Raw genomic sequence first — 122,710 nt, 5'->3', positions numbered from 1 at the left:
TCTTGATGAGGAAAGGGAAGAGGAAGGGATCACCCAGAGGCCCCCCTTCAGGGAGAAGAGGCAGCCAGGCCCCACAGTGCAAGATGCAGGAGCCATGTGTGAGTGACACCTCTGACGGAGACCAGGACTCAGCACCATCTGCAGGAAGGTGAGTAGGTTGGATGGGATCCTTATGGCCATTGGGCCAAACTCATCCTTGCTGCAGCTCCATGGAGATTATATTAGTAGCACCTGGATGTGCCAACTGAGATCAGCACCTGTTTAGTGGCAGGTGCTGCACAGATCCCAAGACCAGGGCCATAGTTGTGCCAGGCACTGCACACACCCTGACCAATATCGGGGCCCCCACTGCACTGGGCACTGCCCTGACACACAGTGAGAGACAGTCCCAATCCCAAAGAGCTCAAAGTCTGAACAGACAAAGGGAGGGGAGTGGGCTCTACTGGGTTAGAGCGGTGGGGAGGGGGGCAGCTAGGAGTCTGTTGCCAGCTCAGAGGGAGATGTGGTCAGGGGTTTGGTATGCCCTGTAGATGAACCCTTTGGTCCAGTCTAGAATGGCCAGGGCGGGATGGTGATACTAGACTAGATGAGTCCATTAGGTCTGATCTGGAGGCTACCAGACTAGATGGCCCCGTTGCTCTGACCTGACACTCATCATCTCCTCTCCTTCCCACCACCAGGCAGAGAGACGTTACTGAGGACACCCTTCTCTCCAAGCCAGCTCACTCCTGCACCCCTGATTCCTTGCCCCACAGTCCCCGCCCCTCCTTCCCCTTCCAGTGGATGTGGGAGGAATTCTCGCTTAACGGTCGTGCCCTCCTCCCAGCCCCTTCCCTGGACAAGGGGAAGAAGGGGGAGCCCCGCAGAGCCCCCAACAACTCCCCCCGTGACAGTGTCCGCCCAACAGTGACAGATTTGCAGGGCCGTGTAGACCAACGTGCTGGCAGCTTACGGGGGCGCAGCAGCACTGAGCGGGGCAGGATCAAGCAAGCCCCCCATCCCTCCCCCAGCACCCTCTCCTCGCTGTATTGGAAGATGGAGGCCCGGAGCGAGGCCCGCAAACGCCAGCTCCAGGAAGAGCGGAGGCACTGGCTCCAACTGGCTCAGCAGCTGCTGAGTCTGGAAGAGGCTGTGTCCTCCCCAGCCTGGGAGGCAATCACCTCCGCCCAGCAGCTCCGGGCCAGGCTGAGAGCTGAGGCCCTGTGCCTGGCCACAGAGCCCCAGGACCCAAGCCCCAGGGGGCACAGAAGGAAGGGCAGGGGGCTGGCCCCCAAAGACAAGACCCGGTTCCAGCCCATCATCAACCAAACCATCCCCGACTTTGAGACACTCCACAAGAGGTTCCAGGAGCAGCTGGAGAAGAGGAAAGTGAGAGGTGAGCCAAGGAGATGGATGCAATTGCTTTTGGGGTAGGGTAAAGAAGCCGTTTATACAGAACCCCTTGCCTGGCGCTAAGGTGGAGCTGCCTCTGAGGTGGGGCTGTTTATACAGGAATCCCTGGGGTGGGGCACAGGAGCTGTTTATAGAGACCCTTTCCCTGGTGCTGAGATGCAGCTGTTTCTGGGGTGGGGCAGTGCAGCTGATGAGGGAGGGGTTCTGGGACCCTCCGTTAATGCTTTCTGTGTCCCCCTCTCAGCCAAGCTGACCATCTGCAAACCCTTCCACCTCCACGTGGCCAGCAGCTCTCAGCACCAGCCTGAGGACGAGCTCAGAGACTGGGAGCAGCAACAGCTGCGCCAGCTCTGGAGCTTCCACTGCGGGTCCCAGTCCTGCTCAGAGTTCGACCCCCTGCCCTCAGTGCCATCCACCAGAGCCTCTGACAAACGGCAGGAGGCCACCAGGTATGGACAGTGCCCTTAAATCAATTCCCACCCCAGCTATCCCAGCCCTGGCCTCCCCCCAGCTCTGCTGCAGCCCCTCTGCTATCCCGGCCCTAGGTTCCCCCCTCCCTAGATCTGCTGGTAACCCTCAATCCTGACCCTAGAGCTAGGGTGGCCACTCACACGTTCCCCAAGTACCGAACATTCCAGTGCTACTGGTAATGGCACGAGCCCGCCTCTGCCAGTGCCACACGAGGGGCACCATTTTGAAGAACATGCCAGATAGGGGACTAATGTTAGAAAGGCAGGACTGTCCAGCTAAAAGCAGACAACTGGCCTGCCTACCTAGATCCCCCTGCTATCCCAGCCCTGGCTTCCAGCCCCCACTGCCCCCAGCTCTGCCCCTCAATCCTGACCCACAGCCCTCTGCTATCCCAGCCAGAGGTTCCCCCCAGCCAGGGGAGTTGGAACAATTTTTATAGACGCCACCTGGCTGAGCCTTCTCCTTTGCTCCTGGTGCAGGCTGTTGCTGTTGGAGTGGGAGCGTCGGGAGAAGCAGGAGAAGAGGCGAGCAGAGCAGCGCCGGGTCAAGCAGCAGCAGGTGCAGAGGGAAGTGGCCAAGTGCCTGGCAGCCTACAGTCCCCCGGGCAGCTTGGCCCAGACCACGCAAAGGAAGAGGGAAGAGCTGAGGTAACAGAGAGGGGAAGAAGGGAGTAGCCTGGTGTGAGAGAGAGAGGAGTGTGGAAACCACCACATGGTGCTGCTGGTGCCTCTCAATCCTGACCCTCAGCCCCCTGCTAGCCCAGCCTTGGGCTCCCCCGAAGTTCTGACGGTGCCCCTTAAATCTGACCCATGGCCCCCTACCCTCTCTTATAGGAATCAATTGTCAGTAGATAGGGCAGAGGACGGGTGCTCGGAACACCTGGGTTGTGCTCCCATCTCTACCACTGTACTTCAGCAAGTCCCTTTTTCCACTCTGAACCTCAGTTTGCTCTCTGCCCCTTTGTCTGTTTAGAATGGCAGCTCACTGGGGCAGAGACCGGCTCTCACTGGGAGGCTGTCTACAGTGCAATTGAGAGGTGTGATTGCAGAACATGTAGAAATACCTGAACTACCTTTGATCCAGCTAGCATGCTAACAATAGCTGTGTAGCCGTGGCAGCACAGATTAGCAGCCAAGTACAATCCCACTCAGAACCCTGGGTATGTTTGTACTTGGGTAGCTAGCTTGTTCCACCGTCTGTGCGGCCATGACTGTACTTCTATTTTTAGCACGCTAGCTGGATCAGCTAGCTCAGGCCTGGCTACATATTCTGCAGTCACACTTCCCAGTTGCATAGTAGACAGACCCTGTGTGTCTGTGCAGCACCTGGTACAACAGGGGCCACAATCTTGGTCAGGGCCTCTAGATACCGATACACCTAATAATAACGATCTAGAGAACACTTCTATTTATGTGTAACTTTTCTCACATAAGTGGCCTTCTTGAAATCAGTGGGCTTGATAAAATACTAATAATTAATTGTAATAATTGTTCATAATATAGATACACAATAATTTAATATTGATTATAACCAACAACAATTTAAAATAATGTATTAATAAATGTAATAATAATGTATGGTTATTAACAGTGATCAATATTAAATCAACATGCATAATTATCAGTGGTAGCCTATATTAATTCAGTAATAAATAATATTGATTTATTTTAATGTAATGCTAATAATGGTGATCAATATTAATGTAATTGTTTCACAACAGTTCATATTAATGTAGTACTTTTAAATATTAGTGATTATTAGAAATTTAGTGTTAAGGGTGATCAGTATTATTTCAATATTTATTAAAAATAGCAGCTAATATTAATTTAGTAATAAATGTTAGTGATTAATATCAGTTAGTATTTTAATGGTGAATCATATTAATTTAATATTTGGTAACAGTAGTAGTTAATTGCTACTTCTTTTGATGTGAGCAGTTAGCCAAATTCAGGGTGGTGTGAGTTGTTCCAGTTAGGAGGAGAAATTGATGATGGAGTCAGGTATTTATTTATTTATTTTTTGGGGTGCAATTCTGTTTTTTAACAAAGATTGTACAAAGTCCTGTTTCCTTGAACACAGGAGGAACCAAACAGGAGGTAGTTTATTTGCTCACAGCCCCAAGCCTCTTCAGTAGCACCAGGCCCAGAAGTCCTCAAGCCTCTTCAGGCTTCTCTCTGGGTCCTACACCGTGCTTGTCTGGGCTGAGTCTGTGTCTGTCTTCCTGTGTGGTCTCTTTTGCTTCTCTTACGCATACACGGGTATAGGGCCTGTCTACACTGCGAATGTTTTGCTGGCATAGTATAGCAGCATAGCTATCCTGGTAGAGCCCCTTAATGGAGATGCAGTGTAGGTCAGCAGAAGGAGTTCCACCAGCATAGCTACACCATCTCCCTGAATGACATTAGCTAGGGCTATGTTTACACTTAAAAACCTACAGCAGTGCTGCAGCTGCCCTGCTGTAGTGCTTCAGCATAAACACTTAGCCCTTGTCTACACTACCATTTACTTCAATATAACGTACATCACTCAGGGTGTGAATAATCCACATCCCTGAGTGACGTAAATTATACCAACCTAAGCGCCGGTGCGGACAGCGCTATGTTGGCGCCTCTCATGGAGGTGGAGTTATAATGCCGATGGGAGAGCTCTCTCCCGTCGGCATAGAGCGTCTTCACCAGACGTGCTACAGCGGCGCAGCTGCGCTGATGTGGCACTTATAGTGTAAACTAGCCCTTAGTACAGTGATGGGAGGGATTCTCCGGTCACTGTAGCAAATCTACCTCCCTGAGAGGTGGTGGCTAGGTCAGTGGAAGAATTCTTCCATCGAACCAGTGTTGTCTCCACTGGGGGTTAAGTCGGCTTAACTTCGTCACTTAGTGATATAATTTGGTCAATCTAATTGTCTACTGTAGACCAGCCCTAAATCTACAGAAGCGCTCTTGTGTCAGTATAGTTGTGTCTACACCAGAAGCGTTGCTGGCACAGCTATGTGAGCCAGGGAGTGTGGTTTTTTTCGCACTCCTAGCCAACAGAGCTATGACGGCACAACTTTGTAGTGTAAAGTAAGCCACACACGTGGTCCATGCCTAACCAAAACCATCTGCCCACATTGTTCCAATCCCTGGGCAAACGCACAACTGCCTTTGTTGTACTGGGAGTGGTGCTTTACTGTCTCTTTCTGCTATCTTAAATAAAGGGTAGCAGCCACTCTCACCAGCCTCAATGACATTTCACACATACCCCCACACACATTAATATTCAATTATTAATTAATCACAGTGTTCACTCTGCTTGTGTGTTACACCCTTTCCCCCAACCTGTGTCTGTCTGGTCTATGTAGACTGTAAACTTTTCAGGGCAGGGACCATCTGCTACTTGGTGTTAGATGAGTGCTTTGCAAAATGGGGTCCGACCTTGGTTGGCCCTTAGGCACTACCATAATAAACATGATGATTATTATTATTAATAATAACAATACTACTACTAATAATAATAATTAATCATAATAATAATAACACAAATTAATTATAAGCAAGTAGTATTTGTTAATAGTGATATTAACCCAGTGTCTATCAATGATCATTATTAACATAATATTTATGAACCATATACATTAATATTTTTGCATTCATAATAGAGTAATAATATTTAGTATTTATGAATGATCAATATTTAATATTAACACTATGACTGGATAATTGCTAATATGGTTCCTATTTTTAAGCAAGGGCAAAAGAAACTACAGGCCTGTTAGTTTGACCTCAATTATATGCAAGGTCTTTGAACAAATTTTGAAAGAGAATGTAGTTAAGGACATAGAGATGAATGGTCATTGGGATAAAATACAACATGGCTTTACAAAAGGTAGATCATACCAGACCAATCTTCTTTGAGAAGTTAACTGATATTTTAGACAAAGGACAGGCAGTAGATCTAATCTACCTAGATTTCAGTAAGGCATTTGATACAGTTCCACATGAACAATTATTAATTAAATTGGAGAAGATGGAGATTAATATGAGAACTGAAAGGTGGATAAGGAACTGCTTAAAGGGGAGACTACAAAGAGGTCATACTGAAAGGTGAACTGTCAGGCTGGAGGGAAGTTACTAGTGGAGTTCCCCAGGGATCGGTCTTGGGACCAATCTTATTTAAAATTATTATTACTAACCATGGCACAAAAAGTGAGAGTGTGCTAATAAAATTTGAGTATGACACAAATTTGGGAGGTATTGCCAATACTGAGGAGGACCGGAATATCAGACAAAAAGCTCTCGATGACCTTGTAGACTGGAGTAATAGAAAAGCGATGAAATTTAATTGTGCAAAGTGCAAGGTCATGCATTTAGGGACTAACAACAAGAATTTTTGCTAAAAGCTAGACCCAGGGACTTATCAGTTGGAAGCAACGGAGGAAGAGAAAAATCCTGGGTGTATTGGTTGATCACAGGATGACTATGAGCTATCAATGTAATACGGTTGTGAAAAAGGCTAATGCAGTCCTAGGAAGCATCAGACTAGGTATTTCCAGTAGAAACAGGGAAGTGTTAGTACCATTATCCAAAGCACTGGTGATACCTCATTTGGAATACTGTGTGCAATTCTGGTCTCCCATCTTTAAGAAAGGGAACAGGTACAGAGAAGGGCTACTAGGATGATCCAAAGAATGGAAAACCTACATTATGAGAGGGAAATAAAAGACCTTGGCTTGTTTAGCCTAACCAAAAGAAGGCCGAGGGAGATATGATTGCTCTCTACAAATACATCAGAGGGATAAATATCAGGGAGCGAGAAGAGCTATTTAAGTTAAGCACCAGTGTGGATACAAGAACAAATGGATGTAAACTGGCCATCAACAAGTTTAGGCTTGAAATTAGGTGAAGGTTTCTAACCATCAGAGGAGTGGAGTTCTGGATGAGCCTTCCCAGGGGAGCAGTGGGGGCAAAATATCTAACTGGCTTCAAGACTGAGCTTGATAATTTTATGGAAGAGATGGTATGATGGGACTCTGCCTACAATGGCATGTGGCCCATCTGTGACTGCCAGTAGCAAAAATCCCCAATGGCTGGAGATGAGACACTAGAAGGGGAGGGCTCGGAGTTAGTACAGAGAATTCTTTCCCAGATATCTGCCTGGCGAATCTTGGCCATATGCTCAGGGTCTGACTGATTGCCATATTTGGGAATTGGCAGAGACCTTTGGTAGTTTTCACCTTCCTTTGCAGCGTGGGGCACAGTTCACTTGCAGGTTTAAACTAGTTGAAATGGTGAATTCTCTGTACGTGAAATCTTTAAACCATGATTTGAGAACTTTAGTAACTCAACCAGAGGTTAAGCATCTATTACAGGAGTGGGTGGATGAGGTTCTGTGGCCTGCCATGTGCAGGAGGTCAGACTAGATGATCACGATGGTCCCTTCTGACCTTAAAGTCTATGAGTCTATAATTATTAATATAGATATTTCGTATCTATGAATTATTTATATTAATTTTAATATTAACTGCTTTAGTGAATATATTCCTATTCTTAATAGCGATGAATATTATTTATGAATATAAATCATGATTCACATCATATTTTTAAACATAGTCGTTAGTATTAATTTATTGTTTGCTGTGTTATTGTAGCCATGTTGGTCTCAGGATATGAGAGAGACAAGCTGGGTCAGGTAACCAACCGAATTTGGTCCTTTAAAAGATATTACATCACCCAGCTTGTCTCTCTCAGTATTAATTTAGTAATTGTTAATAGTGATATTAACTTAGTAGTCAGGAACTACTGATATTTTAACATTTATTAACAATAGTAATTTATATTTAGTAATTAGTAGTAGTAATATTTAGTATTTATGATCATATTAATTTAATATTTATTAACATTACAATATATGTTAGTATTCAGTGCATACTCTTGGGTAGAGTACTGGACTGGGACTCAGGAGACCTGAGTTCTATTCATGGCTCTGCAAATGGCCTGATGGGTGACCTTGAGGAAGCCACTTCACCTTTCTGTGCCTCAGTTTCTCCATCTGTAAAATGGGGATAACGATACCAACCGCTTTTATAAAGCACTTTGAGATCTACTGATGAAAAATACTATAGAAGAGCTAAGTATCTATTCGTCTTCTCTTTCGCTTTGTCCCATCACTCAGGATCAGCAGCTCTTGACCCTCATCTCCAAGTGTTCTTGTCAAGTGGGTCTTCCAAGCTGACAAAAACCTGCTTCATCTCCTCCTTCAACATCTCTAACCATCTTTTTCTAGGTCTTCCTTATGGTCTTTGTCCTGTGACTAGTCGTTCTTGTCTCTGGCTACCATATCACACATCTCGTTGTCTCACATGTCCCAGCCATCTCAGTTGATACTCCCTCAGCTTTTCTGTGATGGTGGCTACCTGCATCATGGCCTGTACTGTTTCACTGCATAGCCTAATAGCTCTCCTCTTACCCAGTGTCCACCTGAGCTTTGGCAGTGGCAGTGTGAAGTAGTTGTTCTTCTCTCTTCCTCATTGGCAATTATTCCGACCCATACGTCATAGCTGGCCTAAACATGATCCTACACACTTTGCTCTTTTGAATACTTGGCATATTTGTATAGAAGATAATTCCTGTCAACTTCCTCCATTTATACCAAGCGCTCTTCATGTAGCTCCTAACATCTGCATCTATATTCCCATCATGGCTCAGCAGTGCACTAAACCAAGGTATTTAAATTATTGCACATACTTTGTACCACCTAATTTTACTGGCTTTTCATTGTCGCACTCAACAAAACATTCTGTTTTTTGCTGGCTGATTTGTAAGCCATTTTCTTCTAATGCAGTGCTCTTAGGTCCCTTTCCAGTTGTATTTATCTTCACAACAGAACATACTGTTATTTCCCTGTACATCTCCTACAATATTTGGGCAGCAAACACTGCGTTCATTGTTAGCCTTCCTGGCATAAACCCAAACGGGTTGTTGCTTATTTGATGCAGAGCTTCTCCCAAAGTCTTTTGTCGATAATTCTTTCCAGCCAGCTCCTCATGTGACTCGTTACAATGACGGGTTGGTAACGACTATATTCTTGCACATCTCCTTTATGAATAAAGTTAGGGACCAATGTGCTCTTGCTCCACACCTCAGGCTTTTTCCCAGGACAGAGAATTAAGTTGAAGAAGTTTGTCATTGATCCCACTCCCTCATGGCCTAATGCTTTAAATGCTTGATTGGGACACTGGCCAGTCCCATTGCCTGCCCAAGCTTCATCATCTTTAGCGCTGTCTGCGTCTCCATCATACTGATAGGTCCTGTGAGGTTACTGCTTGTGGATACTTCCCTCAATGTTTTCATCACATTCTCTTCATTTAACAGTTTCTCATAAAACTACTTCCATCTCCTAATGATTCCACCGTCTTCCAGCAGTACTTTTCCATTTTCATCTTTGACACACTTCACAGCTTCCAAGTCCTCTGTTTCTTTGCTTTGCTTCTTTGCTTAATTGTGGCGAATCTAATATTTCTTTTCCACCTTTCTTTGTTAGTAGGTGTGCATATAAGGCTCTAAAATGCCTGACTCTTAGCTTCCACAACTGCTCTTTTCACCCTTTTCTTTACCCGCTTGTATTCCTCATAACTTTCCCCTGTTCTTACTTTCTGCCATCGCTTCAACCTTTCCTTCTTTACTGCCTTCTACACATTAATGGACCATCACCACAGCTCCTTGCCATATTTTCTTTCTTTTGTTAGGCCACAGACAGCTTGTGTACTTTTTTAATAAGTTTGGATATTTTCTCCAAAATCTTGTTAGTATCATCACTGTTGGTTTGGTCATTGTCTTACCTCCATAGAATCCTTAAATCTCAGACTAACTTCCCTATCCACAAGCCTCCACCACTTTATCTGTTGTCCCACAACTCATCTTTTGTCTCTTAATAGTAACTAATATTTAGTATTGATGAATGATTGATATTAATTTAGTATTTATGAACAGTACTAAACAATATTTTGATATTTTAATAGAGAATAATAGTAGTTTGTAGTTATGGATACTAATCAATATTAATTTAATATTTGTTACAAATATTAAGAACATAAGAACGGCCATACTGAGTCAGACCAAAGGTCCATCTAGCCCAGAATCCTGTCTTCCAACAATGGCCAATGCCAGGTGCCCCAGAGGGAATGAACAGAACAGGTAATCATCAAGTGATCATCCCCTGTCGCCCATTCCCAGCTTTTGGCAAACAGAGGCTATGGATACCATCCCTGCCCATCCCAGCTAATAGTCATTGATGGACCTATCCTCCATGAACTTATCTAGTTCTTTTATAGTCTTGGCCTTTACAACATCCTCTGGCAAAGAGTTTCACAAGTTCACTGTGCATTGTGTGAAGAAATACTTCCTTTTGTTTGTTTTAAACCTGCTGCCTATTATTTCATTTGGTGATCCCTAGTTCTTGTGTTATGAGAAGGAGTAAATAACACTTCCTTATTTATTTTCTCCACACCAGTCATGATTTTATTGACCTCTATAATATCTCCCCTTAGTCGTCTCTTTTCCAAGCTGAAAAGTGCCAATCTTATTAATCTCTCCTCATATGGAAGCTGTTTCATACCCCTAATCATTTTGTTGCCCTTTTTTGAACCTTTTCCAGTTCCTATATATCTTTTTTGAAATGGGGTGACCACATATGCACACAATATTCAAGATGTGGGCGTACTATGGATTTATATAGCAGCAATATGATATTTTCTGTTTTGTTATCTTTCCCTTTCTTAATGATTCCCAACATCATTAGCTTTTTTGACTGCTGCTGCATATTGAACGGATGTTTTCAGAGAACTCTCCACAATGACTCCAAGATCTCTTTCTTGAGTAGTAACAGCTAATTTAGACCCCATCATTTTATATATATAGTTGGAATTATGTTTTCCAGTGTGTATGACTTTGCATATATTAACAGTGAATTTAATCTGCCATTTTGTTGCCCAGTCACTCAGTTTTGTGAGATCCTTTTGTAACTCTTTGGAGTCTGCTTTGGACTTAACTATCTTGAGTAGTTTTATATCATCTGCAAATTTTGCCACTTCACTGTTTACCCCTTTTTCCAGATAATTTATGAAAATGTTGAATAGAACTGGGCCCAGTACAGACCCCTTGGGGACACCATTATTTACCTCTCTCCATTCTGAAAACTGACTATTTATTCCTACCCTTTGTTTCCTATCTTTTAACCAGTTACTGATCCAGGAGAGGACCTTCCCTCTTATCCCACGACAGTTTACTTTGTTTAAGAGCATTTGGCAAGGTGACTCTTCCCCAACAAATTATATTAATCTATGTGTCTGACAATTCTATTCTTTACTATAGTTTGCCCAGTTCTGAAGTCAGGCTTACCAGCCTGTAATTGCCGGGATCACCTCTGGAGCCCTTTTAAAAAATTGGCGTCACATTAGTTATCCTTCAGTCATTTGGTACAGAAGCTGATTTAAATGATAGGTTACATACCACAGTTAGTAATTCTGAAATTTCATATTTGAGTTCCTTCAGAACTCTTGGATGAATACCATCTGTTCCTTAATGTATCAATTTGTTCCAAAACCTCCTCTAATGACACCTCAATCTGGGACAATTCCTCAGATTTGTCACCTAAAAAGAATGGCTCAGGTTTGGGTATTTCCCTCATATCCTCAGCCGTAAAGACTGATGCAAAGAATTCATTTAGTTTCTCCACAATGGCCTTCTCGTCCTTGAGTACTCCTTTAGCATGAATATTAATTGAATAATTATTTATAATAGTGATTAATATTGTAGTATTAATGATTATCAATAGTATTTTATCTTCGTTATTTAATATTAGGGTGACCAGACAGCAAATGTGAAAAATTGTGACGGGGCTGTGGGGGGTAATAGGAACCTATATAATAAAAAGACCCAAAAATTGGGACTGTCCCTATAAAATTGGGACATCTAGTCACCCTATTTAATATAGATGTAGTAATTATTAATAATGGTGATCAATAGCTATTTAGTATTTATTATTGTTATTAACCACTAGGTGTGGCTGGTTCCCCACAAAAATCCTGCTCCTCTTCTGACTGGGTCTTACGGTGAATGGGGCCCAAAAGTGGGAGTTAAAAAAATTAGGAGTTAAAAAAACACACACACACACACATAAACCAAGAGTGAGAGACTGTCAGCATGGAAACATCTGGTAAAGATATGCCCTGGCTATGCTGACACGAGACTCCCTGACTCCGCCAACACTCAGACACCCACTACACGCTGACACACCCCTATACAGCTACACCCATACACACTATCTCCCTGCTGACACCTAAACATGCCGACTTCCACAACACCTCCCATACCCCGCCCCTCCCAATACTCAGACACAACAACACCGAAACATCAGCCCAATACATTGACACCCAGACAGTCTGACACCTTTCTCTGGTACCCTCCCCTGACACCCCAACACACTGATTTTTCACATTGACAACCAAAGACACTGAAAAAAGAAGAACAGGAGTACTTGTGGCACCTTAGAGACTAACAAATTTATTAGAGCATAAGCTTTCGTGGACTACAGCCCACTTCTTCGGATGCATGCAAAGACACTGACACACACATTCCGACACCCTGACACCTCCCAATTCCAGACAAACCAACACCCCTCTCTAATCCCTCCACACACACACACCAACTCCCAGACACTTTGACCACCACCAACGTCCAGACATACCAACATTCAGATTCCCTCCTAACACGCTGACACCCAGACACCCCAACACCCCTTGACATCCAGGCAGCCTGACACACACACCCCAACATACAGACACACCGACTTCCACAAACATTCACGACACCCCCCAACACACATACCCTGAACACCCTGACACACAAACATGCAGACACACTGACACCCAGACATAAAACCTACATACAGACACCCCCCCAATGCCCAGACACACACATAATACACACAACTACACCAACACCTATACCGACACAAACACACTTGGACACACATCCACACTCTACACACCACACGGACACCAACAGTGACACACACAAAGACCCCTGAGGACTCCTGGGCTCAGACATTGCAGGAGTGCTGGGCTGAAACTGAGGAGCCATGTGACTGGGACAGGTGTTAAATTACCTAAGTGAAAAAGAACAGGAGTACTTGTGGCACCTTAGAGACTAACAAATTTATTAGAGCATAAGCTTTCGTGGGCTACAACCCACTTCTTCGGAAATACTCCTATTCTTTTTGAGGATACAGACTAACACGGCTGCTACTCTGAAACCTGTCATTAAGTGAAAAAGGAAGATTTGAGATAAGCTTAATGGGCAGATTTCAGATTCTGATCTAAACCCAACGATCCTGCAGGATCACCCAGTCCTCCCCTCACCCAGGCCCTATAGAGCTTCCAGATCTCTCATACCCTATAGATCTCCCACGATTTCCCAGACTTCACAGAGCCTCTTGCATCTCCCAGCCCCAATGGCCCAGCAGCTATAGATCCCCTGGTTCTCCCAGACCCTATAGTTCCCCCTGGATCCTCCAACTCTACTGGACCAGATCCTAAAGGACCTGGGGCCTAGGTGTTGGGATTGGGGTATCTGTTCTGATCCTGGTGGGCAGTAATATTTCCCCAGTACAGCCAGTGCCCTGGGGCAGAGGATCCAGCAGATCCCTGAGTGTCCTTGTGAATGGGCACTGAAGGGGGGGCAGGGATTGGGGGTGGGATTTGCTGCAGTCACCCTCTCTGTGCTAAGCAACAGAGGGTCCTGTGGCACCTTTGAGACTAACAGAAGTACTGGGAGCATAAGCTTTCGAGGGTAAGAACCTCACTTCTTCAGATCTTGCATCTGAAGAAGTGAGGTTCTTACCCACGAAAGCTTATGCTCCCAGTACTTCTGTTAGTCTCAAAGGTGCCACAGGACCCTCTGTTGCTTTTTACAGATTCAGACTAACACGGCTACCCCTCTGTTACCTCTCTGTGCTGTTGCTCTAGGAGGCTGGAGCAGCAGCGCATGACAGAGTACGATGCCCAGCTGCGGGAGATCCAAGAGAGGGTGGAGAGCCGCCCCTACCTCTTTGAGCGTGTCATGCAGGTGAGAAAGGAGTGGGAGCTGGTGGGTTAGAGCAGGGGGAGGAGGCTGGGAGTCCAGGACTCCTGGGTTCCATCTCTGGCTCTAGGAGGGAAGTGGGGTCTAATGGTTAGAGCAGGGGGAACTGGCACCCAGGACTCCTCAGTTCTATCTTCAGCTCTGGGAGGGGAGTCTAGTGGTTAGAGCAGGGAGGCCGGGAGCCAGGGTGCCTGGATTTTATTCCTGGTTGTGAACTCCTATTGCTCTCTTGGCTATAGTAGATCCCTGCTAGCTCAGCTGGGAGAGGTTCAAGTGTGGGCAGTGGGGTGGGCAGCCTGAGCCCAGCTCCGTTCTGTGGGTGATGTGAATGATGTCCCTGCCTCTCACCTCACAGACCAATGCTCGCCTGGCTGTGGAGCGGCGCTTCTCCCAGGTGCTGGCAGCGCTGGGCATCGATGAGAGGCTGCTGTGGAGACATGCAGGGCGCCTGGCCAAGGGCAACACTGCCAGGACAGCCGGAAGAGCCACACAGGGGCGGTCACGGAGCCTCTCCTAGACCAGGTGCTGGATATCCCCCATGGATCCCGCTTTCCTGGGTCCTATACATCCCCCTGCCCCTGTAGATCCCTGCTGGATCCCACTGCCCCAGGTCTGATAGAGTCCCCCTGGATTACACAGCTCTGAGCCCTATAGATCTCACTGCCTTGGATCCTATAGCTCACCAGCTGGCTGTCCCAGCCCCGAGCACTATGGATCACCCAGATGTTGGGTACTCCAGGCACTATAGATCCAGCTGGATCTTCCATTTTCCTTTGTCCAGGGGCTATACATCTCCCAGCACAGGGCCTGCTGAACCTCCTGGCTCATCTAGCCCTCTCAGGACTCCTAGGTTCTACTCCCACCTCTGGGAGGGGAGGGGGAATCTAGTGGTTCCTTTGGTTCATGTCCTGCTGACAGGTTGCAGCTGAACAAGAGGCTAGAGTCTCCTCTTGACTCTCTGGACACCGCCTGAAAATAACCCCGTCTGGAACGGAGAGGGTCACATACAGCTCCCTGCATTAGAGACGCAAAGTACCGGCAAATAAATGAGTCTTTGAGAGCAGAGTTTGCTTTTTTCTTACTGGGGTTACTGCACCAAATCGAGCAGGGGGCGTGCTGAGCTGGAAACTGAGAGCCAGCCAGGACTCCTGTGTTCTACGCCTGGCTTTGGAAGGAGGATGTGGCCCTGTAGTTAGAGGAGGGGGAGGCTGGGAGTCATTATTATTATTATTATTATTGTTTTTATTACAGTATCAGCTAGAGGACTTGGCTGAGATGGGGGCCCTTGTAGTGCTGGGTGCTGCACAGACCCTGACTGAGATTTGGGCCCCCATTGTGCTGTCCGCTGCATAGACCCCTAAGTGAGATCAGGGCCCCCCACAGACCCTGACCAAGGTCATGGCCCCCATCATGCCAGACACTGCATGGGCCACAACTGAGATCAGGTGCCCCATTTTGCCTGGCGCTGCACAGACACAATGAGAGAGAGAGTCCTTACCCAGATGAACTCACAGTCTCTAGTTTTCAGGGTTAATGCCTCACTGAGAAGCCTGGAGCAGCACCCCCTTTCTGGAGCAATCAGCTCAGGCTCCCTGCAGACTCAGGCAGGTGTTGCTGCATTGGTAATACTGGGATTGTGGGGTGCTGTTTGGTGGCAACCATGGGATCATGGAAGGAATGGTGCCCTGGCAGATGAAATTAGAAACAGGAGGGGGGTAGTGGGAAATCCAGCTTAGGGACAGTAAAGAGATCAAATATGCTGCCAGGGGGTTGGGAGCGCCCCAGTCTGGAGAGACAGAACCCTAGTGTCCTGGAGCACGGCGGGAGAAAACATGGCCGGGGGGAGGTAAGAGTCCAGCAATGCTGCAACCAGTGGCATGGGGCGAGGGAAGCTGTCAGCTCTGGATCTCCCCTGTTGCCCCCAGCCCTAGAGCCCCTCAACCCTGTATCCTCCTACAGCCCATGTTCCTCTCACCCTCCAGCCTTGAGTCCCCCTCAACCTTAGATTCGCCCCTCCACTTCCCCCAGCCCCAGATCCCCATCGGACCCCTGCTCCCTCCAACCTGGATCCCCTTGGTCCCCCTACTCCCCATAGCCCTGGATCCCCCCTCCACTCCCGACAACCCCAGACAGCCCTGGATTCTCTCTCCCTCTCCCCAGGACCGGCTCTGGCTTTTTTGCTGCTCCAAGCGAAAAAAACCAAAACAAAACCGTGCGGTGCGGTGCGGGCCGGCCGGAGCCAGGGTGCAGGGGGACTCCCTGCGCTGCAGATGTGCCCCGGGCAGCGGAATGTGTGCCCCGGCTAGCGGGGGGAAGAGGAGAGAGCGGGGGGAGGGGTAGAGAAGGGGGGTGGCCAGGGCTTCCTTCAGCGGGGCGCTCGCCACGTGGCCCCTCCCGCTGCGCCGCCTGCCGGGAGAGCTCCGCGCCACTCCGGTCGGCGGGCAGGGAAGGACGTGGACTGCCGGGCTTGCTGCAGTCCTGGCACTGGCTGGGGCAGACAGAGCGCGCAGCCCGCTCCCAGCAGGGTGCTCCCCCTCCTCTGCGCCGCCGCCCCCTACAGGGCGGCCAGATGGGCAAACCAAAAAGAAAAAAAACTCTGCAGGGCGGCCGGAGTGGCAAAGCAAAAAAAAAAAAAAGGATTGGAGGGAAGCCGCCCCTTAGAATCTGCCGCCCCAAGCATGAGCTTGCTCGGCTGGTGCCTGGAGCCAGCCCTGCCTCTCCCCCACAGCCCAGATCCCCTCACCTCCCCCGCTCCACCTGGGACAGCCCTGGATCCCGCCTTCCCTGCAGGCTTCCTTGCCCCACCCGACCTAAGCAGCCGCCTGCCAGTGCCTCCCAAGAGCCAGAGCTCTGTTCAAGCTCATCCAACATTTCTCTCCCCTCACCCCTACTTAGCTCTGTCTTTCCCTGGCTCCCCCCGCGGGGCTGCACAGGCACTGACGTCTCCCACCCCAGAATCCAGGTGAGAGGCACTGAATGTGGGAAACAAGGCTGGGAGTGGGAGAGCACGCGGAGCCCGGATCTTGTCTGGAGCACACCTGCCTCCCCGCTGATTGTTTAAAGAGCCCCAGGCCCCCGGCCCAGCCAGGTTGGACACAGGACTCCTGGGTTCTATCCCCAGCTCTGGGAGAGGAGTGGGGTCTAGTGGGTTAGAACAAGAGAGACTGTGAGTCAGGACTCCTGGGTTCTATTTCCAGGTCTGGGAAGGGGGGTCTAGTGGCTACAATGGGAGTGGGGCTGGAAGTCAGGGCTCCTGGGTTCTATCCCCAGCTCTGGGAGGAGAGGGGGGCCTCATGGGATAGACAGGAGGGACTGGGAGCCAGGACCCACCCCTGCCCTCCCTGTGCCAAATGGGGAGGGTGGGTGGGAAGCAGCACTAGCACTATGAACAGCTAGGAACCGGTTTGTACTGACCCCACTGCTGCTGCCTGACTCTCGAGATTAATGTCCCCCCCCCACCTCTTATTCTCATTGCACTGTCCCAATTGCTTCCCTCCCCCTAAAGGACTCTGCACCTGACTCAAGATAAGAGCCGATCATCGCCCCACCCACTGAAAGCTGAAACCAGCTCCTCTGCAGAAGGGACGATCAGCTCCCAGCTCTAGGGGCAAAGTGAGGTCTAGTTGCTAGAGCAGGGGGCTAGGAACCAGGACTCCTGGGTTCTATCCTGGCTCTGGAAGGGGAATGGAGGCTAGTGGCTAGAGCAGGGAGGCTAGAACTCCAGACTCTGTCACTGCTGCCCCTCCCAACTCCAGGCTTCCGGTTCCCACTCTACAATGGATATAAAGAGACAAACCCACCTGGGTGAAATGCTCTGAGAACGAAGTCAAGCAGAAGTGCCATGTAAGTACCAAAAAGGGCAGAGGTGTGTGTGTGTGTGGGGGGGATAGCTGAATGGCCATGGATATCTGTCAGGGTTTGGGGGAGAGCAGTTATCTGGAAAGTCCTGGAGGGGCTGTCAGGGTGCATGTGGGGGTACCTGAAACATGGGATTGTCTGTGTGGGGATACCTGATACATTCTGGGAGACTGTCAAGGTGTGTGTGTGCAGGGGGTAGTTGAATGGCTGTGGAGAGTATGCACACAGATGGTAGTTGAATGGCCACGGGGGGCTGTTGGTGTGTGTGGGAGGCAGGTACCTGAAAAGTCCTGCTGGGCAGTGAGGTGTCTGTGGGAGGGGGTAGTTAATCGGCTGTGGGAGGCTGTTTGGGTGTGTGTGGTGGTACAGGGAGGTGCCTCAAATGCAATTGGGATGTACCCTCTAACCCCTTCCCTTCCTTGCTCCACAGCACCCCCCCCATACACACCATGAAGCTCCGCTACATCAAAGCTTATGTCTGGCTGTCCTGCGTCTTTGTCGCCAATGTGATAGTCTACACTGTAGTGACGCTCTCAAGGAGGCCGCTCAGTCTACAGGCTTCAGGGAGATCAGCTTTCATTGGGGGCCATTTGAGGCTGTGGCAGCACAGGGACCTCCATGGCCTTCCCCTCTGGGACCTGTTGCTGCTCTACATGGACCGGCTGGAAAACCCCATACTGAGGAACACCACAGCCCAGTTCAACCTCACACTGCCAGGGACGTGTGGAGAGAGTTTCCATGAAGCCTCCCAGAGGCTAGTAGATTTCTCCTCCTACCCTAGCCACCTCCAGGCTTTCGTCCTCTCCATGCACTGCAGGGACTACCCGCTGCTAGTTGGGCCAGCAGATGATGAGGCCTGCCCAAATGGGACCCAACTGCTGGTGGCTGTTAGGTCCCAGATGGCCAACTTTGACCGACGTCAAGCCATCCGGCAGACATGGGGCCGAACGGGGCTAGTGAGGAATGTGACAGTGCAGACGCTCTTCCTGTTGGGCAGGCAGGGCTCAGGGGACGGGCATCCAGATCTGGAGGCGCTTCTAGAGCTGGAAAGATGGAAAAACAGGGATCTCCTGCTTTGGGACTTCCAGGATACCTTCTACAATCTCAGCCTAAAGAACATCCTGTTCCTAGGGTGGCTGCGGGGCCACTGCCCCAGTGTGGAGTTGATCTTCCTGGGGGATGATGATGTCTTTGTTAGGGTGGACACCCTGATGGCTTACGCTGGGAGCTTTGATGCTGTCACTCGCCGGGGCCTCTTTGCTGGCCATGTTATACAGGATGCTGCCCCAGTCCATGACTGCAAACACAAGCACTATGTCCCTGAGTCCTTCTATCAGGGCACCTACCCACCCTATGTGGGGGGTGGAGGAATCCTTTGCTCACGGGATGTGGCCACCCGGCTCCACGAGGCCTCGTGCCACTTGCCCCTCTTTCCCATCGACAACATCTACCTGGGGATCTGCCTGAGAGAACTGGCGCTGGTGCCACAGAACCACCCTGGTTTTTGGACCTTCAACATGGAGGCCGAGGGACAGGAGGACTTGTGTGCTTACAAGGAACTCATCATGGTGGATCACAGGACACCCCAGGATATCATCCGGCTGTGGCGAGGCCTGCATGACCCTGCTTTAGCCTGCTAGGCCCCATGGTGGTGGCCATGTTGGTGGTCTACTTTTCTTTGTGGCCATCTTGATTTTCTAGCTTTCCTTAGTGAACATCTCGGCTGACTGGTTGGCCAGTGTTCTTTGGAGGCCATCTTTGCCTCCTGGAGGATATTTCCCCGTTGAGGTGTGGCTACATCTCCCTCATGCAGACTCCAAGAACTGCTTCTTCTCTGGAGGCTCGGCTCTGAATCCGAGGCTGCCATCTTAGTCCTTGACGTCTGGCTACAGTGCTGCTGCTTAGCCCATGGGTGACCACCCCACAGTGCCTCCTGCTGACTAAGCAGAGATTGAGTTTCTCATGCAGCCCAGATACATATCCAGAGAAGGCTAGGGAAGCTGCTACTGCCGCCATGCCTGAGGGATGAACGGCTCAGTAGGGAGCACTCCCCTCACACTAAGTGCTCCCCCCAATGCCCCAGTGTGACACTAGAGGGTTCTTTGCTGCAGGGAGCAGGATGGGAGGTCAGTAGGGGGTGCTCTCCTGTCGCAGTCAGTGCTGACCCCAGCATGGAACTAGGGGCTGTGGTGCATAGACTTATCCCAGGGGTGTATCAGAAGGAGACAGCTCTCTCAGCTGTAAAATTTGGATTTAGACTATTGAGTTGCAACTGAAAGGGTCATTTTTTATGCAGTTAATTGGTAACATGCAGAAATCCTCTCATTTTGTTCTTGGTTCCTCCTGCATTCAGAGAATCAGGGCTTTGTGTACATTTCTTATAAATAACCAAGAGTGCATCAAAGAAATACCTGAGTATCAGCAATTTCTCCTCTTCACTGGAACATTCCCGGAGTCCTGAAATTTGACTAGCTGCTTGGGTCGAAAATGGGCAGCAACACAAACTGTACATGGTGCTTCTCGCAGCAGGTAAATGATGCTACACAATAACTACAGCGTTGTCCATGAATTGTGCTGGCTGCAATGTATTGTGTGTCTGTGTGTCGTTGCCTCCTGCTGGACAGAATCAGGCTGCTGGGGAGTGTTTTCTCTCACCCTGCGATTGCCTGAGCTATGCTGTTCTATGGCAACACCAAAGACGCAGTCCCTGATCATTGTAAGAGACAGGAAGGCTGGCCTTGTCTTTAAGGCACAGAGCTGGGACCCAGGAGATCTGGCTTCCATTCCCAGCTCTGCTACAGCCTCCCTGTGTGATCTCGTGCAAGTCACTTCATCTCTCTGGGTTTCAGTTTAACCATCTACAAACCCTTTCTTTGTCTACTTAGACTGTGAGCTCTTCAGGGCAAGGGCTGTCTCTCTGATTGTCTCGAGGCCTGGCATGACGGGGGCGCTGAGTCAGGACTCCCGGTTTCTGTACCTACTCCTGCCGTTATGACCATAGCCAGCTTGCTTCCTCTCTATGCCTCATTTTGCCTGTACCAAGGGTTAATTTATGAACAAGCTTTGAGCTTCCTTGGCAGCAAGAGGCCGGAGAAGGGGAGCTGAACAAGCAGCAGAGCCCTGGGCAGTCACAGGAATGTTATCTGATCATGCTGAGAGCTGCAATTTCACCCCCTAAGCTCCTGTTTACATCTCTCCCATTGCACTCGGGTTATGAACCAGCAAAGGAGTTGAGAGCAGCTCCTTCGTACCTGGCCAGGAGCCAGGGTAATGCCCTGAAATAACCCTCTGTATAGCGGGGAAAAAAGAAGCTGAACTGGAAATACAAGATGAGGTGTAGGGGGCCCTTGGGGAAATGCTATCTCCACTCCCTGCCCCTTGCATTGCTGTGAAAGTGGGGTCTAATGGTTAGAGAAGGGGAGGGGAGGGGTGATGGTCAGGACTCCTGGATTCTATCCCCAGCTCTGGGAAGGGAGTGGGGTCTAGTGGGCTAGAGCAGTGGGGGAGCTGGGACTCAGGACTCTTGGGTTCTTCCCCAACTGTGGGAGAGGAGTAGGGTTTAGTAGGTTAGAGCAGGGGTTCCCAAACCTTCTACTCAAGTGACCCACCGACTGCATTTTCTTTTTTTAGTGTAGGTCCAAATTCATGCCACCTCCTCCCCAATCATAGGTCAGCATTCTTCTCCTCCTCCACAGACAGGGGACCAGCACTGCAACCCTAATCCCAGCCCAGTGCAGAGGGGAGGTTGCAGGGAAAGGGGGCTGGAGAGCAAGTCTGCTCTACACTCACCCTGCAGCAGCAGCTCCTGTCCCATGGTGCTGGGCCCAGTTCCCCAACCTGGCGCGTGGGGTTGCAGCGCCACTCAGCTTTGGCCCAGAATGGCCAGAGATGGGAGTTGGGCCCAGCCCTGCAGGACAGGAGCTGCTGTTGGGGGGTGAGTGCAATGCAGGCTCTCTTTCTAACCCCCTTAGCCTGCTGGGACCTCCCATCCACACCAGGCCCATGACTCATCTACAACCTTCTCACAACCCACTGATTGGGACACTGGGTTAGTGCAGGGTATATTAGGTACCAGGACTTCTATTTCCAGCTGAGGGAGGAGTGAGGTCTAGGGGCAAGAACAGCTCAGGACTGGGAGTTAGCACTCCTGGGTTTTATTCTCAGCTCTGGGATAGGAGTGTGGTCTAGTGGCTAGAGAAGGGCAGGGTGGGGGTAGGGGCTGACTGCCAGAACACCTGTATCCCTGTTCTTTGGCCCTGATTTTCTGTGTGATCTCGAGGCAAGTCCCTCTTAGTTATCTGGCCCCCATCATAATTGGATCTGCACCTCCCTGTGCTTCCATTTTCCTGTGGCATGGAGATATTTCCTTTTCTCACAGGCAGCAGAGGAAGGGAGAATGTGATATAGTTACCGAATATCTGCACAGTCCTTGGGGCCTGTTGTATTCCTATTCTTCCTCTTGTCAGTTTTTCCAACGACTCAGCCCTTACTCCTATTAACTGCCACCAGGATCTACAGCTCTGCATTGCTGGCTCCATCTCCACCAGGATGCCAGCTTTTTGCATAGAAAGCCCCTAACACGCCCAAGAAAGATGTATCTTTTTTTTTTTTTTAGGGATCAGAATGATTTAAGAGATAACCAGGGGCTTATTTCAAATATTTATATAGGGCTGCTTTGGCTGGCAGTATTTAAAGAAACAAACCAGGCCCTAAAGTAAAATATTTATATTAGTTACTATCCTAAGGCGCAAGTGTAAGTAGGAGGGAGTCTGCAGAGATGTTGCACCAGGCTAGGATTGTGTGTTTTCACAAGCTAGGGTGTTGATGACTCAGTAGGCACACTCTCCTCTCAGTCTGTTGGCCCCAATGGGGGATGAACTGATTTCCCCTTATGATATGTCCCCTAATACAGAAGCGTGTATGGATCATAGCATCCCTTCCACATTGGAGGGGAGGGAATGAGTCTTCTCCCCACCACTCCCAATGGTATTTCCCCTTGTATATACAAAAGGGTATATGGCTTATACTTTCCCTTCCACGGGGAGGGTGATGGTTCTTTCCCCCACTCCCAATGGGGTTTCTCCCTGGGTATAGATATATTTATAAAGCAGAGAAGGGGTATTAAGTACAAACCATTCCCAACTCTTGCTGAGGTGTGGAGAAGAAATTGTATAACTAACCCCACCCCCAGCACGATAGTATGTTCCCCTATTAGGAGAGCAGGACCTTCATGGTTTATATCATTGGTGGCCAACTTTTTTTTGCCAGCCATGGCACAATATGAATTTATAACATACCAAAATATCACTTTATTACTAACATGTCTAAAACAGTGAATTTCAACTTGTGATCTATGGATCCCTTGGGGTCTGCAGAATATGTCTAAGATTTCCAAAGGGGTCTGCACCTGTGTTTGAAATTTTTTAGAGGTCCGCAAATAAAAAAAGATTGAAAACCACTGGTCTAAAAAATATGACAGTTAATTACAGTATTTCCTATAATGTAATTAATGCAGAATAAAACTAACCATGATCTGGGTGTCATGGTAGCAGTCTAAAGGGGTTTCTGAATGTCCCTTCTTATCCACAATGTCATCAATCCCTGGGTTCAGCTTTGCTGATGCTAGTACATGTAAGTCAGTGAGTTAGGAAATGGTGACCTAGGCGTGATATTTACCTTTAATAAACTTCCTCTCTGAAAATGGAAGTTTTGATACGTTGATCCAAGACTGCCCACATATCGAAGGGCCAGGTCATCTATCTGAGGAAAATCTCCTTTAGGGAAAAATTTCCAACATGGTGTCATGTCTTGGTTCACTGGAGATGTACAGAATTCTTTGAATTTATTCTCAGGTCCAGAATTAATATATTAGTTTAAGAGTAGCAGCCGTGTTAGTCTGTATCCGCAAAAAGAACAGGAGTACTTGTGGCACCTTACAGACTAACAAATTTATTGGAGCATAAGCTTTCGTGGGCTACAGCCCACTTCTTCGGATGCGTATAGAGTGGAACATATATTGAGGAGATATATATACACACATACAGAGAGCATGAACAGGTGGGAGTTGTCTTACCAACTCTGAGAGGCCAATTAAGTAAGAGAAAAAAAACGTTTGAAGTGATAATCAAGATAGCCCAGTACAGACAGTTTGATAAGAAGTGTGAGAATACTTACAAGGGGAGATAGATTCAATGTTTGTAATGGCTCAGCCATTCCCAGTCCTTGTTCAATCCTGAGTTGATTGTATCTAGTTTGCATATCAATTCCAGCTCAACAGTCTCTCCTTGGAGTCTCTTTTTTGAAGTTTTTCTGTTGTAAGATAGCCACCCGCAGGTCTGTCATTGAATGACCAGACAGGTTAAAGTGTTCTCCCACTGGTTTTTGAGTATTATGATTCCCGATGTCAGATTTGTGTCCATTAATTATTTTGCGTATATTAGTTTAAGAATTTCTGTAAATTTGGAGGGTAATTATCAACATCAGCGTACAAAACAGTGAAAGAAGTAGTAAGAAGGGCCATGGTGTGCTTATCAACCTTAAAAATCTTCTCAAATGACTCTAACAGTGAAGACACTGCATGGTGGAGTTTCTCATCATTTATACCCCTGTCATTCTCAATTTTTAACTGATGCAAAATGAATGAAGTGGTCCAAATTATTTGGACAAACTATTTTGAAAGAGTCACAGTTTTTATATAAAAGAGGCAACTCAACTGAACAGTGTAGCAAAAAGGCAAATGATTCCCTGTACGTGTTGAGATGAAACACAATATCGATAAGGAAAGCTAGATCACTTATCTAGTCCTTGCCTTTAATAAGCTTGCAATTGTCAACGAGTTCATTCCTCTTTTCCAAAAATGTTAGCACTGGTCCTCTTTGTTTCCCAAACCTTTTGAGATCCTTTCCCTTTGACAGCCAATGAACATTCCAGTGGAGCACTAACTCCCCCTGCAAAGCCGATCCAGTGGGATATTTTTTGCTAATTTCTGCAGAGGTTTATGTAAAATGCCACTAAAAATCAAACATTTTCCATAGGGCTGCAGTGTTCCATACCACCACTCTAGGCCTAGACTCTTTCCCTTCTATAAACAAGAACGGGTCTTCCCAAGCCAGGCTAAATTCTCTGCTTGCAATGGCATTGCCATAGTTTGGTTTGGACTTGCTGGGCTTACTAAACAACACAGTAAGTAGGCAGCTGTACAGGGTCCAAAGGCACGTCTGAAGCAGCTCACAGAGCCATTAGAAACCATGAGGTGGATGAGATGGTTGAGCCTGGGCTGGATGGGGCACCGCTGCCCAAGGTGTCCTCGCTCTGGCTGTGTACAGCCGCGGGCGGGGCGGTGCGCTGCCCCCCATCCCAGCCTTTCTTTGATGGCTCATTGTTTTAATTCTTCGACACTTTGACGCCTGCCACAATCCGCAATGTCTGCAAAGGGCAGCTCTGTGCCGCGGGGCGGCCAGCACAGCCCGTGTCACTCGGCTCCCCTGGTAAGAACTATGCCGCCGCCGCCGCCCGCTCCAATCGTAACGGCACATCCGTCAGGCTAGGGGCAAAGAGCAACTAGCTGCGGCAGCCCCAGGCAAACAGGAAGTGTGTAGGGGTGACCCGGAGGTGGTAGTCTTGTAAACAGGAAGTGACGCGTGGGTAACCAGGAATTCGATTATTGGGAAACAGGAAGTGATATACCAAACCAGAAGTAGCGTGTAGAGAAACAGGAAATGGCGTATGCATTAGCCGGAAGTAGTGCGGAATGAACTCAAACTAGCGTGTAATGACCTGGAAGCTCAGCGGCGCCAACCCCGGAAGTTTCGTGTTGCGTCGGTGCCATTTTGCGTCTCCATGGGCTCTTCGAAGAAGCACCGGGAGCGGGGGGAGACCGGGAGCCCCGGGGGCTCTGAGGAGCAGCAGCAGCAGCAGCAGCAACAACAACAACAGCTGCAGCCGCCGCCGCCCCCCACCGCCCCCTCTTCCTCCTCCCGGCACCGGGAGCACAAGAAGCACAAGCACCGGAGCGGCGGGTCCGGCGAGCGGCGAGGGAAGCGCAGCCGGAGCCGCGGGGAGCGGAGCAGCCGGAGGAGTGGGGGAGAGGAGGCGGCCGCGGCGGCACGGGGCAGTCATGGCCGGGCCGGGGACAGGGGCGCCCAGGAGTCCGAGGGGACCAGGCGGATCAAGCGGGAGAAGCGCGACGAGGGATACGAGGCAGGTCAGAGCCCGAGGAGTTTCGGGGAAGGGGCCTAAAGGGTAGAGGTGGTGGTTTGAGGGGGAGGGGTTTGGGGAGCCACTGGTGGCTAAGAGTGGAAGGGCTGAAGAGGTCAGACGGAAAGAAATAGGGGGTGCAGGAGGGGTATAGGTCAGAGTGGGGTGTGGCTATGAGATTTGGAGAGAGGAGCTATCGGGTGGGGGAGGGGGAGCGATTGATGTGGCTAATGAGCTAAGGGAAAGGACAGAGTTGATTAGTCTTGGTTAGTAGTGCTTTACAGTGCTTTGGAGGTTTAGAGCTGGCTATGCGGGGTTGAGTTGGCTATGAGGGTTTAGGGGGGGACTGGCTGCTAGGGGAGAAGTTATGGGAGCCCCGTGTTGGGAAGGGACTCAGTGAGGGATTAGAGAGCGTGTGGGTCCTTCTGTGTTCTGGCATTGGGTCATTAACTTTGGAGGTCAGAGGGCCTGAATTTGTTAGGGGCTAGAGATGAGGAGTTATAATCTCTGATAGGTGAGGGGGATGTGACATGTCTCATGGGTTGGAAGAAGAGGAAGCTGCAGGTGCTGTCCTGGAGGAGGCAGGGGCATGAGGTTTAGGGAAGGTTGACTTGCTGACTTATTGGGGGAGTTTGATGGAGAAGGGGAGTGAGAGATCAGAGTAAAGTAAGGAAGTAAGCTCATGGCCCATCCTGGGGAGTGAGCATGCATGTGCTTGTAATTGCTCATAAAGAAGTCATGAAAGGTTTTTTGGAGCAGATGAGGTCAAGACAGACCTGTTGTGAAGGGGCTTCCTTTGTTGATCATGAGACATCTATGTATAAAGTACCCTGAAAAGGTGTCTTAATATATAACTCTATACAATAACTGTTGTGGCCTGTGATTTGCATGAGTCACTTTCTGGCTGCATCTGTCTAGCACATCCTGTTTTATGGTACCATATTCTGTCATGACATGGTATCTAGCCATTGACCTCACTGACACTCCACAATAGTGTGAGCTGGAACCTGTTCTGTCTTGTCAACAGAATAACTAGCTTGGCTCCATCTGCGGGATCTTCATTCCAGCTAATGGGCAAGGCCAAAGGAACCAAGCTAAATTTTCCGGTCCCTGTAAGGTGTGTGTGTGTGTGTTCACAGCACTGTTCATTATAAAAAGCATATCTTAGCTGGGTGGTGGTCTCTGGCATGTGCTAAGCAGGAAATCAAACCAGTTGATCAGAGTGGACCCTTCTGGCCTTAAAATCTATGAAAACAAGGACTCTGCTACTTTTGTCTTGTTTACAAACATCTTCCTGACTTATCTCTAAACAGCTGCCAGCTCAAAGGCCAGCTCGGGGGATGCTTCTCTCAGCATTGAAGAGACCAAGTAAGTGAGATGCTATATCTAATGTAATTATGTGCCCTCCCTCCCCACCACTTCCCATTGTGTCCGAGCACCGAATGCATTTATTCCACCCTCTGAGGTTGGACGACACTTTTATCCCCGGTTTACAGGTGCAGAAATTGAGATACAGAAAGGGTAAGTGGCTTTAATTTTGTGTGTGGGAACTGTGGGCTCTGTAATTTATTTCTCTAATTAGTTGGCACTGAGAACCCCCTGGCTCTTTTGGGAATCTGGAAAGAAATGAATGGGGAGTTGGTCTGAGATGCACAAAGATGACTCAATCAGAAATCTTTGCAGTCCATCAGACATTGCTTAGGGCATGAACAAGGCTCTGCAATCCTGTCTGTCGTGCTGTTTGCTTGACTGTTTACCTTGTTGTGTTTCTGTAATCTTTTTTTATGAGGGAAGGCAGCATGGTCTAGTGGGCAGAGCACTGGACTAGGAACTTGAGAGATCTTGGGTCGCCTTGGCAGGAGCTGCCAGCAAAGCTCTCAGGGTCACTGGATGCACAAGCTTTCCCACTGTCAAGGTGTAGTCCCCAGGTAGGGGATTTGTATGCCTAATTTCCACTAATGAGAACTCGGCAGCTATGCCTCAGCCTTGGATTTTATCACTTGTGTTCCAGTGGTGTCCAGGAACCACAGTCAGGAACCAGCACCGCATTGGACTAGGTGCTGTGCAAACATAGAACAAAGCTTAGGTACTTATTTCCCTCCGCCCATTACTGTAGCTTCCTAATCATTGATGTATCTATCCTCACAACTCCCCTATGAGGTGGTGAAGTGATATTATCCCCATTTTACAGATTGGAAAACTGAGACACAGAGCGACTGACTTGTCCAGTGTCACACAGGACAGGGATGGAATTGAATCCAGGTGTCCTGAGTCCCACACTAATGTCTGAACCACTGGAGAATCTTTTCTCTGTGCTCTAAATGAGTCCTGCTCTTGTAGGCTGTGTATTTCTGATGGTTATGCCACATAACCCCATGTTTCTTCCTATCTGCAGTAAACTCCGAGCTAAACTTGGGCTGAAGCCTTTGGAAGTCAATGCCATCAAAAAGGGTAAGTTTGGCTTTCACGTTAATTACAACAAAAACCCAAACCACTTTGTACTTAAGGCTTTAACATCCCTTTGTAGGAATGGCACAAAAATGTGGGGTCTCTGGTATTTTGCCATCTTAGTGTTCCCCCTCTTTGATGTATTGCGCTGGGGGTCTTTGCTGGAGGGTCCTTGTTCCTGTGCCCCACCCCTCATCTCTCATCGGTTTCCTGCCATTGCAGGGCCCGTGGGTACTGGGGTCGCCCAAGTCTCTCCTGTTCCCTGCATGGGGCACATAAGTGTCTCCTGAGGACTGAAGCGTTTTGGTCTAGCAAGTTATTGGGTTCAATATAGGGGTATTTAGCTGAAATTCTCTGACATGTGCCTTACAGGAGGCCAGGCTAGATGACTAATGGTCCCTTCTGGCCTTAAACTTTTTGAACCCATTAAGTATTTTTCTCATTGCAGTAGAACCCAAGAAGCCCCAGTCATGGACCAAAACCCCATTGTGCTGGGCGCTGTACAAATAACACTGTTTTTGTGTGTACTTACCTGGCCCCTATCTCTGTAGCATTTGAGCCCCTCAGCCTTTAATGTATTTATCCACACAGCTCCTTGGAGAGGTAGACAATGCTAATACCCTGTTGTACAGATGAAGAAATGAAAGACAGAGGCCATGTCTGTGCTAGGAGCGCTATACCACCATAAAAATATCAGTATACTATGCCGGTGAAGCATGTGACTGAGTAGTACTGGCATTGCTCTGGTCTAGTAAGCCTATCTCCCCAAAACGAAACACCTCAAAGTGCAGATTTGTCTGTATAGCTACACCTACACTAAAGGCGGTTGCCTGCACAGCTCTTGTCAGTCACAAGTCACACCTAATCTGACCCCTGGCTGACAGAAGTCTGTAGTGTAGACATGGCCTAAGTGACTTGCCTGAGGTCACACAAGGGGTCTGTGACACAGCAGGGACTCGAACCCGGGTCTGTCCTTCAAAATGAGGTCTGGCTGAAACTCTCCACAGCTTCCATCTGAATTCTTCTCTTCATCAGGCATCAAGATGCTCTGGGTGGATTGTTCCAAGAACACTCAGTGTTGGCCTGGCAAACCCCTATGGAAGCCCGGAGGAGCAGGATTAAGGCAGTGCTCCATGATTTTGAAAATTCTGCCCTCTGCCAGCTGAGGGTCCTAGGGACTCCATCCCAGCATGCATTTCTGCACTAGGCATGGTGGCAGGACAAGCAGAACTGGAGGATGTAGGAGGGCTCAGTGGCTATAGCGCCCCTTCCTGGTAGAGAAGAGCAGGTCTTGGCAGTGGTGTTTATCAAGGCTGGTGGACACGGACAGACCCCGTGGTTCTCCTGGCCTCTCTGACGCCTAGGTTGCGCCATGTAGTGTCACCACATAGTGTCTGCATACGGACTGTCCTGGGCCAAGCTGCTGAAACATGCGGACCCCCTGCTGAGCAGCCCTTTAGAGCGTGGTGGTCTCCTTCCTCCCCGGACCCAACGTCTGCCAGTTCCCACTGCTGCTCCCTCCACAGGGAGCAGGGCTCTTGCTCTGGCCAAGGGGAAAAGACATCAGGCCCATCCCATGATCAGATGTGGTAAGACTCCCCCCATGCCCTCTCCCAGCTGATCAAGGCATTCAGTTGATGCCTGTGCTATTCTGTTCTCCAGCCAAGCACTAACAGGAGGAATGCAAGTGGCGAGGGGGGCAGTAACATATCCGTATATACTCATTCATTAGCCTGTTCGTTTATAAGCTGACCCTATATTTCAGGGGTTGGCCAACTTTGGCTTCCGGCCGTCAGGGTAAGCCGCTGGCGGGTTGGGATGTTTTGTTTACTTGGAGCGTCTGCAGGCATGGAGCCCCTCACCTCCCTGTGGCCGCAGTTCGTTATTCCCAGCCAATTGGGCTGAGGGGCTCCATGCCTGCAGATGCTCCAGGTAAACAAAATGACAATGTATTAGATATTCAGTTCAATGATTCCATAGAGTTTAAAATCGTCAAATTTTGGTGTAGACCCGTTTATAAGCCGACCCCTGCTCTTTGATGCGTCACTTTTTTACCAAAACTATTTGGCTTATGAACGAGTATATACTGTACTTGTCTGGCTCCTTCAGCTGCAGCTCCTCTGTCTTATGTGTTTTCCTCTGCAGAAGTGGGCAGTAAGGAGGACCCTGTGGCAGCTGAGGTGATCAACCCCATTGTGCTGAAGCAGAGGGAGGAGATCCGGGAGAAGCTAGCAGCAGCTAAGGAGAAGCGGCTTCTCAACCAGAAATTAGGGTAACCCCCCACCCTGTTTGCTTTGTCGGTGCTTGACCCCATTACTTTTGAGTGTGATGCAGTGTCTGCACGCACTGCCCCTTGCTCTGACCTCAAGCTTTATACAAATATAAGGATGTAACTGTTTGGCAACAGGAGTTGAACCTGGGATGTCTGGATCTAACAGCCTGGGCTAATGACCGCTTTGCTCAAGATGTGTCATTGAGAAGGGCACACATTTTTACTAGTGAGGCTAATTAACCCTTGGAACAACTGACCAAGGGCTGTGGGGGTTCTCTGTCACTGGTCGTGTTTAAATCAAGATTAGGTATTTTTCTAAGAGATCTGATCTAGTTCAACTAGGAATTACTTCAGGGCAGTCCTATGGCTTGTGTTATACTGTGGTCAGACCTGGGCCCTTCTGGTCAGAAGTAGCCTGCAGAACTCATTGACACAGGATATTAAAGTTGAGAATTTAGCTGGATTCCAAGAGGAATTGGATGTTTCAATGGAGAAGAAGAGTATACAGTGTAGTTAATACAGTCAGTTCTGGAATGGGGTAACTTAGTCACTGGGTAGCTTTAGTGACTGACGTAAGGTCAGGCAAGAAGTCTGATAGAGTTGGGAAAGGAACTTGGGTCTCCCAAGTCCTGGGCTAGTAACCTGACAACTGAACCATCCTTCCCTTCTCTCCTTCTTCCATCCCTCTCTAAAACATTGGCTCTGCATTGACCAGAATTTGAATCCAGGTCTCCCATGGGGCAGACACAAGAATTCTACCACTGAACTACCAATGCTTTTCCTGAGGACAGGGAATGCATTTGAGCTTCTGGTCATTTCAAGTATCCAAAGGGCTCCAGGGAGGAGGAGGAGGTGGTGGGGAGCTCTCCAAGGCAGAATAGCCTTCTTTCCTGCTAGCTTCTGCCTCTGTTCCCCCCCTTTCAGGAAAATCAAGTCTCTGGGAGAGGATGACCCCTGGCTGGATGACACAGCTGCCTGGATCGAGAGGAGCCGGAAGCTGCAGGTTGAGAAGGAGCTGGCTGAGAAGAGGGTTAGTATAGTCCTGGAGTCTCCGGAGCATCTGAGCTGCATGGGTGCCTCATTGGGAACACTAGCGCCATGTGTGACATGTACCCAGCTGCCCTTGTCTTCAGTCCAGTAGTAAAGCATGTTCAATCCTTATCCCAGCAGTTGGTGCCATCTGCCCTGCTCTCAGCTGTGCCAGCTCTCTGGTTGCCTCTGCGATAAGGAATTAAGGCTGTAATTTGCCGCGTATGGCAGAGTGTTGCATGGTGGCTGGTATTCTGGGCCGGCTGATGCGAGAGCAGACATTTGCTGGCCTGGTACTGCATGCAAGGGGGTGTTGTGTTGGACTGGGCCTGTGCTGATGGCTTGCTGTATGCTTTGGAAGTAATACTGTTCAGCTTAGCAGCTCCTATTGAGCTCTGAGCTTGCTACAGAGGTCGGAAGGTGTAGATAGCAGCCAGACTTAGCCCTTGTGTTGTTTAGATGTATTATGGTAGTGCCTACAGACCCCAGCCAGAAGGGGGCATCATGCCAGGCACTGTGCAGGTCCCCAACCAATATCAAGGAACCAGACGTAGAGAAAGTGATGCGGGTACAAATGGATTAAATGGCAAGTTTGGGCCAGGAGTTCTGGTTCTCTCCCCCACACATGCCTCTGTTCTGACCACTAGACCATGCTCAGTGGCTAATAGAAACCAGGAGTCCTAATGTCCCGCCCCCTAGCTCTAACCGCTAGACTCTACACCCTCTTAGTGCTGGGGAAGGAACGTATATGTCCTGGCTCCCAGCCATCCCCCCAACTTTTGGCCACTAGACCAGCAGTCCCCAAACTTTTGAGGGTCGCACCCTGCTGGGGCTGGAAGCAGGGCCACGGCTCAGGGGTTGGGGGGCAGATGGGTAAGGGAGCCAAGGCTGGGGGTGGGTCTGGGGCCAGGAATAAGACTGAGCTGGGGGTGAGAGCGGAGCCACAGCTGGGCTGTTGTGAGGGCCGGCAGCCGGGCCTGTGGCCAGGTGTGGCTCCGCTCTCGGCCTTGCCCCCAGCTTCGGCCCTGGGAACTGAGCCATGGCCGAGCTGGGGGCTGTCGTGGGGTTGGGATTGGAGCTGCGTCGAGGCTGGGGACGGGAGCTGGGGATGCGGCTGGGGTGGGACTGGAGCAGAGCGGGGAGGGGCTGAATGGCGTTCCCTCCTCGCCCTTGTGGAGGCTGGCCCACTTCCAGCCATGCCCTCTCTTTGAGGACCTCTGCACTAGACCCTATATCTTAATATGTCCTTTGTGACTGCGATTAATTTTAAAAGCATCAGAATTGTTTCTATTTTGTTAAATTCAGGCCAAACTCCTTGAAGAGATGGACCAGGAATTCGGCATCAGCAGTCTTGTCGAAGAGGAGTTTGGGCAGAAGAAGAAGGTGAGACCAACCTGGAGCTGCTGGCAGAGTGCAAATGCCTCAGCAGTGCCTAGGGACCAACCACGAGAAGGGCCCCATTGTACTAGACCCTGTACAAACAGAGTCCCTGCCCCGAGGAGCTTATACGCTAAATGGTGGGGACAGACACAGTTGGGGGAAAGGGGTAGAATGCAGAAGCAGAGTGAACCATGCCATGGCCACAAAGAGAATGATTGCTGTTCCTGGGAGGGGAAAGGAAATGGGGAGAGGGGGCAGGGTAGTGAGGGTAGGAGGGGAAGCTGTGGAGCAAGTCTGAAGTGAAGAGACAGAAGGGAGCAGGGTGGAGCAAACCCCCGTCAGTGCAGGGCAGAGAAGTTCCTTCAAATCAGTACAAAATAGTGTATTATGGTCTGAGCGTCAGCTGACTCTGCTCCTTCCAGTTTGTCTCTGGCTGGCTTCTCCCTGCAGTTTCTCTCCCTGTAGCATACATGGCTGATGGGTGGGGAGTGCTGCATGGATCCTAGTGCCCCCGGAGAAAGAAGGGGTCTCCCCTGTACACGTCTGGAGTGTGCTGGGATGGAGGTCTGGCCATGTTTGCTTATTGAAGATGCAGTAGTATTGATGTCTCCATTCTCACAATGGCTTTTCTGGAGACTATCCAGGACTCCGTGTGCTATGGCCCTGATCCAGGCCAGCGTCGCTCCCTTACCTCAGTGCAACTCTGTCGATTTCACTAGTGTTGCAGTTACTCTAGAGTGAACTGGACTGTGAGTGCTGCAGCGGTGGCTTCCCCATGCAGCCTAGCATTGCTTTAGGGTAGAAACTGCAAGTCCCCCAATTCCAGGCATCTGATCTGAAACCTGCTTCTCTAGCCTCTGTACAAAGCTGAAACCATACAGTGCTTGGCCGCTGGCTCTTGTGTCCAGTTCTGGTGTGCACAGATCCAGAAGGACATTGATGAACCAGAGAGGGTGCAGAGAAGAGCCACGAGCTTTATTAAAGGATTGGAACCTTGTCTTAGAGTGAGACACACCTGAAGCTCAGTCTAGTTAACTTAACAAAAAAATTAACAAAAAGTAGCAGTTTGATCCCAGTCTAAGGACCTAAGTAGGGGACAGAAATTTGTCTGGTAGGTTGAAGAGCCCTCCATTATCAAAGATTTGACAAGCCAATGGCTGGAAGCTGAAGCTAGACAAATTCAGACTAGAAATAAGCAATTTTTCCCCCAGTTAATTGTTGGAAGAACTTCAAGGGCTGTGGTGGATTCTCCATCACTGGCAATTTTTATATCAAGGTTGGATGTTTTTCTAGCAGATCTGCTCTGGTTCAACCTGGAATTAACTCAGGGCTGTCATATGGCCTGGGTTTTACAGGAGGTCAGACGAGATGATCACAGTGGTCTCTTCTGGCTCTATAATCTATGACTCTACTGTCCACTGGGGGATGGGTGGCTGTGCCTGAGTTCTGGCTTGGGGGACCATTTGCGCTTTCTCCTCTCAAGCTGACTTCCTGCAGCCTGATGCTCTCCTATTGGATCTTCCTCTATCTCCAGGATCACTACAGCTCCCGGGATCTGCAGGGCCTGACAGTGGAACACACCATCGATTCCTTCGAGGAAGGAAAGACCGTTATTCTGACCCTCAAAGACAAAGGTAACCAAAGGGACTTCCCTTGCACCCCTCAGCGTGGAAGTGGGGTAATGATCATGCTGTCTGTATTGGGACGACATGGCTACCACTAGGGCCTTCCCCACTCCCTGCTATAAGATCTGAGTTTGTTTTCTGGCCTGCCTGTACAAATCCCTGAAAAAAGAACTGTTAGTGGAATTGCTCACAGGTTCTACACACAGATTATGTACTGGTAGAATTGGGTGGGTGGGTGGGTGTGATATCAACCAATACAGTTATACCAGGTGCTGCATAGACCCTGCCCTCAAGTAGTCCCTGCCTCAGAGCTCACAGTGTAAACAGGCAAAGGGTGGGAGGGGAAACAGGCACGGAGAGGGAAAGGGCCTTGGCCAAGGTCACCTGGCAGGGATTAGAACCCAAATATCTAACTCGCAATCCAGTGCCCTGCCCGCTAGGCCGCACTGCCTCTATTCACTGAATGGAGATAATGGTGGATATTCTGGAGTCTGGGCAGCAAGGGGCAGGTTTTGTACAGGTTTCAGAAGGCAGGACTCCATCAAACTCGGTGTTACACTCACTGTGCAAGAAGCCCTTTGGCTGGGGAATGCATTTATCAGCATACTATTCCTGCCGCCAGTACAGCAGGTGCTGAGCCACTAATGATTCGCTGCAGTTTCCTATAATCGTACTAGAAGTGGGAGGGAGTGAGACCCAGTGGCTAGAGCAGGATGACTGGAAAGTCAGGAGATACTTAGACCGGCAGCTCTCTGTTTGTACAGTGCCTAGCACAGGGGTCCTGATCAGTGACTAGAGCTCCTGGGCACTACCATGGGTGCTGCCACTGACTGAACTCTGGCAAGTCGCTTAGATGTGTTGGGCCTCGGTTTCCCTCTTTGGAGCCTCTCTGGGGCGTGGTGCAGGATTAAATGCCAGATGTAAAGCACTTTGCAAGCTAAAGGAGAGGGAAGTGGTGATGTTGTTACCGACTCTTGTTCCTGCTGGCCAGTAACGGGCCATGGTCGTTAGCTGTAGCGCTGAGAGCACTGTGGCTGGGGCCTAGCCGGGGCTGTAAAGTGATGGTGATGGTGTCTTGTCCCCCAGGCGTCCTGCAGGAGGAGGACGATGTCCTGGTGAACGTCAATATAGTGGACAAGGAGAAAGCGAAGAAGAACGTGGAGCTGCGGAAGAAGAAGCCAGAGTACAGGCCCTATGAGGAGGAGGAGAGCGTGGATGACATGGCCATTGTAAGGGCAGCATGGGGATAAGGGCAGGCTACACTGGTTTTCAGGCCTCCTCCTGTAGTTTAAAATGGGCCCAGGTCCGTGTGTGTGTGTCCGTGTCCGGAGTCATTGGGCTAAAGGTAGCCATGAAATGTGGTCATAGGTGACCTAAAGCCACCTCCTATAATCAAGCTACTAGGAAACCCTCCCCCCATGATTGGTGGCTGTGACTTAACACTATTCTCTAACCTACTTCAATCCAGGCCCATGGGCATCAGGGTTCTCGGGTTACAGCAGTACGGTGGCTTTAAAGGGCCATGCCATTAGCGTGCAGAGCATTTCCTGGCCTGCCTGGGAAGAGTCCTTCATGTAGGTTAGTCTGAGTGCTGACCTATTCAGTGGTTGCATTCCTGGCTGGCAATGGAGGCCAGGATTATGGACTAGCTTTGTCCATAGGGATTGTCGTTCAAACCCTGATCCTGAGAGGTGTGGAGCATCTGTATGGGGTGGGGAAGGGCATTGTAGTCAGTGCTGTGACTAGTCTTTGCCCAACAGTCGGGCGTAGGGGCTGCCACTGCAGGCTCTGTGATCTGCCTCATGGCTGAGATCAGGGGGCAGGGGCCCCCAGTGGTGGCAGGCAATGCTCCAAACATGGAATAAGCTAAATAGTGCTCTCTTAATAGCCTCAAATCCAGACTGGAGGCCTTACTGGGAGAGGCTTTCGCCAAACACCAGATTTTGGGCTCAATCCAGGGGGAACTGGATGAAACTGTCTGGCCTGTGATAGACAGGAAGTCAGAGTAGATGCTCTAATGGTCCCTTCTGGACTTAAACTCTATGGATGTATGAAAAGCGGAGAGGTGCCATGGTTTGTTTAAGCGGGGGTGGGTTGCTTGTGGGATTGGAAGCAGTATAGCTAACCAGACCAAGGAAGGCAGAGGACATGAATTGGGGGCATGGGAGGGAGTTACAGGAAACAGCCAATCAGCAAAGGACAGGACATACCGAGTGGAAGCCAGAATGAGCAGTGATGGGGAAGACCTGGGCAGCTCATGAGCCGCAAACCCTGGCATTCTGATTCCCCTCTTGTGTTCCTGCTGGAATGCCTTGTGCTGCCTGACCCTGGAGGGTTGGCTGCTGGGGGGAGGTCTCTGTGCTGGAGGCTCACATGCTGTCTCCCCCCACCCCCAGTACAAGCACAAGAACGTCCTGTCCAAGTATGACGAGGAGATCGAAGGGGAGAAGAAGAAATCCTTCAAGCTGGACTCGGGTGGCATGGCAGATGGCTCATGGGAGCGGGAGCTGCAGCAAGTCCGCGATAGTCTGCGCAGCCAGGCCCAGAGCCTAGACATGCCTGGTCTGCACCTGGCCTCGGAGTACTTCACCCCAGAGGAGATGGTAAGAAGGCCTCCTACACTAGCACCTGCTCCTCATTTATTCCAGGATCCAGCTCCCTACCGCAGTAGTGGGATGCGGGGCGAGCCAGGCTCTAACTTGGTCCACAGAATCCTCTGTAGTTGCCAGGCTGATGGGCTTTGCCCAGATGCTCAGGGTCCAGCTGATGGCCAGATCTGGGATTGGGAAGGAATTAGACCAAGGTCAGATTGGCAGGGACCTTAAGGGTTTTCATCTCCTTTGCAGCATGGGGCAGGGATCATCTGCTGGGCATGTCTTACCTCATCTATTCCGTGATGATGCAGGGGCCTTGGGCAGTGGAAGCCCCTTGGTCTTTCCTACTCTGTGTGGGGTTCACAACAGATTAGTCTCCTGAGGGATGAAATGTTATAGTCTAAAGTCTTTTGGTTTAATTTGGGGGAACTGGGTGAAATTCCCTGGTGGTGCTGTACAAAGCCCAGACTAGATAATCTTTAAACTCTGTGAAGCTGTGTCTAATGCTGTTATGTCTGTTACAGTAGCACCTGGAGGGGGATTGTATCCTGGGTGCTGCAAAGCACCTGACTGAGATCAGGACCCCACTGTGCACCAGGCAACGCACAGAGCCCCCAAACTGAGATCAGGACCCCCTCTCATGCACAGAGAGACAGTCCCTGCCCCAGAGAGCTTAGTCTGATTAGACAAAAGATAGGGCTGAGGCATAGAGGAGATGGGACTGACCCCAAGATTAGCGGCAGAGCTGGGACTAGAACCCAGGAGTCCTGGCTCCTAATCCCAAGATGGTGCTGCCTCCCATACACGGAGAACATTTGCAATGCGGGGTTGGATACTGACCTCGTCTCACAAGACCAGACTCCCTGTGGCCTTGCGGGGACTGGAATGGAGAGCTGGGTTCTAGCCACCCCCTGGCCTGGTGGGTTAAAGGCAGTCCCATGTCCCAGTTGCTCATGTGTGTGTGTGTTAAGGGGTGGCGCCACAGGCCATGCGCCTGCACTTGTGGTTCTAGGTACAGATGCGGGGGGGGGGGGGGGGGAGTGGGGGGTGGTGCAGAGCCCCAGGTGCTTCTGGGTAGATGTGTGAGGGGGTGGTTGGCAAGGTGCTGGGCTCTGGGTGCTCATGGGGATTGGGGACAAAGTGCCACACACCAGGCCAGGACCCTGCTGTGTGGATGAGGGATAGGGGCTGTGCCTCACTGACTCGTCTGGTCTCTCCCTGCAGAACATCACCTTCAAGAAGACCAAACGGCGGGTGAAGAAGCTGCGGAAGAAGGAGAAGCCAGTGAAAGCTGATGATCTGCTGCCCCTGGGCAATGAGACAAAGCAGAGCGACTTTGGCTCCCGGTAACCCGGGGGGGGGGGGGGGGCAGGCATGGGAGTCTAGTCCTGTGGGTGGAGAGACCAAGAGGGTTGTGGGGGATTGGCTCATGTGCTAACCAACTTCTCTCTCCCCACAGGTTACGGGGCCGAGGGAGGAGGGCTCACAGGAAGAAGGAGGAGGAGGAAGAGGAGGAAGGGGACATGGAACAGAATGTGAACCAGCCTGCAGACCTGCCATCCCAGTCAGATGACACCCGGGTAGAGAACATGGAAATCAGCAGCGATGGTGAGGGGCTGGGAGCCAGGATTCCAGGGTTCTTTCCACTACTCTAGGAGGAGAGTGGGGTCTAGTGGGTTACAGGAGTGTTTCTCAACAACCAGTCTGTGGACTGATGCTGGTCCCTGAGATCCCCCTGACAGTTTAGGAAGGCAGCAAAGCCGGTCCCTGGTATCAAAAAAGTTGAGGAGCACTGGTTAGTGTGTCAGGGGCCCTGGGAGCCTTACTTCTTACCCAAAGCTTCCAGTGTCTGGCCTGATGCTCCACCCTATTGAAGCAAAGACCCCTTGGGATACTTGTTGCTGATTCCCTCCCCATGTTTCTTTCCCTGCAGAGGAGGCTGAGAAGGTGTCCAAATCCCCAGTTGCCCTGGAGGAGGACGAGGCGGAGCAGGAGCTGCAGAAGCAGCTGGAGAAGGGCCGTAAACTCCGGCAGATGCAGCAACTGAAGGAGAGTGGGGAGAAGGTGAGGAGGCCTGGTCTCTGGGGGGAATCAGGGTGGGGGGTTTTGATATTGGTCTGGGAGGCCGTCTGAGCCTTATAACCATATTGAATAGAATGGAATCAGAGAGAGAGCCCAGGAATCCTGGCTCCTAGTGTGGGAACCCAGGAATCATTAACCCCTAGACCCCACTTTTCTCCCAGAGCCAGGGAGAGGATCCTGGGGTCACCCTGTTCTATGGATGGATGCATTTGGCCTCCACTGCTCCTTGATTGAACCGCCCACCCCAGAACAGAGCGTGTGGTGCCCAGTCACACCCTTCCCCTGAACACAGGTCCAGCTGCCCTGCTGGGGCTGCCCTGATTCTGGGGGCTCCTAGTGATCCTTGATTCAGCGCGTGAGCCCCCAGCCTTGTTAGCACCCAGCTGCTGTCTAACCCAGCCCTCTTGCTCCCAAAGCAGGTCATTGAGATCGTCAAGAAACTGGAGACGCGCCGTAGCCGGGAGGATGACGAGGAGCTAGAGAGGAAAGGAGCAATAGTCTTCAATGCCACCTCGGAGTTCTGCCGCACACTGGGCGAGATCCCCACTTATGGGCTGGCCGGCAACCGTGAGGACCAGGAGGAGCTCATGGTGCGGCTTCCTGGGGATTCTTCCCACCCCTTTTCCCCAGAGTGGACTGGGCTGGAAGACACTTGCCCCAGATGGAGGGGCATCAGCAGAACTAGCAGGAGCAGAGGGCTGTGGGTCAGAATTATGGGACACTGCCAGTGTGTGGCGGGGGAGAAGAGCCCAGGACTGCAATAGCAGCGGTCTGTGGGTTGAGACTGATCGGCACCAGCACAGCTGGGTGGGTTTGAGGAGAGTCCAGGGCTGGGATAGTAGTGGTTGGGGGTTGATTCAGATATGTTGCCATGGTGCCTTACAGGAGTTTTGGTCCAGGTGTCTCATGCTCCCATTTTCCTTTATGGGCGGGCTTCCTGGACAGACTAAAGTTTACATCCTACACCATGGTCTTTCCTCTGGTGCAGAACAGCACTACATCATTGGAGTCTTTGGCCATGGGGCATCCTGGGAGATGTAGTCTGGCCTATAAAGGGAAATGGGCATGTGAAGCAACCAAACTACCACTCCCAGGAGGCACTGCGGTGGCAGAAGTGCTTCTGTTTTGGGGCTCTGGGCTCTAGCTGGGGGCAAATGTTCTGCAGTGATCCTAGCCCCACTAAGCCACGCAGCTGGGGTGTCCCCATGCTGATGCCCCGGATGGCCTCTCTTCTGCTTTCAGGACTTTGAACGGGATGATGAGAGGTCAGGAAATGGAGGGTCAGACTCCGATGGCGAAGAGAACATCGGCTGGAGCACGGTCAACCTAGATGAGGAGAAACAGCAGCAGGATGTGAGTACAATTGGGGAAGGGGTATGTGGGTGGGGATAGGAGTCACTGCATTCATAGCTTCCCCCAACTCACACCCCAGTATAACACAATGAACCCTGAGGGGCTGCAAGTCAGGATTGAGGGGCACTGCAGAGCTGTGGGAGTGGAGCCCAAGGCTGGCATTGCAGGGGACTCTAAACAGATGGGTCCAAAGCCCTGAACCTGTCTCCTCCCTTTGCAGTTCTCAGCATCCTCCACCACCATTCTGGACGAGGAGCCCATAGTGAACCGGGGCCTAGCTGCTGCCCTCTTGCTTTGCCAGAACAAAGGTAAGTGGGGAACTCAGGATGAGCCCCTGTCCCAGAATCCTCTTGGGTTCCCATGCTTACCTGTTGTGCTCCCAGTCCTGGCTCCCTGTTCACGACAGGGCTGGACTCCTCATTGCCTCTCTGAAAACCCTCCCTGGTACTTAGTGACTGGAGTGAACTTTGTTTAATTTGTAGTAAGGCAGGATCTACAGAGATTGCAGCCCCTGTCGCTGGGCACTGAACAGTCAGTGAGGCAGTCCCAACAAAGGGTGGGAGGGGGACAGAGCCCTTGAGAGGGGAACTGATGTGCCCAAGGTGTGTCATAGCTAGGAACAGAGCCTAGGAGTCCTGAGTCCCAGTCTACTGCCCTGCCCATTAGTCCATGCTGCCCCTGAAAGTCCCTTTCTCCCTGTGTGATCCAGCAGCTCTGAGATCTCTGGGGCTGGTGTTTGGGGGGGGGGAGCTTCCCAGAGCACTCACTGCCCTTGGGCAGGGCCTGATCCATGCCTCTTCTGTTCACTGCAGGCCTGCTGGAGACGACAGTGCAGAAGGTGGCCAGGGTGAAGGCCCCCAACAAGTCACTGCCCTCAGCTGTGTACTGCATCGAGGATAAGATGTAAGTGGCCTTGTGGGGCAGGCAAAGCCCCGGGGTAGATCATCAGTAGCTGGAGTCGGATCTGTCACCTCTGGGTCTTGGCGCCTGGGCCTCTTGCCTGAGCTAAAGCCCCACTGTGCTAGCCATGGCTGTAGCACTTGCCACCACGAGAGCGGCCTGGAGTGGGTGCCACAAGATCTGCTGCCAGAATAGGTGCTGTCAGTGCCCTGCCCCATGGCTGGTTTCCCCAACCCCAGAAGAATGCCCATGGTCTCACAGTGGAGACTGGCAATAAGGGGGCAGTTATTGTGCTGGTGGTTTGGGTGATGTGGACACTGGTCATGCACCCCCAGTAACACCCATTCCCCCCCTTTATCGTAGACCTGGGCCCAAGTCTCATGCCATTGAAAGGCCCCTGAGTGCCAGGGGATCATTAGTGGCCAAGGGCTAAAAACCCTGATTTTGGCATCTCGTTCAAGACAGCATCCCCTAGCACCACACTGGGATCAGCAGTGACTGCAGGGAGAACACTCCTCCCCCCCCCTCCCCTCCCCAAACTAACCTTCGGGGTTGGGCTCCTGCAGGGCCATTGATGACAAGTACAGCCGGCGGGAGGAGTACCGGGGCTTCACCCAGGACTTCAAGGAGAAGGATGGCTACAAGCCTGATGTCAAGATTGAATATGTGGACGAGACGGGTCGCAAGCTGACACCAAAGGAGGTAGTGGGAAGGGACATGTGGGGCGTGAGCCAGGGGAGGGGAGGGGCAGCGGTGATGCAGCCATGTCTCTCCCCTCCATTCCCCCCCATGGGGAGCGACTGTGATGGTGAAAGGAGGCTGTTTCTCAGGGGGTGGGAAGGTTGGTTGGGAGCTGTGATGGTGAAGGGGGAGTTCTGTGGCAGGGATCCCCTGCTCTCCCTGCTGCCACAGACAGATGGGGAAGGGCGTTGGGGGTTCCCCAGCCCTCGTGCTGTGTTGAGTGGGTGGCAGGAGGCCCCCGGGTGGGGCTGACAGTCAGTGCTGACCCCCACTCTGTGTGCTCTCTCCCCAGGCCTTCCGGCAGCTCTCTCACCGCTTCCATGGGAAGGGCTCCGGGAAGATGAAGACAGAGAGGAGGATGAAGAAGTTGGATGAGGAGGCGGTGAGTGGGTGACATGGCTGGAGCTCCCCATGGGCAGAGCCTTCAGGATGCTGCAAGAGGGGCGGCTGTGGGGGCAGGTCTAGCTTCATCCTGTTGGCCAAGCGGTCAGGCATGGATGGGAAACCTGAGGAGGGCCTAGGGGGACACAGGAGCAGCACAGGGTGGTCAGCGCTCCCATTGTGGTCAGCGCTGTCTCCAGTGCCTCACTAGGGGGCGCTGTGCTGCTGCTTCTGCATCAGAAAAGTGCTGATTATTTGCAGTCATCAATAGTTTTGCTCCGTCCTTAGTCAGGCTGTTAAGCCTGGGCTCCTGGCCAAATCCCTCTTTAAGTTAACTGTCTCCTCTAAACAGCAGGGGGCATTAAACTGGACTAGGGGAGTTTTTCCTTTGCTGTATGATGGCCTGGGAACAGCCCCTACACCCCCCTGGTGGCTGTGTCCCAGCACTGGGTGCGGATCCCGGGGTGCAGGTGGGATGGGATGGGCTGGGCTGGTAGCCTGGGCTCACAGTTGAGCTGGTGAAAGTCTGCAGGGGGCTGTACTGACTCAGGCTCTTCTCTCCCCCCCTAAGCTGCTGAAGAAGATGAGCTCCAGCGACACACCCCTGGGCACGGTGGCACTGCTGCAGGAGAAGCAGAAGGCCCAGAAGACGCCTTACATTGTGCTGAGCGGCAGCGGCAAGAGCATGAACGCGTAAGTACCCCGTCCTCCCACTTGTCATGGGGTTGGTCTGTCTGACCTCGCCGGTGTTGGGAAGCCAGGGCCTGGGGCCTAAAATCCCCAGGCAGGTGGTTGGGAAGGGAGTATTGGGAGAACCATGCCCTAGTCTAATGGGGCTAATCTAGGAGTGCACGGCCTCTTTTGTAGCCAGTACCCCTGTTAGGAATGACCCCTTCCCCCTGCCTTGAGTGCTCCTGGGAAGCATCCCCTGGATCCTGGGCCTTCACTCATGTCCCCTCTCTCCTTGCTTCAACAGAAACACCATCACCAAGTGAACTGCCAGCACTGATCCTGGAAGCAGATGCCGCCTGCCTGTCAGTTCCCATCTGGTCTGACCATGTGCATCCTGGGTTCTGAGGGTGGAGAGTCTCTACTCTCCTGGGGAAAATGGTCCAGTCCTGCCCTCCTCTCACCATATACCTACAAGTTGTGAAGTCAAGGTGGGAGGACCTCCCATGGTAGTGCTCCCTCTAGTGGCTTCCACCTCTCAGCATCTGCTGGAGTAGTGTCACTCTGCCCTGTGCCACAGAGGGGACTCCTGCCTGTGCCCAAGTAAGATGCTGGGGTGCAGTTTGTTAAACTCTCCCTTCAACTCTTGATGTCTTGGATGCAAAACAGGCTGACCTGCCCTCGCCCCCACAGGCAGGGGCAGGGCTGTGTATATAGTTGAGAAGCTGTGACTCTTGGCACCAAAACCTTGTTTTTGTATTGATGTCAAACCAAATCACTCATTAAAAGCACCAATTCCTGTCTGGGAGCTGGGCCCTGTTCTTGCCTGTCTGGAGATGCTAGTTCCTAGGGTGTGAGTCTGTAAGCCTGGGGGACAGGGCCTGGCTCTTGCTGTGTTTGTACAGCACCCTGCCCCATGACTGAGGCTCCCAAGTACTATCCAGACCAACTTCCTAGTCCCAGGGAGGCCTGACCTGTCTCTGCCAAACATCTAGTTCTATTGAACAGGGTGACTGTGCTGTACTGCTCACCAGCATTGCAGTGGGGGGAGGCGTGTCTCGGCTGGAGGAGCAGCCATGGGCTGTTAGCTATATCCTCACTCTGCACAGATCAGTGTGGATAGCAGTGAGTTCGACCTGCCACCCCCTGCAGCCCAGAACCTGCCCCTGCGTACCACCTGGCCCGGGACCAGGCTGCTCATTCTTGTGCAGTTTCAAATCAACCCGACTGGCTGCCTGTGGGAAAGTCTTTATTGAATAAGGCAGAGGGGAGACAGCTTATTACACAGCCATAGTGTCTAGGACAGACAGCACCCAGTGCTTTGCCCAAGGAGCCTGCATTAGAGCAGAGGGCACAGTCCAGTCCCCCGTTAAAAGGGGCTAAGGGATGCTGACGCTGGGCTGCTCCATCTTCGATGAGGCCTCCCAGCTGCTATAACTTTACTCCTCCCCAGCCCCTCTTTACAGCTTCAAGCAGCACTGCTGCCTAGAACCCCATTTCCCTCTGCCCCAAGGAGCAGTGCCACTCTTTCCCCCCGAGTCGGCTGGGTGAACAGTGAAATAACCGTGCATTAGGCACAACAGGCCCAGCACCTTCATCTCTAGTGAGCTGGATGCTGCAGCAACTCATGGCTCAGACAGTAGAGGTGATGGAGGGAAGAAATGTGTCCCCAGCAGGGGGCAGCACTGAGGCAGTTCCAAGCCAGCTGGAGCATTCCCCAGGCTGGTGGATGTGAGTTCAGGCCCCAGAAAGCAGTCTCCTTCCTGCTGGATCAGGCTCCTCCTGCATGAGGTGTTTAGGAGGCTAGATCAGCTTTCCTGCCCTGGGTCGCTATTTTTCTTCCTCATCCTGGTCACTGGCCACTGCTGCCGCCTCCTCCTCACTGTCGTCCTCGCTCTCTGTGCAGCCGTAGCGCAGTCTGTTCGTGTTCACAAACAGGTCACTGTCATCGTCAGAGTCCTCTTCCCCAGAGGAGCGGGCAGCCGTTTGCTCCCCTTCCCTGCTGCAGAAAGGGGTGGCTGTCAGTTCTAGGCCTGTGGCCCTAGCCGTCACCTGGCTTCCTCCTTGGGGCAGCTGCCCCCTGATAGGGGCACTAGCCTAAGACTGGAGACCTGGGTTACTTAGGACTGGAAGGGACCTTCTGGACCAGTTAGCCCCATCCCCGCTATCGCAGCCACCCCGTCATAGAATCCCAGACAGACCCTTATCCAGTTTCCTCTGTAAACTCATTGGGCTATTTGCCCCCATCTCCTGGGGAGGCTGTTCCAGAACCTCCCTCATAGGGAGGAAATGTAATTTCCAGTCTAATTTATTCCTGGACAGTTAAGCAGCCATCCCCCTCCTTTCCCACTCACCTGGCCTCAGAGCTGGGCTGACTTTCTGCAGTGTCAGAGAAGGCCTCAGGCCTGTGGGGGGGAAAAGGCATGAGATGATAGAACAGCCCTGGCTTTGAGACAATGGCTCTGACATTTCCCTTCTAGGGAGGACTGCAGGGAATGGGATATGGGGCCTTTCCTCTCCACTCCAGCCCCTGCCCAGGGCATGGGACTGCTTCAGCCAACACAGCCCCTGCTGTGCAAAAGGGGCCACTAGTAACCCCAGCACAGACTGATTTTCCCACCAACGCAATCGACAGACAAACTACTTTGCATCAAAACCCAAACTGGTGGCAAAACCTCATTTGACAGTTTTTCCCAGTTTTTCAGTTAAACTAGAACCTGAGACTTGGTTTTGGCCAAGTTAGTTTTCAAAAGTTTTGTAGAGGGAAACTTCCTTTACTCCATCCCTACCTCCCTCATGTTAAGGAGTCCTAGGTCAGGTGGCCAGAAAAGGGATCATCTAATCTGACTCCTGTACAACAGGCTCTAGGACTGCTCTGAATTAATTTCTATTCAAACTACATCAAGTCTTTCCAAATCACCTCTGAGCTGGATTTAAAAACTGTCAGCACTGTTGAATCCACCACAGCCTTTGGTCAGTTGTTCCAATGAACCCTCTGCTTTCCAATCTGCATGTGTCTAACTTCAATTTCCAACCATTGGCTCTTGTTCAATGTTTGTCTGTTAGATTGTAGAGCCTATTGTCAAATGTCTGTTCCCCCTGCAGGTACATATAGATGGGGCTCAAGTCACCCCTTAAGCTAAGATTGAGCTCTGGAGTCTGTCACCAATCCTTATATTCTTGTGGCTCTTCTCTGCCCCCTCCAATTTATCAACATTCTTCTTGAGACAAGATCACAGCAGCCCCAAACTGATTATAAACAGCATCTGCTGCCAAAGCAACGGGCCCCCTGCTGGAGAACTACCACCCCATCTGCATCCAATGCCCATGGAGCTAACTGCTCTGCTTCTATTCCTACAGCTCACGAGTGGTGGGAATCAACCCTAGGCTCAGAACTGAAGCCCAAATTGAGCAGTGAAGGAAACTAGTCCTTGGAACAGCTTATCCAGGGCTGGGGTGGATTCTCCATTAGGGTGGTCTAGGGCCACTAGCCCAGCATGGGGCAGAGCAGGGTCCAGTTCCTGGTTCTGCTACTGCCCTTGGACGAGTTGCTGTGTGTATCTTGTGCCTCAGTTTCCTCATCTGTAAAACGGGGCTAATCCTTCCTTACTGGGCAGGGCTGTGAGGAGAAATTCCACAGCAAGAGGCACTGGGATTCCATGCTGAGTGTCATGAGTAAATCTATGCCAGGGAGGCTGGGAGCTTTCTAGATTCCCCAAGACTGGCCCACTTGCTTCAGAGGGGGGAAGATGTCCTGCAGGCTCCTCTTCCTACAAGATGGACCTTGCTCTTGACAGCCCAGGCAGGGCTGGTGACACCTGGGCACTGCTGAGGGGAAGCAGCAAGGCTCAGGGAGGGATGTAAAGAGCAGAAGGGACCAGATGATGAAATCTCAGCTTCAGGAGGGACACTCAGGCCTGGGCCAATCCCCAATAACTCTTTTCTCCAGCACCTTGGTGCTAGAGGGGCAAGAGCAGGGAGTCTGGGAGCTCATGGCTCATCACACACACACACGCATCCTCCCCCACGCCTCCAACTCCTACCAGAGCCCTTCTTTCTTTAGGTACCGCACATGGTCCTTGTACAACACAAAGTTGATCTCAGCCTTCACCTTCTCGCCCTCTTCGATGGGGTCCACCAGCAGAAAGTCACCTGCAATGATAGAGGGACAGAGTGGGGAGTTTGGCTGGTTTAGGAGATGGGGAATGGGATACAGAGCCTTTCCCCTCTAGGGAGTGCCAGCTCTCATCTAGCCCCAGAATGGGGGGACTGGTGGGCAGGGAATGGGACACAGAGCTGCTTCTTCCTCTTTTGGGGTGAGGATTCCAATCTGTGCCCACGGGAGGTGGGATATGGGGCCTTTCCCCTCAAGAGGTGCCATGAACCCAGCTGCACTGTACTCACCTCGTTTGATCCAGATGTTCTTGCGGAATTTTGTGGGCATGCTCACTAAGAATCTAGTCCCTTCGGCTGTTTCCACCTCATGGAGGTTGTTTCCTGGGGTCCCCAGGACCTGGCAGAAGGAACAAAGGGGATTAACCACAGAAGCTGCTTCCCGAGGGAGTGGATTTTCCAGCACTGAGCACCTACAGATTAGGGCTTGTCTCAAAGTGATGCTCTAGCTCAACCACCAGAGCTGGGCTGCATGCAGGAATGGCTGTGGGGGGGGGTATTCCATGGCCTGACTTATGCAGGAGTTCAGACTAGATGATCAGACTCCAATTTTGGCCTTGAAATCTTCTGCCCAGGTAGGGTTTTCAGATGGCTCACACTCCACCTGGTCTGCTTACCCAGCAAGACAATGACTGGCTGAAGCCCTGAAGCATGAGATTGGACTGCAGTTGCCTTCAGCCAGCATGAAGGGATTTTCTTCCCCAATGCACAATTGGACAGATATATTCGGGGGTTTTCTTGCCTTCCTCTGAAGCAAGGAGCTCACCAGTGCTCAAGGGATATGATGGCAGGGAAGTGCTGAGATGAGACATGCCCAGATGCTCCCCGCAAGCAACCCACACCCCATGCTGCAAAGGAAAGTGAAAACCCCCAAGGTCCCAGTGGAGCCCAGCTAAGCAGGGTTGCTCCCTCTCTCACCCGGACAATCTGCTGTTGAGGAGATGGCACCACGTATTCCTCCAACACCTCTTTCACCACATGCTTGCGTTTGGTTGCTTGGGACATCCTGGTGCGTTAGCCCTCAGGGACAGGATCCCTGCTGGGCGGGTGAAGTGCTGAATGGCTGGAAGGCACACGTGCTCTGGAAGGCTATAAGGAGAGAAGGAACAGTAGAGAGAGAAGATTCTTGTTGCGTCTTCCCAACATCAAATAAGCTTCTAAAGGCAAAGAGTTCCCCAGTGAGAAGGGCACTGGGCTGGGAGCCAGGAAATCTGGGTTCTGTTGCAAGCTCTGTTGCTGACTTTGGGCAAGTCCTTTTACCACTCAGTGCCTCAGTTTTCCCTCCCCCCCTCACAGACCCTTTGTCTAGATAGAGTACAAGCTCTTTGGGGCAGGGACTGCTTCTCACTAAGTGTCTGTGTACCGCCAGGCATGATGGCATCAGGGTCTGTACAGCACCCAGTACCATGTGTAGGCACAGAGTGCCTGCCAGCCACTTAACTGAGATCAAGGCCCCATTGTGTCAGGCACTGCATAGACACAAAGTGAGAGACAGTCCCTGCACTGAGGAGCTTGCAGTCTAAATAGACAAAGGGCAGGAGAAAATGAGGCACAGCGAGAAGGGTTATGGAGGGGGCTGAACAGAACCCAGGCAGCTCTGGATCCCTGGCCAGCGCCCTCCCCACTACACCACACTGCCTATCCATCAAGGATGTCCCCTTGATCTTAGGTTATCAGAAAAGGTTACTAGAGATGCCCCATCTACTTTCTCTACTCCCCCCAGGATGGGGCAGAGATTGTCTGCTCTCCCAGGAAGCCAGCAGCACCACTACCTGCAAGGTACCTGTTTGGGGGATAAAAAGAGGCTGTCCGTCTCTGATAGTTGAGGATCCAGCACTGAATTCAGTCCTCGAGGCATCCACCAGCATTGGACACACTGGAAGAGGAACAAAGACAACTCTGTGGCTCATGGAAATGGACTGAGACTCCCTCACTCAGGGAATGAGGCAGCTCCGAGATTCCTCCATTCTGCTGGAAAATTCCAGGCCAGGCTCCTCACATTGTCTCCCGTAGTAATAATTCCACTGAGAATGTTTTAGCCGTGAATCTCAAAGTGCTTTAACATGAGGTCAGGATCATCAATAGGGAACTGGGGCACAGGGAGGGGAAGGGACAATACAGGGCAAACGGTGGGAGGTGAAAGTGAGGCAGAGATGGAGCATAACACTGAATAGATCCCAGGCATTTTGAGTGCCAATTGAATACACCATCCCACTGGGCCATGGAAAGATTGCCAGCAATTCTGCTGATGATTGCATGAGGGAGATTAATTCTTCAGGGCTGAATCAGCTTCCCAGATAAAATCTCATCCACATCAGAGAATGAAGCAAAGACCCCACAGCGACCATGGGAACCAAGAAGAGGTTGATCCAGCCACTTTGTGCCATATCCCTGTTATGGTTCCCTTGCAGTCAGAGACAGACGAATGGGGTCGAGTGAATGAGTCACCTCCGTGACTCAGTTTCCCTCACTTAAAAAGTTGGGGATAATGCCTGCATCATCAGTCCATGCTGAGATTCATTCCAGCCCTGCCCTAAGCATTAGACCCCCACCAACACACATCTCCCAGAGCTGGGCTGGAACCCAGGAGTCCTACCCCCTCCCCCATCGCAGAGATTAGTCCCATTTGATTCTCCATCTCCTCGCCCAGACGCGAGGACCAGGTCCCCTCCAGGGCTATTCCATGTCACCGGGGGGGGGGGCGCCCCTTGGGGGCGGGGGGGTTTCCTGTTGCCCTAACACCCGGGGGGGAGAAAGCTGGTGTGTGTGTCTCTGCCGCCTCCCCCTCTCCCCAGGACGGGGGTTGGCCCTGCCGCCTCCCCACTGCCTCCGCTGGAGCCTCCCGTCCCTACCTCTCTCCACATGGGACTGAGTCGAGTCAACCGCTTCCGCCTCCTGAGCTCCCCCACTCCACTTCCGGGTGTTCCGCTCGCTTCCGGCTCCTGACCCACTTCCGGGCGCCTCCTCGCCCTGCTCCGGTATCCCCTGATCCCCTCCCGGCCCAGCTAACGCACGGGGCAGCCCGGGGGCGTTATTATGGGATGGAAGGGTTGTTACGGGCCAGCCCCACCGACAACAGGTGGCGTCAGAGCCTGGCCCCCGCCCATTGGTTACTCCCGGCGGAAGGATTAGTGGGTACCATCGAGTTTTCAACTGGCTAGAGTGTAGATTCTGAACTCTGTGGTTCAAATGTGGCTGGAGCGTCCCTAGGAGGGCGCTAGGGCTGTCAGGACTCATAGAGCGGATGTAGCCTAGAAAGAGTGACCCTGTACTCTATGGTTAAAAATGTGGCTGGATCGCCCCTGGAAGGGCTGTATATAGCGCCGCCTAGTCTCTATGGTTATATGGGGCGCGAAGAGGCGCGCGTCCCGGCGTGGCCCGGAAGAGGAAGGGGTGTTTGCGCAGGCGCGGTGGGTGGCCGGTTGGGCGGGAGCGGCGGTGGCTGAGGTGCTGCAGCAGCGAGTGGAGCTGGTGAGTTGTTGCGGCGCTGGGCGGGGGCCTCGGGCAGGGTGAAGGCGGCTGCGGGCGGGGCGGTGTCTGTGGGGGAGCCTGAGGGGGTAGGGGAAGCAGGAGTTTAGGGAGGGGCCCTTTGAGGAGGGAGGGGCGGAGGCTGGGGATGTCTCTGGCAGGGGGCGGTCTGGCGGGAGGGATGGCGATGGCGGCGGCGGGTAGAGCGGAGGAGGGTGGTGTTGAGGGGCGGGGTATATGGTGGGGCGGGCTGTCTCTATGGGGGTGGGGTGAGTTAGGGAGAAGAGGGTCAGGTTGGAGTGTTTGGGGCTGGGGGGGGGGTTCTCTGTACGGATTGGTGGGGCTGACGGTTCCTGGAGGGAGGGCTTATCCATAGGGGAAGAGAAGGGTGGTCTCTATAGAGCAGTGGTTTCAGACCTTTTAAAGTACAAGATCACTTTTTGAATTTAAGTGCAACCTAGGATCTACCCTGCCCTTTCCCTGAGGCCCCACCCTGCTCACTCCATCCCCCCTCCCTCTGTTGCTCGCTCTCCCCCACCATCACTCACTTGCTGGGGCAAGGGGTTGGAGTTCGGAGGGGAAGCAAGTTCTGGGCTGGGGCGGAGGGGTTTGCAGTGTGGGAGGGGGCTCTGGGTTGAGCTTGGGCCAGACGGTTGGAGTGCAGGAGGGGGTTAGGGGTGTGAGCTCTGGGAGGTAGTTTGGGTTCAGGGCTGGGGCAGGGGGTTGGGGTGCAGGAGGGAGTACAGGGTGCTGGCCCCACGCCCCTCCTGGAAGCTGCCCGCACATCCCTGCCCTGTGCCCCCTGGAGGGGGGGGCATGGCAAGCGGCTCTGTGTGCTGCCCATCTCTCCAGGCACTGCCGCCACAGCTCCCATTGGCTGCATTTCCCCATTCCCGCCCAATGGGAGCTGCAGGGTAGTGTTTGCAAGCAGGAGCAGTGTGTGGAGACCCCCTGACCCTCCCCCCCCCCCCCGCAGGGACATGCTTGCCACTTCTAGGAGCAGTGTGGGGCCGGGGAAGGTAGGAAGCCTTCCTTAGCCCTGCTGCGCCACCGGACTTTTAGCAGCCAGATATGACAATCTACTGATTGTTGACCTCTGCTATAGAGGGTGAGGCTTGGGAGCTCTGTGGGGGTGGGTGGGCTGATGGTATCTGGGGGAGGGTTGAGTTAGTGCTAATGTTAATCCTTACTTAGCTCTTATCATTAGTAGCTCTCAAGAGATTTGTAAAGGAGGGTCAGTGTCATCCCCCATTTTACAGATGGGGAAACTGAAGCACAGAGTTGAAGTTAGGCCCCCGGGTCAGTAGCTGATCTGGGAATAGAATCCAAGTCTTTTGAGTCTAGTTCAGTTCTCTACCCACTGGGCTACGTTCTAGGGAAGGGAGGGGTAGAGTGCAGGTTTCTGAAATTATGGAGTCTTTTTTTAAGAGAACAGTGCTTGTGTTGGATCAGAGAGAGGAGGATCTTTAGTGGTGAGAGAGGGGTTGGGTTATGGTGGGTGTGTCTGGGATGGCTAGGAGTGTCTGTAGTGATGGTGCCCAGAACTGAATACAATACTCCAGTTGAGGCGTAATCAATATGGAGTAGTATCAGGGGGTAGCAGTGTTAGTCTGTATCTACAAAAACAACAAGGAGTCTGGTGGCACCTTAAAGACTAACAGATTTATTTGGGCATAAGCTTTCGTGAGTAAAAACCTCACTTCTTCGGATGCATAGGTGGTCTCTGCTGGGGCTGAAAGTGGCTCTGGGCAGGATTGGATTGGGAGCGGATGGTGGAAGGTGTTTCTGAATGGGTGGAGAGAGGATCTGAGGGGAGGGAGGTGGGGATGAGGGTGTCTTTCTGGTGAAGGAAGGGTGAGGGTGTGCATAGGGGAGGATGCATCTGGTGAGGATGGGCCAAGAGCAGGATCTCTAAAAGGGCTGAGGGTGTCTTGAGGGAAGGAAGGAGGAAGGGGGTGCAGAGTCAAAGCAAGGGGCTTGTTGGTATTTGGCAGCAAGGATGGGGCTGAGGGTGCATGTGGAAGGGAGGGCATTATCCCTGAGGTTAGGTGTTCTGCAGAAAGTGGGGAATTCAGGGGCCTTTGGTGGGGCTGTCATAGATTCACAGGGCTCTTTACAGCCTTGGACTAGTCCCTGGAATGACCCCTTTACTGTGTTGACTCCATTAGGGGCATGCTCTCTCACTGGGGTAAGTCCCGTGGCTTCACCGCCTCCTGGGACTGAACCTCAGAGCCTTTAGCACCCCTGCTAACTCTGTGAGCTTCCCTCAGTGAGTCCACTCAAATTGGACACCTGGGGAAGACTTACACACCCAAAGGGAGCAATGGAGCCCTGACTTCCTGACTATAGAGTGACTAAGCCAGTGTTAAAACAGAAGGATTTATTAGAATACTCAAGGAGCTGACTGAGGAGATATCTGAGCTGCTAGTGATTATCTTCAAAAAGTCATGGAAGATGGGAAAGATTCCAGGGGACTAGAAAATGGCACTATATTTGCCCATCTATAAAAAGGGAAATAAGGACAACCCAGGGAATTACAAACCAGTCATCTTAACTTCAGTACCCAGAAAGATAATGGAGCAAATAGGTATATCTCCATATATTATTATCTCATAGAACTGGAAGGGACCCTGAAAGGTCATTGAGTCCAGCCCCCTGCCTTCACTAGCAGGACCAAGTACTGATTTTTGCCCCAGATCCTTAAGTGGCCCCCTCAAGGATTGAACTCACAACCCTGGGTTTAGCAGGCCAATGCTCAAACCACCGAGCTATCCCTCCCCCCACAAATTATTAAGCAATCGTGTAAACACCTAGATCGGGGTGGGCAAACTGTGGGCCGGATCCAGCCCGCTAGCCATTTTAATCCAGCCCTTGAGCTCCCGCTGGGGACACTCCATGTGGCTCCTGGAAGCAGCAGCTTGGCCCCCTCCTGTTCTCCAGCCATCGAGCAGGGGTTGGGGGCTGTGCCACGCAGCTCCCAGAAGCAGAGGCATGGCCCCCCTTCTGGCTCCTACACGTAGGGGCTATTACCTCAGTTCCCCTAAAAACCAACCCAGGGTCACACTTGTATTAGTTTTATTACGATGCCGCTGTTGCATCAGATAGAAAAGAGATGGAGCTTATCCACACGCACACATTCACCGCATTCATACCCTCATGCACCCACACACGCACACAGGTAGAGAGTTACCAGAGACAGTGTGGAAGCTGAGAAGCCAAAGTGTGGTAGATCTGGTGTGTCCACCTGCGGTCATGAATCCAGGCTGGTGAGCAGGTCAAGGAGCAGCAGCTTGTGTGCATGCCTTCTTCCTTTTTCTGGAACTGAGTGGCTCCTGTCACGTACACTGAGTTTTCCTTCTGTGTCCGTCACCGAGAAGCATTCCCAGATCAGTCTGTCACCGAGAAGCATTCCCAGATCAGTTTCTTTCATGCATACCAGGTTCTTCTTTTCTTTACAGCACCCCATGATTGCGTTCTCAGGGCAGATTATATCAGACACACTTGGCTCCTGTCTCCGAGCTCTTTTCTCCTTATAGTTCCTCTCCACCCAGTCCCACATACACTTCCTTGTTCACACTCCCTTATCTTCCCCACGCGCTCCCTCATTCACACTCTCGGATTGCGTGATGGGATATTACAAAGCTTGGAAGTTCATACAAGTGGTAATTTGAAAAGGTTATAGACCTTACAAAGGTTACAAAACTTAAAAGGTTATGTTAACAATAACTGAAGTTACAAAAAGAACAAAAGTGCTTGTGGCACTTTAGAGACTAACAAATTAGAGACTACAGCTCACGAAAGCTTATGCTCAAATAAGTGTGTTAGTCTGTAAGGTGCCACAAGCACTCCTGTTCTTTTTGCAGATACAAACTAACATGGCTGCTACTCTGAAACCTGAAGTTACAAAATCTGCAAAAAGGTTGCAGAACTTAGTGATACAAGTTAGATTTTACAATGGCGTTTGATCGGAGGCTTTACATAACGGGCAGCCAGGGGCCTCCCCTCTGCACGCTCCCCCCACCCCAAGAGCTGGGAACCTCATCCAATGGGAGCTGCAGGGGCGACGCCTGCGGACGGGGCCATGTGCAGAGCCGCCGGGCTGCGCCTTGCGTAGGAGCCGGGGCGGGGATATGCCGCTGTTCCCTGGACCTGCTTGAGGTAAGGGCCGCCCGGGGCCTGCACCCCAGACCCTCTCCCTGTGCCCCAACCCTCCTGCCCTAGCCCTGATCCCCCTCCAGACCCCTCAATCCCAGCCCGGAGCTCCCTCTTGTACCCCAAACGTCTCATCCCCAGCGCCACCCCAGAGACCTCACCCTCCCACAGCCCTGCCCTAGCCCTAATCCCCCTCCCACCCTCTGAACCCCTCGATCCCAGCCTGGAGCACCCTCCAACACCCCAAACTCCTCATCCCCAGCCCCACCCTAGAGCCCACACTTCCAGCCAGCGTCCTCACCCATTCCCGAACCCCAACTCCAATTTTATGAGCATTCATGGCCCCCCCCCATGCAATTTCTGTTCCCTGATGTGGCCCTCGGTCCAAAAAGTTTGCCCACCCCTGACCTAGATGATGATGATAAGCTGATAAGTAACAGTCAGAATGGATTTGTCAAGAACATATTGAGTCAAACCAACCTAATATCTTTCTTTGACAGGGTAACAAGCCTTGTGGATAGAGGGGAAGCCGTAGATGTGGTATATCTTGACTTTATTAAGGCTTTTGATATTGTCTCGTGTGACAGTCTCATAAATAAACTAGGGAAATACAACCTACATGGAGCTACTATAAAGTGGGTGCATAACTGGTTGGAAAACTGTTCCCAGAGTAGTTATCAGTAGGGCTGTCAAGTGCTTAAACAAATCAATTGCGCTTAATAGAAAACCATTTATTTGTAAAAAACTTTGTTTTTGATTACAAACATTTGCACTGTAAAAAACAAAAATAGTATTTTTCAATTCACCTAATACAAGTACTGTAGTGTAATGTCTTTATCATGAAAGTTTAACTTACAAATGTCAAATTATGTACAAAAAACCTCTGCATTCAAAAATAAAACAATGTCAAACTTTATAGTCTACAAGTCCACTCAGTCTTATTTCTTGTTGTTCAGCCAATCACTCAGACAAACTTGTTTGTCTACATTTGCAGGAGATAATGCTGCCCGCTTCTTGTTCACAATGTCACCTGAAAATGAACAGGCATTCACATGGCCCTGTTGTAGCCAGCGTCGCAAGATATTTATGTGCCAGATGCATTAAAGATTCATATGTCCCTTCATGCTTCAACCACCATTCCAGAGGACATGCGTCCCTGCTGATGATAGATTCTGCTCTATAACAATCCAAAGCAGTCCAGGCCCGCGCATGTTCATTTTCATCATCTGAGTCAGATGCCACCAGCAGAAGGTTGATTTTCTTTTTTTGTAGTTTGGGTTCTGTAGTTTCCGCATTGGAGTGTTGGTCTTTTAAGACTTCTGAAAGCATGCTCCACACCTTGTCCCTCTCAGATTTTGGAAGGCACTTCAGATTCTTAAACCTTGGATCGAGTGCTGTAGCTATCTTTAGATATCTCACATTGGTACCTTCTTTGCATTTTGTCAAATCTGCATCAAAAGTGTTCTTAAAATGAACATGTGCTGAGTCATCATCTGAGACTACTAGAAGATGAAATATATGGCAGAATGTGAGTAAAACCGAGCCAGAGACATACAATTCTCCTTCAAGGAGTTCAGTCACAAATTTAATTAACACCTTATTTTTTTAATTAGTGTCATCAGCATGGAAGCATGTCCTCTAGAATGGTGGCCAAAGCATGAAGGGACATACGAATGTTTATCATATCTGACATGTAAATATCTTGCAATGCAGGCTACAAAAGTCCCATGCGAACGCTTATTCTCACTTTCTGGTGACATTGTAGATAAGAAGTGGGCAGCATTATCTCCCGTAAATGTAAACAAACTTGATTGTCTTAGCGATTGGCTGAACAAGAAGTAGGACTGAGTGGACTTGTAGGCTCTAAAGTTTTACGTTTTGTTTTTGAGTGCAGTTATGTAACAAAAAACTACATTTGTAAGTTGCACTTTCATGATAGAGGCTGCACTACAGTACTTGTATGAGGTGAATTGAAAAATACTATTTATCATTTTTACAGTGCAAATATTTGTAATGAAAAATAATATAAAGTGAGCAGTGTACACTTTGTATTCTGTGTTGTAATTGAAATCAGTGTATTTGAAAATGTAGAAAAACATCCAAAAATATTTAATAAATTTCAATTGCTATTCTATTTTTTAATATTGACTAAAATGCGATTAATCGCAATTAATTTTTTTTGAGTAATCATGTGAGTTAACTGCGATTAATCAACAGCCCTAGTTATTGGTGGTTCACAGTCAAACTGGAAGGGTATATCAAGTGGGGTCCCACGGGGATCACTTTTAGGTCCAGTTCTGTTCAATATCTTCATCAGTGATTTAGATAATGGCATAGAGAATACACTTTTATAAGCAAGGAGGTCTAGGTTGGACATTAGGAAAAAGTTCCTAACTGTCAGGGTGGTTAAACACTGGAATAAATTGCCTAGGGAGGTTGTGGAATCTCCGTCTCTGGAGATATTTAAGAGTAGGTTAGATAAATGTCTATCAGGGATGGTCTAGACAGTATTTGGTCCTGCCATGCGGGCAGGGGACTGGACTCGATGACCTCTCGAGGTCCCTTCCAGTCCTATGATCTATGATCTATGATTCTATGATTCTATAAAGTTTGTGGACGATACTAAGTTGGGAAGGGTTGCAAGTGCTTTGGAGGATAGGATTAAAATTCAAAATGATCTCAACAAACTGGAGAAATGGTCTGTAGTAAATAGGATGTAATTCAATAAGGACAAATATAAAATACTCCACTTAGGAAGGAACAATCAGTTGCATACATACAAAATGGGAAATGACTATCTAGGAAGGTGTTCCCCAGAAAGGGATCCAGGGGCTCATAATGGATCGCAAGCTAAATATGAGTCAACGGTATAACGCTGTTCCAAAAAAGCAAACATCATTCTGGGATGTAATAGCAGGAGTATTGAAAGCAAGACATGAGAAGTAATTCTTCCGCTCTACTCCATATTGATTACGCCTCAACTGGAGTATTGTATCCAGTTCTGGGCACCACGTTTCAGGAAAGATGTGGACAAATTGCAGAAAGTCCAGAGAAGAGCAACAAAAATGATTCGAGATCTCGAAAACGTGACTTATGAGAAAAGATTGGGTTTGTTTAGTCTGGAGAAGAGAAGACTGAGAGGGGACATAACAGTTTCAAGTACATAAAATTTTATTAAAAGGAGGAGAGAGAAAATTTGATCTCCTTAACCCCTGAGGATAGGACAAGAAGCAATGGGCTTAAATTGCAGCAAGGGTGGTTTAGGTTGGACACTAGGAAAAAAATCCTAACTGTCAGGGTGGTTAAACACTGGAATAAATTGCCTAGGGAGGTTGTGGAATCTCCATCATTGGAGATTTTTAAAAGCAGTTTGGACAGACACCTAGATAATACTTAGACCTGCCTTGAGTGCAGGGGACTGGACTAGATGACCTCTCGAGGTCCCTTCCAGTCCTATGCTTCTATTAGATGTCTGGAACACAGCTTAGAAAGTCCTTGGTTAGCATAGAGAATAGCAAGTTACAGCAAAGTCCATCTGGGTCAGTGCAGAGCTCTCCCTGACCCCCGTTGAGTCCCAGTCCAGAAGTTGAGAGTTTACTTCCAGCAGTCCACACTGAACAAACCCCAATGGCCCCGCTTCGTCTTTTGTTCTCGTTCCTGGGCAAACATTGTCATCTGGTCTCCTCCTCAGGCCTTTGTGCTCCAGCTGCTCACAACTGGCTGGTTTCCTGCTGAGGGTGGGACCCCCTGTCATTAGTTGCTAGGTACCAAATGGTGAGGCAGTTGTAATGGCCATTGTCTGTTGGGACTCTCCATGGACATGGGTCCCCCTGGCTCCAGACAGCCAGGCCTCAGTCATACCTATATCTCTGGGCCTCTGCAAAAAGCAAACAACCCTTTCCCCCCACCTACTTAACCAAGTACCACATAGGGAAACTGAGGCACGCACAACATTCTCACAAAATGTTATGAAAAATTCCCACTCCATCACTGGGGGTCTCTAGGAAGGCTGAAGAGGAGAATGAGGCTGAAGGTGTCTGGATGGGGCTTAGTATTGAGGGGCCTTTGCAGGAGTAGGTTAGGGAGGAGTTGAGGATATCTGCATGGGAGGTTGGAGGGGTCTGCTGAAGGAGGCTGGGAGCTAGTGGGCGGGAAATCTGGAAGGGGAATGATGCTGGAGAATTTGGGCGGTTGTTGGAGGTGGGGAGAGGTGATCTCGGGAGCCTTGGGGGGGTAGGACAAATGCATGGGGACAGGACTGGAAGCACTCAGGTGTTAAGTTTTGTTGCTTGGGGCAAGAGTGGATCAGAAGTACTGGGAGGGGGGAGCAGGGAAGTGGGCTGAGACTCCTGGGTGGAGGAGTTTGGTCCTGGGACATCAGTCTCCCTTCCCAACCCTTAAAGCTTCTAACTAAAACCATGATGTGTCCAGTCCTCCCTCTGCCTGTGAGGTGTGTACAAGGAAGCTGACTAGGAAAAATGCCTCAAGAAAAACCTTTGCTCCATGAAAAGTCCAAGGCTACCATTCTCTCCTCCTGTCAGATCAGAGTGTGATAGACTTGAGTTACAAGACTAGGAAGTTGGTTAATTCCTGATCTGGGAATTCCCTCTCCTGTGGACAGAAAATGTAAAATGGGGAGCAGTTTTAAGTACAAATAACCATTTTTTGTATTTTTGACTACTTTTGTTGACCACGTACCAAAGCTCTGTGAGCTTTTATAACTGCCTTAGCTATGTGTTAGCACCATGTGTTCTGCTCCTGGCATCTCGGTAGATGAGTCCATTTCCAGTGGCTTCATTTGTTCTCATTAGACTGCAGTTGTCTTGTTTACCTGTGTATGCAGACAATTCAGTGAGCTAACACTGTGGGTGAATATTTCAAATATTAATTCAAGAATCCTGGGTAAAATTTGACACTAGCCGTCTGGTTTCTTGGAAGCTATTTTTATTGGCTTCTTCCCAGAAAAATAAAACTTCCACACTTTATGAAACTGTCATAACTATAAAGGGAAGGGTAATAGCTGTCCTGTGTACAGTACTATAAAAACCCCTCCTGGCCAGAGGCTCCAAAATCCTTTTCCCTGTAAAGGGTTAAGAAGCTCAGGTAACCTGGCTGGCATCTGACCTAAAGGACCAATAAGGGGACAAGATACTTTCAAATCTTGGGGGGGGGGAAGGCTTTTGTTTGTGTTCTTTGTTTGGGAGTTCGTTCGTTCTCCGGGAATGAGAGGGACCAGACATCAATCCAGGTTCTCCACATCTTTCTAAACAAGCCTCTCCTATTTCAAACTTGTAAGTAAATAGCCAGGCAAGGCGTGTTAGTTTTCCTTTGTTTTTCTCAACTTGTAAATGTACCTTTTACTAGAGTGTTTATCTTTGTTTGCTGTACTTTGAACCTGAGACTAGAGGGGAGTCCTCTGAGCTCTTTAAGTTTGATTACCCTGTAAGGTTAATTTCCATACTGATTTTACAGAGATGATTTTTACCCTTTTCTTTAATTAAAAACCTTCTTTTTAAGAACCTGATTGATTTTTCCTTGTTTTAGATCCAAAGGGGTTTTGGATCTTGATTCACCAGGAGTTGGTGGGAGGAAGGAGGGGGGATGGTTAATTTCTCCCTGTTGTAGATCCCAGGGGGGGGTTGGAACTGATTCACCAGGAGTTGGTGGGAGGAAGGAGGGGAATGGTTAATTTCTCCTTGTTTTAAGATCCAAGGGGTTTTGGATTTGTTTTCACCAGGGATTTGGTGAGGGTTTTTCAGGGCTTCCCAGGGAGGGAATCCATTGATGGTGGCAGCCGAACCAGAGCTAAGCTGGTAGTTAAGCTTAGAAGTTTTTCACGCAGGCCCCTACATTTGTACCCTAAAGTTCAAAGTGGGGATCTCAGTCCTGACATGGTGAATAGCGGTGGGATCATTTTAAACCCAAAAGCCAGTGAGATTTTTTTTTTCCTTCTAGCTGCTTGGAAAGCCGAGCTGGAAGTAGATAGATGCATATCTTATCTCTCCTTGCCTGAAGGCAGAGGTGTTAAGTTTTTTTTTTACAGGTCCTTTGTTAAGAGAAGGGTTCAATTAGCAAATGACTGGTAAAAGGTATTTACAAGCTGAATTGTTTTTTTTTTCTTTTTACATCCTCGGGAGTAGCTAGTTAGAAAGTTACTGTTAACTCTGCAGCAGCCAGAGCTGAGAGCTTCCCAGTTTGTCAACTGCAAAGGGGGTTACCCAGCACAAGAAAACAGGAAAATGACTACCAAAGAAGTAGCTAACAAAATAGAACTGGCCAAACTAGAAGCAGAAGAAAATGAAAGAAAACATCAGAGACTGCTTCAATTAACAAAACTCGAGACAGAGCAGAGAGAAAGAGAAGAAAAAGCCAAAGAGGAGGCCCACAAGAGAGAGATGGAGCTGAAAGAAAAAGAGATGGAGGAGAGAGAAAAAGAAAGGAAGCATGAACTGGAAGTAGCAAAGGCTAAGCAGGATGCACCAGCCAATGCTAACAACCCCCCTCCAGGTACCACTTCCCATCCCAGAAAATTCCCCACCTACAAGGCAGGCGATGATACTGAGGCCTTCTTAGAAAATTTTGAAAGGGCCTGCCTTGGATACAGCATCGCTACAGACCAGTACATGGTAGAGCTGAGGCCGCAGCTCAGTGGACCCTTAGCAGAGGTGGCGGCTGAAATGCCTAAGGAACACATGAACAGTTATGAACTTTTTAAAAACAAGGCCAGACTCAGAATGGGGCTAACACCCGAGCATGCCCGTCGGCGGTTCAGAGCCCTAAAGTGGAAACCGGATGTGTCATTTACCCGTCATGCCTACCACATTGACAAAAATTGTGATGCCTGGGTATCAGGAGCAAATGTTAAATCTCTGGAAGATCTGCTTTCCCTAGTAAAAATGGAGCAGTTTTTAGAGGGTGTTCCTGAGGAAATAGAAAGGTACATCCTAGATAGGAAGCCCAAAACTGTAACTGAGGCGGGGGAGATTGGAGCCCAATGGGTGGAGGTGGCAGAAAAGAAAAAAACTAGTAGCAGTTGGAGCGAATATCAGAAGGGCCAAGCCGAAACAAAACCTTACCACCGGGGACAACCCAAGGCCCCACCCACATCCCAAGGGAAACCCCAGACGCCTTCTCACCCCACCACACCAGTCTCCACCAACCAACCTCGTCCCGGTGATACCTTAGCAGGGCGATGTTTTAAATGTAATGGACTGGGACATATAAAGGCTCACTGCCCCAAGAACCCCAACCGATTACAGTTCATTACACCCCAATCACACCAAAGATCCCCAAACCCAGATGCCTCTCTCATACCCTCGGAGCGAAGGGAAACCTTGAGAGTGGGCGGAAGGAAGGTTACCGCTTGGAGGGACACTGGGGCTCAAGTGTCAACTATCCACCAATCCCTAGTGGACCCCAAACTCATCAACCCGGAGGCTACAGTGACAATTCAACCCTTCGTGTCACAATCTGTAACCTTGCCTACAGCCACGTTGCATGTCCAGTACAAGGGCTGGTCAGGAATGTGGACTTTTGCAGTCTATGACAATTATCCCATTCCCATGCTGCTGGGGGAAGATTTGGCCAACCATGTGAAGGTAGCCAAGAGGGTGGGAATAGTCACCCGCAGCCAGGCTAAGCAAGCTTTCACCCCCATCCCTGTTCCTGAGCCGTCCACCAGGGCCCCGTCTGTGTTACCGGAGACCCAGACAAAGGTGGTGGAACTGGATCCTCTGCCAACGACTGCAACAGCCGTAGTGGATCCAATCCCAGAGACCCAGCCAAAGCCAGTCCCAGAACCGGAACTGGCAACGCAACCAGCACCAGAACCATTGCCAGCCCTGAGTCCAGCGCTTGCAAACCCGTCTACAACTCCAATGCCAGAGGGCACCAGCGAGCCTGAACTGGCAGAAGCAGCAGATAACCCTACCCAAGAGGCTCAGCCAGAGCCTGAGTTACCACATAGTGCACCAGCGGACAGCGGTTCACAGTCAATGGAAACAGCCCCAGCACCTGCATCACTTCCAGAGGGACCAAGCCCCAGTCCACAGTCCAAGGAGGAACTGATGTCTCCAGCATCAAGGGAACAGTTCCAGGCCGAGCAGGAAGCAGATGACAGCCTTCAAAAAGCTTGGGCGGCGGTGCGGAGCACCCCACCGCCTCTCAGCTCTTCTAACCGATCCCGGTTTGTTGTAGAACAAGGACTTTTATACAAGGAGACTCTTTCTGGTGGGCACCAGGAAGACTGGCATCCTCAAAGGCAGTTGGTAGTTCCCACTAAGTATCGGGTAAAGCTCTTGAGCTTAGCCCATGATCATCCCAGTGGCCATTCTGGGGTGAACAGAACCAAAGACCGGTTGGGGAAGTCCTTCCACTGGGAGGGAATGGGCAAGGACGTTGCTAATTATGTCCGGTCTTGTGAGGTGTGCCAACGAGTGGGAAAACCCCAAGACCAGGTTAAAGCCCCTCTCCAGCCACTACCCATAATTGAGGTCCCATTTCAGCGCGTAGCTGTGGATATTCTGGGTCCTTTCCCAAAGAAGACACCCAGAGGAAAGCAGTCCGTACTGACTTTCATGGATTTTGCTACCCGTTGGCCGGAAGCAGTACCCTTAAGCAACACCAGGGCTAAAAGTGTGTGCCAGGCATTAACAGACATTTTTGCCAGGGTAGGTTGGCCCTCCGACATCCTTACAGATTCGGGAACTAACTTCCTGGCAGGAACCATGGAAAGCCTGTGGGAAGCTCATGGGGTGAATCACTTGGTTGCCACCCCTTACCACCATGAAACCAATGGCCTGGTGGAGAGGTTTAATGGAACTTTGGGGGCCATGATACGTAAATTTGTAAATGAACACTCCAATGATTGGGACCTCGTGTTGCAGCAGTTGCTTTTTGCCTACAGGGCTGTACCACATCCCAGTTTAGGGTTTTCACCATTTGAACTTGTGTATGGCCGTGAGGTTAAGGGGCCATTACAGTTGGTGAAGCAGCAATGGGAGGGGTTTACGCCTTCTCCAGGAACAAACATTCTAGACTTTGTAAGCAACCTACAAAACACCCTCCGACATTCTTTGGCCCTTGCTAAAGAAAACCTAAAGGATGCTCAGGAAGAGCAAAAGGCCTGGTATGATAAACATTCCAGAGAACGGTCCTTCAAAGTAGGAGACCAAGTCATGGTCTTAAAGGCAATCCAGGCCCATAAAATGGAAGCGTCGTGGGAAGGACCATTCACGGTCCAGGAGCGCCTAGGAGCTGTTAACTATCTCATAGCCTCCCCCACCTCCAACATAAAGCCTAAGGTATACCATGTTAATTCTCTTAAGCCCTTTTATTCCAGAGAATTAAACGTTTGCCAGTTTACAGCCCAGGAAACAGATGACGCGGAGTGGCCTGAAGGTGTCTACTACGAAGGAAAAAAGGATGGTGGCGTGGAAGAGGTGAACCTCTCCATGACCCTTGGACGTCTGCAGCGACAGCAGATCAAGGAGCTGTGCACAAGCTTTGCACCAATTTTCTCAGCCACTCCAGGATGGACCGAACGGGCATACCACTCCATTGACACAGGTAATGCTCACCCTATTAGAACCCCACCCTACCGGGAGTCACCTCATGCCAAAACTGCTATACAAAGGGAGATCCAGGACATGCTACAGATGGGTATAATCCGCCCCTCTAAGAGTGCATGGGCATCTCCAGTGGTTCTAGTTCCCAAACCAGATGGGGAAATACGCTTTTGCGTGGACTACCGTAAGCTAAATGCTGTAACTCGTCCTGACAACTATCCAATGCCACGCACAGATGAGCTATTGGAGAAATTGGGACATGCCCAATTCATCTCTACTTTAGACTTAACCAAGGGGTACTGGCAAGTACCACTAGATGAACCCGCTAAGGAAAGGTCAGCCTTCGTCACCCAGGCAGGGGTGTATGAATTCAATGTACTCCCTTTCGGGTTGCGAAATGCACCCGCCACCTTCCAAAGACTTGTAGATGGTCTCCTAGCGGGATTGGGAGAATCTGCAGTTGCCTACCTCGATGATGTGGCCATTTTTTCTGATTCATGGGCAGAGCACATGGAGCACCTGGAAAAAGTTTTCGAGCGCATCCAGCAGGCAGGACTAACTGTTAAGGCTAAAAAGTGTCAAATAGGCCAAAACAGAGTGACTTACCTGGGGCACCAGGTGGGTCAAGGAACTATAAATCCCATACAGGCCAAAGTGGATGCTATCCAAAAGTGGCCGGTTCCAAAGTCTAAGAAACAGGTCCAATCCTTCTTAGGCTTGGCTGGATATTATAGGCGATTTGTACCCCACTACAGCCAAATCGCCGCCCCGCTGACAGACCTAACCAAAAAGAAACAGCCAAATGCAGTTCAGTGGACTAATGAGTGTCAAAAGGCCTTTAACCAGCTTAAGGCAACACTCATGTCTGACCCTGTGCTAAGGGCCCCAGACTTTGACAAACCGTTCCAAGTAACCACAGATGCGTCCGAGCGAGGCGTGGGAGCAGTTTTAATGCAGGAAGGACCGGATCAAGAATTCCATCCTGTCGTATTTCTCAGTAAGAAACTGTCTGAGAGGGAAAGCCATTGGTCAATCAGCGAAAAGGAATGCTATGCCATTGTGTACGCGCTGGAAAAGCTACGCCCATATGTTTGGGGACGGCGTTTCCAACTACAAACAGACCATGCTGCGCTACAGTGGCTTCATACCGCCAAGGGAAATAACAAAAAACTTCTTCGGTGGAGTTTAGCTCTCCAAGATTTTGATTTTGAAATACAACACATTTCGGGAGCTTCTAACAAAGTGGCTGATGCACTCTCCCGGGAAAGTTTCCCAGAGTTAACTGGTTAACAATTGTTTTTGGAATGAAACATATTGTTAGTTTTTATATAATCAGTCGTATGTCTAAAGGTACATGTGTCTTATTAACTCTGTTTTCTCCTAAAACTCCAGGAAGAAATCACAGCCAGTGTGGAACCGAACATCCAACACTATCTGTGATTTGGGGGGCGTGTCATAACTATAAAGGGAAGGGTAATAGCTGTCCTGTGTACAGTACTATAAAAACCCCTCCTGGCCAGAGGCTCCAAAATCCTTTTCCCTGTAAAGGGTTAAGAAGCTCAGGTAACCTGGCTGGCATCTGACCTAAAGGACCAATAAGGGGACAAGATACTTTCAAATCTTGGGGGGGGGGAAGGCTTTTGTTTGTGTTCTTTGTTTGGGAGTTCGTTCGTTCTCCGGGAATGAGAGGGACCAGACATCAATCCAGGTTCTCCACATCTTTCTAAACAAGCCTCTCCTATTTCAAACTTGTAAGTAAATAGCCAGGCAAGGCGTGTTAGTTTTCCTTTGTTTTTCTCAACTTGTAAATGTACCTTTTACTAGAGTGTTTATCTTTGTTTGCTGTACTTTGAACCTGAGACTAGAGGGGAGTCCTCTGAGCTCTTTAAGTTTGATTACCCTGTAAGGTTAATTTCCATACTGATTTTACAGAGATGATTTTTACCCTTTTCTTTAATTAAAAACCTTCTTTTTAAGAACCTGATTGATTTTTCCTTGTTTTAGATCCAAAGGGGTTTTGGATCTTGATTCACCAGGAGTTGGTGGGAGGAAGGAGGGGGGATGGTTAATTTCTCCCTGTTGTAGATCCCAGGGGGGGGTTGGAACTGATTCACCAGGAGTTGGTGGGAGGAAGGAGGGGAATGGTTAATTTCTCCTTGTTTTAAGATCCAAGGGGTTTTGGATTTGTTTTCACCAGGGATTTGGTGAGGGTTTTTCAGGGCTTCCCAGGGAGGGAATCCATTGATGGTGGCAGCCGAACCAGAGCTAAGCTGGTAGTTAAGCTTAGAAGTTTTTCACGCAGGCCCCTACATTTGTACCCTAAAGTTCAAAGTGGGGATCTCAGTCCTGACAGAAACAGATTTCTCTCTTCTGCTCCTGTGATTCAGGGCTTGTTTATTTTAAGTAATTTACAATTTCTACAACTACAAGGGAAACTAAAAGCTGAAGTTGGGCATCTGTACAGAGATAAAATTGAAATATTTCATCCAGTCTCATTATTGCAGCTGAGAGCTATGATAAAGGTGTTAGGCTTCCTACAACTAATTAATATTTTTATATTACAATAGTGATCAAAGGTTCTGCTGTGCACGCTCTGTACACAGACAATTCTTGGCCCATATTCCAATCTTCCTTAGTGTGGTGGTTTTTTTTTTTTTTTTAAGGCTAGAAGGGACCATTAGGTGTATTCTGACCTCCTGCATAATGCCAGCCGTAGAATTTCACCTAGTTACTGCTGTATTGAGCCCAATAACTTCCCTCAGTTACATTCAGACTGGCGTGCATGACAGAGGAGATATATATAGAACTTGTATATACATTCCCTCTTCTATATATAGCGCTGGGCACTAGCCATGCAGTTTATAGCTATTCTGAAAGTGATCTGTGTGCTTGAACAGTGTTCTCAGAGGTTTGGCTGATGGCTGTTAATGAATCTGAATTGTGGTCTCTCTGATCTGTGGAAGACCTGTTAGAATCTGAGATCACAACTAAAAGGGACTTTTGTGGGCATCTGTCCACAACGGAACCACTGGTATCTTACTATGATTATGTTGTGGAAAATTGACCACATGGTTGATTTTGGATCAGACAGCCTGAGGCTCCTTTATTGATCAATCAAACATGCATGCATGGGGAAATCAGCCAAGGCAGCCGAACACCCTCCGATAAAATGCGAGCGTTTATATAGGATAAAACCACAAAAATTACATATACTTCCTTAAAGTTTTACATCCATAGAAGGAATAAAGCAAAGCAAGCCTTTTCTGTTTTTCCTTACTTTTGCTCTTTGCAGTTTCTTGCTCTGTCACCTGTCAGCTATTAATCATAAGCTGTTACAAAGGTTAATTCTACTTTTATAATGTCTGCAGTCAGTTCTGCTTTTATAGTTTCTAAAGTTCTGCTTTTATGATTTCTCTTTACCCTACCTTTTCTATCTCTTCTCTCCCCCCCCCCCCCCCTTCTACCTTCAGGCCATACTTTACACACTGCTTAACTAAGTTTAGGCCCTGACCATTATTCCTCCACAATTAGTAGGATCTTGTAAATAGTAAGTACCAGCACTTGTTTCTGTACTCACTTAAAACTTAGAGTGGATAAGATCTTTTGCACCAAAATATATTTCACACACATTCAAGTCCCCAAATCCTGATTGAGTGGGTGCAGCTAATATTGATCTCTGGTCCAGCGGGATTCAGGGCTCTATGGCACATGTTGCTTCTTACTACAATGTCTGATCTTCTCTTCTTTTAGATCAAGCACCAGCCAGTATGTCGTCCACCTCCCAGAAGCACCGGGACTTCGTGGCTGAGCCCATGGGGGAGAAGCCCGTGGGATCTCTGGCCGGAATTGGGGATGTTCTTGGAAAGAAACTGGCGGACAAAGGCTTTGACAAGGTCTCTGGAACCTTTTTTTGCACAGCTCTCTGTATCTTTAGAGGGGTGGAGTTCAGAAAGCTCAGCTCTGGCTGGGTCAGTGGCTTGAGTGAAACCATGTGGGAAATTGGGGCTTGAAATTGATTCACCAGCAATTTTGGAGCATCTTGGATAACTCCAAGGGGCAAAAGTTCCTCTTAAATTATGTGCCAACACAGGGCACCTTCTCCCTGCGATGCTCCTGTCACAAGGGGAGCTGGCCCTTTGAGGGGATTATGGCTCTTCTAGGTGTAGCCCACCTCCCCTGGTGAAGAGAAAGGATAGTTACATGCTGGGGCAGCATGGGATTTAGAACCAGACTTGTTGGGAGTGGGTAGGAAGGCAGCCTGAATTCAGGGAGAGCAGATGTGGGATTGAGTGCTCCATTAAAGAGCAGACAGAACAGCCAAGGAGGAGGCCTAGGCTGTTCTCCAAAGGTTGTAGGTGGGCCTGGGGTAGATGACAGGGAGAAGAGCCTGCTAGAAGAACTGCAGCAGGGATGGGACTAAGACAGGGGTGGGCAAACTACAGCCTGCGGACCGGATCCGGCGCCTCAGGGCTTTGGATCTGCCCCGCAGGATTGCCACTCCCGTGGAGCCGCGGACCCTGCACCGCTTCAGAAAGCAGCTGGCACCACGTCCCTGTGGTCCCTGGGGGAGGGGGGACAGAGGGCTGAGTGCACTGCCCTTGCTTGTGGGTACCTCCCCCGAAGCTCCCATTGGCTGCGGTTCCCCATTCCCGGCCAATGGGAGCTTCAGGGGAGGTACCCACAGGCAAGGGCAGCTTGCTCAGCCCTCTTCCCCGCCTTCCCCGGGGCCGCAGGGATGTGGTGCCAACTGCTTCCCGAAGCCGTGCAGGGTCCACGGCGCCACGGGAGTGGCAATCCTGTGGGCCGGATCCAAAGCCCCAAGGGGCTGGATCCGGCCCGCTCCAGGTAAGCGGTTCTGGGCCAGAGCCTGTACCCCAAACCCCTCCTGCCCCCAACCCCCTGCCCAGAGCCTTCTGCCTGCACCCCAGCCGCACCCCGCACCTCTCCTGCACCCCAACCCCTTGCCCTGAGCCCCTTCCTGCACCCCAACCCACTGCCCCAGCCCTACATTCATGGCCCTGCATGCAATTTCACCACCTAGATGTGGCCCTCGAGCCAAAAAGTTTGCCCACCCCGGACTATTAGCCAATTAGGAAGGCTTGGTGGGGGAGAGATCTGTGGTTTGAACTCTGGTTTATTAATGTAGACTCCTGAAAAGGAAAGAATTAGTGAGAGAACATCTGCTGTCTGAGATCTGATGAACTAGAGAAGGGGAAACTGAGGCAGGGCCCAAAACCACATTGGGCAAGCCCTGCTGTAGTAACAAGGTTAGAAATAGGACAAGTGACAATCTGCCTTAATCAGCATCTTCCTTAAAAGATCACTGTCACATACTTCCAACTCTGAGTGCCTGAGCAATCCTGTAAGAGCAAGCCTGACCACAGCCTAATCCCTGTTACCTCTTCAGAGGTTCTAAAGCCCTTAATTCCCCTTTCACCAGAATTGATATGCCTCGTAATTGTCATAAATACAAAAGCTCCAGGCAATCAATTCTCTAGACCCTTGTTTTAAAATATCCATCTGCCCTGTGGTGTGGAATCCCTTGTATGTGGAAGGAAATCCTTTCACGCACTGTCAGCTTGAGTTGTAGAGATCAGAGATCCCAGCTGCTGTGGTTCCCATGAATGCAAGACTTTTATTTCTATCTTACTTCTATGTCCCCTAGAGGTCACCCTGAATAATGGCTCTAGATGTTCACAACTAACACCAGACTGCATGCTTGTAGGGGTTGGAAGGATAGTGCAGTTGCCCGGAACTCAGGCCTGGGTTCAACTCCACCTGAGCCACAGACTTCCTATGTGACCTTGGGCAAATCCACACTTAAGCTTCTTTGGCGTAGCTATGTCAGTGAGGGGTATGACTTTTTTGCTGACAGCTAGGTTGGATAAGTGTAGAGGTTGTTACACCTGCAAGAGGACTGTTCTGCCAGTACGCAGTCTATCCTGGGAGGGTTTGCTGTTATAGCTGTGTTGTCAAACCTTAAGTTTAGACAAGGCCTTAACTCACCCTTTACCTCAGTTCTCTGTCTGTAAAACAGGGATAATGTTCCCATCATTCACTTTCCTGCGAGGTTAAAGCCCATTGATCTGTGAGGTACTCAGTTGCAAGTTATGTTAGTATCGAGATTGAAAACCCCTGCCATAGAGCAAACTGGGGGTCACGAGGTTATTACGTGGGTGGTTCGCGAGCTGTCAGCCTCCACCCCAAACCCTGCTTTGCCTCCAGCATTTATAATGGTGTTAAATATATAAAAAAGTGTTTTTAATTTATAAGAGGGGGGTCGCACTCAGAGACTTGCTATGTGAAAGGGGTCACCAGTAAAAAAGTTTGAGAGCCTCTGCTCTATGGGACCGTGTAAAAGCTGTTCAGCTATCACTTACCCTTTAGAAACCAATCAGCGGACAACCTGGGGCTGTCCTATCCTCTCCTCCATTTAGCAACGGGTTTTGTGTGTATATTAACTATCAGTTGTGATACCCTTTCCTTTCTGTGTTCAGGCATATGTGGTACTTGGGCAATTCCTGGTTCTGAAGAAAGATGAAGAACTTTTCCGGGAATGGCTGAAAGACACGTGTGGAGCCAACGCCAAGCAATCCAGAGACTGTTCTGGCTGCCTGCGGGAGTGGTGCGATGCCTTCTTGTGAATATTGGTTATTGTTGCCTCCGCACCAGCAGTCACTATTATGGCTTTCATAGTTAGCAGGGGAAAAAAAATCTTCCAAACCCTTCCACTTTGTACCCAATCCAAAGGGCAGAATGAAATTAATAATTTATGGAAACCCCGTGGCATTCAGAATGTCTATTTACATGGCTCTGATTTCTAGCCAAAAGAAAATAATTGTTCCTAGAACCTGCCATTAATGTAACTGACAAGATTTCTTCTGGGGAAAGGGGGGGTAATGTTCTATTCTACACCTTTGTTAGATCTGTGTTTGGATTTTATAGATACAAGGTTCCTCACTGTTTCAGACCAGCTAACTCCTAAAGCCTTAATAATCCGCATGCTTGTAAAGGGGAGCGCTTCTATTGTCTTAATTCGAACTCTCATTGATATGCAGCTTGCTCACTGTTAGTTTAAAAAAAAGTTGTGGTTTTAAGCTCATTCTGGCTTATTTCTGGAGCAGTTATTTGTGGACCCTCCAGATTGTTTTATGCCACTTGGCTTTCTTTGGAAAAGTAACAGTGGAAGAAAACATTGTAAAGTTTTTTTTTAAAAACAATAAAAATCAGCTGTGTTAATATTCCAGAGTTGTTCTTGGTTTAACTTGTTTCCTAGGGGATCTGGGAGATGGTGGAGCAGATGTAGATGGGGTGTTGGTTGCAGAAGGGCATAGCACTATGAAGGTGGGGCACATGCTCTTGGAGGCTTAGATCTGGGCTGGAGAACAGGCTGCTGGGAGCTGGTGTTGAAAATCTAGTCTGAGCCTGTGAAGGACCTCTGTCCTGCTTAAATTTCCCTGAGCTTGTTAGAGGTACTGGCCATTTAAGACATTGCGTTTCTAGCCTTTCAGTTCAGCTCCAACTCTCCTTAAATCCTTATGTCATCTGGTAGCAGGACCCTAGGGTGTCAGGTCTTCCTCCAGCTTGTGGAGTGCAAGAGAAGGGATACCTGTTTTGGCTGGCAAATTTCCCCCAGCTATGTTACCCTAGTCCTTGGGGTTTCTGTTCCAGCACCTTGGGCAACTTCCTGCCAGTTTGCTGCCTGACACAAGGTAGTCCTCAGCCTGTCCGACAGCTGTGTCCCCTGCCTGGGATGCAGCCCATTATCCAAATGTTGCTGGTCACCCACTTAGCTGGAGTTGGGGAGATAGCTATTCTGCCCCTTAGTGGCTGTGACAATGGGGTTTATATACCCCATCACAGAAGGCTTGTCCCATTTTTGAGGGGGGCGGGCTGTGAACCAGTAACTTGCCAGACTTCATCCGGTGATAGCAATGGTAGAAGCCAAAGTAGTACTGAAAGGGCTCACATACCATTGTTATCTAAGCCTGCTTGGAGATGTCACATCTCCCTATGGCTGAATATTACACTGGAAATGCACATTCCAGGTGTGGACAAATTCCACGGGGCAGAAAAATCTTATCACAGGAAAGTGTCTTGGCAGCCAAGAGCCACCCATTGTGTTGGGAAGATTGGCAGAAGCACTGGCCAACATAATCACTTCTACTCTGCAGGTACTCGATCCTCAGGTGGTCAATCCTCAGGTGGAGGATGACCCGTGGTACCTAAGGTAGTTCAGGCAGCTCACGTAAGGGACAGGATTAGAATTTAAAACTACCTTGGCAAATTAAAGTATTCATCTGAAATCAAGACAAAATTCAGTAAAGACAAGTGCAAAGTATGCTTAGGAAGTCAAAACCAAATGAACCAATACATGACAGGGAAGAGCTGGCTAGGTGGTTGTACTGCTGAAAAGGAGGTGGAGATGAGAGCGGATTACGAATTGGACATGCATCAACAGTGTGATGCAGCTGCAAAAAAGTCTTACTATTCTGGGGTGTTAGCAGGAGTGTTGTATGTCAGATAGGGGAGGTAATTGTCCTGCTCTACTTCACACTGATGAGGCCTCAGCTGGAGTACCATACTCAATTGTGGGTGCCACAGCTTAGGAACAATGTGGACAAACTGGAGAGAGTCCAAAGGCTTAGGAAACCTATGAGGAAAGATTTAAAAAACTGGGCATATTTCATTTTAAGAAGCAGGGGACTGTAATCAAGCACACAGGGAATCTCAGCTAGCAGTAGCTATGTAGGGCTGGTGAAGTGGGGCTGATTCTGGTCCCTAGAAGGAAGCAGCTTGCAGGGAGCTCTAGGAGTGTATGTAGGGTGCTCAGGGCACCTGGGGTAGAGAGGCCCTGAGGGGACCCAGGTAGGGTGGGGGACAGCAGCGCGTGAGGGGAAGGGATGGGTGGGGCTCGGTCCCCCTGGCGGCCTAGAGGGGGCGGGCCCGTCTCTATGGCAACGGGATGCCCCGCCCTACAGCCCATATGCGAGCCCCACGGGGAGGCGGCGCTCATTCCGCGGCCGGGATGCTGCTGCCGCTGCTGCTGGTCGGGCTCCTGCTGCCCGCTGCGCTGGTGGCCGCTCCGGGGGCCGGGGCGCTGCGGGAGCTGGAGGCCGGCCTGGACCCTGCGGCCCTGGAGGCGGCTCGCTTCGCCCTGGAGAGCTACAGCCGGGCAGCGGAGCAGCGCGGGGGGCCGGCCCGGCTGGGGGCTATCCGGCGGGCGCAGGCCCAGGTGAGGGGCTGGGCTGGGCTGTGGGTAGGGATTGGGCCGAGCCGGGTTGAGCGCGGTGCGCGTGCAGGGCCCGGGCCGGGGGTGTCCGGCGACCGGCAGCCTGGCTGGGGATAGGGAGAACGGACTGTGGGTCCGTGTTTGCAGTCACGGACCGGGTGATATGAGCCAGGCAGGGGAGTGATCTGGTTTGTGCTGCGGTGCAGAAGGACTGCAAGCTGCATCATATGACCACGGCCTCGCTGCGTAGGGGTTTGGACTAGGCAGGGTACAGGGCAGAGGGGCTGGGGGCATGGACTGGGTTCTAGTGATGGAGGTGGATGGGGTATGGACTGAGTTATATAGATCAGGGCGTGACGGGGGGTGCGTAGGGACAGGCTGGGACATATGGACTGGAGTATACTGTACAAGGGCTAGTGGGGTCTGGGGTGGGTTATGTGGACTGCGGTGGGGGGCACAGTGTGTGTTATACGGCTAAAGGCTCTGGCTTGAGTTGTAGACTTGAAGGTCTACACATTGATCATGCAGGGCAAAGGGGTATATTGGGGTACATGGACTGGGATACAGGGCAAAGGGCTGGGGGGCATGGACTGGGTTACATGGATTTGGGAATGACAAAAGGAATAGGGATTGCAGCTTGAGGCCTGGGCCTGGTCTATGCTAGAAAATTAGGTCATCTTAACTACGTGGGTCAGGGGTGTGACAAATCCACGCCCTAAGTTTCTGTGTAGCCCACACTAGGTCAACAGAAGAATTCTTCCATCAACCTAGTTACCGCTTCTTGGGGAGGTGGATTACCTACACCGATGGGAGAACCCCATCGTCATAGGTAGTGTCTACCCTGAAGCGCTACAGTGGCACATCTGTACTGCTGTCGTGTTTTAAATGTAGACAGGCCCTGAGGTAAATGGACCGTTGGGGTTGTAGTTGATATGCTGGGGTATGGCCTGGCCTATACGAGGGTATGGTCTGGGGATTAAGACTAGAATGTACAGTAAAAGCACTGCTGGTGTCATTTGAGTTCTATGGACTGAGTGAGGGGTTATAGACAGGTGTACAGGGCAAAAGGACTGTGGGAGATGGGGATTGGGTTATATGGACTAGATAAGGGGCTGTGGACTAGATTATGTGAACTGGGGCCGTAAACTGGGTTATGTGGACTGGGAGGAATTACTAATTTGTATGATTACTTATGTGTGTTTCTAAGGGCAGTTACCACCCGGTGAATCTGACTTTCCTTCCTAGTACAATAACGGGAAGGAAACAATTGGAACCTCTGTAGAGTAACAGATTTGTGAGCAAAAGGTTTATAAAGAATCATCCTGCCCGGATAAATGCGATAATTTCCATAGCTAAACAAATGGACATCCGGAGAATCCTGCCATAGGTTGGAATGTTACGAAAACACTTGCTGCAGTCTCTCGCAACATCCTAATTGAAAAATTAATTCAATTTGGCTTGGATCAGAGCGCAGTCATGTGGGCTGGACATTCTCTAAGAGACTAAGGAGATAAACAGGAAGGTGTTCGAGTTGGGGAGGTGCCTAATTAGTACCATAGGGCATGGCTTTATTTAACTTGATGATTCAGGAGAAATAGCACATGAACGAAACTTGCAGAAGATTCTAATAGTGGGAGCAGCTGGAAATACTGTTGAGAACAGAAATAATACAAAACACTCATTCATGTTAGAAAAATGAGCTTTTTCATGGAGATCTGCAGCTAACACGTGAGAGAAAAATTAATCTGAAACCCAGATACGCTTATGGAGGGAGAGCTAATCTGATGCATCAGGCAAAGTCTTCAGTTGAGATAGGAAAGTATGAATGCCATTGTACAAGGCACTGGCAAGGCGTCATCTGGAATGCCGTGTTCCATTCTGTTCTGGTCACCCATGTTCAGCAAAGATGAATTCAAATTGGCCCGGTACAGAGAAGGGCTCCCAGGTTGATGATCGGGGAATGGAGAGCTGATTTTAGGAGAGGAGACTGAAAGAGCTGGATTAGTTTAGCCTGGCCAGGCGAAGGCTGAGAGAGGATCTGGTTGCTCTGTCTAGGTACAGTGGGGGAGACTCCACGGAGGGAAAAGATCTATTGAAGCTAAAGGACAATGTTGGCGAAAGAACAAATGGGGATAAACTGGCCAGGAATCAACTGAGGCTGGAAATGAGAAGAAGGTTTGTGCCCATCCGAGGAGGGAGGGTCTGGAATACCTCCCCATAGGAGCAGTGCGGGGCAAACAACCCAGCTACGCCGCTACCTCGATATAATGCGACCCGATACAACACGAATTCGGATATAACGTGGTAAAGCAGTGCTCCGGGGGTGGGGTGCTGCGCACTCTGGTGGATCAAAGCAAGTTCAATATAACGCGGTTTCACCTCTAACACGGTAAGATTTTTTGGCTCCCGAGGACAGCGTTCTATCAAGGTAGAGGTGTAGTTTGAGGATGGAGCTGGATAAGTTTTGGACTGGATTCTATGATGGGGCGTTGCCTGTGATAGTGGGGACTGGACTTGAGGACTTGATAACCCGGTAGGTCCCTTCCAGCCCTACGTTTCTATTGACTTAAAAGCTGATAAAAGAAAATACATGGTTCACACACCCTGTCGTGACCCTTTGGAACTACTTGCCTCAGGAAGTCATTGATGTCAAGAACTTAGCAAGATTCAAAAAGGGATTGGCCATTTATATGGATCTCAGGAATATTCACAGGTGTCCTACATAATGACAACAATTTTGGAAGGGGTATAAAACCCTGTGCTTTAGGGCTTAAGCTGATCTCTGTTAGAGACCAGGGTGAGAGCTAATGGAGTGGAGGGGAGGTTATCCCATATCTTCATACTGTGGGGTTCTTGTACCTTCCTCTGAAGCATCTGGCCACTGTCAGAAACAGGATTTTAACTAGACAGACTTTGGGTCTGATCCAGTCTGGCGATTCCTGTGCAAGTTTCTCTTGCAGGGTAGCCCTGGGAAGACACCCTTCCCCCCCTCCTGTCCCCTGCAATCTTGCACTCCATTCTAGATCTCTCAGTGCCAGAGGCTTCCTATTCCAGAGCAGAGAGGGCATAGTGTCCTGGGGCTGTGCACGAGGCTGCCTGGAACTAGGTATAACATATGTTCTGTTTCCCATGGCCCCCTGTGGGTCCTGGAAGCTGAGAGTAGCTAGCGTGCAGAGAGCTCCAGCCTCGTCCTTTGCTCTGGGGGCTGGGAGCAGAGTCAGTGTGGAGCCCTCACTCCAGCTCTACCCTGACTGGCACGGGAGATATTCTCAAGGGGCAGTTTACTTCTATGCCAGGGCTCCTAGGAGCTACTCTAATATAACTACTAACTTTAAGATCCCTTTGCAGTGCCAGAGTGGTGTGACTGAGGATTCAGACCCGCTATTCTGGATTTGTAACCAGCAGGAATTAATTAACATAATTAACAATATGTAGCATCTTTCCACTTACGAAGCCCTGTACAAAAGTACGTGATTAACCCTTCCAGATGCTGGTAAATAAGAAGATGTAATAATTAATCCACACACTTCGCACATGACAAATAAACCAGTTATCGGAACTCAAAATAGGGCAAAGCATTCTAAGCTAGCAGGAGACTCGAGAGGCGAGGAAATCCTATTAGGGTATGTCTGCACTGCAGGGGGAGGTGTAACTCCCAGCCTAGGCAGACGTGCACAGACTAGCTCTGCTTGAGCAAGCGTGCCATAAATAGCAGCAAGTCTGCGGGGGTACGGGCAGTGGTTTGGGCTTGCTGCCCAAGTCCAATCCTGTTGGAGATCCTAGGTATGTACTCAAGCGATGGCTTGGACTAGCCACTTGGGTACGTTCCTAGGATCTCAGATGGGCTTGCATTCTGGTGGCTAGCCATTTTTATCATGCTAGGGCACGTACACCTACCCAAACTGGGAATTACACCTCCCAGCTGCAGCATAGACACACCCTTAGAGAGAACTTGCTAATGGACCTTCATGTTCCCCTGTTAGTCACAGCTAGGCCAGCACAGGACTGTCTTCTGGAGATAACCCAGTTATTGTCTTTACATCCCTAAGTGTTGGTACATTCCATTTTACTTACGCCTTTGCATTACTGGTTGGAACAATGAGGAATAGACCAGGCAGCTTCACTCTTGTTTCTAGTCAATTTTGCTTTTCAAGTTTGGCTAGCATATTGGAGGCTGGTCTAAAAGTTATGTTCCAATTCAACCACATGTTATTGGGCTAGATGCAGGAATCGCTGGGTGAAATTCTCTGTCCTGTGTCAGGCTCCTGCCTGATCATAGTGATCCCCTCCTGGCTTAAAATCTGCAAATTTAGCACAGATCTACCCTCAAACTTCAGACTAGTGCTGGGAGATCTATAGTTTTATAAATAACTGCTTCTGGTAGATTACTTTCTGATTGCTTGTTACCTCTGTATGTAGCATCAATGAGACCAGTACGGGAGTAAATCGTCCAATGGTGGGGGCCTCATTTTAGAAAGAATGTTGAAAAATTGGAGAGGGTGCTGAGAAGAGGGCTGGGAAAAAATGCCTGACAATGAGAAACTTAAGGAGTGCTGCCTGTTTAGCTTCTCAAAATTATCAAAAGGTGATTTGATCCTAGTGTGAAAGTACCCTCAGGGAGAAAATCCTAGGTACTAAAGGGCTCTTTAGTGGAGAAAGGCAGAACAAGAACCAGTGGCTGAAGTTAAAACCAGACACATTGCCATTAAAAATAAGATGCACATTTTTACCAATTAGGGATTAACCCTCAGAACAAACTCTCAAGGGAAGTGGTGGGTTCCCCATCTCTTGATGTCTGTGAATCCAGACCTGGCTGCCTTTCTGGAAGGTGTTTTAGCCAAACACAAGTTATTGGGCTTAACACAGGGGTGACTGTGGGATATTCTCTGAATTGTGCTATACGGGAGGTCAGAGTAGATGATCTAATGGTCATGCTTTATAAATGCTTTATATTCGCCTGTATAAGAAATAAGCTAGGAAATCTGAACCCAAGTTTGTCCCAACAAGATCGCTGTAGCATCCTTTGCTGTAGAGATGAGCCAGAACTTGGCTGTAATGAATATAGAGGGGAATCTTTATCCAGGCAGCTGGACACAGACACAAACTGGTGTTCTGTCTTCACCAGTTCCCCATTTATTGTCACTGAATGTTAAGTTCTAGGCTGGGGTCTGCAGTAATGGAGCAGACGGTGCCATGCTCTGCCTACCCGAGAACTGTGCTCTGTCTGCAGGTGGTGAATGGGATCAAGTACTATCTGGATGTGACCCTGCTGAAGTCACCGTGTAGCCAGCACCGATTCACAAACCAGGATGCTGCTATCTGTGAAAATTCAGTGGAGCCGGAGCAAATAGTAAGGACCAGGTGCTGGGTTGTGGTTGTTTTGGGTCTGTCACAGATCCACCCTCTTGGTGCAACACCCCCAGCTTTGGCACAGTCTCTTGGAGGAACCCCCTCAATGCACCAGATCCCCAATGGGGGGGGGGGAGGGGGTCTCACCGCTTCTGTAGACTGAACCTGTGGGGTTCCAGCACTCCTGCTTCACGCTGTGAACTCTCTACAGTGAGTCCAGCTGAGAGAGACTCCTGGTTAATGTACCTAGCCCAGCCTTTGCAGTGACACTCAAACAGTGTTGTCAAAACAGTCGGGTTTATTAGTCAGCTGGAACACCGCGTAGGCCGTCCTTAGGTGAGCACAGAGAAATGAAGGTCAAAGCCTACTCCCGGTCCATTCTGGCCAGCGCAGAGCCCAGCAAGCTGTAGCGAACGCCAGGTTCAGGCTGTCTCTCTCTGTCTGATGTCCTTGGTCAGCTCCAAGGTGAGAGCCCAGACTCCATCCAGCAGCCAGTTCCTATCCCCCCACCTCCCACCTTCCAAGTCCTTTGTTCTGGAGCTGGGTGATCTTGCTCAGCTTCCCTGCTGAGAGGTGGGGAAATCCATCTCCCTCTGGGTCATTAGTTGTTAGGTGTCAGTGTCCTGGTGACTGGATTTGCCACTGGCTTCTCGGATTCTCCATTGATACGGGGTCACCCTCAGCCAGTCCTTTTTAATGACCCATTCAGGCTCAGACAGACAGTCCTTTTCCCCCCCACTGGGCAGCCATACAAAATGTAGAGGAAACCGAGGCACACACCGGGGCTGTAAAAATATTACGGAAAAATCCTGTTTCATCACAGGGTCCACATAATCAGATCCTCCCACTCTTAATAAGTCAATTAAACTGGTGTGACTCTAGTGTTGTATCATTGACCTCCATGGAATTAGGGCTAGATTCTCTCTGTGCACCAAGATAAATGTGGATTCATCTCACTGATTTGAATGAGGTGATTCTGGATTTACACTGCTATCACAGAGAGCAGAATCTGGGCAGAGATATTGTGAATCACTGCCTTTCTCCTTCCCCCAGTAACTCCAGGAGTTCTGAAATCGTGGACACCTGGCAAGGGCCACATCTCCAACTGGGTAGGAGCCCAAAGGATACACTTAATTTGCATGAAATGGAACAGGTATGAAGGTATGGCCGAGGGTACTGCAGCTCCCAGCATATCTTGCTTCATCTTGATTCAAGTGGAGGCCAGTTATTGTTGAGCATGGCATCCTGGGATCTGTAGTTTCCACGGCTCTGCTTTAAGAGAAGGCAGACAGTTAGGATCCCAGTGAGTGGACACATAGGGAGGTCTCATCTGGGATGCAGTAAGATGTGGGGTGGTGTTTGGGGATTGGACTTTTCCAATTCCCGATTGGGATTCTAGAAGGGGATGTTGTTCTCAAAGCATGATGGGAGAACTCTGTGGGCGACCCCCCCCACCACCACACCTGTCCTGTGCACACACCACTCTTACAGGCAAACACATTCCTTAGGATCAGAGTAGGAGAATTGGAGAAACTATGGGGACTTCATAGCAGTGGCAGGATAGAGCTGGGATCTATCTACCTATTTCAGAAGCAGCATCACTACCACTTGAGCTCCAGGAGAATTGCTCCTGGGTGTTTACAGTATGGGGGCTAAGACACACAGCTGATTGTCTTCTACTGGTTGAAATCAGAAGCAAGGGCACGTGTGTATGTACACGCACACCAGTGCAAGTTTCTTAAAGTATTAAAATGGGGTATCATCACAAGCAGGCAGTGGAGCTGGGGCTCTGGGAGATGGCTTTGAAACTAAACAGGGACGTTACTAATACAGAACCCAGGAGCCTGGTTACATTGTAAGCGACCTGCTGGTCTGTATTTGTCCTGTGTCAGACTCTCCAGTCATTGTCCCGTGAGCCAGGCCTCTGTCTGCTGAATCCTCTCATTCGTTGTCTTGTGACCTGGCATTAGCCCAAACACACTGTAACTAGGGGATCTTTTTATAGCTTTCATTAGTGGAGGGTCAGCTGAGTAACTCGGGTTCAGCCTGTTGACTGGAAGGATTCTGCTCTTCTCTGGCCTCTTTCAACTGTGGGTCCCAAAGCATTTTACAAATAAGCTAAGACACATGCACCCCATCCAGGAGTTAGAGAAACACTGGCCCCATTTTACAGAGTACAGCTGAGGGGCTTCCCTAGCATCGCATGTTATGAGCAGAAGTAATAATAGAACCCAGGAGTCCTGACTCTCCCAGCCCTTCCGTTCTAACCCAGCAGACCCCACTGTCCTCTCAGAGCCAGGAACAGAACCCCCCACCACCATCACCATGCCCTGCCAATCCATTCGTCCCTGCTGCCTCCAGGCAGCTTTCTGTAATGTTCATTTCTGAAATTTTGACGCAAGGCCTGTTTTTTTCTCTCTCTCCTGGAAGTCTTGTCACTTTGAGGTCTGGAGTCAGCCCTGGATGAACAGACAGAAGCTGGTGAAGCAGGAGTGTCGTCCAGCTGGTATGGCGAGTCTGCATGGGTGTCATCCCTTTAAAGGATCCTGACTAGAATGTAAACAAGAGCATTAAGTCTGGAATCAAAGCCACACCCCTCCACCACCTGCACACTTGGCATAGGGTCACTTACCATGTATTTCCTGGGTGGAAGGAACTGGTTATGGAAGCTTTAATCCACTTCTGGCCATTAAAGAGTCATTTGGCACTTTCCCAAATAGCTATCTGTTAATCCAATCTCCTGGCCAGGCTCCAGGTCGGCTGCTTCCACTCTGTTGACCTTAATTCCCCCCTTGTCCTCCCCTCCCCACCTGCTGTGTAGCATTGCTGTGCACTGTTGCAGAGCTGCCTTGTCTCATCCCAGAAGTGGCTGCATGTCAGCGATACCTGCATTGGTGAGACCACTCCTGGGATGCTGCATCCAGATTGACAGACGCACCGTGAAAAAGATGGTGACAGCTTTGGAAAGGGTTCAGAGAAGATCTACAATATTCATCTGTTCTAAGGAACCATTGTGATCATCCGACCTCCTGCAGAACACAGGCCATAGGCTGGCCCTGAATTAATTCCTGGCTGAACTAGAGCAGAGCTTTTAGAAAAACACCTTGTCTTGATTTAAACATTCCCAGTGGTGGAGAATCTACCCCAGCCCTTGGTCTGTTGTTCCGACGGTTAATTCCCCTCACGGGTAAAAATGTGTTTCCCGTTTCCAGTCTGAATTTGTTCAGCTTCTGGCGTGAATGATTCCCGTTCTGGAAAAGCTGTCTGGAGTGAGAGACTAAGGCCTGCTGTAGATCCCGTTTTGTCCTGGTATAGCTATGCCAGTTAGTGGTTCTGTATAACATAGACAATGTTTCACTGTCATAGTGATATCCACCCAGCCCTAGTGTGGATGCAGTTTCCTAGGGTAAAGGTGCCTTTCCCAGAATAACTTATTCCCCTTCCTGTACAGGCATACGCCTATCTATCCCCGTATAACTGCATGCACACAGAGGGGGTTGTACCACATTAACTAGACTGGTATAAAGAACAGGAGCACTTGTGGCACCTTAGAGACTAACAAATTTATTAGAGCATAAGCTTTCGTGGGCTACAGCCCACTTCTTCGGATGCATATAACAAAGCCTGATGCCAATTCTGTCCACATATCTATTCAAGTGACATCATCATAGGACCTAATCACATCAGCCATATCATCAGGGGCTCGTTCACCTGCACATCTACCAGTGTGATATATGCCATCATGTGCCAGCAATGCCCCTCTGCCATGTACATTGGCCAAACCGGACAGTCTCTACGCAAAAGAATTAATGGACACAAATCAGACATCAGGAATCATAATACTCAAAAACCAGTGGGAGAACACTTTAACCTGTCTGGCCATTCAATGACAGACCTGCGGGTGGCTATCTTACAACAGAAAAGCTTCAAAAATAGACTCCAAGGAGAGACTGCTGAGCTGGAATTGATATGCAAACTAGATACAATCAACTCAGGATTGAATAAGGACTGGGAATGGCTGAGCCATTACAAACATTGAATCTATCTCCCCTTGTAAGTATTCTCACACTTCTTATCAAACTGTCTGTACTGGGCTAGCTTGATTATCACTTCAAAAGTTTTTTTCTCTTACTTAATTGGCCTCTCAGAGTTGGTAAGACAACTCCCACCTGTTCATGCTCTCTGTATGTGTGTATATATCTCCTCAATATATGTTCCAGTCTATGCATCTGAAGAAGTGGGCTGTAGCCCACGAAAGCTTATGCTCTAATAAATTTGTTAGTCTCTAAGGTGCCACAAGTACTCCTGTTCTTTTTGCGGATACAGACTAACACAGCTGCTACTCTGTAGACTGGTATAGTTCAAGCAATACAATTTTTGTGCATTGACTGAGCTCCTTAGAGCCTTAAAGATGAAGATGTGAGTTGAACTCAGGCTGTAAGTGTGTCCCCAGGGAGGAGAGTTTGGAGGGCAGAGGACTCATCAGTTCAGCAGAGAAAGGCAGATTGAGACCCAAAGGCTGAGAACTGAAGCCGGACAAGTTCAGGCTAGCAATGAGGTAACATTTTTAACAAGGAGGGGTTTAACTATTGGAACAACTGTCCAAGTGATGAAGAATCCAGCCTGTCCCTGCGAGTTTTTAGGGATTGGATGCATCTCTAAATCTATGCCCTAGCTCAGCCACCAGATATGGGCTACAGGCAGGAAGGGCCGTGGGAGGTTCTCTGGCAGGAGGTCAGAGTGGATGATCACAATGGTTCCATCTGGCCTTCCAATCTGGGAATCTAGAAGAGTGAATGTGTCATCCGATGGCTACCAACAGGATAAGGGACCTGCTACTACTGCTAGCCAAGGGAGATCTCCTTTAGCACAAGCAGTAGAGGCTGTTGGGTGTGAAGAAGATGGGCACTGGCCCTTGTTCTCCCGTGGCGTATGAGATCTATACAGTAACTGTATTGGGGCTAACTGCAGTACTCTCGGCTGCCTCCTCTTATGTTTAGAGCCATCAGAGAAGGTCCAAAGCGTGGCATCGCTGGAGCCAGAGGAGCTGGCTCATGCCAAGACACCAGAAGAACCAGTTAGCTTGGAGGCCCTTTCCCAGGTGAGTGGCTGGCTGCCTCGCTCCTCCTCCTCTCTAGCCCAGTTTGTCCTGTCTCTTGACGGGCCCCAGTCTCCCTTCTAGCGATGGTAACTCATGGCTCTATCCCAGAAGGGAGAGTGTATGGGGCTGGAACTAGAACACATGAGGCCGCTTGCTCCCAGGGTAGGGCAGGGGGATGTGGCCTGGATTAGGGGAGTATGTCACGTGGGGCAGGGTGCTTCTCTGGGTTGCATTTCTCCAGTCCCCTCCCGTGATACGCTGCTTCATACCTTCCCCCATGCCACCGCCCTGGCCTCTGGCTCCACCCCCTTGCCACTCTGCCCCTGTGCTGTGCCTCAGCGTGGCACCTCCTCTGGTCACCAGCCCTAAGGCCAACCTCCTGCAATGCTCCAGAGACAGACCTGCTGCAGGAGGAGGCTGAGAATGGGTCTATAGCACCCCCTGCAGCCAGGCACTCGCCTGGCCTTGGCAGATGGCACGTCTTCCAGCATCAGTCACTGAGTTACCGCCTCCAGCCTTCCAGGTCTCTAAGCCGCTTGCCTCCCTGTCCCTAGAATGCCTCCATCCAGCTGATCTCGCTGTTCAAAGACTTCCTGACCACCTACAAGAAGAGCTACAAGGATGAAAGAGGTGAGCCCCAGGTGCTGGCATATCTCTTGGGCCCTCATCCCACCACCTTTGCAGAATCCTGCGAGCCAGCTCCTGTCACCCTTTCAGCTCTTCCCACCTAAGAATCCTTTGCACTGGCTCCTGCAACACGTCAGGGAGCCCCCCGTATCTCGGACACACTCCCTGCCTCACAATGACTCTGACTCCCTGGGTCTGTTTCCCTGTTTAGAAGCCGAGAGGCGTTTGCAGATCTTCGCGGAGAACCTGGAAAAGGCTCGGACAATCCAGGAGCTGGACCAGGGCACAGCCGAGTATGGAGTCACCAAGTTCAGTGACCTGACGGGTGAGAGGGCGATGGCTTTGGGCTCAGTGTGCCCATGGAGTCGTGGCAGCACACCCTACTGGGAAGGGCTAGGAGCTCCCCGCTCTTTACACGTGGGGCCAGGGCTGGAGTAGCCGGGAGCTCTCCCCACAGCTAGCGCTCCTGCCCCACTCTCTGCAGCGCCCCCTGCCAGGGGAGATCATAGGCAAGTACCCTGTGTCTCCTGAGTCCTGGGCGTTTCTCCACAGCTTCTTTCTGTCTCATTTCAGAGGAGGAATTTCGCTCCCTGTACCTGAATCCGCTGCTGGCTAAATTCCCGGCCCGGCCCATGAAACCGGCTGCCATCCCCAGCGACCCGCCTCCTGCCGAATGGGACTGGCGGGAGCATGGAGCTGTCACTGACGTCAAGGACCAGGTGGGTTTCCATGGCTACATTAACCCGCCTCCCCTGACAGCAGCAGCTGCAGAGCTTAGGCCAGGGGTGGGCAAACTTTTTGGCCTGAGGGCCGCATCAGGTTTTGGAAATTGTATGGAGGGCTGGTTAGGAGAGGCTGTGCCTCCCCAAACAGCCAGGCATGGCCTGGCCCCTGCCCCCTATCCAACCCCCCCTTCCCCCCCCCGCTTCTCGCCCCCTGACAGTGTTGTACTTAAAGTACTGCACAGGATCTTTTCAGGGGGAATAAGGCAGAACGCCACATTTATTAGTAATACATGTATTCATTAACACTGTATTATATGTATATAATATATTACACTTACACTCACACACACACACAAACCCATTCCGTCTTGTTGTTACCAATTAGTTGCTCCCCTTAACTTCACTGGCCAGGTGAGTTAGATGGGGGAGGGGGTGGAGCCGGGCTTCTGCCGATCCAGATCGATGCTCCCATGTTGACAAGACGAGACCCGGGGTCCTCTGCAAGACACCTCACTTTTATAGCAGCTTTCCTCTTATGCTAATCTATACCAGATTCAAACTCTGTGTCTGTGTCCATTGGTCCTTTGTGCTGCTTTCTTTTGAGTGTTGTCCCAATGCTGCAAAGAGGGTGTTTCCAAAAGAAGGTGCTTGCTTCTAACCCCCGAGGCCGTCAGTATGTCTGCTTGTCTTTAATGAGCCCACTTGACACGTTTTATTGTTCTTGGGTCTGGCTCCCAGCCCCTCTCCAACAGTTGAGGCTGTCTGGAGGTGCTGCCTTTCATGCCTTGCTCATCCACACCTCATTCATTCAACAGGGCAATTGATTAAGAGTGGGGGGAGGGGGAGAGCTCTTGTTCTACTGCTAGCAAAAAGAAAATTTTCTTCTATCTTATTCTATCCTTAGGGGCTATAATATTATACCAAGGGCAATGCAAAGTTTCTAAATGAGGCTTTGATACAAAGTCCCATGAAAACAGAGGTCACACGTGGGTAGACCCACCACAAGGTTATATGAAGAGGCACAATGTAAAGTCATATGAAAATTATTAGAGATTGATCTACATTGTCCCCCTTTTGACCTCTCAAGAACAATTCTTGAGTGGTCACCATATAAATCTTTTGTATTTGTTGCAAACAAACCAAACAATTATAACCAGGTGAATATAACTAAAACCATTACAATTGACTAAACACCAGATATAACATAAACACAAATGCAAACAATTATAATTATAATAATTGGAAATACAACAAAACCGTTACCATTACAATAATTGGGTACATTGACAAACAAAATGAGGCCCAAGTTTGATGCTGCAATAGCCATCAAACAATAAAAGTCACTGAGGTCAGGACATTCTTAAGCACACACAACAAATAAGATTTTGTAGGAGTACCACAGTTGTTATGCAAGGTTAAGCTGATTTGGACTTAAACTAACATTCATTTGCTAAAATGTTTTAGAATTCCCTATTTTTAACAGTTGTTCTCAGAGGTTTCTAGGGACATGAAAGATGGGGCCATACAATTATGGGCCAAGGTCTTACAGGTGATGGGGGCCCAAGAACTACCCTTCAGAGCTTGGGGAAATAGAATCAGAGTGCATAGAGGAAAGTGTGGAATGAATAATAATACAAGCAAATGTAACTAACAATACAAATGTATCAAGAACAAAAAACCAACAACAAAATGATTATTAGAAAACCTGACAAAACAAAACAAAATAACCCTGATGTACTGGGGACTAAAGTTTTTTGGACACAAGTGGTGATTGATAAATTGGATGGACATGGGGGAAGTAGAGAGAGGAAAAGACATTTGCCTTGTCTAGTGTAGTATCCCCTCTTTTTCTGGATCCAATGCTAGCACAGGACACCACTAGAGACAGACACAGAACATGCAACACAGAACACTGAACACAGACTTTGTCATGACACTATAACCATGGTATTTTATAACTCTTCAGCTGGTACCAGCTCTCCTGATGTTTTGGTTCAGAACCTGAAAGATAGAAGCTTGGAAACAAATTAGCACAGTGCTTTCACCATGGCAGAACCTGCTTGGTCTCTGCCACAGTGTGTTTGGTACTTGGGGCTGCACAAATGCTAATTAAGTGGTGCATTTCTTGTGAGTGTAAATTCTCCCTTTCTCTCAGTAAAAGGGCGTTAACACTCTATCTAGAAAAAAATTTGTTTTAAAATCTTTAGCCATTTTGCCATGGCCTGGAGATCTGAGGCACAAGCAGGCACTGTTGTTAACTGTTTCAATGGCATTTTGGCCCTGGGAGGAGGAATTTACCCAAATATCCCCCTTCCCAATCTCCCAAAGGTTTGCCCCCTTCTGGGGTCTCAAATGTTTCTTTTCCTGATGTTACTGCTGCTGTAAGATTTGAGAGTGCTGTTTTAACTCTCTGTACCCAACCTGTTTTTCAGTTTCTCTATCTGTTGCTTGCCTGGGCCCGATCCTGCTTTTTCCAATAAACAGTTCCTTTCCATGGGCACAAGCCTTGTTCCACTACCAATTTAGCAAGGAGGGTGGGCTTTCCAACTAGCCCCCACCCTTCCTGGTCCCATTCCTTAAACATTTTCTTCAAAATTGTGAAATTACCAGAATATTACTTACAAAAAAACAAACAAACATAAACCACACTACACTGCCCAAACTCCTATATCCTTCAGAGTTTGGTTTAACAGAACAAGATCTGCATCTTATGTTTTTAACCCACTCTGGGCCAGAGGGAGAGACGCTAAGCTTCCCTCTGTATTACTTGGTCTGCTACCACCGAGGGTTCATACACCAATTATACAAATCCTTCCCCGGATCAGAGTGAGAAACACTAAGTTCTCCTCTTTAGCTCAGCCTTCCTATGGCTGAGGGTGTATGTACCTCTACAACACAATTGAAACCTAAACTCCTATATCCTTCAGAGTTTGGTTAGATCCTTCCCCGGATCACAGTGAGAAACACAATTTAAACCTAAACTCCTATATCCTTCAGAGTTTGGTTAATTAACTGAAAGTTTACGCTCTTTTTCCTATAGTGCCAGGCTTGCTAAAGCTGGCGGTGTGCACACCAGTTTTATAATAACTGTGGATTCTATGCTTGCTCCCCCTTTCGCATTCTCCACCAAAATGTTGTACTTAAAGTACTGCACAGGATCTTTTCAGGGGGAATAAGGCAGAACGCCACATTTATTAGTAATACATGTATTCATTAACACTGTATTATATGCATATAATATATTACACTTACACTCACACACACACACAAACCCATTCCGTCTTGTTGTTACCAATTAGTTGCTCCCCTTAACTTCACTGGCCAGGTGAGTTAGATGGGGGAGGGGGTGGAGCCGGGCTTCTGCCGATCCGGATCGATGCTCCCATGTTGACAAGATGAGACCCGGGGTCCTCTGCAAGACACCTCACTTTTATAGCAGCTTTCCTCTTATGCTAATCTATACCAGATTCAAACTCTGTGTCTGTGTCCATTGGTCCTTTGTGCTGCTTTCTTTTGAGTGTTGTCCCAATGCTGCAAAGAGGGTGTTTCCAAAAGAAGGTGCTTGCTTCTAACCCCCGAGGCCATCAGTATGTCTGCTTGTCTTTAATGAGCCCACTTGACACGTTTTATTGTTCTTGGGTCTGGCTCCCAGCCCCTCTCCAACAGTTGAGGCTGTCTGGAGGTGCTGCCTTTCATGCCTTGCTCATCCACACCTCATTCATTCAACAGGGCAATTGATTAAGAGTGGGGGGAGGGGGAGAGCTCTTGTTCTACTGCTAGCAAAAAGAAAATTTTCTTCTATCTTATTCTATCCTTAGGGGCTATAATATTATACCAAGGGCAATGCAAAGTTTCTAAATGAGGCTTTGATACAAAGTCCCATGAAAACAGAGGTCACACGTGGGTAGACCCACCACAAGGTTATATGAAGAGGCACAATGTAAAGTCATATGAAAATTATTAGAGATTGATCTACAACAGCACCTCCCCCAGGACCCCTGCCCCATCCACCCCCTGCTCCCTGTCCCCTGATTTCTCCTGGAACCCCCGCCCCTGACTGCCACCCCCATCCAACCCCCCCCTCCTTCCTGACTGCCCCCCGGAACCCCTGCCCCCATTCAACCCTCCTGTTCCCCGCCCTCTGACTGCCCCTCCCCCTATCCACACCCCCGCCCCCTGACCACCATCCCAAACTCCCCTGCCCTGTATCCAAGTCCCCCACTCCCTGCCCCCTTACCGCACTGCCTGGAGCACCTGTGGCCGGCGGCATTACAGTCGCGCCGCCCGGCTGGAGCCAGCCACACACTGCGCAGCACAGAGCACCGGGTCAGGCCGGGCTCTGCAGCTGCGCTGCTCCAGGAGCTCGCAGCCCACCGCCCAGAGCATTGTGCCAGCGGCAAAGCAAGCTCGGGCTGCAGGGGAGGGGGAACAGCAGGGGAGGGGCCGGGGCAAGCCTCCCAGGCCAGGAGCTCAGGGGCTGGACAGGAGGGTCCTGCAGGCCGGATGTGGCCCATGGGCTGTAGTTTGCCCACCTCTGGCTTAGGCCAACATAACCTGTTGTGGCACTCTGTCCCCCGCTAGTGGCTAGACCAGGTATAGCAGCTGAGGCTGCTAATGCCTCTGAGCTAATGTACCTGGTTTAGCACAAGCTGTAGAGGCTCAGGGAGGTAGAGCCAGAGGTTGCGGGTTTGATCCCTGCGTGCGACCCTTCCAAGGATGTCATGCCACCAGTGCTAATATAGCTGTCGCTGTCTCATCCCAAAGAGCACAGGCAGTGCCCTCTGCTGCGAGAGGCCAGGACTGGAGTAGCTGCGAGTTTCCTTGCAGCCAGCATTCCCGCACCATTTCCTGATGGGGTTTGGGAGAGTCTACGGGTTTGGGACACTGACATGTCACTCGTGGGCCATCATCTGTCTGGCCTTGTGTTTCCAGGGTATGTGCGGCTCCTGCTGGGCTTTCTCTGTCACCGGCAATGTGGAAGGACAGTGGTTCCTGCGCCGGGGGTCTCTTGTCTCGCTGTCGGAGCAGGGTATGTGGCTGGCACTTGTGACGTAGGAGCCAGGACTGGGCTGTGACAGGAATAAGAGGGATCCCTTATCCAGGACCCTGTGGCTCTCCCAGCCTGCACTGCCCAATCTGGCCACACAGGGAGCTCCCTGAGTCCTGGGCTGTTTAGCCAGGAGAGGGAGTGCATGGCATGGCTGGTGCCCCAGAGAGCCTGACCGATTCCCAGGCTCCCTGGACCTAGCTGGTTTCCCTGAGACGATGGCTCTTCGGAAATCCCTGTTAAGAGTCGATCCCTGCACCAGAGTGAAGAACCCAAACTGGCTTCGAGGAGAAGGAGGGCTGGTTGCTGGGTTCCCCCTCCCACTCCTTATTTGGGGTGGGGGTCAGGAGGTGGGAGCTAATCCCCCTTCAGTGCCCTGATCTCCCCAGAGATGTTTGCAGCTTCCACTCTGATTTCAGCACTGTCAGCAAACCTGACCAGGCCTGGGTTGGTGGTAGAGCCAGGCAGCCTCTGTCAAGACTAGGGGACCCTGTCATGTTGAGCTCTACACAAGACCCTGACTGAGGTCGCCCCATGCCCCCGGTCAGACACATTGTGAGACAGTCCCTGCCCTGCAGAGCTTCCATTCTAACTAGACCAGGGGTGGGGGAGAAAATGTGCACGGAGGGGGGAAGGAGCTTGCCCTAGGTCAGTGTCAGGACTAGGAATAGAACCCAGGTGTCCTAGTCCAGTGGCCCACGCTACCTGCTGAACACCTGTGGCAGAGAGATGTGGAGCAGCCAACCGGGGATGGGGACAGCTTTGAGGCCAGCAAAGCTTTGGGAGACCCTAACGGAGCCTCGGGAGTGGCTCCAGCTGGCCACGAGCATCCCAGCTGGGAGGCTGTTCCCGGGGGGGATGGGAGCCTGAGAGCCTCAGGTCAGTAAGAGCCAGTCTCTCTCCCTGCAGAGCTGGTGGACTGCGATGGACTGGACCATGCCTGCGGAGGAGGGCTGCCTTCCAATGCGTACGAGGCCATTGAGCAGCTAGGTGAGCTCAGGACCATCCAGGCCCAATGCAGGGAGGTCAAGGCCTTACCCTGACTGGGGCAAGCAGGTGAAGCTCAAGGGTTGGGCAGTTAAGGAAGATCCTCAGCTATTACTAGCTGAGGTAAAATAGAATAGCAGGGGGCTGTGGGTAGGGGTTGAGGGGCATTGGCAGGGCTGTATGCGCGGGAAACCTAGGGCTGGGGTAGCAGGGGGCTGTGGGTCAGGATTGGGGTCAGAGGCTGAGCTGTGGGTGGGGGTGATGGGGAGCCCAGGGCTGGGGTAGCAGGGGGCTGTGGGTCGGGATTGAGGCGCATCGCAGAGCTTTTCCAAATCCCTATAGTCTTGTACAAGCCCCAGGCGAGTTCCCTGCAGCAGGATCTATCTCTTAGCCCCTGGCATTATTAACCCTCCCTTCCCGGGGATCGCTCCTTCCAGGTGGCCTGGAGACAGAGGGTGATTATAGCTATGAGGGCCACAAGCAGAGCTGCAGCTTCTCCACCACCAAGGTGGCCGTCTACATCAACAGCTCTGTGGAGATCTCCCGTGACGAGACCGGTGAGTCCGGGCTCCTCCTCCTGCTCTGCCCTGCCTCCTCCTAACTCCAGTCACTGGGGCCTGGTAGGGGGAGGGAGGGAGACTTGGAGCTGCCAGTGGAAAAGACCTGCCCTTCCACACAGCTGTGTTTGTTAGGGTAGATTGGGACCCTTTGTGCCAGGCGCTGTCCAGAGCTCCCAGCCGAGATCTTCCCCCGCGTCATGCCAGGCGCTGCACAGACAGTCCCTGCCCTAAAGAGGGTGGGAGGAGAAAGGCAGGCACAGAGTGGGGAAGGGCCTTGCCCAGGGTCACGTCACGCAGCCTGTTGTGGGTCCAGCCCAGGTCTCCTGAGTCCCAGTCCAGTGCCCTTTCCACTAGACCACGCTGCTCCCCCATACCTGTCCCGGGCAGCGCAGCCACCACCAAGCCTCTGCTAGCTGAGATGCACGTGCCAGAGCCCCAGAGAGTCCTGGCTGCAAGGAGCACAGGGAACCTCATGAGCCATGTGAGGCCGAGACCCCTTGGAGGCTGCTGATGCCTGGCGGGTCGTGCCTGTCTGCCCCCTTCCCAGTCAGCGCTGCGATAGACCCAGCGCCCTCCCTGCCACAGCCCAAACTCATCCATCCTGTCCGTTCCAGAGATCGCGGCATGGCTGGCGAAGAACGGACCCATCTCCATCGCACTCAATGCTTTCGCCATGCAGGTGAGCTGACGCTTCGGGGCAGAGCCACCTGCTCCCATGTCCTTATAGACTGGGTGGGATTCCAGTGGAGTTCAGACTCGCTGGTTCATTACAGCCTGGTGTGGCGGGCGGGCGGGGATGCGGTGTGTGCCTCAGATAAAGAGCTGTGTGAAGGCCCTGAGGCTGCTGAGATGTCCTACTCTGGCCCTGGGGGCTCTCAGAATGAGGGGTTAAAACGTGGGACCTGAGTTCTAGCCGAAGCCAGGTGGCATTGGATCCAGTGGGATGCCAGAGAATGAGCTGCTGCTCAAATTCAGCAGGGGGGCTCTCCCTTTGCATTCAGTGCTGCCCCAATACCTAGGCTTGGCACTAGGTTGTGCTGTGATGCAGGGCAGGGGCTCAGTAAGGGGCACTTCCCATCCCAGAGACGGTCAGCACCGGGCAAGGGATCCCTGTATAAAGAGCCCTGTGCTCCACCTTAGGGGTAGCTGCATCTCGGTGGCATTGTAGGGAATCTGTGCAGTTAGCTGGCTAATGTTATGTTCCTCATCTCCCTCCCCTTCAGTTCTACAGGAGGGGGGTCTCCCACCCCTTCAGGCTCTTTTGCAACCCCTGGATGATTGATCATGCCGTGCTGCTGGTGGGGTATGGGACACGTAAGTGACGCTAGTCTGGAATCCACAGGCAGGCCCCCCACCCCTTGGGGACATCAATTCCCTAGGCTCCCTTAGACCTAATGAGCCACCTTGGGCACCATCCTGTTTCCCTCCAGGACTGGCCTTGCTGGCCCTTCCTCCATACTATCCAGCCTAGAGGAGGTAGTTCTCATTGCCACCAGCATGTGTCACTGTTGAGCCAAGTCCCTGCTGCTCCCAGCCCTATCTCATGGATTTGTAGTGACCAGGGGCACAGAAAGGGGAGGTGGCTAGCTCAAAGGCATAGTGAGTCTGGCAGAATCAGAGAGAAACCCAGGTGTCCTGACTTCCAGCTCTGCTCTAACCACTAGACCCTACTCCTCTCTCAGAGGTGGGGATAGAACCCAGGAGTCTGGGTACTACTATGACCGGTTTCTATAATCTACAGAATCCCTCTTGCTATAAAAGTGGAAGCTGACAGCAGGGGCTCAGGCAGTGCTGGCTAATGATGCAACACTCCTGGCAGCCTGGGCTCTGCCCCAGCCATGTATCAGGAACTGTCCAGCCCCCTCCCCTCAAGCTTAGCCTTCATGATGGCCCTTTCTACCTTCCAGGTGACCGCACCCCCTTCTGGGCCATCAAAAACAGCTGGGGCGAGAACTGGGGCGAGCAGGTGAGTCCAGTGAGGAGCAGCTGGTGCCCATGCTGTGGGTGTGGGCTGGGATAGAGACTGCTCTGGCCACCTGGCTTTGTTCCTCTCCTCCCAATCCCTCTCCCCTGTACTGGCTGCCTGGCTTTCCCGTCCTTCCCCCAGCCCCATCCCCAGGGAGGGGAGGCCAGGTATCCTCCCAGCAGCAGCTCAAGCTGGCCTCCCTCTGTTTTCTCCCACGTTTCCAGCCTGGCCTAGTTCCCTAGTATTGTCCCTGGCAGCAGAGAGCCAGGGCTGGGCAGCAGGGGGTAGAAAAGGGGGTCTTCCATCAGGGCTGCTGGACACAGACCAATCCCTGTGGTTCTCCTGGGATTCCCAGCCTGCACCTCCCAGTCTTGCCACAGGGGGGTGCCCAAAGCTAAGCCATAATAAGCAGGTGCTGGGGGAATTAGGCCTGGAGTAGTGGCTTGCTAGCTGATGGGAACCCATCAACCCCTCTTTTTTTTCCTTTTCCAGGGCTACTACTACCTGTACCGGGGCAGCAGAGCCTGCGGGATGAACACCATGTGCAGCTCAGCTGTGGTGGACTAGACACTGCAGGACCTCCCCCGCCCCACCTCCCTGTGAATCCCCTCCTCTGTGTCTCGCTACACTGCCCCGGCCCACTAGCTTCCCTAGAGCCTAGGAGAGGGACTTGAGAAGGGGGAAGGGCCCTGGCTAAGCTCGGGGAGATGCCACAGTGTGGAAACGCAAAGGGGCTGGGAAGAGACTTGACTTGGGGCTGGCTGATCAGCAGGATGGGGGAGGCTGGGCCATGCTGGCAGGGGGCACTCATGCATGCATCTTGGGGAGTGGTCTGCCCCCTGCCCTGGAGCCCTGGTCTGCCCCCTGCCCTGGAGAATGCCACCCAGAAAGAGCTGCAGAATTTGTCCTTATGGGCCATCTCCCAGGGCTGCATCTTTGCAAGATCTCCCACTGCTGAGGCTCCTGGCTCCCCCCGCCAGTTGAGGTCAGTGGGACAGACTTCGTGGGGTGAAAGGCCACCTAGAGTGGGATGCTGGCGGCACTGGAGCTGCTGCCCAATCTATGCTCCAGTCCCTTGGGCCTCCTCCAGCCATGGGTTTGTGCAATACCCTGGAACGACGTGCCGCTCATCTCATGTTCCTCCCCCGCCCCGCTGAGCTGGAACCAAGAGTCCTGGCTCCCAGCACCAGGGCTGCTTTTCAACCCACGCTCCGAAGGCAGCTCACTCTCTCCTGGCAGAGAAACGATCCCACCCCCCGGGTTTGCTTCCGTTGGTGGATTCAATACAGTCCCTGCCAGCTGTGCCCGTTCCCATCAGGCCGGGGGCGGGAGGGGCACTTCACTAATTTCAATCCCTGGCCCTAATTCTGCTACGCTGCCCCTAGCTGGAGCTGCTGCTTCTCTCTGGAACAGGGGCTGGGCCTGCTGGTTTCTATTTTTCAAGCCTGCCTGGCTGGGTCTATTACAGGGAATCACTAATGATTAGCCTCAAGATGGGGCATTAAGCCCATGAAACTGACCAGTCTCTAGATTCCGCACCCCTCCCCCCAAAAACCATTTTTGCTCCCATCTCATGTCTTGGGGCAAGGGTTTCCAAAGCTTCACTTTTGGGGGTGGGCGCTTGGAGGAGCCTGGGTTTACAAAGGACAGGCCCTTGGGTCACACCCCTGCCCAGCTGTGGCTTTTGGAAAACAGGAATTGCGGTGCCCCAGATTCTCCTGGCTTTCAGGAAAATGCAGGCTGCTTTGAAGGATCGGAGACTAGACTGCAGGATACAGCCAGGTTCAGCCCTAGACCAAGTGGTGGCTTCGGCGCCCTCCCTCCATTTGTTAAACTTTTGAAGACCTTATAGCACCCCAGGCCCAGCACCCCAGGCAGTTGCCTGCCCCTAAATCCAGCCCTGGGTACAGCCAGCTACTGTTTAGGTGGGATTTCTTCCCCTGGCTCTCCATGGGCTCTCCTTACACTGCCAGGTGGGCAGTCCTCCCTCTGGGCTCCCCTTACAGGGCAGAGCGGAAGAAAAGCTCCCTTATATTCCAGGGCTCAGCCCTGGCACCAGCTCACATGTGAGCAGGGCTGGCCAGCCAGGGAAGCTCTCTTGGAGGCAGCAGTTCTCTGGGAGGTTGGGGGAAGGCAGCTTGGAGCACTGCATGCTGGGAGTTGTAGTCCACCCACGTCACACATGCTCTGTATTTTTCAGCCACTCTGGTGTTGCAATTTGTCTCTGAGCTATGAGAATCCACCTATCCTTTAATGCTAAACTGGCTTTCCCAGGCTCCCAGAGAGGGGCGTTAATATCCTCTCTGGAGCTGGTCAGAAAATATTTGTTTTTTTTTTCAGTGAAAAGATGTGATTTCCCCCCCCCCCCCAAGAATGCAAAAAAAAAAAAAATTTGATTCTGCCGAGCTGGGCTCCTTGGTCAGACTACATCTCCCATGATGCATTATAGTCTCCCCTCTTGCTGGCTAGCCCCAGTGCCTCATGGGAGTTGTAGTTTAGGTGCTTCTTGTGCCCATTCTCCTCTATAGGCTGGGATCCTTACTCAGACTAACCTCCCATGTTACACTGTGCTCTCCCCTTTTGGGAGGCAAAGGTGGTGTATCATGGGAGATGTAGTCTGGGGAGCACCATCCATATAGGAGAATAGGGACATGAGTCAACTGAACTACACTCCACTGTGGCATTGTGGTAGCCTGTGGGAACTGAAATATTTAATTGCCAAACTATTTTGATTGCCGGGTGTTTGGGGTTTTTTTGACACAGAAACAAAAAAAATGTAGATTTTTCCGCCAAAACCGGATAGTTTTCACAGAATATTCCTTTAGGTGAAAACGTAATTTCCTGCCGGAAAAACAGCTGGGTCAGACCATTTTTGCCCAGCCTATATGCTGCCTCCACTGCAGCCGTGTCACTTCCCATGCAGGGGGTGGGCAGGTGCAGGCTACACCTGACGTCCTGGCTTCTGCTTCCAGCTCTGCTGCTCCCAAGCTGTGTGGTCTGTGGGCAAGTCCCTTCTCCTTAGCTGTACAGCAAACAGGGGCTATTCCCCCCTTCTCAGCAAACAGGGGCTATACCCCTCCCCCACAGTGGGGTGCAAATTCATATAGGAAGCCTTTTGATCAGGCAAAGTGTTATTGTCAGAGTAGGTGATCAAAGTTGGATGGGGGGGAAGCCCTGTGGCTCCCTATATCTCCTGCTCCCCCCCTCCCAAGCACTAGTGTAAGTCCACGGTGGGAGATGGTTGAGTAGGCCTTGCTGTGATCTCACTGCTAAAACCATTCTGTTACATTCGATTCTTTCCGTTTTGCAGAGCCGCACGTAGCACAGGTTGGGGGCTCTGAACTAACGCTGCTAGAGGCTCGCTGCAGTATTTCCCCTCGCGGGGCTCCTTGGTGAAACGCACTTCGAAAGTGGATTTGCACAAGGCAAGGGGGCAGTAGCCTTTTGTGATCCTGCTTTACGCCTGCCCGGGGAGGATCTAGTCCTTCCAGTGTGTTACTGAGTGACTGGGGTTTTAGTGCCATATGTTGCTGCAACACCAGCCCAGATCTCTCCTAAGCAATAAAGAAAAGCCTGGTTGTTGGGTTTTTTCCTCTCCGCTCTGGAAACTCAGGACTTAATTAGCTGATCCGGGTTCCTGGCTCAAGGACTGAAATGGCACAGAAAGGGGGCTGGAGCGCTGATCCTTTGTGGAACCTCTGCTTAAAAGAATGGGCACTTGTCCCCAGTAGACTACAGCAAGGAAGCTGTATGTACAGGTAGGAGGAAAGTTCAGCGCACCATGGCCTACCTCCCCGGCGTGGGAGGAGCAACAGGCTAAGATTTGTTAAGCACTTTGCTTTTGGAGGATGCTGTTACAAGCGGAGGAGCAAGGAGGGGCGGGGTGAGGTTTTTTGGGGGCAAAGTTGGATTTTCCCCTTTGTCATTTGCATGGAGAAAAATTCTGCAGGTTCTTGTAACAGAAAAATGTGAAGGGCTGTTCTGTGGGAGGGAGGGCAGGCTGGGCTTGCCACAGAGCAGTGGTAGCAGGAGCTGAGAGCGATGCTGTAGGGTTTGATGTTCCTTGATCTGTGTTCTACACAAATAATAAATGATGAACCCGGTGCCTGAGCTGCATTTTCTGTCTCGGGCCAGAGACGCTCCTCCCCCCCACAACAAAGGGGTGCTGCTTTGCAGCTTTAAAGTGGACTTTCCAGGGGTAAGGAGGAAGTGAAACGAAATTGAGGGCACTTCCCTCCCTTAGACTCCTCAGCTATGCTCACCCCCTTAGTTCCAAGCTCTGGTTCTCTGCCTGCTTTGACAGAGTCATAGACTGTGAGGCCAGCAGGGCCCACTGTGATCACCCTGTCTGACCTCCTGAGTCACAGGCCTTAGGACTGCCCTGAAGTGATTCCTGGTTGAATTACAACACATACTTCAGACAGAAATCCAAACTTGATTTAAAAATGGCCAGAGAATCTGCCCCACCCCCTGGGAAGTTGTTCCAATGGTTAATTCCCCCCACGACTAAAAATTATTTCCAGTCTGTGTTTTGTCTAGGTTCAGCTTCCAGCCCTTGGAGCTTTTAAAGGTACAGCAATTTTCACTCCCCGTCCCACCAGTGCGGAGGGATTTGAACCCATCAGTGGTAGTACTGGAAGCCACTAATCTAGCCTTAATCTACAGGGCCAGGATTAATATTTTCCCCACATGCCATTATCCTTGGGAACTCATGGCTACAAGATATCAAGGCCAAGTACTTGGATTCAGAAAGGGAGTGGACGGTTCTGTGGGTAACGAGAACAAGCGAGTTCCAGGAGATTTACCACATTTTGAAGTGGGTTGTATCTAAAGCTGACGGCTTTGGGCCATGAACCCTCAACCGCTAAATTATCCCATCACTGCTGCAGCTCAACTATTGGGGACAGGCTACTGGGCGCAAACCTCAATGTAAATGCCTTGCCTTGGAGTGATTGACTCCAGTGAGTTACTGGGGATGTTCACACCAGCATGTGCCCATTGGCACGGGTGTACTAGGGGGCTAACAGCAGTTGAGCCCCATCAGTGGGGTAACAGCAGGGCAAATTGACACGAGTGGACGCGTGGCCTGGGTATGTCGTGCATGCAAATGCCAGATCCCAGCGGGGTGGGGGGAAATGTTCGGTGACTGGCTCCTAGCCTTGTCCCCTGTGTGAGTATGTGAAGTGCCCAGAGCCTCACAGGAGACACAGAAGGACAAGGCTTTTGTGTCTGTGGGGAGGAGACGGTTTTTTTGGAGCCAAGCAAATTGGGAATTTGGACATAAGTGTGTGTGGGGAGGGTAAGAGGCAGATGGAGCAATGAAAAATAACCAGCCATTGAGCCGACCATAGTGAGATGCTGCAGTAAAGTGGTTTATTGCTACTAGTGAAGCAGGTCCAAGACCCAGCGGTAACAGAAAGAGCCCAGAGGCTCCAGTTTTGGCATTAATCAGGGATTAGAAATCAGTCCAGAAGCAGAGGAATTGGTTGATTTCCAACCCCAGTTTGGATTCAAGACACTGATCGCCCATCACGTGCTGGGAATAAGGCTGGGGGAGTAGAGAAAAGAAGTGCAAGACGGAGCCGGCCTGTCTCCTGCAAAGCTTTGATGGTGGAGCGGACGTTTTGGCTTATGATCATCTCGGCGTGAGCCAGAGCGGGGCTCAGTGACCGACCGAATTGCATTGCTGATCTATCTGTGTCTTCTTGAGCCAAGTCTGAGACCAGATCTGGAAGTTACAGCGCACTTTCTAGGGGTGGAATGAAGCACATTAGAATGGGGGTGACTCTCAGAGGGGTTCCCAGCAAAACCCAGCTGTCCTCTTCCCCCCCCCCCAATGTCACAGCATGACCATGGGCAAGTCACATGTCTCAGTGCCTCAGTTTCCCCACTGGTAAAAAGGAGGGGGGGGGGCCTGTGAAGCTAAAGTAATTGCTGTGTGTGCAGTGGCGAGATGCTGTGGATGTGTGGGGCATAAAACCACCTGAAGAGCAAACTGATCTCCGTGTCCGGTATGTCCACACCCGTGTATTTTGTGTGTTTATCCTCACACCCACCCTGGGCGGCAGGGCAGTGCTACTAGCCCCATTCTACAGATGGGGAAACCAAGGCACAGAGCGAGGAAGCGACTGGCCCAGGCTCGCACAGGGAGTCTGGCAGAGCAGGGAATAAAACCCAGCTTCCCTGGGCCTCAGGTAAGTGACCTCCCCACTCCCCATCCTTGTGACTCTGCCATGCCCAGCTGTTCCTTGCCCCTGCCCCAGAATCAGGTCCCAGCTCAGGCAATGCCAGGTTTTAACCTCCCTCCCATTCTGTGCCCAGCAACTCCTGCTATTTACCCTCCAGTTCGATACACAAAGAGCCGGCTGGTATTGGAGGTGGATTGGGCTGGGAAAGCAGCAAGGGCAGGAATAGCAAAGGGCTCCAGGCTACCTCCCTCTGCACCACACCAAGCAAATCCCCCACTCCCCTTCTAATCTGCGCCTTCTCCAAGGCCAGCAGAGGTTGGTTGGTTTCAATCGGGCTCGCAATAGATTCTGGCTGAGCTGCCTCCCGCCCTCACCGCAGTGTGGAATTGGGGCAGGGCTGGGCCCTGCTAGTTAGGAGGAGATGATGATGATGATACAGTTTTACAGGGTTTAGACCCAACGGAAACGTTTCCCTTTGCTCTGTCGATGTTCTCGAACGCAGCACCCTGCCCAGAGCGGAACCCGGACCCCACAGCCAGAGCAACAGTGAGTGTGAGCCCCTCCCTGGTCTGGACTCCACCCAGTGCCAGGCATGAGGGGACCCCCCCCACCCTGATCTCACTGGTGAGGACGTGGCTTTAAATAATCGTCACAGAAAATCAATTCTTGGCAAACCGAATTGGTGCCCCAAACCCAGGAGCTGAACCCCGAATAGGCCCAGTCCCGTCCTCTCACCTTCTGTTGGGACGGGGATGGCAAGAGGCACTTCTTGAGCTCCACGACGCCATCCTGTTTTTTCCTGCACAGTGTCTCCACCAGCTCCATGGTCAGATGTATCACGATCCCGGACACGACCTGCCAGGAAATTGGGGAGCCCGGTCTGGGGATGAGTCCCAGTGCGACCCCCCAGCCCTGCCCGCCACCCCTGAATACCAGGAAATACGAGGGGCTGAGGTCTGAGCCTCCCCATTGCCACACGCTGCCTCCTAGGCCGTGTCCAAGCAAAGGCAGTTGGGGGGGGGGGTCAGTCTGTTCCACTTGGGCTATGATCCGGCTTCAAAGCCCTTTGCAGGCATCAGGGGATTTGCTCCCAGTGCCCTGGGGCATTAGCGCCCATCCCCGTGTCACAGAGCAAGGAGCAGGGAATGAGGGGAAAGGGCAAAGTCAGCCAAAGGGCCTCCCCCTTGGGGGCTCAGCTGGGGAAGCCTTGGGCTGGGTTTTCAGTGGTGTTGGGGCAGCAGGACACGGAGGTACCAGCCTCATTGCCCACCCCCACTGCGGGTCCCAACTATACATCCCCTTCCCCCAGGTTCAAGCCCCACCAGATCCCTTCCACCCGCACCCTGCAGCCTTACCGCAACTCTGCCCCCTGGATTCCCAGCCCCACCAGACCCCTCATTTGGGGTTGTACCCACAGCACCCACAGCCTTACTCCCCTCACCTGCCCCCTGTAACGCCTGCATCCACTCACCTGTCTCTGGGCGCTCAGCACTTGCAGCCCCTTGCTGTAGTAGGGGCTCTTACTGCGCTGGTTGTAGGTCTGTTCCGCTGCATGCGCTGCCTGCTGCACTTCTGGGTCTGACACTGGCACATTGTGCAGCCCCCCAGCAATAGAGGTCCCCAGAGTGAGGGGAACCCCCAGGAGGAGCAGCAAGCAAAGCCAGGGACCTGCTACTGCTGCAGGGAACGCCATGGCTGAGCGTGGCGAGAGCTGGGGATGGGGGGCTAAGATATAGGCAGGGGGCCCCACCCCCTGGGATGGCCCCACCCACATGGGGAGGAGCCATGCTCCTGATGGCCGCACCCGGAGGGGGTAGAAAAATGTCACCCTACATTACATAAGACCCAAGTATAGATGGGAAATAAACCCTCAGGGCTTGATTCAGCCAGGGGAAAAGGGCCTTTATGGGACAGGCCATCCCAGAATTCCCCATTACATGGGGCATTTCTTGCACCTTCCTCTGAAGCAACTGGCAATGGCCACTGTCACAGACGGGATGCCAGGCTAGATGGGCCCATTGTTCTAAATTGGTGTGGCCAGTCCTAGGAGAGCCCTGCCCCCAGTAGAAAGCCCCACGTATAGCAGCTGGAGAAACATCCCCTAACAGGGAGCCCTGCTAGCTGCCGGATGGAGCCCTGCCCCTTGGGGTCTGCCCTGCCTCAGAGAAAAAGGCCAGCCCTCAGCTACATTTAGGGTGACCAGACAGCAAGTGTGAAAAATCGGGACGGGGGTGGGGATTAAGAGCCTATAAGAAAAAGACCCAAAAATCAGGACTGTCCCTATAAAATTGGGACATCTGGTCACCCTAGCTACATTCCCCTGTTGGTCAGCTAGTAGTTGGGCAATGGGCACCAATTGATCTATTTTCCTTTGTCCCAAATCCATAGTATTTATGGACAAGGGAGGGATGGGTGCAAAGAGACTGGTCGCCAGGGACTCCCATTTGGTGTTGTCTGCCATGGCCTGTGTAACATTCTCAATCTGCACATGTGGCCATAGGGCCTGGGTCCCAATCGGAGTCAGAGAGGTGAGGGTCAGACAGAATCCATCCGGGCTCCCCTGGCATGGTGCTGTCCCCACAGAAAGGTGGTGGTATCCCAGAGCACATGCTATGTCCCCAAGCTGTACCCCCTCCTTCACTCTCTCTTTAATGACTGGTCAGGCCTAACCTCCCTCACTTGTGGTCAGGTTTATTTGTGCCCAATTTCACCCCATTCCCCATGAGGATTTGGGGGATCTGTCTGTACAGATCATGAATTCTGGTTCATATTATGGAGTGGCTCTTATGAAAACCGCTGTACCATGAATGCCCGTCCTGATGCATAACCCTGTGCACTCCCAGCCGGAGAGAGAGCAGGTCTTGCCCACGCTGAGGACAATGGAGAGTTCTTAGCTTTGATCCCAGAATAGTTATGCTAATGAGTGGGCATCCTAGGGGAAACTGCTTGTACCCATCCTCTCTGAGGGGAGGGGGTTTAGGGGCCGTGAGTTGTTACCAACCCACAGAGCAAAGGAAGCCAGGTGTTGGGAGGGGTATGTAGAGAGAGTCAGATGGGGAACTTGAGGTTTGTCCCACAGGATGCCTGGCAAGAGGAAGGAACGGGTGGGTCAGACTGGCCAAGGGAGGCATGCTGGGGAAGCAGCCTCCATGAGGAGAAGCAGCCCTGAATGTAGGGCTGTATGAGGCAGGGGACTCCACCTGCCTGCCTGGACACAGATGATCCCCCAAGGCCTCTCCAGGGAAGGGGGGACTTGCACAGGGCTTTGGGATTAGGAGGTTTGTTGTGTCCTGTCGGGTCTGGGCTCTTTGTGCTCTGCCTGTTAAGTAGAAGAGAGCCACAGGGTGGGAGGCTGGGCAAAGCGTGCGCATGTTAAACAGCTACCATGGGCCTCCTGAGAGAGCTAAGCTGTATCCAGGAGGCTCCCACCTTGGGCTGGGTCTTGGGACAGAGCAGACTGACGGGTCCGTGCTGTACAGGCCATAGTTGAATTGCGGCCTGAGTAACTGTGGTTGGCCAAATGTCCACGTTAGCGTTACTGAGACATGCTTGAAGTAGCTTTTTGGGATGCAGGGCAAAAGGTTATTAGGCTGAGGTCACTGACCCCACCTTTTCACGTACACACCCAGTGTCAGTAACTAACTGTCATGAGGATGTGCTGAAATGACCAATCGTGTAATGCTGATGGGCATTCAGGACATACAGAGCATTAAGACACTTATGTCCGGTTTAAGCAGAAGTGTGTTACAAAGTCCTCCTCATGTGGGCAGCTCACATGTCCTGCTTACAAAGAAAATGTCTCTGTGTGATCACCAAAGGGTTTTGCACAAAAATGTCCCCCTCAGACTGGAATCTTCTGCTATGACCTCAGATTGAAATTCCAATTTATTGGTGCAAATGGGCTTGAGTCAACCTGCTGGAATCGCCAGTATTGCCAACCCCAAAACTCATGAGCCAGGCTCACCAAAAATCATGAGATTGTTTTTACATAATCTCATGATTTTAAAGCCAATCAATTTGGGGTTCTTTTTATTTGCCTTCTGTTTTCGGGTGCACGGGAGGCACATTTTGAAGCTTTTGATACAGCCATGAGGGCTAGAAACGTATTTTTCTTTAAGAATCAAGGTGAAGTCATCACATCGCCACTTCACTCCAGGAGCTGGGGCTTTAAGGAAAACAATAATTATCATGAGACTCAAGGCAAAATCATGAGTTGGCAACACTGAATCTCTAATTGGACCAGAGTGGTCCCTAAGGTGGAGCAAGGGAACAGAGATGCCCACAAAAGGTGTTAACCTTGTGGAAGGAAAGCGGGGGCTCCCTCACACCAGTGACACCTGAAGCCCTTCCCTGAACTAACCATCCAGAGAAGACGTGAAGAAATCTGACCATCAGCTAAACGCAGCCTGAAGCTACAACTAACGGCAGGTCCTCACTTAAAATGCTGCATCGGCGCAGTTGCACCAATGCAGCTGCTCCACTCCAGCATTATAATGAAGACAGTCCTGCGCCGACCGGAGAGAGCTCCCCCGTCAGCGTTGTTAATCACCTCCCCGAGAGGCAGTACCTATGTTGACGGGGCTTGCTGACATAGCGCTGTCTAGACGGGGGTTAGGTTGGTGTAACTATGTCACTCAGGAGTGCGGAGTTTTCAGTAGTTATACCGATCTAGGTCTGCAGTGTAGACCAGAATTAAGGCTATGTCTACTCTTAAGACACAAGAGCAGCATAGCTGTGCCACTGCTCCGCTTCAGTGTAGACGCTACCTATGCCGACGGGAGGGGTTCTCCCATTGGCATAGGTAATCCAGCTCCATGAGAGGCAGTAGCCAGGTGGATGGAAGAATTCTCCTGTTGATCTAGGGCGGTCTAAACTGGGGGTGAGAGTGGCTTCACTATGCTGCTCAGGAGTTTGGTTTTTTCACACCCCTCAGCAGTATAGCTGGGTTGACCTACCGTTTTAGAGTAGACCAGGCCTTAGGCGTACAGCGACTTCACTAAAGCGCTACAGTGGCTCAGCTACATCTGTGCATCTGTGCCAATGCAGGGCTTTAAGTGTAGCCCTGCCCCTGGAGCAACCCTTCCTTAAAACAAAGGCAAGACGTGGCGTCAGTGTTTAGCAGACTCTTAGCCCAGTTGAGTAGCTTCACAGCAAGGCGTTCCTGTTCTCCCTTAGCTTTCCTGGGAAGTGCTGAAGTAATTCTTGTGGTTACCTTCTACATTGACGTAATGACTCATTGTAGTGATTGATGATTAGAGAAATTGACTCACTGGTTTACTGACTGAATTTCAATTGTAACCTTGCATTGCCTTGTGTTCTATTCGGATCAGTTTAGGGAAATTAGATGTAAGCAGGATCTAAAGGAACTGAATGAATTCTCGCCTGACAGCTAGCTGGGAGAAGGAGAAACTTCTGGAGCAAACTATTTACATGAACACACCTACTCTGCTTAGATAGCCAGCAGATAGAGCGGCGTTGCTCAAAATAATCAACTTTGGCTGGTGTGGTCCTTCAAATCACTTTAGTGCTGAACGCAGTGAAATGCTGTTACCAATGTTGTTGGCATTATTGTATGAATACAGGGAAGCAGGACTGCTTAACCTGTCCCAAATGAATGGGGTCACCCTCAGGTGAAAGGACCTCATTAAGCCAGGGGCTCGAATGCCAGAGCCTTGTGAATGTAAGAGGGATGAGGACAGGTGCTCTAGCAGGAGGCTCTCCCCAGACTGGTTTAACCTGTTCCTTCCCTTTACTGTTCAAAGAAAGAGCTAAATAGGCTTCATTACGAGCCTCTTTGTTGTTTTAAATGCTCAATCAGAGCTGAAATCAGTTGTGGTGGGACTGTATTTCTGCCCAGCTTGCTAAGAGCTAAACATCACTGAGGGTATGTCTACACTACGAAATTAGTTCGAATTTATAGAAGCCGGTTTTATAGAAATCGGTTGTATACAGCCGATTGCGTGTGTCCCCACATAAAATGCTCTAAGTGCTCTAGTCGGCGGACCGCGTCCACAGTACCGAGGCTAGCATCGACTTCTGGAGCATTGCACTATGGGTAGCTATCCCACAGCTATCCCACAGTTCCCGCAGTCTCCGCCGCCCATTGGAATTCTGGGTTGAGATCCCAATGCCCGGATGATGCAAAACAGTGTCACGGGAGGTTCTGGATACATGTCGTCAGGCCCCTCCCCCTCCGTCACAGCAACGGCAGACAATAGATTCGCGCCTTTTTACCTGGATTACCTGTGCAGACAACATACCACGGCAAGCATGGAGCCCGCTCAGGTCCCCGGCACCATATGTCATCTTTGTGCCAGCAGACGTGGTACTGCATTGCTACACAGCAGCAGCAGCTAACTGCCTTTTGGCGGTAGACGGTGCAGCAGACTGGTAGCCTTCATCGGCAATCTGGGTGCTGGCAGCTGTGGGGCTGGCAGCCGTAGGGCTGCATTGCACCAGCCCCTTGCCTTTTGGCAGTAGATGATGTATTACGACTGGTAACCATCCTATTACAAGTTGGGTCATCGCACATTAGCAGAATCCTCCCTGAGCAGCAGATTGTGCAATAGGCCTGAAGGCCATCGTAATACACTAACTGCCAAGCGCCCAGTATTTGCTGCCAAGCACCCAGAAAGATGCCGAGTACCTGTACGCCATGTCGTCACTCGGCCCGCCCTCCCTCCTTCCCCTGGTCCGTCAGATACTAGTTTCACGCCTTTTTTCAGACCAGGCGCCACAGCTAGCACTGGGATCATGGAGCCCGCTCAGATAACCGCGGCAATTTTGAGCATTATGAACACCACGCGCATTGTCCTGGAGTATATGCAGAGCCAGGACATGCCAAGGCGAAATTCAGACCAGCCGAGGAGGCGATTGCAGCGCGGCGAAGAGAGTGATGAGGAAATTGACATGGACATAGACCTCTCACAAGGCACAGGCCCCAGCAATGTGGAAATCATGGTGTCACTGGGGCAGGTTCATGGCGTGGAACGCCGATTCTGGGCACGGGAAACAAGCACAGACTGGTGGGACCGCATCGTGCTGCAGGTGTGGGACGATTCCCAGTGGCTGCGAAACTTTCGCATGCGTAAGGGCACTTTCATGGAACTTTGTGACTTGCTTTCCCCTGCCCTGAAACGCCAGGATACCAGGATGAGAGCAGCCCTCACAGTTGAGAAGCGAGTGGCGATAGCCCTGTGGAAGCTTGCAATGCCAGACAGCTACCGGTCAGTCGGGAATCAATTTGGAGTGGGCAAATCTACGGTGGGGGCTGCTGTGATCCAAGTTGCCAGGGCAATGAAAGACCTGGTGATATCAAGGGTAGTGACTCTGGGCAACGTGCAGGCAATAGTGGATGGTTTTGCTGAAATGGGATTCCCAAACTGTGGTGGGGCCATAGACGGAACCCATATCCCTATCTTGGCACCGGAGCACCAAGCCACCGAGAACATAAACCGCAAGGGGTACTTTTCAATGCTGCTGCAAGCCCTGGTGGATCACAAGGGACGTTTCACCAACATCAACGTGGGATGGCCGGGAAAGGTACATGATGCTCGCGTCTTCAGGAACTCTGGTCTGTTTCGAAAGCTGGAGGAAGGGACTTTCTTCCCGGACCAGAAAGTAACCGTTGGGGATGTTGAAATGCCTATCGTGATCCTTGGGGACCCAGCCTACCCCTTAATGCCATGGCTCATGAAGCCGTACACAGGCAGCCTGGACAGTAGTCAGGACCTGTTCAACTACAGGCTGAGCAAGTGCCGAATGGTGGTGGAATGTACATTTGGACGTTTAAAAGCGCGCTGCCGCAGCTTACTGACTCGCTCAGACCTCAGTGAAAAGAATATCCCCATTGTTATTGCTGCTTGCTGTGCGCTCCACAATATCTGTGAGAGTAAGGGGGAGACCTTTATGGCGGGGTGGGAGGTTGAGGCAACTCGCCTGGCCGCTGATTACGCGCAGCCAGACACCAGGGCGGTTAGAGGAGCACAGCAGGGCGCGGTGCGCATCAGAGAAGCTTTGAAAACGAGTTTTGTGACTGGCCAGGCTACTGTGTGAAACTTCTGTTTGTTTCTCCTTGATGAACCCTCCAACCCCCCCCCGACCCGGTTCACTCTACTTCCCTGTAAACCAACCACCCCACCCCACCCTCCCCTCCCCAATTCGAGCACCGCTTGCAGAGGCAATAAAGTCATTGTTTTTTCACATTCATGCATTCTTTATTAGTTCCTCACAGAAGTAGGGGGATAATTGCCAAGGTAGCCTGGGATGGGTGGGGGAGGAGGGATGGAAAAGGACACACTGCATTTTAAAACTTTAACTCTTATTGAAGGCCAGCCTTCTGACGCTTGGGCGATCATCTGGGGTGGAGTGACTGGGTGGCCGGAGGCCCCCCCCACCGTGTTCTTGGGCATCTGGGTGAGGAGGCTATGGAACTTGGGGAGGAGGGCTGTTGGTTAAACAGGGGCTGTAGCGGCGGTCTCTGCTCCTGCTGCCTTTCCTGCAGCTCAACCATACGCTCGAGCATATCAGTTTGATGCTCCAGCAGACGGAGCATTGACTCTTGCCGTCTGTCTGCAAGCTGACGCCACCTATAATCTTCAGCCCGCCACTTGCTCTTTTCATCCCGCCATTCAGCCCGCCACCTCTCCTCTCGTTCATATTGTGCTTTTCTCATGTCCGACATTGACTGCCTCCACGCATTCTGCTGTGCTCTATCAGCGTGGGAGGACATCTGCAGCGCCGTGAACATATCGTCCCTCGTCCTACGTTTTCTCTTTCTAATGTTCACTAGCCTCTGCGAAGAAGAAACATTTGCAGCTGGTGGAGGAGAAGGGAGAGGTGGTTAAAAAAGACACATTTTAGAGAACAATGGGTACACGGTCATTACAAGGTCGCATTTTTCCTCTGCCTGCCGGTTTGGTATGAGAGATCACTCACGCAGTGCCCCAGGCAACATATTTCGGCTTGCAGGCAGCCATGGTAAGCCACAGTCTTTTGGCTTTTTTAACCTTCTTAACATGCGGGAAAGGTTGCAAACAGCAGCGCATTTCCCATATCAAGGATGAATTGGGTTGGCCATTTAAAATGGGTTTTCAATGTAAAAGGAGGGGCTGCAGTTTCTGGGTTAACATGCGGCACAAACCCAAGTAAACCACCCCCCCACACACACACACGATTCTCTGGGATGATCACTTCACCCATCCCCCCACCGCGTGGTTAACAGCGGGGAACATTTCTGTTCAGAAGAGCAGGAACGGGCACCTCTGAATGTCCCCCTTAATAAAATCACCCCATTTCAACCAGGTGATCGTGAATGATATCACTCTCCTGAGGATAACAAAGAGAGATAAGGAATGGATATTGTCTGCATGCCAGCAAACACCGGGACCATACGCTGCCATGCTTTGTTATGCAATGATTCCAGACTACGTGCTACTGGCCTGGCGTGGTGAAGTGTCCTACCATGGCGGACGGGATAAGGCAGCCCTCCCCAGAAACCTTTTGCAAAGGCTTTGGGAGTACATGAAGGAGAGCTTTCTGGAGATGTCCCTGGAGGATTTCCGCTCCATCCCCATACACGTTAACAGACTTTTCCAGTAGATGTACTGGTCGCGATTGCCAGGGCAAATTAATCCTTAAACACGCTTGCTTTTAAACCATGTGTAATATTTACAAATATTTACAAAGGTACACTCACCAGAGGTCTCCTGTGTGCCCTGAGGGTCTTGGGTGAGTTCGGGGGTTACTGGTTCCAGGTCCAGGGTCACAAACATATCCTGGCTGTTGGGGAAACTGGTTTCTCCGCTTCCTTGCTGCTGTGAGCTACCTACAGTACCTCCATCCTCATCTTCCTCGTTCCCCGAACCGTCTTCCCTGTGTATTTCTCCATTGACGGAGTCATAGCACACGGTTGGGGTAGTGGAGGCTGCACCCCCTAGAATGGCATGCAGCTCCGCGTAGAAGCGGCAAGTTTGCGGCTCTGCCCCGGACTTTCCGTTTGCTTCTCTGGCTTTGTGGTAAGCTTGCCGTAGCTCCTTAACTTTCACACGGCACTGCTGTGTGTCCCTGTTATGGCCCCGGTCCTTCATGGCCTTGGAGACCTTTTCTAATACTTTGCCATTTCTTTTACTGCTACGGAGTTCAGCTAGCACTGATTCATCTCCCCATATGGCGAGCAGATCCCGTACCTCCCGTTCGGTCCATGCTGGAGCTCTTTTGCGATCCTGGGACTCCATCACAGTTACCTGTGCTGATGAGCTCTGCGTGGTCACCTGTGCTCTCCACGCTGGGCAAACAGGAAATGAAATTCAAACATTCGCGGATCTTTTCCTGTCTACCTGGTCAGTGCATCTGAGTTGAGAGTGCTGTCCAGAGCGGTCACAATGAAGCACTGTGGGATAGCTCCTGGAGGCCAATAACGTCGAATTCCGTCCACACTACCCCAATTCCGACCCGCAAAGGCCGATTTTATCGCTAATCCCCTCGTCGAAGGTGGTGTAAAGAAACCGGTTTAAAGGGACCTTTAAGTCGAAAGAAAGGGCTTCGTTGTGTGGACGTGTCCAGGCTTAATTTGATTTAACGCTGCTAAAGTCGACCTAAACCCGTAGTGTAGACCAGGCCTGAGAGCTGAAATCACTGTGAGATGGAGCAGTGTTTCTGCCCAGCCTGCAAAGATGTGAAAATTACTAAGGGTATGTCTCCACTACAAATTAGGTTGATTTTATAGAAGTTGATTTTTATACAGTCAATTGTGTGTGTCCCCACTAAGTGCATTAAGTCGGTGGAGTGCGTCCACAGTACTGAGGCTAGCATCGACTTTTGGAGCATTGCATTGTGGGTAGCTGTCCCACAGGCTCCGCCTCGCGTTGAGCTCCCAATGCCTGATAGGGCAAAAACATTGTTGCGGGTGGTTCTGGGTACATGTTGTCAGGCCCACCTCCCTCCCTCCCTCCGTGAAAGCAACGGCAAACAATAGTTTCTTGCGTTTTTTCCTGGGTTACCCGTGCAGATGACATACCATGGCAAGCATGGTATCCCGCTCAGCTCACTGTCGCCATAGGTCTCATGGGTGCTGCTGGCAGACGCGGTACTGCATTGCTACATAGTGACATCTCCTTGCCTTGCCTTGCTGGTGACAGACGGTGCAGTTCGACTGCTAACCGTCGTCGTCGTCTCGTGGGTGCTCCTGGCCAACCTCGGTGAGGTTGGTCAGGGGCGCCTGGGCAGACATGGGAGTGACTCCAGGTCATTCTCTTCTTTAAGTTTCGTCTAATGGAGATTCAGTCCTGCTTGGAATATCATGCGAGCTGGAGGCTTTTGCCTCAGGCTGCTCTCCCAGCCGGCAGCACTGCGCGGTTGCACCTACCCCAGCCTACCCCTTGCTTCCCATGGCTCATGAAGCCTGGACAGTAGTAAGGAGCAGTCCAACTACAGGCTGAGCAAGTGCAGAATGGTGGTAGAATGTGCCTTTGGACGTTTAAAAGCTCTCTGGCGCTGTTTGCTGACTAGGCTGTTTGTGATTAGACGAGCACAGCAAGGTGCGCTGCGCATCAGAGGCTTTGAAAACCAGTTTCATGAGTGGCCAGGCTTCGGTGTGACAGTGACAGTTGTGTGTGTTTCTCCTTGATGCAAACTCGCCCCCTTTGTTGATTTTAATTCCCTGTAAGCCAACCCTGTAAGCCATGTCGCCAGTCGCCCCTCCTGCCTCCCTCCGTGAAAGCAACAGCAAACAATAATTTCTCGACTTTTTTCCTGAGTTACCCGTGCAGACGCCATACCACGGCAAGCATGGAGCCCGCTCAGCTCACCACGGCAGTTATGAGCACTGTAAACACCATGCGCATTATCCTGCAGTATATGCAGCACCAGAAACTTCAAAAGCAGGCGAGGAGACGACGGCAGCGCGGTGACGAGAGTGATAAGGACATGGACACAGACTTCTCTCAAAGCACGGACCCTGGCAATTTGGACATCATGGTGATAATGGGGCAGGTTCATGCTGCGGAACGCCGATTCTGGGCCCGGGAAACAAGCACAGACTGGTGGGACCGCGTAGTATTGCAGGTCTGGGATGATTCCTTTCGCATGCGTAAGGGCACTTTCATGGAACTTTGTGACTTGCTTTCCCCTGCCCTGAAGTGCAAGAATACTAAGATGAAAGCAGCCCTCACAGTTCACAAGCGAGTGGTGATATCCCTCTGGAAGCTTGCAAAGCCAGACAGCTACCGGTCAGTCGGGAATCAATTTGGAGTGGGCAAATCTATTGTGGGGGCTGCTGTGATCCAAGTAGCCAACGTGATCACTGAGCTGCTGCTATCAAGGGTAGCGACTCTGGGAAATGTGCAGATCATAGTGGATGGCTTTGCTGCAATGGGATTTCCTAACTGTGGTGAGGCGATAGACGGAACGCATATCCCTATCTTGGGACCGGAGCACCAAGGCAGCCAGTACATAAACCGAAAGTGGTACTTTTCAATGTACTGCAAGCATTGGTGGATCACAAGGGACATTTCACCAACATCAACGTGGGATGGCCGGGAAAGGTACATGACACTCGCATCTTTAGGGACTCTGGTCTGTGTGAACGGCTGTAGCAAGGGACTTACTTTCCAGACCAGAAAATAGCCGTTGGGGATGTTGAAATGCCTATAGTTATCCTTGGGTACCCAGCCTACCCCTTAATGCTATGGCTCATGAAGCCATACACAGACAGCCTGGACAGTAGTCAGGAGATGTTCAACTATAGGCTGAGCAAGTGCAGAATGGTGATAGAATGTGCATTTGGACATTTAAAAGCGCGCTGGTGCGGTTTACTGACTCGGTTAGACCACAGCGAAACCAATATTCCCATCATAATTACTGCTTGCTGTGTGCTCCACAATATCTGTGAGAGTAAGGGGGAGACATTTATGGTGGGGTGGGAGGTTGAGGCAAATCGCCTGGCCGCTGATTACGCACAGCCAGATACCAGGGCGGTTAGAAGAGCACAGCAGGGTGTGCTGTGCATCAGAGAAGCTTTGAAAACCAGTTTCATGACTGCCCAGGCTACGGTGTGAAAGTTCTGTTTGTTTCTTCTTGATGAAAACCCGCCCCCTTGGTTCACTCTACTTCCCTGTAAGCCAACCGCCCTCCCCTCACCCCTTTGATCACTGCTTGCAGAGGCAATAAAGTCATTGTTTCAAATTCATGCATTCTTTATTACTTCGTCACACAAATGGGGGGATAACTGCCAAGGTAGCCCAGGAGGGGTGGGGGAGGAGGGAAGCACCGGGTGGGGTGGTGGAGGAGGGGAGGAGGGAAGGACAAGGCCACACTGCACTTCAAAACTTATTGAATGCCAGCTTTCTGTTGCTTGGGAAGTCCTCTGGGGTGGAGTGGTTGGGTGCCCGGAGGCCCCCCGATTGCGTTCTTGGGCATCTGGGTGAGGAGGCTATGAAACTCTGGGAGGAGGGCAGTTGGTTACACAGGGGCTGCAGTGGCAGTCTGTGCTCCTGCTGCCTTTCCTGCACCTCAACAATATGGCGGAGAATATCAGTTTGATCCTCCAGTAGCCTGAGCATTGCTTCCTGCCTCCTCTCATCACGCTGACGCCACCTATCATCTTGATCCCGCCACCTGGCCTCGTGTACATTTTGTGCTTTCCTGCACTCCGACAGTATCTGCCTCCATGCATTCTGCTGGGCTCTTTCAGCGTGGGAGGACTGCATGAGCTCAAAGAACATTTCATCGCGAATGCGTTTTTTTCGCCTTCTAATCTTCGCTAGTCTCTGGGACGGAGATGATAAAGGGAGCTGTTAACATTACATAGCACGTGTGCTTTCTTTACAAGGTCGCATTTTGCCTCTTATAATGAGGGCCTGCCAGTTTGATGTGAGAGATCACACACGCAGGGCTGGCAGACAACAGAATTCGGCTTGCAGGCAGACATGGTAAGCTATAGTCTTTTGGCTTCTTTAACCTTCATAACATGTGGGAATGGTTTCAAACAGCAGCACCCTCATTTCCCATACCAAGCACCCGTTGGGTTAGCCATTTAAAATGGGTTGGCCATTTAAAAGGAGGGGCTGCAGTTTTTGGGTTAACGTGCCAAACAAACCCAACTAAACTACCCCCCCCACACACACACCCAATTCTCTGGGATGATCGCTTCACCCCTCCCCCTACCACATGGCTAACAGCGGGGATGATTTCTGTTCAGCCACAGGCAAACAGCCCAGCAGGAATAGCCACCTCTGAATGTCCCCTTAAAATAATTCCAATATTTCAACCAGATGACCATGAATGATATCACTCTCCTGAGGATAACACAGAGAGATAAAGAACGGATGTTGCTTGAATGCCAGCAAACACCGGAACCATACGCTGCCATGCTTTGTTATGCAATGATTCCAGACTATGTGCTACTGGCCTGGCATGGTAAAGTGTCCTACCATGGAGGACGGAATAAGCCTTTTGCAAAGGCTTTGGGAATACATCTAGGAGAGCTTCACTGAGATGTCTCTGGAGGATTTCTGTTCCATCCCCATACTCGTTAACAGACTTTTCCAGTAGCTGTACTGGCCGCGAATGCATCCCAAGTCTTCAGGGCAAATTAATCATTAAACACGCTTGTTTTTAAACCATGTATTATATTTACAAAGGTACATTCACCAGAGGTCCCTTTTCCGCCTTCAAGGTCCGGGAGCCCGCCTTGGGTGGGTTGGGAGGGTACTGGCTCCAGGGTGATAGACAGTTCCTGGCTGTCGGGAAAACGGTTTCTCCTCTTGCTTGCTGTGCGCTATCTTCAACCTCCTCCTCCTCCTCATCTTCCTCGTCCCAAAAATCCACATCCCAGTTGGTGAGAATCCATTGACAGAGTCCACGCACGGGGTGGGGTAGTTGTAGGGGCACCCCCTAGAATGGCATGCAGCTCATCATAGAAACGGCATGTCTGGGGCTCTGACCCGGAGCGGCTGTTTGCCTCTCTGGTTCTTTGGTTGGCTTGCCTGAGCTCCTTAAGTTTCACGTGGCAATGCTGTGGGTCCCTGTTATAGCCTCTGTCCTTCATACCCTTGGAGATTTTTTCAAATATTTGGGCATTTCGTCTTTTGGAACGGAGTTCTGATAGCACAGATTTCTCTCCCCATACAGCGATCAGATCCAGTACCTCCCGTTCGGTCCATGCTGGAGCTCTTTTGTGACTCTGGGACTTCATGGTCACTTGTGCTGATCAGCTCGCCACACTGGCCAAATAGGAAATGAAATTCAAAAGTTCTCAGGGCTTTTCCTGTCTACCTGGCCAGTGCATCTGAGTTGAGAGTGGTGTTCAGAGCAGTCACAATGGAACATTCCGGGATAGCTCCCGGAGGCCAATACTGTCGAATTGCGTCCACACTACCCCAAATTTGACCCGGCAAGGTCGATTTCAGCACTAATCCCCTCGTCGGGGAGGAGTACCGAAATCGATTTTAAGAGCCATTTAAATCGACAAAAATGGCTTCCCCCAGGTCCAAGCCCCACCAGATCCCATCCATCCACACCCTGCTTCATTGTGTGGAGGGGGTAACAGCAGGGCAAATTGACACGAGTGGACACATGGCCTGGGTCTGTCATGCTTGCAAACAGGGCCGACTCTGTGCTTGTGAGAGGGGAAGTATTTCCTCTCAGAGGCGGCCAGGGGTGGTGTGTAATTATCCCAGGTTCCTGGGTTGGGGCTCAAGCTGGTTCTGTGTTGGATCGATGGAAAGGAATCCCTAGATATTGAACCCCGCAGGGCTGCCCAGCGGGGGGGCAAGTGGGGCAATTTGCCCCAGGCCCCGTGCCCCATAGGGGCCCCCACAAGTTTTTCGGGGCCCCCCGGAGCAGGGACCTTCACTCCCTCCAGGGGCCCCGGAAAACTCTCGTGGGGCCCGGGCCCCCGGAGCTTCTTCCACTCCGGGTCTTTGGTGGCAATTCGGTGGCGGGGGCCTCCTGCTGCCGAAGACCCCAGGCCCCCTGTTTGGGTCCACTAGGCATAGCTACCAGGTAACTCGGGAGAGTGGAAGGCCAAAAGTGCCAATGAAGCTCTTTTGCTCTGGGTCTGTGAACCACAGTGACTCCATCTTGGGAACTCTCACCTACTTCTGTGCTAACTGCTTACATGCTCTGAAGCAGGCTGAAGCAGAAATGTAATGTCAGCTTTTTAGCAGATGGCTGCAGTTTCACTCACACTAGCAGAAATAGTAGAGATAAAGAAGCGAGAGAAAAGAGGGGTAGTTAGTTTGCAGGCGTTTAATCCAAGGTCGCAAAGACTGGGAAAGTTTTCTCACAAGCTTATGTAGAGTTTATTGTAACAGTTGTCTGGAAGGGAGGGGTAAGGAGGAACAGCCAGAGAAAGAAATGTATGCAAACAGTTTAGAGTATAAAAGGTAAAATTTGTTTGTATTTGTTGCACTTGATTTGAGACATGCTGGTCTCCTAGTGCCATTTCAGAGCTCTGAAATAAACTTGGCTTGCTTTCTCCCCTCGGTGTCTTTATTGGTGCCAAGCACACCGGGCAACGAACCCCTGTTTGCCATCTCGAGGCCCAGTTCTGGGCAGGCAACAGTTTTGGCGCCCAACGTGGGGCTCGAGGCTGAAATTTAGCCTTGCCCGGATCCCTCCTGGCGGCCGACGGATTACGGCGACGACCGACACCCAGAGCTCACCGGTGACTTCATCGGGAGCCTCAGCGGAGACGTGATTTGATCAACCCTGGAGGGCACAACGGTGCAACGCACACAGACAGTGGAGAAGCAGCTGTGGGCGACGGTGGGGAACCGGTCCCGTGGATAGGGAGACGGTGCAGAACCGGACCCTTGGATAAGGTAGGAACAGTCCAGTGGGGACTTTATCTGTCTTGACCTGGGGACGCCCAGTGTCAGCCTGTTGTGACCTGGGGACGCCCAGAGTCTCCCTATGAGGCAGGAACAGAGTACAGCCAGCAGGGTACAGTGTACACCCTTAGAATGCATTCTGGGTAACTGGAAAATGTTTGGATCTGACCAGTTGATTAAAAGTAAATTGAAAAGGTTCTGTACAGTTGATTGGCCTCAGTACCAGCTGGAGTGCCAAGAAAGGTGGCCACCGGAAGGATCACTTAACTACAACACGATCCTTCAGTTGCTTTTGTTTTGTCAGAGAACAGGTGTCAAGGCTGGATCCCCACTTTGAACTTTAGGGTACAAATGTAGGGGCCTGCATGAAAACTTCTAAGCTTAACTACCAGCTTAGCTCTGGTTCCGCTGCCACCATTTCAAGGCTAATTTCCCTTCCTGGGAAGCCTTGAAAAACCTTCACCAATTCCCTGGTGAATACAGATCCAAACCCCTTGGATCTTAAAACAAGGAGAAATTAACCATCCCCCCTCCTTTCTCTCACCAATTCCTGGTGAACACAGATCCAATCCCCTTGGATCTAAAACAAGGAAAAATCAATCAGGTTCTTAAAAAGAAGGCTTTTAATTAAAGAAAAAGGTAAAAATCATCTCTGTAAAATCAGTATGGAAATTAACCTTACAGGGTAATCAAACTTAAAGAGCTTAGAGGACTCCCCTCTAGTCTCAGGTTCAAAGTGCAGCAAACAAAGATAAACATTCTAGTAAAAGGTACATTTACAAATTGAGACGAAGGTTTCTGACCGTCAGAGGGGTGAAAAATTGGAACGGCCTTCCGAGGGAAACGGTGGGGGCGACGGACCTGTCTGGTTTTAAGATTAAGTTAGATAAGTTTATGGAGGGAATGGTTTAATGGTAAAACATAGTAGTCAAGGAAAACCAAGCAATGGCAGGTAAATAGCATAATGGCTAAAAGGGGTCAGGATGGAGACTCTTGCCTATATGCTCGGGGTCTTACTGATCGCCATATTTGGGGTCGGGAAGGAATTTTCCTCCAGGGCAGATTGGCTGAGCCTCTGGAGGTTTTTCGCCTTCCTCCGCAGCATGGGGCAGGGATATCTAGCAGGAGGGTCTCTGCCGATTGAAGTCACTAATAACAGGATTGGGGACTTCAGCAGCAGAGTCCAGGGAAGGGGTAGGGACGGTTTTATGGCCTGCAGCATGCAGGGGGTCAGACCAGATGATCATAATGGTCCCTTCTGACCTTAAAGTCTATGAGTCTATGAGAAAACAAAGGAAAACTAACACGCCTTGCCTGGCTATTTACTTACAAGTTTGAAATAGGAGAGACTTGTTTAGAAAGATGTGGAGAACCTGGATTGATGTCTGGTCCCTCTCAGTCCCGAGAACGAACACACTCCCAAACAAAGAACACAAACAAAAGCCTTCCCCCCCAAGATTTGAAAGTATCTTGTCCCCTTATTGGTCCTTTAGGTCAGATGCCAGCCAGGTTACCTGAGCTTCTTAACCCTTTACAGGGAAAAGGATTTTGGAGTCTCTGGCCAGGAGGGATTTTATAGTACTGTACACAGGACAGCTGTTACCCTTCCCTTTATAGTTATGACACGCCCCCCAAATCACAGATAGTGTTGGACGTTCGGTTCCACACTGGCTGTGATTTCTTCCTGGAGTTCTAGGAGAAAACAGAGTTAATAAGACACATGTACCTTTAGACATACTACTGATTATATAAAAACTAACAATATGTTTCATTCCAAGAACAATTGTTAACCAGTTAACTCTGGGAAACTTTCCCAGGAGAGTGCATCAGCCACTTTGTTAGAAGCTCCCGAAATGTGTTGTATTTCAAAATCAAAATCTTGGAGAGCTAAACTCCACCGAAGAAGTTTTTTGTTATTTCCCTTGGCAGTATGAAGCCACTGTAGCGCAGCATGGTCTGTTTGTAGTTGGAAATGCCGTCCCCAAACATATGGGCGTAGCTTTTCCAGCGCGTACACAATGGCATAGCATTCCTTTTCACTGATTGACCAATGGCTTTCCCTCTCAGACAGTTTCTTACTGAGAAACACGACAGTATGGAATTCTTGATCCGGTCCTTCCTGCATTAAAACTGCTCCTACGCCTCGCTCGGACGCATCTGTGGTTACTAGGAACGGTTTGTCAAATTCTGGGGCCCTTAGCACAGGGTCAGACATGAGTGTTGCCTTAAGCTGGTTAAAGGCCTTTTGACACTCATCAGTCCACTGAACTACATTTGGCTGTTTCTTTCTGGTTAGGTCTGTCAGCGGGGCGGCGATTTGGCTGTAGTGTGGTACAAATCGCCTATAATATCCAGCCAAGCCTAAGAAGGATTGGACCTGTTTCTTAGACTTTGGAACTGGCCACTTTTGGATAGCATCCACTTTGGCCTGTAGGGGATTTATAGTTCCTTGACCCACCTGGTGCCCCAGGTAAGTCACTCTGTTTTGGCCTATTTGACACTTTTTAGCCTTAACAGTTAGTCCTGCCTGCTGGATGCGCTCGAAAACTTTTTCCAGGTGCTCCAGGTGCTCTGCCCATGAATCAGAAAAAATGGCCACATCATCGAGGTAGGCAACTGCAGATTCTCCCAATCCAGCTAGGAGACCATCTACAAGTCTTTGGAAGGTGGCGGGTGCATTTCGCAACCCAAAAGGGAGTACATTGAATTCATACACCCCTGCCTGGGTGACGAAGGCTGACCTTTCCTTAGTGGCTTCATCCAGTAGTACTTGCCAGTACCCCTTGGTTAAGTCCAAAGTAGAGATGAATTGGGCATGTCCCAATTTCTCCAATAGCTCATCTGTGCGTGGCATTGGATAGTTGTCAGGACGAGTTACAGCATTTAGCTTACGGTAGTCCACGCAAAAGCGTATTTCCCCATCTGGTTTGGGAACTAGAACCACTGGAGATGCCCATGCACTCTTAGAGGGGCGGATTATACCCATCTGTAGCATGTCCTGGATCTCCCTTTGTATAGCAGTTTTGGCATGAGGTGACTCCCGGTAGGGTGGGGTTCTAATAGGGTGAGCATTACCTGTGTCAATGGAGTGGTATGCCTGTTCGGTCCATCCTGGAGTGGCTGAGAAAATTGGTGCAAAGCTTGTGCACAGCTCCTTGATCTGCTGTCGCTGCAGACGTCCAAGGGTTGTGGAGAGGTTCACCTCTTCCACGCCACCATCCTTTTTTCCTTCGTAGTAGACACCTTCAGGCCACTCCGTGTCATCTGTTTCCTGGGCTGTAAACTGGCAAACGTTTAATTCTCTGGAATAAAAGGGCTTAAGAGAATTAACATGGTATACCTTAGGCTTTATGTTGGAGGTGGGGGAGGCTATGAGATAGTTAACAACTCCTAGGTGCATCCTGGTCCTTCCCACGATGCTTCCATTTTATGGACCTGGAGCGCCTTTAAGACCATGACTTGGTCTCCTACTTTGAAGGACCGTTCTCTGGAATGTTTATCATACCAGGCCTTTTGCTCTTCCTGAGCATTCTTTAGGTTTTCTTTAGCAAGGGCTAAAGAGTGTCGGAGGGTGCTTTGTAGGTTGCTTACAAAGTCTAGAATGTTAGTTCCCGGAGAAGGCGTAAACCCCTCCCATTGCTGCTTCACCAACTGTAATGGCCCCTTAACCTCGCGGCCATACACAAGTTCAAATGGTGAAAACCCTAAACTGGGATGTGGTACAGCCCTGTAGGCAAAAAGCAACTGCTGCAGCACTAGGTCCCAATCATTGGAGTGTTCATTTACAAATTTACGTATCATGGCCCCCAAAGTTCCATTAAACCTCTTCACCAGGCCATTGGTTTCATGTGGTAAGGGGTGGCAACCAAGTGATTCACCCCATGAGCTTCCCACAGGTTTTCCATGGTCCCTGCCAGGAAATTAGTTCCCGAATCTGTAAGGATGTCGGAGGGCCAACCTACCCTGGCAAAAATGTCTGTTAATGCCTGGCACACACTTTTAGCCCTGGTGTTGCTTAAGGGTACTACTTCCGGCCATCGGGTAGCAAAATCCATGAAAGTCAGTACGTACTGCTTTCCTCTGGGTGTCTTCTTTGGGAAAGGACCCAGAATATCCACAGCTACGCGCTGAAATGGGACCTCAATTATGGGTAGTGGCTGGAGAGGGGCTTTAACCTGGTCTTGGGGCTTTCCCACTCGTTGGCACACCTCACAAGACCGGACATATTTAGCAACGTCCTTGCCCATTCCCTCCCAGTGGAAGGACTTCCCCAACCAGTCTTTGGTTCTGTTCACCCCAGAATGGCCACTGGGATGATCATGGGCTAAGCCCAAGAGCTTTACCCGATACTTAGTGGGAACTACCAACTGTCTTTGAGGATGCCAATCTTCCTGGTGCCCACCAGAAAGAGTCTCCTTGTATAAAAGTCCTTGTTCTACAACAAACCGGGATCGGTTCGAAGAGCTGAGAGGCGGTGGGGTGCTCCGCGCCACTGCCCAAGCTTTCTGAAGGCTGTCATCTGCTTCCTGCTCGGCCTGGAACTGTTCCCTTGATGCTGGAGACATTAGTTCCTCCTTGGACTGTGGACTGGGGCTTGGTCCCTCTGGAAGCGATGCAGGTGCTGGGGCTGTTTCCATTGACTGTGATCCACTGTCCGCTGGTGTACTATGTGGTATCTCAGGCTCTGGCTGAGCCTCTTGGGTAGGGTTATCTGCTGCTTCCGCCAGGTCAGGCTCGCTGGTGCCCTCTGGCATTGGAGTTGTAGACGGGTTTGCAAGCGCTGGACTCAGGGCTCGCAATGGTTCTGGTGCTGGTTGCGTTGCCAATTCCGGTTCTGGGACTGGCTTTGGCTGGGTCTCTGGGATTGGATCCACTGCGGCTGTTGCAGTCGTTGGCAGGGGATCCGGTTCCACCACCGTTGTTTGGGTCTCTGGTAACACAGACGGGACCCTGGTGGAAGGCTCAGGAACAGGGATGGGGGTGAAAGCTTGCTTAGCCTGGCTGCGGGTGACTATTCCCACCCTCTTGGCTAGCTTCACATGGTTGGCCAAATCTTCCCCCAGCAGCATGGGAATGGGATAATTGTCATAGACTGCAAAAGTCCACATTCCTGACCAGCCCTTGTACTGGACATGCAACGTGGCTGTAGGCAAGGTTACAGACTGTGACACGAAGGGTTGAATTGTCACTGTAGCCTCCGGGTTGATGAGTTTGGGGTCCACTAGGGATT

The 122,710-nt window shown here is 50.6% G+C and overlaps 7 protein-coding genes across 13 annotated transcripts; 5 read left to right on the top strand and 2 right to left on the bottom strand.

The window, feature by feature from the left end:
• Window positions 1–1,635: 1,635 nt before the first annotated feature.
• On the top strand, window positions 1,636–15,186 carry TSGA10IP (testis specific 10 interacting protein; the record flags this gene model as incomplete). The annotated part of the gene is made up of 4 exons (XM_042850238.2): window positions 1,636–1,841; window positions 2,343–2,510; window positions 13,865–13,964; window positions 14,335–15,186. Coding segments are annotated over 4 exons (636 nt in total), but the record flags the coding sequence as incomplete, so codon positions are not given.
• A 2,346-nt stretch (window positions 15,187–17,532) lies between these two features.
• On the top strand, window positions 17,533–23,395 carry LOC101937115 (N-acetyllactosaminide beta-1,3-N-acetylglucosaminyltransferase 2-like). Its single transcript, XM_005305507.4, has 2 exons — window positions 17,533–17,822; window positions 18,268–23,395. Exon 2 carries the CDS (start codon window positions 18,287–18,289, stop codon window positions 19,475–19,477), a length of 1,191 nt encoding a protein of 396 aa, XP_005305564.2. The 5' UTR covers window positions 17,533–17,822; window positions 18,268–18,286; the 3' UTR covers window positions 19,478–23,395.
• A 2,176-nt stretch (window positions 23,396–25,571) lies between these two features.
• On the top strand, window positions 25,572–44,315 carry SART1 (spliceosome associated factor 1, recruiter of U4/U6.U5 tri-snRNP). Of its 2 annotated transcripts, none has more exons than XM_005305502.4 (20): window positions 25,572–26,040; window positions 27,347–27,401; window positions 28,429–28,484; window positions 30,627–30,753; window positions 31,678–31,783; window positions 33,088–33,165; window positions 34,697–34,796; window positions 35,874–36,016; window positions 37,184–37,390; window positions 38,606–38,727; window positions 38,841–38,989; window positions 39,315–39,445; window positions 39,883–40,053; window positions 40,706–40,816; window positions 41,037–41,124; window positions 41,629–41,719; window positions 42,283–42,418; window positions 42,750–42,839; window positions 43,410–43,531; window positions 43,815–44,315. In XM_005305502.4, exons 1-20 carry the CDS (start codon window positions 25,677–25,679, stop codon window positions 43,831–43,833), a joined length of 2,466 nt encoding a protein of 821 aa, XP_005305559.2. In that variant the 5' UTR covers window positions 25,572–25,676; the 3' UTR covers window positions 43,834–44,315. The 2 variants fall into 2 exon arrangements, with proteins under 2 accessions (XP_005305559.2, XP_005305558.2); XM_005305501.4 differs by having other exon boundaries at window positions 25,574–26,040; window positions 39,880–40,053.
• A 424-nt stretch (window positions 44,316–44,739) lies between these two features.
• Window positions 44,740–50,792, bottom strand: EIF1AD (eukaryotic translation initiation factor 1A domain containing). 4 transcript variants are annotated; one of them, XM_005305504.4, is made up of 7 exons: window positions 50,533–50,774; window positions 49,464–49,556; window positions 48,599–48,769; window positions 47,912–48,020; window positions 47,551–47,659; window positions 45,862–45,912; window positions 44,740–45,509 (listed from the first exon to the last, which is right to left on the bottom strand). In XM_005305504.4, the coding sequence occupies exons 3-7, from the start codon at window positions 48,683–48,685 to the stop codon at window positions 45,338–45,340; spliced, it is 528 nt and encodes a 175-aa protein (XP_005305561.1). In that variant the 5' UTR covers window positions 48,686–48,769; window positions 49,464–49,556; window positions 50,533–50,774; the 3' UTR covers window positions 44,740–45,337. The 4 variants fall into 4 exon arrangements, with proteins under 4 accessions (XP_005305561.1, XP_005305562.1, XP_005305563.1 ...); XM_005305505.4 differs by having other exon boundaries at window positions 44,740–45,506; XM_005305506.4 differs by lacking the exon at window positions 45,862–45,912 and having other exon boundaries at window positions 50,533–50,792.
• A 219-nt stretch (window positions 50,793–51,011) lies between these two features.
• BANF1 (BAF nuclear assembly factor 1) lies at window positions 51,012–72,110 on the top strand. 2 transcript variants are annotated; one of them, XM_005305500.4, is made up of 3 exons: window positions 51,012–51,151; window positions 68,617–68,759; window positions 71,364–72,110. In XM_005305500.4, the coding sequence occupies exons 2-3, from the start codon at window positions 68,634–68,636 to the stop codon at window positions 71,508–71,510; spliced, it is 273 nt and encodes a 90-aa protein (XP_005305557.1). In that variant the 5' UTR covers window positions 51,012–51,151; window positions 68,617–68,633; the 3' UTR covers window positions 71,511–72,110. The 2 variants fall into 2 exon arrangements, with proteins under 2 accessions (XP_005305557.1, XP_065409032.1); XM_065552960.1 differs by lacking the exon at window positions 51,012–51,151 and adding an exon at window positions 64,641–66,617.
• Window positions 72,111–73,868: 1,758 nt separating this feature from the next.
• Window positions 73,869–98,563, top strand: CTSF (cathepsin F). Of its 2 annotated transcripts, XM_005305498.5 has the most exons (14): window positions 73,869–74,101; window positions 79,329–79,448; window positions 81,878–81,953; window positions 84,448–84,548; window positions 85,103–85,178; window positions 85,387–85,500; window positions 85,749–85,894; window positions 90,833–90,929; window positions 91,857–91,937; window positions 92,372–92,491; window positions 93,109–93,173; window positions 93,718–93,808; window positions 94,402–94,460; window positions 94,953–98,563. In XM_005305498.5, exons 1-14 carry the CDS (start codon window positions 73,895–73,897, stop codon window positions 95,025–95,027), a joined length of 1,428 nt encoding a protein of 475 aa, XP_005305555.3. In that variant the 5' UTR covers window positions 73,869–73,894; the 3' UTR covers window positions 95,028–98,563. The 2 variants fall into 2 exon arrangements, with proteins under 2 accessions (XP_005305555.3, XP_042705679.2); XM_042849745.2 differs by lacking the exon at window positions 79,329–79,448.
• Window positions 98,564–99,972: 1,409 nt separating this feature from the next.
• LOC103307595 (cystatin-like) lies at window positions 99,973–102,358 on the bottom strand. Its single transcript, XM_008179724.3, has 3 exons — window positions 102,120–102,358; window positions 101,384–101,503; window positions 99,973–100,209 (listed from the first exon to the last, which is right to left on the bottom strand). The coding sequence occupies exons 1-3, from the start codon at window positions 102,339–102,341 to the stop codon at window positions 100,123–100,125; spliced, it is 429 nt and encodes a 142-aa protein (XP_008177946.3). The 5' UTR covers window positions 102,342–102,358; the 3' UTR covers window positions 99,973–100,122.
• Window positions 102,359–122,710: the final 20,352 nt, after the last annotated feature.

Source organism: Chrysemys picta, chromosome 7 (assembly GCF_011386835.1).
Source record: "Chrysemys picta bellii isolate R12L10 chromosome 7, ASM1138683v2, whole genome shotgun sequence".
Lineage (NCBI taxonomy): Eukaryota > Metazoa > Chordata > Testudines > Emydidae > Chrysemys > Chrysemys picta.
This window is presented reverse-complemented; position numbering and strand designations above follow the sequence as displayed.

Excerpts from the sequence above, each read along its gene's own strand:
- LOC101937115 (XM_005305507.4), top strand. The coding sequence starts at position 18,287 with ATGAAGCTCCGCTACATCAAAGCTTATGTCTGGCTGTCCTGCGTCTTT.
- SART1 (XM_005305501.4), top strand. The coding sequence starts at position 25,677 with ATGGGCTCTTCGAAGAAGCACCGGGAGCGGGGGGAGACCGGGAGCCCC. Across the intron at positions 34,797-35,873 it reads TCTGACCCTCAAAGACAAAG|GCGTCCTGCAGGAGGAGGAC; the intron begins GTAACCAAAGGG and ends CTTGTCCCCCAG. Across the intron at positions 41,125-41,628 it reads CTTGCTTTGCCAGAACAAAG|GCCTGCTGGAGACGACAGTG; the intron begins GTAAGTGGGGAA and ends TGTTCACTGCAG.
- EIF1AD (XM_005305504.4), bottom strand. The coding sequence starts at position 48,685 with ATGTCCCAAGCAACCAAACGCAAGCATGTGGTGAAAGAGGTGTTGGAG. Across the intron at positions 47,660-47,911 it reads GAACATCTGGATCAAACGAG|GTGACTTTCTGCTGGTGGAC; the intron begins GTGAGTACAGTG and ends CTATCATTGCAG. Across the intron at positions 45,510-45,861 it reads CAGCCCAGCTCTGAGGCCAG|CAGGGAAGGGGAGCAAACGG; the intron begins GTGAGTGGGAAA and ends CCCTTTCTGCAG.
- BANF1 (XM_005305500.4), top strand. The coding sequence starts at position 68,634 with ATGTCGTCCACCTCCCAGAAGCACCGGGACTTCGTGGCTGAGCCCATG. Across the intron at positions 68,760-71,363 it reads CGGACAAAGGCTTTGACAAG|GCATATGTGGTACTTGGGCA; the intron begins GTCTCTGGAACC and ends TTCTGTGTTCAG.
- CTSF (XM_005305498.5), top strand. The coding sequence starts at position 73,895 with ATGCTGCTGCCGCTGCTGCTGGTCGGGCTCCTGCTGCCCGCTGCGCTG. Across the intron at positions 84,549-85,102 it reads GCTTGGAGGCCCTTTCCCAG|AATGCCTCCATCCAGCTGAT; the intron begins GTGAGTGGCTGG and ends CCCTGTCCCTAG. Across the intron at positions 93,174-93,717 it reads TCAATGCTTTCGCCATGCAG|TTCTACAGGAGGGGGGTCTC; the intron begins GTGAGCTGACGC and ends CCTCCCCTTCAG.
- LOC103307595 (XM_008179724.3), bottom strand. The coding sequence starts at position 102,341 with ATGGCGTTCCCTGCAGCAGTAGCAGGTCCCTGGCTTTGCTTGCTGCTC. Across the intron at positions 101,504-102,119 it reads TGCTGAGCGCCCAGAGACAG|GTCGTGTCCGGGATCGTGAT; the intron begins GTGAGTGGATGC and ends ATTTCCTGGCAG. Across the intron at positions 100,210-101,383 it reads CATCCCCGTCCCAACAGAAG|AAAGTGCGCTGTAACTTCCA; the intron begins GTGAGAGGACGG and ends TTCCACCCCTAG.